Source organism: Canis lupus, chromosome 32 (genome assembly GCF_011100685.1).
Source record: "Canis lupus familiaris isolate Mischka breed German Shepherd chromosome 32, alternate assembly UU_Cfam_GSD_1.0, whole genome shotgun sequence".
NCBI lineage: Eukaryota > Metazoa > Chordata > Mammalia > Carnivora > Canidae > Canis > Canis lupus.
Window position 1 is genome coordinate 20,639,858 of NC_049253.1, and position 144,179 is coordinate 20,784,036.

The following is a 144,179-nucleotide window of genomic DNA, read 5'->3' on the forward strand; positions in this document are numbered from 1 at the left end:
TATTTTTTCAAAGATTGGTTCCACTTTATTTTAAAGCCACATATCAAATTATATAAAATATTGCTAGTTTTTTTGGAGCCCACTGAATTTTTAGGTTAATATGAGTGGAACTACTAGTTTTATAATACTGATTCCTCTTGTGCATGAACATTGAATAGTTCTTCATTTATTCATTATATTTTATGGTCTTCAATATGCTTTCTGGTTATCCATTTTTACTTTTCATAAAAGTTTGTATTCTTCCTGTTAGTTTTACTTTTGAGTACTTAAATATAATAAACATAATAATGATAGTTTTCTATGAAATTTTCTATTTCTTAAGTAATACTTTAAAAGGAAACTGATTTTTGTGAGATCTTAAATCCAACCCTTAGTGAACTCTCCTATTAGTTCTTGCTGTTTTATTTACTATGTGAGAATTTATAGGAAGATTAGATTTTCTGTAATAATGAATTTTACATATCATTTGGAAATGTTTTCATCCCTCATTTCTTTGTCTTATTTTACGGTATTATCTAAACCCTCCACTATAATGTAAAAGAAAAGTGGTGGTAGTAGGCAGTTCCTTGAATTTTCACTTTAATGGAGCTGCTTTTTGGTTTCACTATTAAGTGTCATTGTTACTAATATCTTCTGACCCAGTTAAAGAATTTTCTGCTATTCCTAATTTGTTCTTGGAATCATGTAGATTTCCTCCTTTGTACTACTTGTGCAATGAGTTTTACTGACAGATTTTCTAATATTGCATCCTTCTTTCATTACTGGAAAAGTTCCTTCATTGTCAAGGCTACTTTTTCCTTGACTATAATGTGAGTGGAAAGGAAATATTACCACCTTACTTTTTTTTTTCTGATTATTTATACAACTGATTATCAAAAACTTTGATAAATGTCTTTTTAACTGGTTCTCTTTTTCATAGTATTTTGTTGTTGCTGTTGTTTATTTCATTGTTGTTTTCCCTAAGCTTCTTTTCTAGTGGAAGTACATAAGCAATCCATGGTTGTTGTTGTTGTTGTTGTTGTTGTTTATCCTTCAAAAATCAGTTTTCAGTTATATGCTGTAGCTATGTGTTACTTGTTTCTTGCCTCCAAGGTACTCACATTAAGTGGTATGAATTTATCAAACAAGATTACACCAGTTAATCTTTTCTCCAGATCACATAGAGCTAACATCTGACTACAAACAATTAAAAATACAACAGTCATGATTCATCCTATTGCAAGAGACTGAATCTCAACTCATGGTAAGCAATGACATTGATATATTGACATAAGTTACTGAACACAAAAGGGTGACTCTAGCCCCAGTTATAGGTTAAATCAGGGGTACAGTCCCTATAATCACAATTTTTTCTATACTTCTGCTTACATCTATTTGGTTTTACATTTAGTAAAGCTTTATTCACTTAGTTGCAAAAGGTTCACCAGGAGTCACATGCTCATATCCTGCAAATTTAAGAACTTTAATAGGATAAAACAATTATTTCCCAATAGTGTCTAAGGTCTCCGAAGTTCTGGTTTGGGTTACTTGTCCTAGCCAAAAATAATTATTGAGGCTGGATGATAGGATTATCTTATTGGCTGGATGTGACAAATATGTTCACTCCTTTTACTGGAAGCAGAGAAAAGAAGATGTCAGTCTCATGTGAAGTACATAAATAATTTCCCCTAAGAAAGAGTTCCCTTTATAGAAAAGGATGAAAAAAAAGAGAGAGAGAGACAAACTGACAGTACAAATATTTAGCTAACATTACATGTTTATAATTCACATATTGATCCAACCACTTTTTATTTTGGAATAATATACTTTTTATATTTATATTTTACACGTATAGAAAAATTACAAAGATAGCACATAGAATTCCTGTACACCTCTCATCCAGTTTAACATCTTACATTTTTATGGTACATTTGTAGAAACTAAGAAACTGCCATACTACATTACTATTAATTAAACTCTGGCATGAATTAAAGTTCATTCTTCGTGATATATCGTTTCTAGTATACATTTTGTGATGTATGTGATCTATGGATCTTAAAACATGCATAGAGTCATGTATCTTACCCAGTACTATACAAAACAATCCCTTCATTCTTTTGTAGTCAATTATTCTCTCCTTCAGCCTCTGGCAATCATTATAACATCCTTATAATGTTTGTCTTTTCCAGATATATAAATGGAATCACGCAATATGTGGATTTCTGTCTGCCTTCTTTCCATTAGTGAAATGTATTAAATAATTATGCCCATAGTTGCATGAATTAGTATCTCATTCTTTTTATTCTGAAATAATATTGCATTATATGGCTCTTCCGCAATATATCAATTCTCCTGTTGAAGGACATTCAGATTGCTTCAAGTTTAGGCTGCTATAGATAGAGCTGCTCTCCAACATTCTCATACATATTTCTGTAAATATGTTTTCAAATCTCTTGGGTAAATACCTAACAGTGTGATTGTTGGGCTATATAATAAATCTTTGTTTGATTTTGTAAAAATCTACCAAACTCTTTTCTAAAGTTGCTCTACTATTTCATAATCCTATCACCAATAAAGGAGAATTCTGTTCCTCATCTTCACCAGCATTCGTTATTGTCAGTTTTTATTTTTCTATTTTGACCATTCAAATAAATGAGTAGTGTTTTCTCACATCCCACGGTTTTATTTTATATTTCTCAAAGACAAGAGATTTTGAACATGTTTTCATATTTTTATTTGCCATTTGTTTATCTTCTTGTCATCTTCATGTTTACCCTATGAGGTAGCTATTAATTTTATTATCAACTCCTTTTTACAAATGAGAAATCAGAATTAAAGCGATTAATTACTTGTTCTAAGGTCATGTAGCTAGTAACAATAGATTTTCATTACTCTACTTTTAAGTAACATATTGTGTAATGAATAAAGAAAATCTCATTTAAAATGGTTTCAGGAAGCCCTAAAAGGGAAGCTTTCACACACATGTCACTAGTTGCAGCATGCATAATTGGCAGGAAGAAGGAAGATAAGAATTATTTTGGCAAGGGAAGACATTTTTCACATAGGAATTTTATCTCCTGCTTTTAAGAAAAAGAAGGACGGTTCTTTTCTGCCCTAGAAATAATGCACTAAGCAGCACTGGCAGCCAATAAGACACTGTTACAACCTCAAACTCTTATTCTTCTCCAATGAACTTATGTTCAAAACTATCCTCCCCATTTTTCCCTAAAACCTAATAAAACCTAATAAACCCTAATAAAAGCTGCCTATCCCTTTGTCTCTTCAGAAATGCCTATGGTTTGCTGCAGTTTGCCTGTCTCAAATTGCAATCCCTCTGCTGTACCTGAATTATCTCATTTTGTTTGTAAAATAACTGGATATTTTATTTTTAAGGTTGATAGTGCTTACAAAAGATAACAACCCAATTACAGAAATAGCATCAAACTCTATGGTACAAATTATTGTATTATATCCCTCTCCTATCTGACCTCCAACTCTTAAGAGACAACACCCAAATTCCTAAATCAGAAAATTACTTCACAAACTCAGATATAAATAAGATACAAAAACCTGTGAAATTAAATCCAAATAGTGATGAACTCTTGGCAACAACATTAAAAGATTGAGTTCACATAGGTAGCTACTGCCTTCTTTTTTTTTTTTTTTTTTTTTTTAGCTACTGCCTTCTTAAGAAGGTTATGCACTAGGCGTTTTCAATTAAGTCCCATACTATCAGTGACTTTTGAGAAAACTATTAATATAATGATCCACATCATTAGCTAAATGTTGTGCTTAGGTAAGACTAAATTTACCCTTGGGTATTTCATGACTTGATATTTGCAATCCCAATACTCTACTTTCTCTTCTGATTCTTTTGTCTGGCTATTTATAACGTGAGATATGGCTGTGGTACAATGTCAAACTATGCCAGCAGTTGCTCTAAATTGATGAAATATGACGATTCTCCTACTTTTTAAGTTTATTTATGTGAAATGAGGGGGACCTACACACCATAGATACACAAAGGCTATTTTCAACGTTACATAATTTAAACCAGGGCTCAGATTTGATTACCTTCCATTTATTTTAGTACCTTCATGTATTAAAGTTGTGCTCTTCTAAACCTTTTATGTTGATTATATAATAAAGTTGGTTATGTTGATTAAATAAAAACATTTAAAAACCAAGTTTAGTTTTTATTGTAGCTTTATGCTGTCTGTTGGACTGCAACTTTTAAACTAAAATACAAGATATTCCCCTAAAATGCTGTATGCTAGAATCACTACAAAACTCAATGCTCTGGATCAAATATTCTTGCAAGAAAACAGTATTTAACTACTCTGTAGTCATATTCTTAAAGCCTTTATGCTTAATCATGAATGTTAAAACTTCTTATTAAATTCTGTTTAAACATAAACTTACTGGTCCATGATGTACTGAATTACAGGATTTTGGTACATGAATTTTATATGTAATAAAGAAGCATTTAAATATTTTATAATAGATTCAAAATTTATTTCAGCACATATTTACCAATGCTCTAAATTACACTTTGCCTTTTTCCTTAAATTAAATGTATATATTTTGATCTGTTTACTAAGGTAGAGGTATCAGTACACCTGGGTGGCTTAGCGGTTGAGCATCTGCCTTGGGCTCAGGGTGTGATCCCAAAGTCTGGGATCAAGTCCGCATTAGGCTCTTGGCATGGAGCCTGCTTCTCCTTCCTCTTCCTATGTCTCTGCCTCTCTCTGTGTATTTCTCATGAAAAAATAAATAAAATCTTTAAAAAACTAAGGCAGAGATATAATTAAAAATATTATTTAATGAGGAAGATTGTGAATACAATGAGGTTATCATAGAATTATCCTCATTTTATGAATAAAAGTTCAACTAGCTATTTTAGAGAAAAAGCAGCCATACATGCCAGTTCAAATGTAGACAAAATAATTATATTATTATTTAGCGTTTTTCTCTCTCACAGTTATGCTACACTGTTAGTGGTGTTTTTTGTTTTTTGTTTTTGACTAATGGTCTATTAGAATGAATGAGTGCAAATGAGCATCTTTGATGTGCAATATCTTATAAATTAAACTAGATATTTCAACTCTGCATCAATTTTCTATAAAATTTCTAACTTTATTTTAATCAATACACAGCAATCTGTATTTTAGAATAATGGCTGTCAAGTGATTTTAAATATATATACATATATATTCACATATATTTAAGATCTATCTATATATAATAGATCTATGAGTGATTATGATTATGATTATGATTATGATTCATAATAGATCATAATATGATTCATAATAGATCATAATATGATTCATAATAGATCTATTATGATTATGATTCTATTATGATTCATAATAGATCATAACCTAATACATCATATACTGAAACAACATGAACAAATCAGTCTCTAAGAACATTTATTTGCAAAACTCTATTCATTTTTATGCTATATTATATAGTATAAAACGTGGCCAATTGTTATTTTGGTCAATTATACTTACTCTTTAATGGTTTACAAAGAGAATTAGTTACCTTATTGTTTTATTAGATTAGTTTTTCTTTTTGTCTATGATTTCTCTTGATAACATGTGTCCTGTACTCATATAATAACCAATGATGGGATGCCTTGGTTAAGTGGATCAGAGGTTAAGTGTCTGCCTTCGGCTCAGGACTCCCGTGGAGTCCCGGGATTGAGTCCCACGTCGGGCACCCTGCATGGTGCCTGCTTCTCCCTCTGCCTATGTCTCTGCCTCTCTCTGTGTGTCTCATGAATAAATAAATAAAATCTTAAAAAAAAATAACCAATGAGGGCAGCCCCGGTGGCTCAGTGGTTTAGCACCGCCTTCAGCCCAAGGCCTGAATCTGGAGTCCGGGGATCGAGTCCCACGTCGGGCTCCCTGCATGGAGCCTCTTCTCCCTCTGCCTATGTCTCTGCCTCTCTCTCTATCTCTATCTCTATCTCTATCTCTATCTCTATCTATCTCTATCTCTCATTAATAAATAGATTTAAAAAAACAATGATAAATAAAAAGTCAATAGATATGAGTAATTTTTTTCCCAAAATCGAAAAGTCTGCTAAAGTAACCAGGAGATAACAAATTGTATGTTCCATGGAATGTGGTTTAAAAGATTGGCTTGGATGCTATTCGCTTTTATGCAATTCAAGGGAAGGATACAAAATAACTCCAGATTTGGAAGAATAATGTAAGTAAGTGGTAGTTATATCCAGTCAAATCACAGTTAAATACCAAGTTCATTTTTAAAGCAATAAATTTAAAAAATTAGGTCTTGATATATTCTTTTACCTTACCAAAAGTCTGAGATAATTGTTTGCTTCTCTCCATTGAGCAAGATGAACAACTTTGAAATATGTTTGACACTAAGGAGATTTTTTTTTTAATAGAGGAAGCAGAAAATTAGAAGCTGAGGTGTAAATATGGAGGAGGAACTACAGAATTCTCTTTTTTTTTAAAAAGATTTATTTATTTGAGAGAGAGGGAATGAATGAGTGAGAGGGGCAGAGGGATAGGAAACATAATGTCTCTCTCTCTCTCTCTCTCTCTCTCTTTTAAAGAAAGAGAATCTCAAGCAGACTCTGTGCTGAGTGTTAAGCCTGATGTGGGGCTCAATCTCATAACCCCGAGTTCAAGACCTAAGTCAAAACCAAGAGTCGAACACTGAGCCAACTAAAACACCCAGGTCCCCTGGAACCACAAAATTTTTAAAGAACAAAGGACACAAGAGTCTGAATGCCTCGGTGATATAAACAATGATGGTATATGGTTAAAACATAATTTCTGCCATCAAAAGGGTGTTAATTGCAAAGAGCTTTTATGAGACTGCATAGGGAGAAGAGATGGTCCTAGGAGGTACAAAGGTAGGACAAGCTTTTAACTTGTTCACATTAAGTTTCAAATTCAAGTGTAAATTTGAATGAGAGTCATACAAAGTATATATATATATATATATATATATATATATTCCTGCATCAGTCCATTATTTGTTAACTAAGTTACTGGGTCAAGTCATGAAATTCTCAACATTATAATTCAGATAACATTTATCACAAAAAGCAAGTATGAGAATTAAATAGAATAATAATTATAGGGACTCCTGGGTAGCTCAGTGGTTGAGCATCTCCTTCAGTTCAGAGTGTGATCCTGGGGTCCTGGAATTGAGTCCGACATCGGGCTTCCTGCATAGAGCCTGCTTCTCCCTCTGCCTGTGTCTCTGCCTCTCTCTCTTTCTCTCTGTATCTCTCATGAATAAATAAATAAAATCTTTAAGAAAAACCCCAATAATTATAGAATACCTTAAACACTGGAGACCACTTAGTAGGTATCCAACAATTTTTGCATCTTTTTTCCTTATTCTCTTTTTTTAAAAAAATCCAAATATTAGAATAAAATTTTAATGGGATACTTTATAATTTTATTTAAATAATCATAACCATACTCTTCAGTAAGGGAGAATGTTACTTTACACAGTGGAAAACCAGGCCAGAGAGTTTAAATGATTTTAGAGATCACAGCTACATTATGCCAAAATTAGATTAAAATCTGATATTTATCAATTTTTATTCTTCACAATTTCCCTTCAGATTTGTTAGAGTAAATTACTCATACAGTAGCTAATGTCTTAAATAATAGTAAGAAAATATTCTCAATATCAATATAATTTATTAACAAGTTCTTTTAAGTAGAATAGATTTTTTTTTTTTTTGTGGGAGCCAGGAATAGAAAAGACTCTAAAATATCTCAGAGTTATTTTTCTCAACTAATTTGATATATTTTAGTTGTAAAAGTCTATTATGATCTATTAAAATTAAATATGAATGTTAAAAAATCTGATAGGCTAATAAGAATACAATATTGATATTATATGTATAATAATATCACTGGATAGATATATTATATAATATTACAATAATGATCAGGATAGATAGAATTAGCATTGCCATTTTTATTGTGAAATTCTTATTTTTGTAAAAACTTGTCCAAAGAACCCCATAAAAGTAAGTGATTATTTGTAGTTGTTCATTTTCTAAAATGGCATTTTATCAGCAAGATATTTCTGAAGCAAAACACATTCAAAAGATGGAAGAAGGAAGGGGAAGAGGAGAGGCAAAGAAAAAATAAGAAGCAAGGAAGGAATAATATGAGGGCAAAGTGCATTCTGAAATAAGGTATATATAGCAGCTAAAGTATATTTTATAATAGAGTAGGCACTAAAATACTGCAGAACAAATGAGGGCAGAATCAGTGAGGCCCGAATTAGAAGTCAGAAATCAATAGATGGATAAGTTGAAAGCAGTTTTGTGTTTCAGGGGAAAAAAAAAAAAAAGGAACACAAGAACAAAGGGAAAACTTGAGTAGAGTCACAGACCGAGTAAAGATGGTATGGTTGGCTTGGACATTGTGACTTAATTTCTCTAGTCTTTGGTTACTGCAATATCTAGAATTTTCTGTAGCTCATGAAACTCACATGGTTGGACTTTCCTATAGTTTGTCTCAGCCATTGGTATAACAGGATTGACAGTGCTTTGTGGCTCTATGTGTCCAATGGAAAATTAATGCTTGGATGAATCAATGGATAAACAAATAAAAATGCATATAATCTTAGGAGACATAGTTTACCTCTCAAATGTAACAAAATAATTCCCGTTTTAGTTAATAACTGATTTTATATAGTTCCATTACACAAAATTATATAGGCAGAACTTTTATTTATAGCAATATAAAGACTATTTCTTAATATAAATGAAAATCCAACAAGAGTATGTTAGAAATATAGAAGATACATATCAATATAGACTTCCTGGTAATACTGTAAATACCTGAAAATATCTGCCAGATGCATGTATTTGTCAATTTACCTATAGTATTTTTGTTTTTCTTTTAACCCTTTCAATTCCAATATGTCTGAAAAAATGAAACTAAATTATTTGGAAACTATATAGATAGAAGCAGAAAAAACATGTAATTTTTTATTAAAAAGTTTTAATAAATGTTAAAACTCTTGTTCTCTTTGAATGATTTATGCTATAACTGATGTAATGAAACAGTCTTTCTAGAATCTTGAAATTTGGAGGAACATTTTTTAGAACAAATATTCAGGTCTTATTTTTCTTGATTTTGTTATAAGAATGAACTTTTTAAGGGAAATTTAAGAGGATTAACACTTAGATTAGTGGTGTGAGTTCTTCTGGAATGTTGAAGAAAAGCCTAAGATAAAAGATAAGTGGTACAAGAACATTTGACTTCCTTCCCAACTCTTGTACAATACCCTCACAGTAGAATGTGTTACTGGCAGGGTCTTTTCCATACAAAACAAGATGCAAGAAAAATGTCACATGGTTAAACTACTTATGTAGCAACTATGATAGCATCTTTGGTTTTCTTGAGTTTTTCTTTATAGCTAAACAAACTAGGAATATTTAGCAGGTGTGTATGTGTACATATATGTGTGTGTATATGTGTGCATGCATGAAGTCTCTTTCTACAAAAATAATAATCCTTGAAAATTATGGCCAAAAATTGGGTCAAAAGTTGAGAATATCAAGTATCAGTATTGTAAAAGATACAATTAATTTTGTAAATGTTATTGTAATGTAATTACTCAAGTTTTCCCTGTAAGTCAAACTCTTCCACCAGCATTATTTCCCATTTCTTTTACAAAAACAATATATAAAGCTACGATTTGCAGCATACAAATAAAAAATTTATTATAAATTTATTTGAGTGAAACCCCTAAATTTCCAGGCAGATATTTAGATAATCTGTTGAAAAGATCTCTAATAAACTCTATGAATGGAATATTGCTGTACATTAGCTTTCTCTTTAGACACATAAACATTGTATAAATTATTCTCCATAAGATTAAAGTATCTGCTTACTTCTGACTAAAGATATTTTAGGAGTGTAATTCTGCCATTATTTGTTTCTTCCTGATATGTGGCATCTTGATGGAATCCTTTAGTTCAACATTCTAAGTAAAAATGGAGTTTTCTAATGTGCTTTAAATGCATATTTCCTATTGAATGTTGGGCTGATATGCGTTTTTAAAAAGAGCATCAGAGACCATTAAGTACTACTGTGTCACTTTACAAATGAAGGAACTTACTCCTAGAAAAATGAAATGACCATATTCAGTGATGCATAGATATGGGAAGATTCAATTCTTGAATTCTGGGCTAAACTTCCTTTCAAAAAAAAAAAAATCTTCCTATCTCTCTGGTCAGATAAGTTTATATCAGAAAAGTGTTAATTGAATGAGACCACATTTTGGCATTAACATTTTTTCTTTTGTTTGGTTGATGTGATGTCCAATCAGCATCTTCAGGTTAATTATTGAAACAAATGAAGGCAAGATAAATGACCACATGGATGGTTGATTTGACTCTGCAATGGGGTAATGTCATAAGCCTTCAGGTATTTGAATCTTTTAAAGGTGTCATGATATATGACAAAGTAGGAATCAGTGAATAGTACAGGTAAATCAACTTCCTAATGAAAAAGGTTCTAAATTCAGTAGCATTGTACCTGCCATGCCTGAAAAGAAAATCAGAGGCAACAGAGGAAGATATTGAAGTTAGATGTATAGCAAAAGAAATGGACTTGGCTTCTAGAAACAAAATTTAGCTTAAATTACAATTCTTTACTTCTTTGGTATTCAGCAACAACAAAAGCCACCTGACAATCATTTGGATCCCTCCTGCTGTTTAAAATGTCCAAGGGAAAGAAACATGACATTGTATCCTATTGTTTCATTTCAGTGAGTTTATTTTAAGGTCCTAAAAACAAGAGATAACATGACAAGAATTACCAATAGCTTTTAAATACTATTTGTCTATTTACCACCTGCTTCTTCCCCCTTCACAAAATTTCTCTTTGTCATCTTTTAAAGTGATTGCTGATTGTTTACATGAATGTAACTCTGCTACGAAAACCTGTTTAAAACATGAAATTTCCTATCTTGTCATATCTTATAGGATGAATAAATCAAGAAACCCCTTTACCAAGTGTTTCTAAAGAACTTTAAAAATAATTTACAGACAATATTAGATAATCCCCAGCAAGGTTTCAGTATTCCTTAGCATATTAGCATTTGTTTATGATAAATCATAATCTCACAATTATTATTTTTTATTATTATGTACAGAAAAAATAAACATTGGTTTGAATTGGTGATAAAAACAGTCTAGAAGCACATAGGATAATAAAAGATTTGATTTTAAAAACTGGAGATCATTTAAACCAAATGATGTATACATATATAGATTTGACTGTGAGTAATGTCATGAACTAATACTTTAACAAATTAGAGCAACCACAAACTAAATCCAAAATAGAAAAACTTCAAATCTATAGAATACATATTTAAACTCAGTGTAGCTAATAAAAATAACTCATTAATAAAAGGTAAACCTCTAGAGTATGTGTGTGTATTTGTGTGAGTTGTGTGTGTGTGTAAGTAACTACCTTTAGAATGCACAGCAAAAAATAATAGTATCTGAGTAAATGCATTTTAGCAAATATGAATCAAGAAGGTCTTATTAGACAAAGGACTGTATGTGAATCACTGCTCAGAATTCTTTCATTTCAAAAAGAGAAGGTACCTGTTCTAGCCTTCTAGTCATATGATTCACAAATCCCTTTTTTTCCTCCACAAATCCCTTTGAAGAGTAGTGCTTGAAGCTGCAAAGTAATATTTAAAGTCAATGTAGTGAAAAACACTGAAATATAAAAATTTGACTTAAACCTTTAAATACTATTTATCTATGAAATAGTCTTTATTTATTTTTTTTTTGAAATAGTCTTTAATAGAAATTGGTCAAATAAATTAACATCTATATGCGACATATAGGTAGAGAAAAATATTTGCTAATAAATTATGATTGAAATAATGTTTTTTATTACAATTATATTTTAAATCAATTGTTAACACTGGATATAGTTAGTAGATTTGCAGCCCTTCCCACAAGTTAAAGAATATTATTAGAATATTATTGTGAAAAAAAAAAGAATATTATTGTGGAACTTACAGTAACTCCTTTTATAATAAGAGAGCTAGAGGGCAGCCCGGGTGGCGCATCGGTTTAGCACCGCCTTCGGCCCGGGTCGTGACCCCGGGGTCGCGGGATCGAGTCCCACATTGGTCTCTCTGCGTGGAGCCTGCTTCTCCCTCTGCCTTTCTCTCTCTCTGGGTCTCTCACGAATAAATAAATAAATAAAATCTTAAAAAAAAAAATAAGAGGGCTAGACCATTTCTAGCATTCTGAGTTTCAGGAAATATAATTTTTAGGATTTCACTGGGATTCTTTAATATGGTTTACTACACATATATGTATGTATGTAGGACAGTATGATGTAGTACAGTGATTTTCAATGTATGTTTGGCAGAAGATTAAATTTGCTATATATTAATATGTGTTACTACAGAGCATAGTTCACAGTCAAATAAATTAGGAAAATGTAGGATTAATCACTTCAAATGATTTCCTTCACTGCAGGACCTCAAAGAGCATGTAAAAATACTGACTTTATTGAAAATATTCAACATTAGGAGATGCTTTAACAAGTTTTCCAAGCTCATTTGACCAATATATTCTTTTTTTTTTTAAAGATTTTATTTATTCATTCATAGACACAGAGAGAGAGGCAGAGACACAGACAGAGGGAGAAGCAGGCTCCATGCAGGGAGCCCGACGTGGGACTTGATCTCGGGTCTCCAGGATCACACCCCAGGCTGCAAGCTGTGCGAAACCGCTATGCCACCAGGGCTGCCCTGACCAATATATTCTTTTTGGGCAACATCTTACAGGATCGGTATTCAACAGAAGCAAGTCTCTTAGGAAAAATATGTTACCTTTAGAAAAACTCCTGTGCTAGTAGCACATAACCCATATCAGTTTCAGAATCTGGCATTAACTACCTGGGGGGATTAATTTAGTCAATTAACTCTTTCCCTTTTTTAAAATGTCAAACTACCTTTTTATATTGTATTTTAAGGATAAAAGAGAAGATTTTATGTGCATAAGTATAAGGAAGAATATGCCAAAATAAATATGCATTGTCTTTCAAAATATAAAGAAGTAACATGTTCTTTGTTCTCTGGCTTTTGGTACCTCAAGATTCTGGACCTTTGCTGCACATGAGAATCACACTGGGAACTTAAAAACAATCAATGTCCAGACCCTTCCAAAATCAATTAAATAAAGATCTTTGGGATGAGGCCAGGCATTGATATTTTTAAAAGCTCTGAAGATGATTCTAATGTACACTGAAGGTTGGCAAGCACTGCTCTAGACTATATCTGAAAGGAAAGAAATCAACCCTCTGAGCCTAACCAGAATTACCCCAAAAAGATGTATTTTATCAGATAGTGAAGCTTGTCCTTTATTTTCTATTATATTTTCTCTTCTCTCCTCTTGCATTTGACTCAACTTCACATCCTCTGCTAGATACTGGGGTTCACTTAAGCAAGGACTCATCATGATCTGGAATAGAATCTGGGAATAGAAGGTGAAGACTAGAGACAGCAGACAGCAAGTTGCAGTGTGATGATATTGCTTCGAGTTGGTTCTAGGGATGAGTGGAAGAGGCAGAAACAGAGATGAATGTGTCTCAGTCATAAAGAGGGGTATGGAAGTGTATTTCCTAATCATCCATTGAGTGCTTCAAAACATTCAAGCCTGGCCAAACCCTTCTCCTCACCCATGCACTTCCTGATAGCAACTGCCCTGAAAATTTTGTTTTTCTCTCATCTTTGCATTGAGAAGCACTAGCCTGGAAACTTCACTTCAGATTTAGGATCTTGGGTGAATATTACATATGTTGGATAAAAAGCTGTTAATTGTGAAAATGCAAATACTGTGAAGAAGGATAACACTACAGCTTGCTTATTTATTTTACCTTGGTATAAAAAAATAGAACAAGAAACAAAGATTTTAGGAATTTGGAAGGCCAGAGAAGGGACGAAAATGAATACTGAGTAGACATGGAAGGTGAAGAAAAAGCTAGAATATATTTGAGAAACCTGAGGTATTGAAGGCAATTTTTACCCATCTGATCACTTATCATCTACCGGAGTATTATAAGACATGCCACTGCTGGACTGATATATCCATAAAGCTGTACAAGAATAAAAGGTGCAGAATAAGGTTTTAGGGCCTGAAAAGATATAGCCTCTACTAATTTCACATATCCTTTATCATTATTAAGCCTGCAGGTCTGATTAGGTATGAGATCATATATTCTTCTTTGGGAGAATATTGCCAATGGAATTATTTTAACAGAGAGCTAAATTATATTAGAAACAATAGTAAAGAGGTCATATTATCAGCGTGGCTTTTCCCTTTTACAAAGCCAAACAAACAGCCACTATTAGTCAAGTTTACTCACTTCCAAGTTCCTAATAGTCTTGCCTGGTTCCTTGTGAGTTAAATGAATGCTCTCTTAACAGCTTTTTCTTTTTCTTTTCAAATGATTTTATTGTTCAAATTACCTTATCTGGAAACCCTTGCTCTTTCAGCAAGCCCTCATACTGTAGCAGCCATGAATCAATAGCTTTTATTGAATTTAGAGAAATACTGACTAACCCTATTGCTACAAGACAGGATTTGCTTCTAACTAGCAATTAAATTGCCATGTAGACTAAAATCCATATTTCAAAATCATCGCTGTAATGCTAGCTTATTTTGTTCCTAGACTTTCAAAATGTAGTTACTGTTCAAATATACTGCTATTAAATATAAAAATCACAAAACTAAATCCAGGCTTCTTCATCTCTGGCTTCAACTTGTCAAGTCATGGCAGCCTGGAAAGATGTCTTATTGCACTGAGAGTGCAGAGATGTGTTCTGGGTAAGAAATGAAAAAGAGATTTACATAGTCTACTCAGTTCTGTGATTCATGCCTCAGTTTGCCTTAAACAGAACTCTGGTATGAAATATGGATAGAAGAGTACGGGAGGAAGCTCCTAGAACTGTAAACTCAGGTAGGTGAAAGGGTATCAGAGAATCAGAAATGGCAGCAGTTAGCACTTGTAATGAAACCTTGATTCAGAATCCTGCTCTAAAACTAATGACTAATTTTCCTACATATTATCAATGTTTTCCTAGACCTTCCCAAAATGCTGTTGAGGTGCCAAAAAAGAAAAAAAAATATTACCTGAAATCCCTTTATAAACATTGCTATATATGTCAATTAGATTAACACTAATGTTGAGGCTAGTGTTCACGAAGTAAAACATCTCAAAGGGGGGTTTGGTATTGGAGACAGTGTGAGGGATCATGCCACCTGCTTTATGTAGTGATGGTTGTGGGCTAGGGCTAGAATCTGTCTGATGAAGTTTTTTCCACATGGAGCAAGGAAACCTCAGAATTGTAAAATTCTTGAAATATTGGTTACTCTAATATTCAGAGGCACTCTATGCTTTAATACCAATATTTAAAAATTTCACTTCAGAGGCACTCTATGCTTTAATACCAATATTTAAAAATTTCACTTTTTCTCTGAAGGGATTGGCAAATGGAGCAATTGTTATTTTACTAAAAAAAAAATATACTATGTAACTGTTTCCAGTTTCCCTCTAAGAATGAGGAAGGATATCTAGAATTCATTGATTGTTCAAAGGGAAGTGAATGAAAATGACTGAAACTCAAAAGTAAATACATGAGAATAAAAAGATAATCAGCATAGATATGCTAAACAAATAGTCAAAGATGTAAGAAAAGGCACTGACAGCTGTGACATGTATTTCTGGAACAATGAAATTTCTGACTCAGGCATCTATGAAATACATTATAGGAAACACGTGGATTCCACTGCTTTCTGGCCTTCGTTTTTCTAGTGCAGTCATTTACTAGTTGTATTTTGTTTCTTTGTACATGGCGTTTTTCTTTAGTTTTTGAAGACTTTCTTTGTCTTTGTCTTTTAGCAGTTTGATTTTGATGTAGCCAGGTTTATATGTTTATATTTATGTTTATTCTACATGGGGATTTGGAGCTTCTTGGATCTGTATATTAATATTACATCAAATGTGGGAAATTTTGAACCTTATTTCTTCAAATAGTTTTCTACCCCTTTATCTCTTTTCCCTCTATCTGACAGTCACATTACATCTGTGGTAGTGTGCTTGATATTTTCTGCCAGGTCTTTGAGCCTCTTTATTTTCTTCAATCTCTTTTTTTTTTCTCCCTGTTGTTAAGACTGAATAATTTCCATTGACCAATCTTCAAGTTTATTGATTTGCTTTTCTGTCATCTCACATATGCTATCAGGCCCATCTAGTTAATTTTCTATTTCATTTATTGTAGTTTTCAGTTCCCCAGTGGGTTCTTTTTTCATGTATATCCATGTATTTACTCAAATTTCCTATTTTTTGAGTCACTGTCATCATGCTTTAATTCTTTAAACATCGTTTCCATTAATTCTTTGAACATATTTATAACAGTTGCTTTGAAATTTTTTTCTACTATATCCAGAATCTGGGAGCTCTTTTTGACAGTGCCTGTTTTCTGAGTATGAGTCACATTTTTCTGTTTGTTTATGTCTTGTGAATTTTTGTTGAAAAGTAGTTATTTTAGATAGTATATTATAGCAAGTCTATATTCTGACTTTTCTCCTCTGTACATTTTGTTGCTGATTTTGTCTATTTATTAAAAAAAAACAGCAACTTGTCCATTCTAAATATGTCAAAAACAAGGAGAATAAATTTAAATGGGCTCTCAGCCAAATGTGGGATAATTTAAACATCAAAATAAATAATACAAAATCAATAGTATATTACAACACAATAAAATAAAGAAATTGATGTGGAAGATACTAAAAAAGAGGAGTGGACACCGTTTTTTAATAGACAACTTACAAGAATAACAAATAATACTAAAAATAGAATTAAAATATTGCTATTTTGCAACTAAATTAATAAATGATTTAGAAAAAGATGGGAATGAATGGCAAAACCATTGCTAAATTAAAACAACAATCAGATATTACACACGTGTTATAATGGCTAAAACTTAGAAAAATGGCATTATCGATTACTGGCAAAGATGTGAAGCAACTTGAAATCTCATCTATTGCTGTGGGAATGCAAAATGGCATAACTACTTTGTGAGACATTTTGGCAGTTTCTTATAAAACTAAACAAAGTCTTATCATACAATACAGCAATATCATATGTATTTATTTAGCTGACTTGAAAACTTACATTTACCAAAATTCTACATGCAAATTTTTATAGCAGTTATCACCAAAAAATGGGAGCAGTCAAGATATCTTTCAAAAGATGAGTTTATAAAAATCCCTGTTACACCTCAATGCAATGGAACACAATTCAGTGATGCAGAGGAATGAATATATACAATTATGAATCACTATTTGTATACCTGACAATAATATAATGTCATATGTCAATTACATTTCAATAAAAAGTGGGATGAATACAGCATGAATGAATCTTAAATGAAAGAAGTCTGTTTGTAAAGGTTATATGTTATAATATTGCATTTATATGACATTTTGGAAAAGGCAACGATATAAAGATACAAAACACATCAGTGGTTGCAGGGGTGTGGGGAGGACTGAGTAGGTGAAGCACAGATGATTTTATTTTAGAGATGGGAAACTATTCATAGTGTGATACTATAGTGGTATACGTTGATAGCATGCATTTATCAAACCCAAGAACTTTATAGCCAAAGAGTGAAACTTCATGTATACAAATGTAAATCAGGAGGTGTGTGGGAGAGATCCCAGGATGAAATGCAAATTGTGATAAAACAATCTGATTGTATTACAAATGCTTGACATCACTGAAAGAGGAAGAGGGAAAGCAAGTGTCCCAAGTGACTTTGGATAGGAATGGAGGCTATAAGACTGACAACAAAAGAAACTATACAAAAGCACTGTACTCTAGATGATGAATTTGTTTCTCACAGGTTTATAAGTTAGTCAATTTGAAACAACTATCCATGCATACTGAGACTGAAAAATGCACAAATGAATTACAGATGTTGGGAACCAGGTTTTGTTAGGGTAAGGGGTTATAAGTTAACAAGGGGGTGAGGCTAGAATGAACCATTTAATATGGTTACGTTAGAAACATCAATATGAACTAATGTTTGGCTTGGTGTTAGCGCAAATGGACAGATATAGAAATATGAATTTGGGTTTATATTCTAATTAAGTAATAATTATATATTAATAAAGTATTATAATAATCTGTGTATACATAGGTATACTATAATATATTCAAGCTCTTTACTCCGAAAAATCCTGGAAACTATAATACTTCAGTAGTAATAAACATATCCAGAACTCAGATCCTGGTTTTTTGTTTTATGTTTTTAGGATTTTATTTTAATTTATTTGAGAGAGAGGGAGCATGAGCCAACAAATGAGAGAGAGAGAGAGAGAGAGAGCGCACAAGCACCAGTGGAGGCAGAGGCAGAGGGAGAGGAAGAAGCAGGCTCCCTGTCTTAGTAGGGGTAGGGAGTTCAGTTTGGTGCTCAATGTCAGGACCCTGGGATCATGACCTGAGCTGGAGACAGACGCTTAACCGACTGAGTCACACAGGCACCCCAAGTTCCTGGTTTTTAATAGAAGGAATGAGGGCTCCTTGGAGAAATGGATGATCATAAGTCTGGAACAGGAAATATATAAGATGAGCCTGGATGTGTTTCTAACAAACCAATGAAATGTGTCAAAGAAACACAACTGAACTATTCATGACCAAAGCTGGAATTATATGAACAACAACAAAAATAACGTAGTACTGGACTATAAACTAAACAGAAATACTTACGAGTCCAAACTGATACAAATAAATGATTGAATAAATACACAAAGTAGGGAGATTAGACAAATCTCCATACAGAAGAAATCAAAATAGTTTATGAAGATACTACTCTCTTCAGAAGATGGAACATAATGTCCCACCTCGTAAGCATGAGCTACTCATAGAGATTTACTATCAAAGAGTAGCTTACGAAAAGAAAACAAAGAGTTCCTTTATGACGGAGAAACCTGACAAACTTTACCCTAGCCACATGATCAGGTTAATATTCACAGTGATAGGTCATGTTAGTAGCATGCACCCTTAATATAATGTGATGCAGGTCACACTTTATCTCAGTGATTTTCCTTCCTCAAACCCATAATTCCTGTCAAATTATGAGAAAAACATCAGCGAAACCTAAATAGAGAGACATTCTATGAAATACCTGGTTAGTCCTCCTCAAAACTGTCAAGGCCGTCAAAAACAAGGGAAGTCTGAGAAACTGTCACCATCTAGAGAAGTCTAAGGAGACATGATGAATAAATGTAAGTCGATATCCTGGATGGGATCCAGGATCCAAAAAATAACATTGGATGAAAGTTAAATAATCCATTTAAACTATGGAGTTTTGCAATAATAGATTAATATTAGTTCATTAGTTGTGTTAAATTTGTCACTAAATGTCTTTAACAGCACAGCAATCTGGTTATAATAAATAAAAGAACTCTGTACCATCCATGAAAGTTTTCTGTAAATCTAAAACTATTCTAGAATGAAAAAATATTAAAAAGAAAACATTGGAGAAAAGTTAGTGGGAAAAAAAGGATGTTCACACAGTTCAAATTAGCACCTTACAAATTGTTTCTTATTATAAAAGGGAAAGGTATCTTTATTTGTTTGTTTGTTTGTTTGTTTTATTTGAATAAATACAAGCTGATGTACAAGGTTACATTTTTTTCAAGTGTACAAGTTGGCGGCTTGATAAGTTTATACATTATGCTATGTTCACCACAAGTATAGCTACCATCTATTCCACTGAATAACTAATACCATTGACTACATTCCTTACACTGTGCCTTTTATCCCCTTGACTTACTCATTTCATAATTAGAAGTCTGTGTCTTCCATTCCCCTTCACCCATTTTGTCCAACCTCCCACCACCCTCCCCTCTGGCAACCAAGGATTTGTTCTCTGTACTTACAGGTCGGATTCTGCTTTTTGTTTGTTTACCCATTTGTTTGTTTGTTTGTCTCTTTTTTATATTCCACTTATAAATGGAATCATATGATCTGTCTTTCTTAGTATGACTTATTTCACTTCATTTTATGATGGAGAAATCCCGATGATAACACTTTAACCACGTGATCAAATTTTTCTTTGCCAAATGTTGAATAATTCTATCAACATGCCTTATGCTGCACACAGAAGAATATGACAAATCAGTTTCTGACAAAAATGTTTAACCTGGTCTAATCATGAGGGGATATGGATACAAATGTGGATACAAATCCACATTAAGTTGTGTTTTGCTAAATAACTAAAATTTCTTGGCTTAAGCTAGAGGGATTCAGGTTAAAGTATTCAGATTTTTACCTAGTACAATGTGTTACCTTGGGGTGATTGGAAAGAGCTTCCTAGAGTATGTGGCTTTAGGGATGCAAATGTAAGGATGTCTTGGAGATCATATGGATTGAATGGGAAAACAGAATATGTGTTATGGCCAATTAATGTGCTACTGTACAGGAAGAATGAAAAAAAAATATGAACTTTTCCTAGGATTTTGGATCAAATAAGCCAGAGATGAGCAGGTGTACTGTCAGTGATATAAAGATTTAGTATCTGAAGTTTGCCTAATGCTGAAGCTTTGTGTTAACTCTAAATATGACTGTCATCGGAAGCTCTCTTCGACTTCTTAAACTCAGATATAAGAAATATTCAACTATTTTTCTCTGTTCTTATCAGTCTGTATATCCACAGAGAAAGTAATCATGTAAACAATTTTGGAGCATAAGACTTCCTTTTAAATAGAAAAGACTATTCATCTTTTTAAAGTAAAAAAAATCTGGCACACTCACTTTTTAAATATAGGAAATGGTTTTGAATCCATTTAACAGAGAGCTCAGTTATGAAATCCTGGCAGACAAAAAAAGTGAAAGTATTACTCTATAACATTATTTTGTCTGGCTATGCAGACGAGTATGCAGTTTTTTACTCCAAACCATTTTCACTGTTTGATCATTAATTGCAGTAACACTGATTACATTTTATACAGTCCAAGACTGTATTAGAGACAAAGGTATAATGAAGTTCTGTAAAGGGACAAAGGGGTCAAGATACCTTCCCACTATTGGGCTTTTTCTTGTTTTGCAACATTGCTGGATTTCAGTAAGTCTGTTAGAAAACCAATACATATTTCATCTATGCTGCAAATAATCCAGTCTTGGAAGGTAACAGGAGTTGTATCCTTACCATCAAGCACTGTACCTGTATTGCTATGCTTCAAGGCAGTTTTCTTTCTTTCTCCAACTCGGTGACCTCCTTCCTAGCACCTTAGCACTACGCATTTCTGGCAGAGCCTTCCTAGAATGGGTTGACTGTGTTATTTGACTTTGCCCTAAGCTTCGTAGGCCTCCTGTGGCTAGTTATAAGAAACATTTGGTAAAGGAGAAAAATGCAGTTTGCCAGTTAGTACTGAGGAGAGAAATAACACAGATGCCTTGAGACTTGTATTCAATTAACCTCCCCTGCCTCCCAGCATTTTCATGACAAAACCGCTAACTTCCACAAAAGTTATAGTCAATTCAACAAATATTTACAGAGTGCCTACTGTGTGGGGCTACTTTGCCAAAGTATAGTGGGTAAAAGGAAAAAGTAAGGAGGTGACTAATAAAGTCAAGTGGAAAGAGTCTTAAAGTCTGGGCTTTGAGATGAAATAATGAGTTCAAATATTTTGTTTTGGTTTGTTTTTAAAGATTTTATTTATTTATTAGAGAGAGACAGAGAATGGGTATTAGAGAGAAGCAAAGGGGTAGGAGAGGGATAGGCAGAGAGAGAGGGAGAATAAGGAGATTCCCAACTGAGTAGGGAACCTGGGGGAGGGGGACATAAGCAAGCCCAGGACCCTGAGATCATGACCTAAACTGAAGGCAGATGCTTAACTGACTGAGCCACCCAGGAACCTGAGTTCAAATATTTGTATGTTTTCCCTCATTGACTGTGGATTAGCAAGTTAATTTTGGTCAATGTTTTCTTTCTATTTAGATAGGGTCAGAGAATTTTTTTAAAGTAAAATGAAATACACAAAAGATTTAAAAATCTAATACATCAATAACACATTAAAATTAAGTAAAATAAAGTGAACAAATGTAATATTTAAATGATATGCCTGCTACCTTGTAAGTGACTAAAAATAAAAGTAGAATAAAGCCAGTTCTGGGAAGCAAATCAGAGCTTGGCAAGATTCGTAAAACTTCCTGAGGGGAGGCAAGTCAGATAGGCTGAGCTAGGTAGGGATCAAAGCCTAGATTGTATGGAGTAGAGTTTTGCATTTATAGTCAGGTTAGCAACAAGAGTGCCTGGATGGTGTACCAGAACACATTATAGCAGTCTCTCTTGGAACTACAGTCCAAGTGGGGTCTCCATCTATATGGGCTGAAAATGTCCAAGTGTCTCTCAATTGACCCAGAATGAACTAATAGAAGAATTCCCCCATGATTTTGAAAACTGGAACTAGGGAAGAAGCTCAAAGCTTCGGAATTAGAAGCTTCAAGTATGAGAATCAGAAAGTATTGATAACCATCTTCCCTACTCTGTGAAAGGTATGGGTTTTTATTGAACTTAATAACTAAAAAGAAGCAGGGAAGACAAGTGTATGGACTCTTAACTATGGGTAGTCCAGTTACACCCCAGTATTTCTCTAATAAATCCTTCTTTAGCCCAAGTTAATTAGAGTAGAATCTGTATAATCTAAAGTGGCCTAGTTGAGCAGTAAAATACAATCAGCCAAATTTTTCAAATTGTAAGTGCGAGTTATCAAAAACATAAGAAGAGTTTGAAAATTAGACTGGGGCTTCACAAACTGGATCAAAACTACAGTTTCATGGTTTGGAATATAGAGGATGTGGTAAAATTATTAGACAAGGAGGTTGCTCAGTTTGTATGTACAGGCATGATAGAAACATTTTCAAATGTGTATATAAAATAGAATGATAGAACATATACATATGAAAAACAGCTGACTAAAACCCACAGAAGATGACTTCAAGGAAAGTAATCACAGACATAAAGGAGAACAAGAATGTAGTGTCATAAAATGTAATGGAGGGCTAAAAATGTTAGAGAAGTATGCATAAAGTGAGTCAGATATTTTCAGAGATTAGCTATGAAGATCACAGTCACAAAACTGCAAGGTTTGATATTTAAGAGAATAGTGAGGAACTTTGAGAAAGCTATTTTAGTTTAATAGAGGAAAGAGATGGAAACATTATTGGGTTGTTCATATGACCATTGACATAGAGGAGACAGTAAGAGAAAAGTACCTTTTAGGTGAAAGGAGTGAGAAAAGTTAGAACTAGAGAGAAGACTCAGAATGGAAGAGAAGGATTTTAAACAGTAATGATGCTTGAGCATATTTGTTGATGAAGACAGAAGAGCAGAGAAGAGGGAGAGATTTAAAAACAAGCAAATAATGATGGAGCTAGGATGAGAATGCCAACACAATTGCAAGTGCAGGAGTTAATGCTAGAAAGAAGGCGGGTCATGTCTTTGTTGAAGGTAAAATGACAGGAGTAATGAAAGGCAGAGATATTTTCAGGTAAAAAAAGTGGAGAGTGTTTCTGTCTTGAAGACCATAACTAGAAAAGAGGTCATTCTAGAAACGTGTAAAGACATGGAAATAGATCAGTCAAAGTAGCAAATAGGAAGGAAAAAAGTTGCAAATAGGGCAGAGAAATGAAGAAGGGATGCTACTTATTTCCTTCCTCAGAAATCTATCCATGATTTCCAACTTGTTTTAAACATATAGAACACCGAGGGATTGTGCCATAAGAAGATAGGATTAGGGAGAGCAAATACTGGGATTTGCTTTGAGGTCTATATCTTGAAGAGGATGACTCTGGATCCTCTACTACAAAGAAAACTTTGACTCTCCACATGAGAATGAGCCTTTTTAGAATGCTATCTTGGCACATGAGCAAGAGCAGAGGACTATTAAGTAGCTGTTGAAAGTCTTTCCATAAGAAAGGATTGATTTTAAAAGAAATGGGTAGCTTTTACAGGACAACCAACTTTGTGCTGCCCGCTCTTGTGATAAGGAGTTCCCATGAAGAACCATCACCCTCCTTTGCGGTGGAGACTTGCGATACCAGAAACACTTGCTTCAGAGGGTAATAAATGAATATGCATGTATCTAAAAATACCATCCATTTACACGTTATGGATCACCTTCAAGTTTACTGCTGGTTCTTTATTTGAACCTTGCATCAACAGAAAAGCACATTTACTCTGTAGCCTCTGACTCTGATACACGGAGACATTGTAATTGCTCCACATTCCTGAGTAATCATTTTCTGATGGGTTTATTGCCACCTCTGCCTTATCAGGGCATGGCACTGTTACGGACCCTGGTGATAAATTACCCTTTAGAGAGGGATAAGACAGTGCCACTTTAACAAGTGCAATAAAGCACTTTTTATATTGGGAGAGTTCAGTGCATTTTCCATTCATCATACACCCTCAGTGATTTTACACAGATTTTACACTGTTGATTAGCTCATTAGTGGGGTTAATTGGATACATTAACTGGCAGAATTACAGCTTGACTATGAACCAGGGGCTGCAGCATTATAAATGACAGACAAACCACAGACATGCATGGCCAGCCTGAAGGAAGTTCTTCTCTTTGATTAACTTTCATTAGGTTTAATTATTTCCCCTCCCCACTTCTATAATTGACTCCACATGAATATTTACTATGGATATAGGTAAATAGATGGCATTAATACACATCTCCAATACTTTCCTTTTGTCATAAGTTTTCTTGAGAAATAGTAAGAAAAAGAGCAGTTGAGGTAAAAGTGATGAAAATAGTCTACAGGAAACCGAGAAATATTGTCATCTAGAAACTCAATAAGTTCTTTTTCTTCAAAAATTATGTTTTTGCTGAATCTTTGATAACACATAGTGCGAATTAATTGTATCCCCAGGGACTGCACATCAGTATCGCATGGAAATCGCAGATATACAGATTCCTGGAGTGTGCCCTAAACCTATTAAATACGTACATCTAAAAGTAAGGCCAGGAATTGTTATAATTAACAAATTCTCCAGCTGATTCTTAGACAGTGAGTTTGGCACTATGGTTAATATAGCATGGTAGCTTGCACCGAACATCAAGCAATGTGGACTGTTCATTTAATTAAACAACTATAAAGGGCTATATTACCGTTTGAAGAAAGCCAATGTTCTTTAAAAAAACAAGACAACTTTTTCTTTTTTTTTTTTAAGACAACTTTTTCTATCGGTAAAATTCTCCACCAGACTCAGGCTCTAAGTTTGTTGACCCCTCTCTGAAACTCTTCTATCCATGTTTCCTTTAACTTTTTACTCTACTAGTTGTAATTGTCTTGGTGAAATTAAATTGTAGTTTTATTTTTTTCTTAGGAAACCTTATTTGTCTTAGTTGAAGCTGTAAAGCTGTAAGTATAGAGACAATGTGTGTGATTTGTGGGTTTTTTTTTTTTCTTTCAGGTAAGATTGTGGTTGGCAGTAGAAAGAGAGCTAGATGACAAATATGGATTCTAGTGTCAACTCTGTTAATCTTCTTAGAGAGTTCCAACTTCTCTGGACCTTAATTTACTATACTTAAATTGGAACTTAGTCACCTCTCATGTACAAGACTACTTATGAGGGCTAAAGGAAATTTTACCTGATTCTATGTGCATTTGTGAAAATGATGCAATTTGAAAAGGTATCTCCAAGAGGGAGAAAGGAGTTGGCAAAATAGGTAGCTGATTGACGAAACAGAGGAATAAAAAAGGAAGAGCATTTCATATGAATGACATGTGCAAACTGTGTGGAGAGAACAAGGAAGCTGGTAGAAAAGGAAAACTGTTGAGAGTTGTGGTTAACTCACCCCTACCTGCTACTTTGCAGGCAGAAAGGAGCAGACATGCATATCATCTGCCATCTGTGAAGAAAACATGGAATGGGAAGGCAGAAGATTAGGATTGATTTGTAGTAGTAGAAAAAAGTGCAGGAAAAAGAATGGGCAGGAAGAAGAAAGAAAAACAGAAAGTTTGTCTTTGAGCTCTAGGGGGGTAAAACCAGGAAGGCCAGAGAGACAGACAGAAGGAGAGAAATCATGTAACATTGGTAGGGAGGGAGAAGAACTATAGGGAGATCTACTCAACAATTCATGGAAGCAATTACCAATAAGTTGCTGCATAGTAGGGACTTTGATAAAGGAGTTAGGTGGCCTGAACCCAAAGGATGCATTTACAATGATTCTTAGTTTTGGAATTCAGTACTTGATTTACATTCCAAATCATGATAAAATTTATTCGCTCCAAAAAAATGTGTCAATAGATTAAATATTGCTATCGTAATCCCACCCTGAAAGGTCAAGTCAGTGCTCTCAGTGGGTCTCCATGATCCCAAAGTAAGGCTTTTAAGACACATTGTGACTTTTGTTAAGGAAACAATGTGATGTGTTTAGGTGACCTAGAACCTAGAAGATAGTAGATCAAACTCCACACATATCAGTGACTCACATTTTTAAGAAACTCACATGTTTGGCATATCACTAGCCTACCAAAAAATTATTTGTACAATGTTGGGGAGGAAAAACATTTCCTTCTACTTTTCTAGACTCTTTGGCTGGCCTAATAACAAATTAATATAAAACATATTGACAAGAGAAAATCAATTTTAACTACATGTGAACGGGGGCCGTATAAGAATCTGAGACTCAAGGACAAGCTGAGCAGTTGAGGTTTACATTCCCTCTTGAAGTAATGAATGGGATAGGGGTCTTGGGCTTCAAAGCGAGGGGAAGTAATTCACAGAATGGTAGGAACAAATGTTTGGTAATTAGGTGTTTGTGCTGCCACTCAAATTAAGAAGATCATACAGATTATAAAGTTATTTCTTGGCAATAGCTCCTTTTCTGGGACAGGCCCCTTATCCAAATTCTTTCAGGTAGTTTAAGGGAGAGGCAAAAAAATCTTCTTTAATCTACTAGTCTTGCTTACTTACCTTCAGCTCAAAATAGTCCACATATCAAAGTGGTACATTCTAGGGACACTTGTCCTGAGCACCTTCAACTATTTTGGAAGGGCTGTACTCATGCACTAATATTTCCTTCTTGGGTTTTTTAAATATATTAGTGAACTTTTGGGTGATAGTGGCAAAATATATGACAACACCATCTCTTAAAATCAAGAATTAAAAAGTTTCTAATTGTTCGCATTAAAAAATATCTATGCAATGAGAACCAAATGAAATATCACCTATTAAATATGGCTCTTCCTGTACAACCAGGTCTCTGTCTTTTCCGAACTTATATAACATGCTGTGTGTGCACCTTATGAGGTACTTACTTTATTTCACCTTCTGCCATTGTTATTTACACATGAACTTTATCTTCCTTCCTACATGATCTACTTCTAGAAGACAGTGATGATGTTTAATAAAATACACAATAGCCACGCAGTTAATCATTGTAATTCTTATAAAACCTATAAAGATCTGTGGAGAACACAGAAGGAGACAGACATTGATTGCAGCTTCCTTCAAAGTTCATACACTGAATTCAACAGATCTCACAGCTTGGAGCAAAAATTATGGATATACATTAATATTGGGTTAATTATCTTTATATCTTATTGGAGTCTAAAATGACTGAAAATAAAGTCAATGAAATGTGTATTTTGAAGGGCATTGAAATAGGGAAATACAATATTTTGTTGAGTATATTGTAGGTTATTCCTGATCATGCTGAGAAATGAAAATAACTTGCAGGAAAATAGACTGGATAGAGACTGAACAATGTATTGAAATGAAATCACAAAGTGAAACAAAATATATGGTTAAATATGCATAGTGTAGGAGGGAATATTGCTTTAATATTGTTCTGGAAAGCAATTGAGAACAAATGAAGAGTGCTAAAGAGCAGAAAAGTTTATATTCTTTATATTTATAATATAAAGTAGCTCATCTTCTTATTTTTCTAGTCACAAATTCTGAAAATCTTACACTCTGTTTTCCTCAGATTTTGCACCTCCTGATTTAGACAGAGTACTCAAGTCAATCACATAAGGCAGTAAGAGCCCCAAACAATTTGGGGCTGGAAATCAACCTGTTGTTTTACCAGCCATTGAGCCCGGATGGGCACTCTGGACCTGCAAAATCACAGTTACGTTTATCTACTACATAGATGTGACTTCTTTCAGTTCTTCTTCAGTACGCTCATTACCCCTCAACCCTGGGGCCTACATTAGAATTTCAGGCTTCTCAGGGAGAGCTCTGTCATTGTTAAAAGCCTTCTATTCCATAGTCATTTCTCATTCCACAGTCATTCCATGGTGTGTCTCCAAACAACCTAACCAATGAGCACCATGATGATTACCTCTCTGACCTCATCCTGTCACATCTTGAGACTCTTGCTTCAATTGGACTCCAACTAAGTCAGTACCAATGTGAAGCCTAAGTTATCACACACATTTAAATATTATAAATCGAAGGGAAGTAAGTCAGTGAATGACAGATTGGTTAAAATATTGAACATACTGTCTTGCAACTCAACATGTTTACTCTCAAATTCATTCCATCCATTCATTTAATTGAGCAAATTTTCTGCAAATCAATATAAAATAGTAATAAATAAGAATATAGCAAGTAGAGTTATCATTGCTTCTTAATATTCATAAACATATCAACATGGTAAAGGATGGTAGCAAATTTCAAGCTGACCAACTGCAATCTGGAATCTGAATCTCATTTTCAAGAGCTAAGGTGCCTTTTGGACAACTCTACTATGTAGCATAAAGTCTAACCTATACTAGGCACTCTATAAAAACATGTTGCAAGGATAAGTGTGTGTCTTCCCAAGCCCAAAGATTTTAGCAAAGAGAAATTATAAACAGAAATAAAGCAAAAGCACAATAGAACCATATAATAAATGAACAGTTGCAGCTGAATCAGAATCCAAAATGTAGTATTATTTTCCAAAAGCACAATACACTGACAATGGAATACTGTATGTGGATTCCTTTGGCCTGCTATAGTAGTCAGGCAAACAGAACTAATAGCAAATAAAAGGAAATTTTTTTATGAGTAATTGGCTCATGTGATTATAGAGGCTAAGAAGTCCCATGATCTGTTCTTTGTAAAGTAGAGGCCCAGGAGAGCCAGTAGCTCACTTTGAGTCCCGAGACAGGAGAACCAGGGCAGCCAAAGATGTAAATCTCTAGTCCAGGGGCCAGAGAAGATAAGATGAGATGTCCCAGCTCAAGCAATGAGTCAGGGGGAAAAAAAAAGAATGAATGCCTCCTTTCCTGATCTTTCTGCTCTATTTAGGCCTTCACCAGCTGGGTGATGTTCACCCACAATGGGGTGAACAATCTACTTTACCTAGTCCACTGAACCAAATGCATATCTCATCTGGAGACACCCTTACAAGCACATCTAGAAATTCTTGATTAACTAGATATCTAGGCATTTCCCAATCTAGTCAACTTGATATATAAAATTAACTCTCATACCTGGTTTATTTATTTATTTAGTTTGAGTTTAGTAATTGAGTAGTTTAGTTACAGCATAGTTTAGATATAGTGCAGTATAAAGTTTAGTTATAGCTAGTAAGAGGTGAATATACAGGTGTGTGTGTATGTGTGTGTGTGTGTGTGTGTGTGTGTATTTTTACTACATGCTACATATCTTTGACTCAGGACAACAAATAGATTGCATGTTGCTTACAGACTCTGATTTATTGGGAGTGCCTGCCCAGAGGATTACATTGTGAAAGATTATGATCCAGGGTTCGGACTCAATAGAAAAGTTTCAAACACAAGTTTCATTATTTGTTATGATCTGGAGCTGGGGAAAGCACAGTAGCATGTGTGCAGTGTATTCTGATTTCTACACTTCACTGAGACTGCCTGTTAGCTATCTTTAGAAAATACTAAATACTGTGATTTTATAATAAATCTAGGGATTTATTACCCTACCCTTAAGCTGCTTTGAGTTGTAAATATAGCTTGAACCTAAAGGATATTTAATGTCAAAAGCGTTTATGATATTGCATATGCAGAAGGCTCAAGTTGTGACTACAAAGCAAATAAGAAGTAGTTACTATTTTCAAAGATTTATAATTTAGTAGATGTTGTTGGCCACAAATAGTGAGTGTCAGTCTAAAAAGTGTAGTGAGCTTAATGCAAACACGATTAAGGAAATCTGGCATTTGATAGTATTATCTGCAAATGTAAATATCAGTATATATATATATGTATACACACACACACACACACATACGTATATTTGCAGTCCTCCGAGACACAGGAATTAGAAAATCCAGAATAGTTAGATGATAATTCAGGGAGTCTTGAGACTGAACATCCATTTTATGTATTTTCCACACGAGTGTTTTCTTCCAGAATTGCGAATGCCTCTCTGTCTTTTATTGCTGGTTCTTTGCTGCCCCAGATCATAGTGCCTCTTGAAGGCTGCTAGTGAATGAACAATTTTGTTTCTATTCCCAGGATAACATCTGTGGGAAAATAATTCAGGCAGATATGTTCAGTTATGCAAGCAAATACTATTTTCTTTTTATCTGCAGAAAGTCATTTGAGGGGTGATTATGCAGCACCTGCTAAAATGTTATTGAGTGTTTCTTTCCCGTTAGGAAGATGTGGTTCTGATGACCCTAATTGTATTAGAAAGAAAAAAAAGGGTAGTGATTAGGTGGTCATTGTCTCTCATCAGAAGGCAGACTTCTGGTTGAAATTTTTTATTTTCAGTACAGCTTGTTTATGTAAATGAGAAAAATGGCACACTCACACAAATCCTTGAAATAAAATGGAACATACCCAGCATTTCCATCTGAATTTTATGTTCTGCACAATAGATGCTTCTCTACAAAATTCCCAATCAATTTTTCCAACCCTTCCATTCTTGTACTGTCTTAATTAAACACCTTTTCAATGAAATTATATTTTGCGATGTGAATTAAATTTATCTTTTATTCTGTTGCTTCATTGTTAAAAATATTTTGTTCATTAAAAATATAACTGAAGAATGAATATGTTTAGCTTTTCATGTCATCTCTTTATTTTTTTTTCATGTCATCTCTTTAACTACCTCTTTGTGTTTTAACCATTTCATACCCTATGAATTGTCAAATTATGTCATTTACTTTAGTTGAGACTGCTGACCCCACCTTCACAGCCCTCGATGATCTCATCTTATTTATTTTTAATTTTTAAAAGATTTTATTTACCTATTCATGAGAGAGAGAGAGAGAAAGAGAGAGAGAGGCAGAGACACAGGCAGAGGGAGAAGCAGGCTCCATGCGGGGAGCCTGATGTGGGACTCAATCCCAGGTCTCCAGGATCACTCCCTGAGCGGAAAGCAGATGCCTAACCACTGAGCAATCCAGGTGTCGCAGGTGATCTCATTTTATATTTCATTACTATTTCTTTGATTTCTTGTTTAGACAGGCCAACCTTCTCATTTTGTTCACACAGGCTTACTTTGGTCTCCTCTTTTCCATCTGGAATTCTCTCTGGGTTGAATATTTTATACTTGGCCCTAGAATGCCACTTTCTACCCTTCTTCAGCCTACTCTGTGCACTAGTATGTGACTGGCGAGACTCCTTATTCTTACACCATACAGTTATATTTGTCCAATAGAAAATTCCAGTGAGAAATTGAATTGGTTAGTGTGAAGACAGAACTGCCATTGCATTTAAATCCCCAGCTTCTTCTATTAGCTTATAGTTATCAATGTCTCCTTTACTGGGGCCAAACTCCAATTGGGCAGCATGTACTGTGGCTACAAATCTTACCATGTTGAATCCTAGAAAAAGCAGAAGTCACTAGCTATGGTCAGTCCATGGGATGCTTCACCTTCTTTCTGGGTGTCCCATAAATATGTCCACACAACTGTAAAATGCCCATGATTAAATTCTTTTTAATCACCTTTTATAAACATGCACATCTTTCTTGCTGAAACTCTGCTAGATGTACCATCTATCTGACCCTAACCAACACCAGGAAAAACTGATTGGAGAACAAATGAACAAGTAGAAAGTCTCAATAAAGAAATAGAAGATATAAAGAAGATACAAATGGAAATTTTAGAACTGAAAAATATAATAACCATTAGGAAAACTGCATAAAGAATGCACAGGATCTGTCTCTTTTATTTCTTATAAGTGCATGTGAATTTATAATTATTTCAAAATAAAAAGTTGATTTTAAAGTATCTATTTTAGAAGAAGTAAAATACAATTTTACTTTGAAAGTATCAGAGTTCGGGATGAAAAATGTCCCCAAATAATTTTTTCTTAGCCTTTTTAAACTGTTTTATTGAGATATAATTGATATACAAAAACCTACTCTTATTTAATATGTACAATTTGTCGAGTCTGAACATTTGCATACTCCCATGAAACTAGCACCTTAATCAAAGTAATAAACATATCTATTACCTCAGAAGGTTCCCTCATGCTTTTTTGCTGGTGTGTGTGTGTGTATGTGTATGTGTGTGTGTGTGTGTGTGTGTTGTACCATGCCTTTTAGCACTAAATCACAGTATTGACATTATTTTCAGTTTTTATAGCTATAATTTAACTCTTGATAACTTTACAGTTTATTCTGTTGATAAATGAACTTTCTCTACAAAAATAAATTACTGCTTTTATCTCTTTAATATTAAGCAATTAATAGCAATGTTTATGTGTTAGGAATATAAATGGATGACCATGAACCAGACTAGCTAGAGCTTTATAGGACCTGCACTGGATTTTGTATTGTATTAAAACATGAGTGAATGAAGACTGATAATAGGGTAAAATTTGGGTGAAAATTAGTTTACTATCTTTGTCCATACTGTCCTTTGCCAAATAGTATGTTTTCATATTATGTAATTTATTCTGCGAAAATTTTTACTCGTGAGTTGAAACTATCTAAATTGCTTAAATAGATTTCTTCCACCTCCAGATTATATAAATAATTATATAAATATTCTCATGTTTTTCTAATATGTTAGTAGTTGTTTTAGCTTACATTCAAATCTCTAATAAATTTAAAATTTGCTTTGTTATATGTTATAAAGTGAAAGTTTATATTTATTTTCTTCTAAATAAGACATTAGGAACTCTGGTACCACTTAAGAAACATATTAGTGTTCTTTTAATCTTTCTTGTTTCTTAATGAGATTTGCTCTTTTTAAGGAAAGGGAAGTTGGCTCTATTTAGGATTTTATATTAATTTATTTTCCACTTTAACTTAATCTAAGCTTTGGCATGATTTGTTTCAACTCAATTTTTAGTTTATTTTCTTCTTTTCTATTCGCATAAACTAAATATTGCACATTTGTTTTCTTTTATTTCTGGAAAAAGGAAAGTATTTAAGCAAATATAAGCCACTGTTTATAGAAGCTTTGATAGGATATTTTGAACCTTTAAAAATCTGTTTTTAATTTACAGATGACTTCCATTTCAAATTTCTGTGTATTTGATGTCAAGTAATTTTTGTTATTGATTTCTAGATTTATTACATTAAAATCTGAAAACACGGCTTCAAAAATCATTGTTTTTAACATTCACTGAAGCTGTCTTTGTAACCCTGAAACAAGATTTATTTTTGTAAAGGATGCACAGGCAAAAGAAAAGAATATATTTTTCTGTTTGTTGATTCAGATATCCTTTTGCCTTTGGGTTACGGTCAGATTTTCAAATTGCTTCTTCCTTACTCTTGAAGCGACAGTGGTTGTAAGGATGGGGAAGCAACTACATGGGGAGAGGACAACAGCCTGCCTCAGATGCTTTGTGGAATGATGTGGAGTCCTTGTTGCTCATTGCAGTCTTGCAGCTATTCTGTGATTTGAACTATACAATGTGATTTCTGCTGCCTTCATTTCTGTGTGAATTGATGTTTCCTTCTATTGCTGTTAACCAACATGTTATTCAAATTCAAAACAATATTATATTGCTTTCTTTTTGATTTCAGATTAAACCTTATTAACAAACCTGAAGCCTACTCATTTTGTTGTCAGTCCCCTTAAGGTATACCCAGTAGATTACCTCCTTTTAAAAAGGGGAAGGGAGCACAATTAGTTTACCAGAAGGTGACACCTTAAAGGCATGATGTTAAAAATATCTATAAATCAAAACTCATAAAACACATTAACATTTTTAAGCAGGAATGTCCCAAAGGCCACTTAGAGGAGGATGAATATGGGCTTTCTTTCCAAATGCCTCATATCGGTTATTTTAAAATATTTTCTTCTTTGATATTTTGGCAGAGGACAGTCATGCCATTATATGTCTGTTTTATAAAAGCCATTTAAAACAACTAATGTGAGAAAAATCAATCTGAATTCACAATCCATTTTAAGTACCATTATAGTAAAACGTCTGTCTTCATATAACACAGGTGCCCATGTTTAAGATGCTTGAAGAAATGTACTACATCCATAAAAGATAAAGTTGATGTAAAATTATTGATTTTTCAAAATACAAGGAGTAGGAAGTGCATAATTGAGTGGATATAATTTCTAAAAATTACCTCAGTGAAAATTCAAGAATAAAGTACATTTCTAGGATGCTATCTTATGTACTTTTATTCACACAAATAAAGAATGGTTACCAAGCAGCAGTTCTCCCCAATATTAAGCACACAAAGACACACATAACAGCACATATAATTAAACATACACACATTTGCACTCCACACTCAGGACTTCCTGAACATAAACCCAAAGATACACACACACACACACACACACATTCCTCGATATATCTAACTTTCCAGGCCCAATTACCAGATCTTTTCAATATGAAATATACTGAATTTAGCAGTGTTTAAAACAAAAATCTGGGTCACCACAGATTCAAATAAATAGAAGGGCTCAGAACCTGCCTTTATAATAACCTGGTGTATAGTGCAAGGGCTTCCTGAATCATTATACTACTCCCATAATAAGGAAAAACAAACTTTGATGAAATGATGAGAATACCATTTGAAATATCACTGATTTTATTGTTTTTCCCATTATTTAGCAAGATTAAAAAAATCAAACCTGAATACTTTCAATGACTAGCTGTGGATCTTTGCTTAAATCTGTTTTACTGAACCTCATCTTTCTCACTTGCAAAATGGGAATGATAAACTTCCTTCTCTTTCTTCTAAGCCTGAGCAAATGAAACTAGCTAAAACTTATGGATAACAATTCTAAAATTATAAAGCAAAAAAGTTATAAAGCAGTACACATTAATTGCCTTTTGAAAAACCATATTGCATACTTCGATACATCTCTTCTTTACCACTACTAATTAAAATTTATATATTTATATTCTGCCAACTGGTGCAAAGAGCTAGAAAAAATATTTATTAGCATACTGTCTAGGTAGATACATGGTTCCTTCCTAAAGAGAACCTTCCCTAAAAGCTTTCTACAAAAGAAGGGAGCACACTTTTGTGGAAGGTACACTGGACTGGGAGTTGGTGTACAAAAGTCCTACACCAGCCAATAGTTAGAGTTTGAACCTATCATTCATGGAACAACTTAGGGCTAAGTTTCTATCTATATCAATAGCTACATTTATATCTATGTTTATAGATCAATTTTTAGATTAAGGATTAGACAAAAATAAAATATAAATGTCTCCTTGTCTAAACTACTATTGTTTATCTATGACTGCTCTGGTTTGAGTGTTTGTGTCTCTCCAAAGTTCATATGTTGAAATCCTAACTATCAAGGTGATCATATTAGGAAGTGAGGCCTTTGAGAAATGATTAGGTCATGAGGGAGGAACCTTCATGATTAGCTGTAGTATCCATGTAAAGGAGGCCCCATCGAGCTGCCTCATTCCTTTTACCTGTGAAATGGCAGCCAGAAAGCAGTCTATGAACTAGGGAGTGGGTATTTACCAGACACCAAATCTACAAACCCTTTGATCTTGGACATCTCAGCTTTCAGAACTGGAAGTAATAAATCTATGTTTTTTCTAAGCCACCCAGGCTATGATATTTTGTTACATCAGCCCAAGTAAACTAAGAAAATGTTTTAACTACAATTTTCATCATTCATCTTTCAGAAAAACTGCTGTTTGTTTTTTTTTTTTTTAATTTCAATTGATTCTGGTCCTAAAAAATTATGAATTTGTTTCTATCTTCATTTTCACAATGACTGCCTTTGTCTTCTGATAATTATGTTTCTGATGACCTTAGTTAATAATAACTGTGGTAGATTGTATAATAATTTCTAGTTTCTCCCATCTTGAGGTGGAATTCATTTGCCTACCTTTTGAATCTGAGCAGCCCTTATGGCATGCTTTAAACATGGAATGCAATGGAAGTGACAATGTACAACTTTCTGGGTACATGCCATGAAGTCTTTCTTGTTGCCACATGAATAAGTTCAGACCAACCCGCTGGAAAATGAGAGAACATGGCAAAGATGTTAGTCCTGCTCTATCTACTCTGTTGGTTTCTCCAGTCACCACTACCAAATTAACAGGATCAGAGCTGCCCCACTGAACTACAGCTTATTGCATATACCCTCTAACTGAGCTGGGCCCAAAGGGCAAACATCCAGAATTTTGAGATAAATAAATAATAGTTTAAGCCACTAAACGTTGAAAGGTTTTTTTATGCTAGACTACTAAAAATAAATTTAAAAGTTAAAAAACAAAAATGAAAAAAAATCCAACTGTACATATTGACAAATGACAAGCTAATTCTAAAATTTAATTGAAAGGAAAGGTGCTAAATAGACAAAAGAATTCTAAGAAAGAACAAAATTGGAAAACTCACTTTATTTCAAGGCTTATGGTGAAGTCACAGTAACCATGATGGTGTGGCACTGACAAAATAATACATATATAGATAAATGGAACAGAATTAAGAAATACAAATATGGTCAATTAATTTTTTTACAAAGATAGAAGGGAAATTCAATGTAGAAATAAATGGTCTTTTGGAGAAATAGCTGAATGTAAATATAAAATGAGGGGCACCTTATAAGAAATTAAGAAAGTATTAAAATAAAAAAAAAGAAATAGAATCAGAGCTTATCAAAGGGATGTCAGAACCAACCTGAAAGAACTGCCAAATTTGGAACAATTGAGAAAAAAAACAAATAAGTCAGTATTAGTTATGACCTGAAGTATAAAGTAAATATCCCTGACTCCATATTGATATAAATAATGGATTAAATAAATAAATGAATAAATAAATAAATGAGAAAGAATAGACAGATCCATTGTATAGAAGAATGCCGAACAATTTCTGTAAATACTCCTCCCTGTAGGAGGTGGCGTTTATTCCTCTCCTTCCTTGATTATGGGCTGCACTTAGTAACATGATTTACAGATTGCGATATGGAAAGGGGAGAAAAAGTAACTTTATAGTGAAGAACCTGGCAAAGAGTACCTTAATCAAGACATCAAGGTGAACTTATCAGAAATAAAATGTCAAGTTAATAGCATGTACCCCGATATCATTTAATGAAGACAATGATCCCTGGGGTATTCTTCCACAAAAAACAATGTCCCTAGTCTAACCATCAGAAAAACATTAAAAAAAAAAAAGTAAAGGGACGTTCTATGAAACTGTCAGGGTCATGAACTATAAGGAAATATTAAGAAAATATTCCAAACCAGGGGAACCTAAGGAGATATGATAATTAAATGTAAGGTGGTTTTCTGGAACAGAAAACTGACATTAGTGAAACACGAATAGTAATGTGCAAATGTTGTTTTCTTAGACGTTAAAAACGAACCATGGTAATGATAGATGTTAACAGAAGGAAAAATTTAGTGAGTGGTATCGTGCAGTTCTCATTACTATCTTTGTGACGTCTAAAGGTATTTTAACATTTTTTTAAAGCTAACTGGTATAATACCTAACTCTTAGTGGCTACCTTCCACCCTGCCAGGCACTGTTCTAAGCTTTACTTTTATCAATTCATATCATCCTTATAATGCTATGAGGTGGATACATTTCATAGATACACATAGATACAATGAAGGCCCAGGGAAGGTACATAACTTACCTACTGCTACATAGCCAATAAGCATGGCACCAGATTCAACTGTTATTACTAATAGCAAAATAATATGTTATCAACTAATCTTTTAGTTAAGCTAAAGAAAATAGATTCCCTAAACATTATTTCTAATTTTTAAATGCAAAAATATTTAAGGGTATTATATAAAAGAGAAAAGATATGAAAAAAAAAATTACCAAAGCACCAACCTCCAGTTCTAAATACTGCTAGCTTTGCAGCTGTTTTTGTTTGTCTGTTTGTTTGTTTGTTTTTGGTATATAGACAATTACTTCGAACATATTTAGAATCATATTTTACCTACAACTGTATATATTCCTCTTCCATTTTCATATTTTTTCTTTTTAATTTTTTTTGGAGTTCAATTTGCCAACATATAGCATAACACCCAGTGCTCATCCTGTCAAGTGCCCCTCAGTGCCCGTCACCCAGTCACCCCAACCCCCTGCCCACCTCCCTTTCCACCACCCCTTGTCCGTTTCCCAGATTTAGGAGTCTCTCATGTTCTGTCAGCCTCTCTGATATTTCCCACTCATGTTCTCTCCTTTCCCCTTTATTCCCTTTCACTTTTTTTATATTCCCCAAATGAATGAGACCATATAATGTTTGTCCTTCTCCAATTGACTTATTTCTATATTAATTAAACATTTTTCCATAGTCCAACATCACTGAAACAATTTACATTGACTACTTTAGTTTTCAACACTTCAGTAATTTACTTTCTGTTCTTTTGCAAATATAAACTGAAAGTACAGAGTAGAATTCCTATATACAAATGTTGTACCTCCACAGACCACCCACTAGATTAGACTCAGGTCTTAAATGGGATGGCCTGTTCTGCCCTTGATGAATGACTAAACAAAGTGTGGTACAATCATGCCATGGATACTAGTCAGCACTAAAAAAATAGAACAAACCATTGACACATGCATTATCTTGGTGAATCTCAAGGGATTTATATTGAGTTACAAAAGTTGATCCCAAAACGTTATGGTTTATATGATTTACTTATATAAAATGTTTGAAATGGCAATACTTTAGAAATGGAGAACAGATTAATAGTTGCCGGGCATTGGGGATTAGGGTAAACTATCTGGATGTGATTTTTAAAAAGTAACAAAAGGTTGGCCGTGTCTATGTCTTCCTCTGTGAGATTTCTCTTTTGCCCATTTCATGATTGGATAGTTTGTTTCTTTGCTGTTGAGTTTAATAAGTTCTTTATAGATCTTGGAAACTAGCCCTTTATCTGATACATCATTTGCAAATATCTTCTCCCATTCTGTAGGTTGTCTTTTAGTTTTGTTGACTGTATCCTTTGCTGTGCAGAAGCTTCTTATCTTGATGAAGTCCCAATAGTTCATTTTTGCTTTTGTTTCTTTTGCCTTCCTGGATGTATCTTGCAAGAAGTTACTGTGGCCGAGTTCAAAAAGGATGTTGCCTGTGTTCTCCTCTAGGATTTTGATGGAATCTTGTCTCACATTTAGATCAGACATAGACATGGCCAACATGCACATGAGAAAATGCTCTGCATCACTTGCCATCAGGGAAATACAAATCAAAACCACAATGAGATACCACCTCACACCAGTGAGAATGGGGAAAATTAACAAGGCAGGAAACCACAAATGTTGGAGAGGATGTGGAGAAAGGGGACCCTCTTACACTGTTGGTGGGAATGTGAACTGGTGCAGCCACTCTGGAAAACTGTGTGGAGGTTCCTCAAAGAGTAAAAAATAGACCTGCCCTACGACCCAGCAATTGCACTGCTGGGGATTTACCCCAAAGATTTAGATGCAATGAAACGCCGGGACACCTGCACCCCGATGTTTCTAGCAGCAATGTCCACAATAGTCAAACTGTGGAAGGAGCCTCGGTGTCCATCGAAAGATGAATGGATAAAGAAGATGTGGTTTCGGTATACAATGGAATATTCCTCAGCCATTAGAAATGACAAATACCCACCATTTGCTTCAACGTGGATGGAACTGGAGGGTATTATGCTGAGTGAAGTAAGTCAGTCGGAGAAGGACAAACAGTGTATGTTCTCATTCATTTGGGGGAATATAAATAATAGTGAAAGGGAATATAAGGGAAGGGAGGAGAAATGTGTGGGAAATATCAGAAAGGGAGACAGAACATGAAGACTCCTAACTCTGGGAAACGAACTAGGGGTGGTGGAAGGGGAGGAGGGCGGGGGGTGGGGGTGAATGGGTGACGGGCACTGAGGGGGACACTTGAAGGGATGAGCACTGGGTGTTATTCTGTATGTAGGTAAATTGAACACAAATAAAAAATTAATTTATTAAAAAAAGTAACAAAAGGTATGCTTATGTTGATGGAACTGTTTTGTGTCTTGACTGTGTGACAAATATATAAATCTTTTGTTATGATTTTTTTAATTTATTCATGAGAGACACACAAAGAGTGAGAGAGGGAGAGAGAGAGAGAGGCAGAGACATAGGCAGAGGGAGAAGCAGGCTCCATGCAGGGAGCCGGATGCGGAACTCCATCCCGGGACTCTAGGATCACGCCCTGGGCCGAAGGAAGGTGCTAAACCGCTGAACCACCCAGGGATCCCCACAAATGCATAAATCTAAATGTGATAAATGGCATAGAACCAAACACACATACATACACAACACATGCATAAACAGTATAAGAAATACTTGGGAAATCTGAATATGATTGGTAGATTGTATGTCAATATCCTGGTTATGATACTGTATATAGTTTTTCGAGATGTCACTTTTGGAGAGATTGGGTTAGAGGAAGGAAGAGGGACATATCTTTCTTGTCCATTGCAGTCCTGGGAAGAAAAGCGCTCCCCAACAGATTAATAGGACTTTTGATTAGGGTATTGAAATTGAGGCTTTTTCTTGCACCAGTCAGGGACCAAATAATTGATGGATTATGCTTGAAAGAAGAAAGAATGAGATTAGAAAGTGTGTTTGATAAGAAAAGGGGAAAAAATAGAGTTGCTTTCTGATTCTTCCCTATAAAGCTCAGCTCATTGAATAAACTTGTCAGGAATGTATCAAATTCATATGTCTATAAATTTGAGTAAATGTACAAGTCTAAATGGAGCTCAAATGAAAAGTCAGGGGAAAAGATAATGATTTTGCTGTCTACTGCATATGGATGCTAGTTAAAGTCATGAGAAATGTGGAGAATTGTAGAAAGGTCAGGTAACCAGAGGCAGGACTCTGGAAACCCCAGTATTTAAATAAGAGCTGGAGGAAGATCTCGCAAGGCATGTGAAAAAATAACTATTAGAAATGTCAAAGAAAATTTAGAGAAACTGGTAAATGTATGACAAAGCAAAAGAGTCAATAGAAAAAAAATAAGTAAATTCAGTGGTTTTGATTTTTACAGCAACCCAATAGTATATGTGAAATGTGGAGTTTTGTTGTTTGTTGTTTTGTTTTTCTTTTCTTTTTTTAAAGATTTTATTTATTTATAAGAGACACAGAGAGAGAGAGAGAGAGAGAGAGAGAGAGGCAGAGACACAGACAGAGGGAAAAGCAGTCTCCACAAAGGGAGCCTGATGCGGAACTCGATCTCGGGTCTCCAGAATCACGCCCTGGGCTGAAGGCGGCGCTAAACCGCTGAGCCACCCTGGCTGCACCTGTTTTGTTTTTCAAGAGACTCAACAAGCAACAGAGGAGAGATCGGACAGAACCTGGAGGTTAGAAGTGAAAGGTAAAGCAAAGCTTTTACTTCACATGAGACAGAATATGTGGATATTTATAAGGTGCAGGTTAAGAGCCATTAGACATGGAGATGCTTAGAATTTAGGAGCAAGTTGTAGCTGTAGAACATGATCTGAAAGGAGGGATAGTGGGCACAGAAGAACAGTATTCTTATTGGTTAAGCAGCAGGTTGTTTAAACAAAATTTCACAATGGTTCATTAACAATAGCAATTGAATATTAATTATTGAAGTGTAACATTTAGATGGTAAGTTTTAGAAATCCTTTAAATTTTGATCACCTAAAGTAGCAAAATTAAATAATAATTTAGTGGCTTTATCTTAGATCTAATGTTACAAAATATTAGTTTATGATGCCTTATTAAGCCTGTGCACAGTGAATTTCATGTAACACTTTTCTGACAATAGAATTCATTTCCCCCATTGGCCTTTCACTTATTATTTCCATTATGACAATAGGTACAATAGAAGGATCTTACCATTTTCCAATTCAGGTTCAGATGCTTTTTATTTTTTATGTGGATTTTGGCATTTATATATCTTAATGATTATTGAAGTAATGGCTATGGCTGCTTATCAGACAGTTGAAAACTATAAGGAAATTACATAGAAATATCCAATGTTATCATTCATAGCTTTTATTTACTCAATTATTTATTTATTAATCCTTTAAACAAACACATATTGTGCTAGGCACTGTTAGCTGTGGTAACATAGCAAGGAACAGGAGATGGATGCTCCTGCCTTAATAGAAATTTAAAGGCCATGAGGAGGATCCAGGCAATTAAGAAAGACTCATCAAATGAGAAGTCTACTTTGATGAGGTAACCGCCTGTTGTATTAGTGCACATACAAGGGATTGGTTGAGAACATAAGAGAGACAGTCTAGTGGAGAGGTTAGAGAGAGCAGAAGTCCAAAGGGGGTGGGGGGTAGCCACATCTGAGAGTAATAATATGAGGATTTAGTGGTGAGGAGTGGGTTCTTCCAGAAAGCAGGTAGAACACAAATGCAAAGGCCCAGAAATCACATGAGATAGTCTAGAAATCAGTAAATAAATTAAGGATCTATTGTAATAGTCATTTATTATAGACGGACACGGGGCTCTATCCAATGACACTGAGATCATGGCCTGAGCCAAAACCAAGTGTTACAGGCTTAACTGACTGAACCACCCAGGTGCCCCTGTTGTAATACTCTTTAAGCAATGATCTATATTATATTAATAAGAGTGAAAATAAAGATAAGTAGACATATGTGAAAAATACTTTCAAGGTGCCATTAGAAGGATTTGAGACTGAAATAATTATTTGAAAACCCTGGTGAATGGAAGGGGGCCTATCAGACATGCAGCTTGAGCCAAGAAAATTGTTTGATTTTATCCAAGAAAGATAAAAATTAAATTTACCCTTCCTAACCTCCTCCTAGGATTACAATGAATGAGTCCAAGATACTATAGAACTACTAGGGCAATTCCTGCCCTGAATAAAGAAAAGCAAGAATGGAACAGGCCTCAAATATTTGGTTGAATCTGGGGAACAGAATCCTCCACTGTTATTATCAATTTAATTAGCTGATTAGTGCAAAGTACAGAGGAAGATTAGGAAAGGGTACCAATCATCTGGAGGATAGAGATGATAGCCGTATTATAATTGGCTCCTTTAAGATTAGAAAGTAAAGTAGGTGGCCTGATAAGGTGGCATGCTGAGGTCATTAGCAAATCAACCCATTTTCTTCTATTCACACAATGTGTCTCCCCACAGAGGCACAGGCTCCCCATGTGGAAGCTATCTCACAAATTTCAGGCACTGAAAGGACAACATTTCTCATAATTTCCTTCCTTACTCAGGTAACACAGTGCTGGTATGACTGGAGAGTGTTGGAGAAAGAAAGAAGAAAGAAAGAGAAAGAAAGAAAGAAAGAAAGAAAGAAAGAAAGAAAGAAAGAAAGAAAGAAAGAAAGAAAGAAAGAAAGAAAACATTAAAAACAAATCAAACATACACACTTATGTAGGTGTGTGTTACATATACATGTGTGTTTTTATATTAAACATATATGTGTATATATTGAATATATATTACTTATGTAAGAGTACCTTACTTAAGAGTTAAGGTAGTTTGGATAATGACTAATGACCAAATTTAGTCTATGGCCACAAGGATGGGTATCTCAGGTGGAGCAAATATGACAAGAATATCAGGTCAAGGAACTGAGAATTCAGTGTGTCATGTGGGGTTTTTATATGGACATTTAATTACCCAGGATGATAGAACTTGATTGGAGAGTAAGACAAAAAAAAAAGTAGCTAGCAAAATTATCCATGACAAAGAAGAAAATGACAAGAACCATCAATGAAAGCTTGAGGAAGGTATACCTGGTTGTGTAGCCAACTGGAATAAGCCTAAAAAATAACTAGATGGTTTTTACATGAGAAATTAGCAATAATTTCTTGAAAAAGCCACTGAGGAACCAAGAATATTCCGATTTCAGTTGATACTTGTATAGTAGTAGAATATAAGAGAATAATTTCTTGAATGTTCTGCAGGAAAATCTGTATCCACAAGACTACAAGTGTAGAGGGAGAGGATGAGACTGTATTGGAGTTTAATCATGGAGTGGAGATTTCAGAATTCACAGTAGAAATAGTTGGGAGCAAGAATAGAAGGAAAGAAATTATGAGTTTATTGTAGAACATGACAGAATATTTTTAAAAAGATTTTATTTATTTATTCTTGAGAGACACAGAGAGAACGAGAGAGGCAGAGATACAGGCAGATGGAGAAGCAGGCTCCATGCAGGGAGCCCGCCGCGGGACTCCAGGATCATGCCCTGGGCCAAAGGCAGCGCTAAACCGCTGAGCCACCAGGGCTGCCCCAATGACAGAATAATTTATGGAAGAAGTTTATATCTTGAACCCTAGTCAAGGATTTCAAGGAAATAAAGAAAGGTAGATCACAAACTTTTTATACAATAAGGTGCATTTATTAAGATGTGCATGCAGAGGGAGCCTGGGTGGCTCAGCGGTTGAGCATCTGCCTTTGGTTCAAGTCGTGAATCCTGGAGTCCAGGATGGAGTCCTGCATCAGGGTCCCTGCAGGAAGCCTGCTTCTCACTCTGCCTATGTCTCTGCCTATCTCTGTGTGTCTTTCATGAATAAATGAATAAAATCTTAAAAAAAAAAAGATGATTGTGCAGACAGTATGCTATATAGAGTTGGTTGTAAAGAAAACCAGAAATGTTATGTTGAAGTTCTGAAACTCTTTCCACAATGTCATCCATTAAAGAACAGATTCCAAAAGTGTTTGGGGTTTTATATACCTTTAATATGCTTATTAAGGAAATAAACTTAAGGAGAAGCATGATTACAACACTATGAAATAGACTTTCTTACATGGAAATCTTTCTAGTATTTTCTAGTTATTTATCACAACCATCCCTACATGGATAAAAGATTGCTATTGTTGTTGTTGTTGTTGTTGTTACTATTTTCAGAGGTCATAGTTTTGGCTAAAAGAATAGCTATCTTGGGACGCCTGGGTGGCTCAGCGGTTGAGCGTCTGCTTTTGGCTCAGGACGTGATCCTGGAGTTCTGGAATCGAGTCCCACATAGGGCCCCTGCATGGATCCTGCTTCTCTTTCCTCTGCCTATGTATCTGCCTCTCTCTGTGTCTCCCATGAATAAAGAAATAAATTCTTTAAAAAAAAAGAATAGATATCTTAATTTTATTACCATTACAATTTTACCTATGTAATTCATTTTCTCTAGGGTGGCTATAAAAATGTGAATAATTAATGTGAGGACTTGATTGTATGACTATCAATTTTGTACTCTCTCAAACAAATAATTTCACATATTATAATCTATTTAATTTCTGACTTTCCGGAAATAATTTCAATAAAGAGTATTTTAAAATGTGGCAGTTCCAAGCATATTTTTTAAAATGTAGAATAAGTTTCTTTTAATTTTAATGCAATTCTTTATAGAGTTGGTTCTAATATATTTTATTTTTTACTACTAAAATAATTTGTGCAGGTAACTAGAATTTGTCAGGGTAACTAGAAAGGGCTGAATGCTCACCACATGTAGACAATTCACAGCTCTTCCCAATTCAGTTTCCCCTTATCACCATGGTAACAGCCAAGTGGGTTGGTTGTTTGGGGTAACATCATCCATGGAAGGTCCTTTTCTATACAGTCCAGTGATTGTCAGGATGTGCTTTGCACATCGACTTAGATGCTAGTTTAAGCCAGGGGGTATTATTTTTACAGAACTAAGGTCCATTTATAGATACATATTTTAGGGATAAGGTGATTCATTTTGTCACCTCAGTTTAGTCTAAATCTCAGAAACTTCAAACTTCTAGGTAAATTAGTTTTGTGTATCAAGGACAAATGAAAAAATTGGACTGTGCTCTATCTTGATGGAACTAATAATGGAGATTTTGAGTAGATTTCTTCACATTTCATTCCAAAAAACTCTATTATCATCCTGTCATTCCTATTGAATGGAGGTAGATATTTTTAACTACCCTTAAGTAAACATTCGGAATTAAATTAATTATCAACCTGATTTTTTTTTCTGTCATAGACAGTAGATACAGAATGTATAGCTATTCTTGTGATGACTTTAATGCTTCATAATTACAAAGGGACAAATTAAATTGGATGCTGTGCCTTCTCTGATACACACTGTCGAATTTAGTGTTTGATGACTATTTAAGTACAGTTGAATTTTCTGTGATTTATAAATCAGTTAAGTTAATAAACATTTTCTTTACTCATACCCACATCGTAATAAAATATTTATATTATGCATTTAGAAATATGCATAGTTTTATTTATATTCATGACAAAATATCCAAGCTGCTTTTATAAGAGCCCAGATAAATTCTGTTTAGACTTAACTCTTTCTACTAATGAGCAAGAAAAGAGTAATTATTACAACTAATAAAAAGGAGAGTTAAAAATAAACCACTAAAGATAGCCCTTAAAAAGGCCGGAACCATTTAACTCCGGGAATTACAGAAAAAACAAACAAACAAACAAAAAAAAACTTTCACAATCTCTTTAGAGAGCTACGTTGTTTTAATCATGATTAAAGACCTTCCATTCCTGAGTATCTTTGTTTTAATGAAAGTCCTGAGAAAGGAAGCAGCCTAGCCTGGTGTGTGTATACTTTATACAGGAGCCCACATTCTGTGGTTGGTGCTTTACTGGAGTCACATTAAACAGGAGAAGATATATCAGGAAAATTTAGCCTGGACTAATCATCAACACACATCAATTTGTTTTTATTATTTGTGTTATTTTCTTGGTACATCTTACACACACAAACACACAAGTATTTCCATATATATTCACCTCCAAAAATGTCTGTGTCTACAAAACTGACTCACTTATAATTACAAACAAACTCATTGACTTGTCAAAGATAAACAGTCCTAGAAAATGTGTAGCTAAAGCCTACAAAGGCCAATATCATGAAGTTTCTTTTCTCCAAATCCAGGATCATTAAAGATTAATATGGATTTATGGAGGGCTCAGTATTAAACAAAAATATTGCCCCAAATCAAGTGTAGTGGAAACAAAGGGGAAAGATAACTTCTTGTCTAATCCTCTAGTTAAAGCCTTCAGAGAACCTAATTTTCTAGTCCATTAGTCACAACTCATGAATTATTGTACATCCTGACCCCGGGCCATCACTTCTTTTAAGCAAGTTTGTGCCTAATCAAAGAATTTTCCTTTTGTCCTTAGGGAATTCCTATTGGTGAGACCATTGTATTATTTTTTTTTAAGATTTTATTTATTTATTCATGAAAGACAGAGAGAGAGAGAGAGAGAGAGAGAGAGAGACATAGGCAGAGGGAGAAGCAGGCTTCATGCAGGGAGCCTGATGTGGACTTGCTCCTGGAGTCCCAGGGTCACACCCTGAGCCAAAGGTAGGCGCTCAACCACTGAGACACTCAGGTGTCCCGAGGTCATTTTGCCCTCTCATTGCTGTTGTCTGCATTTTTCAGGGCCATCTATGGTCTGGGCAAGAGGGTTTCCATTCCTTAGGAAATGTGTCTGAGGCACCACCCAGATTTCAGTAGCTGGTGGTGAGGAAGTGGTGTGGAGGTGAGGCACTAGAGAAGAGTCATTCCTGAATGTGGCTTATGTGTTTCCTCATGTGACCCTGCCCAGGCCTCCCTTACATGTGCCAAGTCTGCCCGATGCCACAGAGTGGCTACACATTCCCAGTTTATAGCCAGGTGAATGAGAAAAGGCTGGGCTCACGTTGTCATCTTAGGTTCATCTGTTGGACTAAAGATGTCTGTACTCTTACCTTCAGGGCTCAGTGATAAACCGGAATCTGTTCTTCAAACCATCTGCAAATCCTTATGGAGGAAACTCGAAATTTTATGAGTACCAATTCTAGGCTTCTTTAATTTGAATTTATGTTACCTTTGAAATTATGTTATCTTGCAAGTATTAATATGAAGGAATATGGGGGATCCCTGGGTGGCGCAGCGGTTTGGCGCCTGCCTTTGGCCCAGGGCGCGATCCTGGAGACCCAGGATCGAATCCCACGTCAGGCTCCCGGTGCATGGAGCCTGCTTCTCTGCCTATGTCTCTGCCTCTCTCTCTCTCTCTCTCTCTCTCTCTCTCTGGGACTATCATAAATAAATAAAAAAAAATTAAAAAAAAATGAAGGAATATGGTATGAGGAGGGTTTTTTTTTTGTTTTTTTTTTTTTTTTTTTCCTATAGGGAAGCACATTATCTTCAGTCACATAAGGTACAACCGAAGTAATTCTCAAGGAATTTGGGAAATAAGGATTCTTTGATGCCGTTAGTCCCTAAACAGTATGATCAGCCTTAAAGTTTTCTCCTAGCAGCCAACTGCCAGTAAAATTCAGCGACATTCACAATCGGTCTCTTCATATCATTTTCAACAACAGATACAAATAGTAGGATGCTTTTTCATTATTTTTACATAAGGTCCTGAGAGATAAAGATTTCAAATTGAGGTTTTTTTTTTTTTTTTTTTTAACTTAACTACCCAATGCTTCATTTCTTTGGTAAAAAGTATTTCCCATCTCTTTTGTATTTATCTGTCATAGCAATTGCTTAGTCTCCTAAAACTTTACCAAAAGCTTATTACAAGGCCACATGGAATAAGTTGATTAATGCAGTTGGCACTGAGAGATATGGACTAGTTCCATCTCACTCAGAATATGAATAGAGAGACTCAATTGCATTTGTCCAATCTGAATTTGATGACTAACACTAAATACTCCATATTTCATGAGGATCTTTTTTTTTTTTTAGATTTTATTTATTCATGTGAGAGAGAGAGAGAGAGAGAGCATGGGAGCAGGGGCGATGGTCAGAGGGACGAGAGAGAGAATTCCAAGCACTCTGCTGAGCGTGGAACATGCCATCAGGCTCAATCCCAGACCATGAGATCATGACCTGAATTTAAATCAAGAATCCATTGCTCAACTGACTGAGCCACCCAGGCTCCCCCAGATCTTTTTTGTACAGCTACTCTCTGGTTTCAGTTTTTGTATTATTTAACTTACTCAGTTATCATCAACAAACTTCAACTTCAGCTAATTTAAACAATAAAAGAGAGTAAAGGGAAAGTAAACGATGATTCATTTTAAGAATTATGTAGCTCAGAAAATCAAAATCACCATCACTTTAATAAGTTCTCAAGATGCCAGAAGTCAGGGCAGCTCAAGCATCTCAGCAGCAGGCATTTTGGGGACATCTCTTTAGAACTATGCAACAAGACTTCTGTTCTAAGCACTTCATGCCTAATGTGTACCTGGAAATGAGATTCTGAATTGAGTCACAGCCTGGCCTGATATAGGAAGGGAAGGGCTGACCCAGGATTAACAGGCTCATCAGAATCATTGTGAGTAGAAGAAGACTGGTTTCAAGGAATATTTATGGGGAAGATAATACATTATTTGTTTCAGAAAGTTCTACCTATCTTTCTTCTTTAGAAATTGTATTTTACCTGACTAGAAATTTCTTAATATGTAAGTTTCAAATAATTATGGCCTCCCAACAATAACAAAATGCTTATGAGACTGAAAAAGTTTGGGGAAATGGGAAATAACAATTTTACCTGCTCTGGGCTGTTATAACGGTATAAATACTGACTCAAAGCTCATGGTGTATCAGGCATTGTTATTTAAATATAAAGTTTCTTATTTAAAATATCTCATTTAATCCTAATCTTGACATGGGCTATTTGTAATTATTATTCCATTATGTAATTTGTCCAAAGTTGCATAGCTAGACATAGATTTAAACCAAATTTTGTCTGAATCAAGACTCAACACTCTTAATAACTAAACTGTATAGCCATAAAGCCAATGGTATGAAATTCTTGAATCAAAGAAGTTTTAAATAACCAAGGAGTCCAAATGCTTACTAACATGTCATGCTACCCTAGAAAGTTTAGTTTTCTGAGGTTGCTATTAATAATAATGCCTATAATTTATGGAAGGTTTAAATTAAAAACTCCTATGGCTAGAGTTATTCTAATCTTTTTAACCATAATTATGTTAGCATTTATGTTAGCATGTTAGCATATTAGAGGTCTCTAGTATTTTGCCATAATTGCATGCCATTCTCAATAGGAATATAAGTGATGACAAGTGATAGACATCTATAGGTCATCTAAGTGTCTCAAAGCCCAGTGTATCCCACAAAGAGTAAATTATCTTTCTTTTCAAAGGTATACTCAACTGAACTTTCTAACCTTTTCTGGTTAAGCATAACTCTATTCATCCATATTTCCAAACCAAAAATCTTATAATTGTTAACTCTTTTCTCTTGAGCTCTTCTCCTCCAATCAGACATGAAATATATCAGAAATACATCACTTAAGTATATCAGAAATATATCCCAAATTTAGCCATTTCTTTTGATCCATGCTTATTAATTTTGTTGGTGCTGTCCCTTCATGTCTTTCAACTTCAACAACCTGGTAAATGCTCTCATCAATACTGCATCTATTTATCATCCATCTATCTATCATTCTATCTATCTATCTATCTATCTATCTATCTATCTATCTATCTATCACTGTAGTTACCAGATTCATCTTTATAAAAAATATCTAATCACTTTTTTAAACTAAAAGATTTCTGTTGGTTCACCATTGTTTTAATGATAAAATCAAACACTGCCATATGGTATAGACGGCATCCAACTGGCACACTGTTTGGCCTTAATTTACTTCCTTCATCTAATATTGAATATATACATCCCAATCCTATCCAAAATCTTTTTGTTTCAGCAACCCTTAAATTCTCAAATACCGAATAAGGCAACTGAGACTTTTATTTTGGTTCCATTACCTTAACATGAAGGCATTTCTTCTGCTAGTAATATCCTTTCTTTCATTCTCTTCCTGCACATTCCTGTTCACATATGTCACTTCCTGACCATCTCTTAGTGTTTACCCTAAGAGTTCATTTGCACCTTAAGTGTATTGTAATCTGTGGAATAGATAACCAGAAAAATTAATACAAGTTTATTATCATTTTAATCATATTAGATTGTAATTTTTTGTCACATGACTATTTACTTAGTAACTTCTGAGTTTTTCAAAAGCAAAGGATATATCTAACATACCTTGGATATGCCCAGTGCCTGTCATTAAGCATGGTTTATATTTGGTGTTCTGTACGTTTTTGATCTAATAGTTCAATAATTGAATTTCCTAAAACCAAACCATGACACTCACCAACCATAAAAGATTCTGAGTTGTAATGATTCCATATTACCATTCAACCCTTTAAAATGTATAACAATATCTTTTTTTTTCTTCAGAAAACCTTAGGAGTTACCTAATCACTGTCTAGATTTATTTTATGTGTATTAAGGAAATCTAAACCTTTGTCATGCAATGTAAAGATGACCTTGGTTCAGTCTTTGAAAATCAACAGAGGAGAGAGCTATTTTAAAACAGCATGCTTGTTTTTGGAATCTTGTCTTACATATTATGATAAAGGTGTTGCATTAACTATTTTTGTAAAGAATATATTCAGTTGATCAAGTATTCTTTGATGTATCCTTAAACATTCATCTCACTAGAATGAAAAGAAACTTCCAATCAAAGGGTTTTCACTCAAGCTTGGCCTAGAGGGAGGTAGAATGTGTACTGTGTGAAGAAGTAGCAGATATTTCAGTCAACTTGCACTCTGAGACCTACCCAGATATGACAGAAATGAAAACTTTCAGTTATGATTTTATAATGCTCCATTTCTTTTTCAAAAAGTGTTTTACACATAGCAAGTTCAAGAAACATTGACTTGATAACTCAGAAACCTAGTGGAGACAAATGGGAATGGAGACAAATGGGTAATAAGCTTTTGATCTCTAATTTTCCTTGAACTGTAAGTGACAAATGAAAGCAAAGCAAAACATGGTTGGGTCCTTGAGAAGGTTATGTTTCTGATCTTTTTGTGAACCCAACATTGTAGGTATTCAGGATAGGATAGGTTTTAATACTGAAGATTAATTGTTGTCTCAGGGACACCAGTATTACGTGGACATCTCTATGATACAGGGTAGTGACTCCACACATTGACTTGTTCAGCAAATATTGCCACACATATTATAGATTCTGGGGGTGTTTGATACAGACAAAGCCATTGCCCTCAAGGATCTTTCCTTCTACTGGGGGAGAAATACAGGGCAACCAAAACCAGTGGGTTATAAAATAATGACAGTAAATAGATGGGCAGCATATATTTTAGGGTGGTCAGGGAAGGCTCTATGAGCAGGTGTCATTTCATCCAGACAGTAATGTATTAAGAGGGAAACCTTGTGACAATTATGAGAAAGGGAGAGGGAAAAGCATCTGAAAATGACCTGGAGCAAGAAAAAGCATAGTGTATTACAGTAGCAGCAAGAAGAAGGCAAGCAAGAGCAAAGCCTCTGGTAGTAGGAGATGAGAGCAGAAAGTCAGGTGGAGGTAATATTCTTTAAGACATTGTAAGTTATGGTAGCATTTGCATTTATTTTACTGTGATAAGAAACCAGTGGACAGTGTGAGCAAGATTAATCTGATATTTTTATTCTTAAAATATGACTTTGCATTGAGTTGTGGAACCAAGAGTGGAACTAGAGACTAATTAGCAGGCTTTCACTGTCCTTAGGGGAGAGGTAGGTCAGAGCATGAGTTTAGTGCTGAATGGATATGGTCAGAGTTCGTATATATTTTGAAGGTAGAGCTGGTGGGACACATTGATGGGATGGCTGTTGTATTACTGTGCTAAGGTTGTCATTTCAAAGTACCACAGACTGGGATAGATCAAAGAGAAATTTATATTCTCACAGTTCTAGAGGCTAAGTCTGAGATCAAGGTGCTGGCAAGGATGTTTCCTCAGCTGTGAGGTAAAGTTCCATTCCTGGCCTTTCTCTTTGGTTTACAGATGGCAGTTTTCTCTGTATATTCTCCCTGTATATTCTCATCACCTTCCTTCTGGACCTATCTGTGTTCATATTTCCAATTTTTTAAGGACATCAGTCATACTAGATTAGGGCCCACTCTATCTCTATTTTAGTTTAGTTAACTTTGTAAAGACCTTCTCAAAAAATATGGTCACATTCCAGGTTACTGAGGGTTAGGACTTCAACACATAAATTGTTCTAGAGGGAGACACAATTCAGCCCATAAAAGATAATAGTTATTTTTGAAAAAAAAAAAAAAGTTGCCTGGCATAATTACTAGTTATCGACCTGAGCAACTGGAGGATTGAAAGTGACATTACTCAGGAGTAAGAACATGTTTGGTCAAGGGTAAAGGTGACCATAGGAGGGGAACCAAGATTTCTGCTTTGGAAATCTGTGATGGAAATTTGATAGTTGGATTTATCAAGCTGATACTCAGAAAGAATATTAGGGCTGGAGATACACATTTGAAAAGCATCAGCTGCACATTTGGAATGCATCAGCACAGAGATCATATTTAAAGCCAAGGGATGGAATGAGAATATCTAGAAAGGAGTGTGGAGACAGAAGAGTTCTGAGGATTTAATCAAGGGACACTTCAAAAACCTAAGGTCAGAAAAAAAGGAATGATTAGAAAAGAAAATTGAAAAGGAACAATCATTGGCTTAAAAGGAAAATTGATATGGATATGGCTCCTTAAGTGTCAAGGAAAGAGAGTGGCTTAAGGGAAGAGCATGGTCAATGGTGTCAAAGGTGCTGTGAGAGGAAGGTGGGAACCAACTAAATTTACTGTTGGGTGTGGCAAGGTGAAGTTTCAGTGACCTTAGAATAATTCTTTCTGAGGAGTCATGGGGAGCAAAGTTGATTAGAATGGATGGAGAACAGAATGGAAGATAAGGACAAGAAAGCAGCAAATATATAGTACATTTGGTGGCATTCGCTATAAAGATGGATAGATCAAGGAAGTTGCAGCTAGGTAATGTGGGATTAAGGGAAGGCTGTAGTTGATTTGTTGTTCTGGTTTGGTTTTTAAGTTGACATATATTGCAAGATGTGTCTGTGAACTAAAGGAAAACAATCCAGTAGTGTGGGGAAACTTTATGATACAGATAAGAGAGATTGCAATGGGATTCATTGCACAATATATTGTGATAGGAAGAAAGGCAGATTTTATGGAAACACATATGAGTGGGTTATTAGATTTGTTGGTAGGAAAATGAGGCAATTCTAATCTGATGACTGTTGTTATTTTGGTTGTTGCTTTATAATGAAATCACAAAGTATTTTCATGATATACTTTCTGAAATATTTGCTTTAAAGCTTTATAATGTATGGCAAAAGGCACTCCTATTGTAGATTTTATATTGAGCTTATAACAATACTAGTGGGTTTTTCTCCTTGTTTTTAAACTTATGAGAAGATTTTTGCAGAGTAGTATAAAGGCTAAAGATTCCAGTAAGAGGTTGTAAAATAAAACTGAAAACATTTGTATCAGAATGTTTTATTTTAATCCCCAAAGAGTATTAAAGCCTTTTAACTAGTTAAAGCAATTTGATATGCATTGAATAAAGAAAGAGGAACTAAGAAATTGAAAATATGATGTTAAAATCATTTCTAATTTATCCTTTATATCTCCCTTACTTTTCTTCCTTCCTCTATTTATCTACTATTCTATTTACATAAGCTTTCTTTGTTCTATCAATCACCTTCGAATATCTAGATGACTCACGTAGAGGTAATTCCAAAGATAAATTACTAAGGATTTCTCATGATTGTTTAGTCTGATTTACTGTCAGGTGTCCAGATTTTCCCCCCATACTTTAAATCAGTTTTGAAAGATGAAAATATAATTATCTATTCTGAACTGGGAAATGAAAAGGCAAGACAGGAGACATTTTTTAGCTTCTCCTGTGAGAGATGCCTTGTCTCTCTTAAATAGTTTTAGATATGAGACTATTAACCTAGAACTAAAGATGGGTCATACAGATGAAGAGCCATATGTTAGAGGTCAGAGTCATGATTACTACTGCAAGGTACAAATGGATAGTGACTGGATGGGGCATGGGGAAATAGCGGTGGTGCTGGCAATATTCTATTTCTTGTTGAGGGTATCTGGTTCATGCTCCCATGTCATCCAATAGACTCCCCAAGGGCAGATGAGCTTGCACCCTTTCTCTTTCTTCTGCACTGCTCCACATTACATACGCCCAAGCAGTTCTGCCTACTGCACTTTATGTCTCATGTTTAACCTGGTATTTATCATAATCTCTTCTTTAAATTTAGAGATGGTCTGGAAAGGAAAAATAGAAGGGTTAAGGCAATTTAAGAGACAGGCATTGATTGCTCAAAAACTCCTCTATGGTACTAATGTATTTCCTGTGAAACTAATGCATCTTGAAGACATTTTCCTTAAGAGTGAGAATTTTTTCCCAGTTTTTTCATTAGTGCTTCAGGCAGACAGCTTCATGAAGGGTACCTAAGGTAGAAAGAGCTGTGGTTTACATGATATTAACTCTATAATACTTTTTTTTTTGGTCTTTTGTTCTTATAATTTGATATGAGGCCACAAGACTGCCTTTTGCCCTTCGAGCAAGAAAGTATTCCTCAATGTCACAATTTCCATCAATTAAAGACTACAAATATGAATTCTGAGAAATTCTATAATTTAAACATTTCTTCTAACTACCACTTTTCATTATCTTTTCTTCCTTCAGTAGTGGTTTATAGAATGTTAAACTGTAGAAATAAAATTTGTGAGATACGGCTTTATCTAAGGCAATATAAAGGTTAGAGGTATAAAATAGGAATCACTGCATTTACTGAGATGGCAGGTTTATAAGATATGGAAAGCATATCATCTTATTTGAGGATAATCATGTTTTATCAATTCAATCAAATTAGTTTGGAACATACTGCTTCGTGGAAAGGAAACCAGCCATTATTTTCTAATTTTTAAAAATATGTGCTGTCTTTCAGAGACTTATGGTGACATTGCAAAGTACACATGACAAATTTCAAACTGAAAATGTTATAAAAAATTTATCTTGTAGGATAATGCTAAGTTTTACCTGAAGGCTTATCTTCCATAGTGGCAATGACTGTGACATTGCACCATTTTAAATGCATCTATATTGAGATGATAAAACATGGCAAAATATTGGTTCCATAGAGAATTGCAGTAATTGCTCTGACCCTAAAGGGTAAAACATTAGGAACACCAGGAGAGCCATAGAGCAGTGATAGTGCCTCCAAGCAGAAGCTACCCTTTTCATTAAAATGCTACGATTTCCTTCTATGCCCTTTACTGTAATCATTGATGGCAATGGTTTAATCTCACTTTTATAGTTCTAAATAATGTAAATCATCACACACTGCACTTAACATGGAGACTGTGAAGTACAATTAGTCACTGATTTATTCCTTCAGTGAATGTGCAAGTGAGAATAACCTTGTGATATTTATAATAGGAATAATATCATAGAGTTTCTGGGATTGGGACTGAAAATGAAACAAAAGCCTAGACTTTACCTGGAGGCTTCTTATTTTATTCCATATGATTTATTTTTTCATGGTCTGTTTAAGGATAACCTGGAGACTGGATTTGTGTATACTTCTGAACAGAAAATTACCAAATGTTTTCAAATTTGGTACCCAAAGGAACACACACTATTAGCAGATTGATTGTTTTATATACTGATGTGCATTTTTTTCACAAGACCCTTTTTACCTGCATAGCATATGTGCTTCATGCTTTTAAAGAATCCAATTTGTCAACCTAATCTATCAAGCTATCATTTATGCAATTTAACTATTTCATATTATTTTAATACAGAATAGGGATTTAGAGATCAAAGGGGACATACTTACCTTGAATTTTTCTCAAATCCCAGCTGGTTTTCATATCCTGTATTTTTCTTCTCAGAGCTGGATCTTTTTGCACCCTGAATACATATTTGCACCCCTACTTGTTTACTCATCTGTCTAGAAAGTAGAATACCCCAGATCTTAGGTAGAAGAGATTTAAGCAATTCTAACATAATACTCTGGATCTCAACATTAAGTTAGTCTTGCTGCTTGCCTAACTTAGATCTATTTATCTGTGTTTAAAAACTCAACTTTGATTTTTTCTTTAGTCACTAAGTTTCTGTCTCCTTAACTAGGATCCCAGTTATTCTGGGATTCTTATTCTATTTTCTTCTTGTGAGGTTCTGCCCCTAGACAAATCTCCCTCCACTGATGTCCCCTTCACTCCCTACATTTCCAAAAGAGCATTGGTTATGAAAATATAGTCCTGGACAAAGCTAATTACCCAGGCTGATTCAGTATAAACAGATGGTTCTATAGTGAGATTAACTTGGTAAATTCGACATACTGTACATATGGTTTTCTGCATATACAGGAAAGTGACATATGAAAAGAGTTTTGGTTAAATTATAGCACTGTCTCTACCATCTCCTCAAAAACTCTTTTTTTTTTTTTTTTTGTAAGGAACATCTATCAACAACTTTAACTGGAACCTTAATTGCATAGGGACAGCATCTTCCAGAATGTCAAGACTCACTGTGTAGGCTTCAGATATTGCCTACACATTGTGTAATGCCTTATTTCTCCCAATGATCTTAGGACATATGTTTAATATTACCTCTGTAGTTATAAAAATATAAATTAATAAGGATAGCGTAACAGTGAGACCCCTTAACATTTTATAATATGTGTTATTTGAAACAATTTATATTTATTCATCCCAAACTGCCCAGCCTGGGGATGATTTATTGATTCATATGCAAATTAGATATAACATATTTATCCTGTTCAATGCGTTAAGGAATTAGAGTCAGACCAGGTTTGAGTACCAGGTACCAGTTATAATGAACCTAAAGGTTCACAGTTTCCTTTTTCATAAAATGAGAACTATTTCAGATTATTGAGGATTAAATGGATCAATGTACGTATATGCCTCTCCACTCTGGCACCCAACATACCTTCTATGAATTAGTTCCATTTTCTTCCACCTTTGAAGACTTTCCTATTGTTGACTTCCTAATTACTGGTCTGATGTTCATAACATCATTTGTTTTATGGAATCTTTATTGCTATGCCTGACTCACCTAGAGGAATGTCTCCTATGTTGGAACTCTCTGATGCAAAATTTCATATGGAACTGTCTTACTATCTATGGCATATTCCTTCCATATTGGGTTTTACCTGCATGGCTAGACTTCTTCCAGGTACCTGCCTGCAGTAGCTGTGTCCTATCTAGCCTGGGGGCTCACTGCACTATTTGGCCCTCCCAGCCTGCTTTGTCCTGTCACAGTTCACATGCCATCCCTTTCCTTCTTCAGCCTCAGACAGAAAATATTTATATCTATCAGAAAATATCTCTTTACTTCTTCAGTGGTTTTGAACTCACTGTATGCTACATGGGAAAGAAATAAACAAATGCATTCTATTTACCTCTTTTATAAATTCTCCAAAGAATTTACATAAATAGGAAGCCTAATACTTCCCAGTACTGCTGATGAGTTTTTGAAAAACTTAATATTTTTCTAAGTGGTAAAAATGGTAACACCATTTGTGGAAATACATCTCCTAATAGTGCAAGCCTGTTTTCCTAAGGGAATTTAATTAGCAGATCATGTTAGTCTAATTAAAAAGAAGTATAACTATACAAACAATAAATACTCCCCTCTGAAGATAATTCCTACTCTGGTTAGTTGGGTTTCCTGGGGGAAAAATAAAACACAATCAACCAAAAAAAAAAAATAAACATACAGATAAGAACACCGTTTTGCCAATTATTAAAGATAACTTGGGGTGTGTAAATTTGTTGTCAATATGTAAGCTTTTCTAGAGACATTTTTCTTTAGAGAATTTTCATTTCAGGCTTTTTGGTGCTGAGACTGAAATCTCTAGTACTCATATTTTCCTGCATAGGAACTAGGAGTTTTCTCATATGGGGTCTGCAGAAAATATTGACAATATTTTAATAGTGTTAAAATATTTCCCTGCCAAGGGTATGAAATATTTTCCTGTCAATCATCCCTTTCCCCTGCAGGGTCCCCGAGGGAGCCCTGTACATAGCTGAATGGGAATCAAAGTTTACTTTGTGATTATTTGGGCCTGCCCAAATCAACAGCAATCCAGGCTCACTGCATAAACTAACCTGGATTGTGTGACTTGGACTTGCACTCTAGAGCAGTCTTACACTGCTTCCTTGATTCTAAATTTTGGAAGCCAAGCCTGTCTACAAGGAAAGAGAAAATAGGGCCTGTCCTTCGGAGAAGGTACTGACCAACCTAAAATGCCTAAAAAAGAAGAGAAGACATTCTGCTGACTTGTGCTCCACGTGAGACAGTATGGCACCCAGAGGAGGGGGAAGCTGATCTCTGCCATTAGGGCATGGCTAATGTGCCTACTGGGACACTGTGGCACTGTGAGGCAGTCCCGGATTCTGACCAGAAGAAATGACAAGCAGATTCAGAGGGAGAATGGATGCATTTCCTCCCAATAGTTATGGTGCTGGAGAAGAGAGGGGACTCTAGTCATTTTACCTCACCTTCCTTCATGTATCCTTCACCTGTTCCAGAGAACACTAGAGAGAAGCCAGCTGTGTGTTGGCATTTCAGCCATTGCAAAAGTAAGTTTTATGCTATGAACTTCACCCAAACAGTTCTGCAGACATAGTCAAAGGGTGGGGTTGCTCTGGAAGAAAATAAGTTATACATTAAAGCCACTTAAAATACATCAGCACTTTAATCTTTTATTGCAGTACCTTTGACACTTTTTGTCAATGCAACACTTTCTATCAAATATTGTATCATCTTGTAAAATAATCCTGTAGTGGACTATGTTGTTATCTGTGTGTGTGTTTCTCTATAAAGTAGAAATTACTTCATGTGTCACTTCACTAGCATTAAGCTATTTAAGGTTTCCAGTAATATTCTATGTAGTCTGAGGTTGAACCATTACTGACCTTGGCTTGGGAAAATCACTAATTTTATGTTAATATAAGCCTTAGCTAATTTATACCATAGTACAGTCACATGTGCAAACTATTGTTGAATTGTAGTTTTGTTCTTAAGCAAATCTTTAATTTTTTTTAAATTTTTTAAGCAAATCTTTTAATATTTTTCCTTTAAAAACTTACTTTATGTAAAATAATGAAGAATATCAGATATATAGAAATTAACAATCATAAGACAAGAGGCACCTAGGTACTCATCATTAAGATTAAATAAATGTTAACATACTTGCTTCTAAAAATCAACTAAAAGAGAAAACTAAAATGATACAGATGTAACCGAAGTCTCCTTGCCACTCTTCTTAACTTTACCTTCCCCAGAGGTAAGAAAGACCCTGAAGTGTATGTATTCCATTCAGATTTATAGATTAGAATTTGTATTATATATTTATGCATTATTATAATACTAATATTTGAAAATGTATATTTAAAAACATTATATAGCTTCTTACTGCATATAATCTTACTCATTTGACCTCATAAAATCTTTGTAGTGATGTATATCATTCATTTGTTTAGACTATTTAGTAGTTTACTTATATAAATGAATCATTTTATCAATTTTTAAAAATATTTTTATTTATTCAGGGGAGACCCACAGAGAGAAGCAGAGACATAGGCAGAGAGAGAAGCAGGCTCCCTGCAGGGAGCCCAATCTCAGGACTCCAAGATCATGCCCTGGGCCAAAGTCAGGTGCTCAACCACTGAGCCACCCAAGTGTACCTATCCATTTTTTTTTTTTTTTTTTTTTTACTTTGGAGTGTTAAATTATTTTCATAGCTTCCTTTTAAAAAAGAAACTGCAATAATTAGCATTCTTTTGTCTCCTCTTCACAGAAAGATACACAAAAGTTTTTTCTCTCGGCCAAAGGATATGTGCATAATCAATTTTTTCTTAATATTGTCAAATTAATTTCAAAATTATAGCAATATAACTCTCATCAGCAAAGCTATAAAATGTCTTATTTCCTCATGCTCTTACCTCTAATACCAAGTATTATCAGACATTAATCTTGGTCAATATGATGGATATTAAGTACTGTATAAATTCTCTAACTTGTATTTCCCTAATTTCTGATAAAAAGAAGTTTGTTCATATGTTTTACCATTTTACCAACACTTCATCTTTTCTTTCTTACTGGTTTGTAGGAGTTCTTCCTCTGATTTCTTTGTCTTATGTGGGCCTTGCCTAAGAAATATTTCCCTACCTGATGTAATAAAGATATTTTCTCTCTCTTATTTTTCTTTTTTAGCTTGAAATATAATTTAATCACACTTACTTAAGCACAAATATATTTTTTCTATTTTGCTTACATTTATTGAAGCAATATATTACAAATTAATTTATAATTTTCTAACAGTTTCTTTTTTAATTTTTGATCCATAATGAATTGTGGCTTTGTGTATTTTAAATAATGAGTAAAATCCTATGAATCTTGTGGTTCTTTCCTGACTTTCCCCCAAAAAATTCCTTTTTTTTTCTTTACTTTTATATCTTGAATTTATTTTGGCATACCTCATGACATATGGATTTTAATTATTCTTCTTTTTATGCATATTTAGCTCAGCAAGTCATTCCTCACTGATTTACATTACTTTTTCATATGCGGTGGGTCCCATGTCTATACTGATCTACATTTGAGACTTCTTTAATTGTTTTTATTTTTCCAAGTCCCTGCCAATGCCATACTTTGTTAATTATTGTAGATTTATTTAAAAAATAAATGCTTTTTTTTTTTTTTTTTTTTAAAGGAGAGGTGCCTGGAATGCTTAGATGCTTAGTGGTTGGTTAAGTGCTGGACTCTTGATTTTAGCTCCGGTCATGATCTCAGTGTTGTGAGATCAAATATGTCAGGCTCCATGCTGGGCTTAGAGCCTGCTTAAGATTCTCTCTCTTCCTCTCCCTCTGCTCTTCTTTTCGCTCTCTCTCTCTCATTCCCTTTCTTAATAATAATAATAATAATAATAATACATGTTTAATTATTATAGATTTACATAAATCTACAAAGGAAATAAAGGGTCCTGGTCATCATCAAATCTGGGTAAAAGTCCCCTTTGCTGGCTTCTACTCTGAATACAAAGTGAAAAAGCTCAGTGCAACTAGCCTCCAGCCAGCCATACTACTCCTACCATCAAGAGTCCAGTCAGAGTCCTGAAAGTCCTCCTATGCAAGGCAGTCCACTCTGTCTTGTACTTCCACCATTATCTATCTTAGGACCATCATGAATTGTTGCTTTGTACCTTTTATCACTAATTTTAATACCAGCATACAAAACCGAAGAATTTCAGGTCATCTTTCTTCTCCATATGACTTTGAGTATATCTCTTTTTTGCTTATATCTACTTCCATTCCCAACTGCTAAACTATAGAAAGACACAAAGATTCACATCATTCAAGAATTTTGGAAAATTATAAGACAATATTTCTTCAAGTATTCTCAATTTCAATAATATCTGCTTTTGGATTTCTAAGAGTTCTTACTTTTTAACCTTCTTATATTTTATTCATGTTATTTAATTGCTCTGTCATAATTTTGAAGTCTTTGTATCTGTGTATTTCATATCTTTTCCTCAATTTTATCTCTCAGTTTGTTCATTTACTTAATGAAAATTAACTAAGGGCAGCCCCGGTGGTGCAGCTGTTTAGCGCCCCCTGCAGCCCAGGGTGTGATCCTGGAGACCCGGAATCAAGTCCCACGTCCGGCTCCTTGCATGGAGCCTGCTTCTCCCTGGGGCCTGTGTCTCTGCCTCTGTGTGTATGTGTGCGTGTGTTTGTCTCACAAATAAATAAAATCTTTAAAAAAATGAAAACTAACAGGTTATTGTGCATGTTTTATTTCAATGATTAAATATTCTTTGCTTCTAAAAGTTTTGATAACTTGTAGAGAATATTTGGCATGTGTTTCATATTTTCATATTTTATCTTGTAGCGATAAATTCATTGTTATATGCCTTTACCGTTTTTAGCGTACTTCCTTCTTCTGAGTTCTTTAACAGATTATTTTATTATGCAAGTGTTTGAGAATTACTAATCCTTCTGACTGTCACTCCTAGCACTGGTTTGTCTTATTAACTTCCATTGTGATGATTTTCTTTAGTGGGCTTTACAAGTAGTTATCCTGTGACCTGAGCAATTTTGTGTTTTATTTTACCAAGCACATGAGAGCTATTAGTAGTGCAGGACCAATTTTTATGGTCTTTCCTAGTTTGCACATTTTGGAACTACTGATCACTTCAAACAAGAAGTTTGTAAGATACAGAGTAGGATTATGAATTTTAAGACTTCCTTTTTTCCACCTGAATCCTATGACAGACATACAAATGTTCCTTTTTCACCTATTGGTACTGTTGGATAGATGAGCTTTTCCTCAGTGTATACATTTAGTAATTTAATAGTTCTTTAATTTATTCATATTATGTTCAGACTTCTCAGTTTCAACTCCTTGCATTTCACAGGTGAAGGCCATACCTTTGACTCCACATGACTAAGCCAACAGGGTTAATGAGGCAACTGCCTTTATCTTTCCATGCCACTCACCTTTGTTTTTATTTTGAATTCTTTTGCATTTTCTTCACCCAGTGATTTATTTATTTTTTATTTATTTCTAATCTCAGGTTTGAATGAATAGCTGTGTTGTATATAGTCTTCATAAATATTATGCAATGTACCTAGTTAGTCGCATTTTTGGACTATGAAGTCAAATGACGTTTTACTTAGCTACGTTATAGAAGAATATTAACATGCCAAAGGAACATTTATCCTGATATATAAAAAATTGAAGATTAAAAACCCTAACCGGTATTTTGGCAATTTTAATAGTGTAACAGTGATGTACTATCAGTTGCTTTAAGTACGTAGAAGCCTTTAGGCAAACGTGATTATGGAAAAAAAAAAAAAGGATATCAATCATAGCAAATAGAATTAGAATTTGCTTATAAATGCAAAGAAAATCTTTTATTTCGAAGATTTTATTTATTTATTCATGAGAGACACACACACACACAGAGAGAGAGAGAGAGAGAGAGAGGCAGAAACACAGGCAGAGGGAGAAGCAAGCTCCATGCAGGGACGTGATCCCAGATCTCCAGGACCACACCCTGGGCTGAAGGAGGCACTAAACCACTGAGCTACCAGGGCTGCCCCAAAGAAAATATTATATGTAGAAATCTCTAGCCGATATTATTTAAAAGATGAAATTATAAAACATTTAGTTGGCCTTTACTTTGAACAACAAACACAGAAAATAATTTTTTTAAAGTATATTGTCTTAGTAACTTTGGTCAAAACACCTAATTTCCCTGAGCCTAAGCATTCTTGACTTTAAATAAGAATGAGAATTGTATGTATACTTGATGGATAAATTGTGAGGATTACCTAAGATATTTTAACCAACATAGTTAAAACAATCTCTAACGCATAGTAAAGACAAAAGAAATGCTTGCTATTTGCTGTTATTATTATCTGTTTTGGTTCTGTACAGCTGCATAAGAAACAATCCTATATACATATGCGATGGTTGGTTTTATGCCAGGTTGTTGACTGGATCTTAGAAGGCCCAGATATTTGGCTAAACATTATTTCTATATATGTCTGTGAGGGTTTTTCTAGATGAAATTAACATTTGAATTGGCAGATTTAGTAAAGCAGTTTGCCTTCCCCAGTATGCATGGGCACCATTTAATATGCTGAGGGCCTGAATAGAACAAAAACGTGGAGAAAGAAAGAATTCAGCTCTTCCTGACTGATTATTTAAGCTAAGACATTGATTTTTTTTTCCCTGTCCTCTATGTTCTTGGCCATTGGACCTGAACTGGGATCTACACTATCAGCTTCCCTGATTTGTAAGTCTTTGGACTCCAACTGAATTACATAAATGGCTTACAACTGCATGACCCAGTTCCTTAATAAAAATTTATCCTATAGCTATATGCTATTAATTCTATTTCTCGAGAACCCTAACACAAGTTAGTACTGAAAACAACAACCATTTATTATACTCATGGATTCTCATAGGAAAAAAAAAATTATAGCACATTGTAAATATGACCTGCATCTGCTCCCCTACAGCTGAGGCCTTATTTTGGAAGTCTAAGCACCTGGGATTGACTCAAAAACCTAGAGTCTAGGATTATCTGAGAGTTTCTTCAATCAGATGCCTGATATCTGGGATGGGATTACTAAAGTTTGAGATAGCTGGCTCTGTCAATGGGAGCATCTGCATATAGCCTTTTGATATGGCTTGTAGTATGGTGTTTGGGTTCTGTAAGGGAGTGTACCTGGAGAGAGTTTCCGGAGAGCAAGCACTCCAAGAGACCAAGGTAGAAGCTTCAAGATTTCTTCTGACCTAATCTTGAGAATCACAGTGCTATATCTGTTGTACTTTATGGTTACCATCCCATTGAGATTCATGAGAAAAGGACATGGATCCCACTTTTCAAAGAAAGAATCCCACTTTTCAATGAAATTGTCAAAGAATGCTCGCTTATATTTAAAACTGCCATACTGTCATTTTTGTTAATTGATTTTTCATTTAACAATCTGCATAGAGGCAGGTGCTTTAAAACAAATTAGGTTTTACCTATAAAAGCTTATTTAATATATCTATTTGTATAATGTGTAAGACACTTAACCAAGAATAGGTCTTTTTCATGTACCATTTATTAAGGGTAGTTACAAGTATATCTTTCTAAAATATCAGATGTTTGAATATATATATCATTTCTTAGAACTTTTTGTTCATTTTGTTCTTGTTAAATTTGAAAATTGGGCAGCCCTGGTGGCTCAGCAATTTAGCGCCGCCTTCAGCTCAGGGCCTGATCCTGGAGACCCAGGATGGAGTCCCACATCAGGCTCCCTGCGTGGAGCCTGCTTCTCTCTCTGCCTGTGTCTCTGCCTCTCTCTCTCTCTCTTTCTCTCTCTTTCATGAATAAATAAAATATTTAAAACATTTTTGAAACTTTGTCAAGGTTTTCTAACAGTATCAGTAATTAATTATCAATATATTGTCTGATATATAATTATGTATCAATTATAAGTCTTGATAGAGAAAAATCACACATACTGTGCAATATACTGCATTTCTAAACAATTAATTTAAAGATAAGTGAAATGGCGTTTTTTTTGGGGGGGAAAATAGGACAATGTCACTAGGCAAAAGTTTATAGATTTACTTTCATGAATTTAATACAATCTTGCCCTGGGTCTTGCCCTTGTTCTTTTAGACCAAGAAATTATTGTTTCAGTGTTCCAGAACATAGCTTACTCATGGAGGAGCTGTCATTACCAAATAAATAGATAGGTAGATTGATAGATAGATAAAATAGTAATAGTAAGTAAAAATTAATGTGTAATTCATATAAACAATTTATTAGATATTCCGCAAAATAGACAAAGAAAATATATCCAGTACATTGTCTTCTTAAAGAAGAATTTATAAGAGAAGTCAAATGATTTTCAGACTATGGCTTTGTAAGCATGGGATTTAAACTAAGGAAAATATGTGATACTAATTAATGTCTAGTTACATCAGGCTACAATATCTGGGTATAGCTATTCTACCATAAATTTCTTTCTCTCACAAGGACAGAGTACATCTGGACCCCCCCTTACATAGAAAATCCCAGAGAATCACTGCCAACAATGATCTTCCTGATTTGGTTGTTGGCCATTTCCATATCTTATGGCAAATGTTCTGCCTTTGATAGTTTATTAAAATCAATGCAGCTACGGGTCAACCATTACTCTTTCCTTGGATAGGCAAGAATTTTCCTGTTTCCGGTCTCAATTATGTGTTGATCAAAATGTTTAACTCTTCAACTTATATAAAAGTTGCACTGTTTTCAGAAAGATCTTACTATTCTCTCATGTTACCTCAATTTGTCCAAGTATATCAGAGCAGTATGGACAGATATTTATAGTTTGTATCAATTTATTATAATGCATATTTTAACATACAATGTATTTAACATCTCTATTTTAAAAAGCTCTCCTTTTTTGGTTGTATTAAGAAAAAAAATCTTTTGAATTTTCTTTATATTTTGAAAAATAAAATTTTCACTTCTTCCAGAGTACAATCTCTAAACCTGTTACTGTACTTACTAGGCCCCATCAGTTTATTTCAATTACAGTGGACAAGAAGCACAAAATGTATTTTTGTCAGAAGAAATTTGTTTTTTATTGCTGTAGTCCACTTTAAATATCTCTTTTATTAGACAAATGCCCATAGCTCATGATAACTTTCTGGGAAGTTTCCTTGTCAAACTTTATTTGGAGCATATGTTTCTATTTTACTGATTGATCAATTTTTGCAGAAAGTACATGTATTTGACATTTATTGAGCTCTTAATATGGGCTAGGCATCATCCAAGTATAAGTATAGTTAGAAAGTTGGTGAATACTAACAAAAATTATGTGATTATATAATAAACATATTTTAAAATATTATTTAATGTATTTAACAAATATTGGTTGAGGACTCATTATTTCCGTGGGCTGGATACTTATACTCTGCAAGAAGTTTTCTAATTTATATAGGTAGTGTAGAATTTTCTTCAGTTTAATTATGATTCATTTCCTTTGCATTTTGATAGATAATTCTTGATAACTTGATAACTTACTTCATACTTAAAAACTTACTTTTTTAGTTAAAAACTCCTGAAGTCAAAAAGAAGGCTTAAAATCCACAAAAGCAACTTTACAAATTGAAATAAGCAGTGAATTATAAACAATGCAAGACTTTTTTTTACTTCAAATATTATTCTAGGTCATGAAGGAAATCATTAATAGAAAGATTCTGAAAAAAATTGTGATTCTACATGGGTAAGACTTTCTTTGTTGTGTCTCCACTATAAAGTTTTGCAATTATTATTATTTTAATTTTGAGATTGTTAGTAAGGTATTCACCCATATAATGAAATCTTAAAACAAGACCATAGCATATATTTTCTTTAAGATAGACAGATGGATAAAAGTAGTATAGAAAATCCAAAGCATTTATAACTAGATGCTATTCTGTATGAACATATAGAACATTACACAGAAGCATGTTATATCAATGGAAATTTCAGCCAATAATTAGAAAATTATATTGGAAATATTTTTTATTGACTGGGATAAATAATTGAATCCCTACTACACACGTCATCTGAATACATTTCAAATTCAGGGCACCTGGATAGTTCAGTTGGTTAAGCATCTGACTCTTGATTTTGGCTCAGGTCATGATCTTGGGGTCATGAGATCAAGCCCCACATTGACTCAGTGTTCAGTGTGGAGTCAGCTTCATTCCCTTTCCCTCTGCTCTTCCTCCTGTCATTCTCTCTCTCTCTCTCAAATAAATAAATAAAATGTTTTTTAAAAAGAGGTGAGAACCTGAATACTACAATATTAAGGACATGAGTCCTATAATTTGTATTCACTTTACATTCTTTCTGAAATTTTGTACAGCATTATTGTAAATTAACCAACCCAAGTGATAGGTAAAATTATATTCTTATCAAATTGATTTCTTTATGTTGGAATAGATAGTGTTTCTTTGAAAACTTGAACAAAGTAATATTTCTTATTTCTAGGGTATTTTATTTTATTTTATTTTTTTAATTTTTTATTTATTTATGATAGTCACACAGAGAGAAAGAGAGAGAGGCAGAGACACAGGCAGAGGGAGAAGCAGGCTCCACGCACCAGGAGCCCGATGTGGGATTTGATCTCGGGTCTCCAGGATCGCGCCCTGGGCCAAAGGCAGGCGCCAAACCGCTGCGCCACCCAGGGATCCCTTTCTAGGGTATTTTAATCACTTCCTTACAAATTAATAATTCTATGTTATTTTAAGCGGAACATTATGTAAGTTTAGTCTCTGTGAAGTGCTTAGAATTATTCAATTCAGAGATTTGCAGACTGCTTTTTCGGATCATAGGGATTCAAGATCAACTATGGCAAAGGAGGACCAGGAAGAAAAAAGATAGTGGAAAGGTTGACCATGACCATCTCTGCATCAAACAGGGCAGCTCTGCCTTATGTGTTAAGTATGTAAGATTTCCTTTTTATACTTCATTTATAGAGAGATTTCTAATGTATTAGAAGTAGTAATAGTAGTAGCAGCAGCAGTAACAAATTATCCTACCGTGATAGACTGGAGAATGTCCCCACCCCCAGTGATAATAGATTCTAATCCCCATAACTTATAAATGTTACTTTATTTGGAAAAAGGTTCTTTGCAGATGTGATTAAGGCTCTTGAGATGGGGAGATTATTCCGAAGTATGTAGGCAAGTCCTAAATGTATCACTTGTATCCTAAGGGAGAGGCAGAGGGAGGTTTGGCTCATGGAGAAGGTGACTAGAGATGGACTGGGAGAAGTCCATGAAGAGGGACTAGAGAGAAGTTTGGAGATGCTGGTCTTGAAGATTGGAGTGATGTAGGCCCAAATCGAGGCATACTGTCAGACACCAGAAGTGAGAGGGGATAAGGGACAGTCTCTCCCCTACAGCCTCCAAGAGAGTGTAGCCTTGCCAACACCTTGATTTTTGCCCCAGTGTTAATGATTTAGGGAACTCTGCCTTTAGAATTGTACAATTTCAAGAAAAGAAATTTCTGATCTTTTAAGCTACCAAGTTTTTAGTAATTTATTACCATCCTCAAGAACCTAACAGAGCACCAGTAAAAACCACCAGTCTAGTCCAGCCCTATTCAATCTTCAGTTTGGCAAATTCAGGTCTTGCAGAATTAAACATAATCAGTCAAGGTCACACAATCAACAAATTATTATTAAAACCAAAGGGTGGTGTAGGACATAAGTCTTTGGAGTTTTAGTCCAATCTTTACTCACTGCTCATTGAATTGTGCAAATTATCAGCAATGTTATTAATATGAGTAAAGCTGTACTGAAAAGATGAAAAGGGTCTTTTCCATTAAACAATTAAAATTTTGGCTATTCCTGTTTAAAAAGGGAATTATTCATTCTTACCTTTTTTTTTTCTTTTTAAACTTTAATTCCCCACCCCCCCGAGATTCAAATATGTACTCAAATAACTATATGTATTTAGTAGGCACTGTGATTCAAGTATAGGAAGTTAACATCTTTGCCTTCATGGAAACTGCGGTTATAGTGGGGTGATGGACAATTTGCCTTTCAATGACCATGTGATTTCTGTGATAATAGAACTGTGGGGGTTGTTATTAAAGGCTCTAACGCTACCCAGAGATGCTGACAACTAACCCAAGTCTGACAGGGCTCAGAAGTGTAAGTGTGTGTGTGTGTGTGTGTGTGTGTGTAGGGAAACGGTACATACATAACAAAGTATGTAATGTACAACAGGTTGACTATAGTTAATAACACTATTGCATATTTGAGAGTTGCTAAGATAGTATATCTTAAAAGTCCTCATCTCTCTCTCTCTCTCTCTCTCTCTTTCACACATACACACCCACACACACAAAATAAATGAAAAAAAATTCTCTAACTATGTATGGTGATGGATGTCAATTGGACTTATTGTGGTAATAATTTCGCAATGTATACAATGTAGAATCATTATTCAATATTTACCTTAAATATTGAAATGAATATGCCTGAAATGAGTATAATGTTATGTGTCAATCTTGCCTTAATAAGAAACAGAGACACAGAGAGAGACACAGAGAGATTCCCATCCAACTCCAGAAGTTCAAGGAAGATTTCTAAGAGTAATGACTATAAGCTGACACTAGAAAGATGAAGCAGAACAAGGGGACAATGAGGAGAGCAGCATGTTCATGGAACTAATCTTTAAGTAGCAAGAGTGTGAACTGACTAGCAGGCTAGCAATATTGAAGCAGAGTTGGGCTGCTGGTCTATACAGAACAGAAGACAACAGGAGTTTCTCTTTGGTAAGCCAATTAAGCCAGTCACAAGTTTTTAAAAAAATATTTGTTGCAGATTTGGATTGCAGGCCAATAGTAGCCTGAGCAAAGGAATAGGATCTTTTTAGATATAAGCATCAAGAAATTGAAGAATAGCAAATGTAATTAAGCTTTTCAGTTAGAGGACAACTGTAAATGAAAGAATATTCTTTATAGTTTAGAAACAATGGTGATTACATGACTCTTTTTTCAAAAACAATCCTATACACAAATGGAAATTATAGTTGTATCATCTTCAAATATAACTTCTGTAACAAAATTGTTGAATTTATAGAACACCTTATGTCTATACTCTAGAATACACTGCATAGTGGAGAGGGGCTGATCCTACTTTTGCTCATCTGCCTGAAACCTGGTCTTGAACAAGCATTGCAGTATATCTTTTGTCCATCCCACTAACACTCACTTTATTTCACTGAATCAAAGCAATTCAATAAATATTCATCACTCTTGTCTATTCTCGGTGATTTTGTGAAAATAAGGCTGAAAGGGAATGGTGAATTACATATGAAGTTAAGTAAAATGATTAAGTAAGTGCACATATCATTGCTTTAGAGAACACAAATAAATACCCAGTTTTATAATCTTTAATTTTGGGGGGAACAAACACTTCTGTATGAGTCCACTCCACTGCTTTTTCTTCTCATTTTCAAAGGGATGGGTCTCCTTATTTATTCCTTATTAACATATCATTTTGGAATGTGGCATCATTGCATGACTCTCTTGAAGTCTGTTTATATTTAAAAGTAGCATCCTATTTTTGAGCTGTTATTTTATCACAATATATTTAAAATAATTTTATTTTCAGTTCTAAAAATTTGAGATTGTTGCAAAAATGCAAAATCTGACCCTGGGGCAGATTTGTGGCCATCTGCATAGAAGTTATAACGGAAGCCTCAGTTATGGATGAGGTGGCCTCATGAGGGAATACATTTTGAGTGAAGTTTAAGGTATAGTAGCCCCCAGGGATTCCTAAAATGAGTGGCCCAAGAGACGGGTGGAAGCATAAAGGTGTCTAAGGAGGACTAGCTAGAGATTGGAGGAAAGCAGGACGATGTCACATCATCTGTGCAAAAAGAAGACTGTTCTAAAAAGAAAGGAGCATCCAACGGTGTGAACTACTGATAAGAAATCAAGCAAATGAAGTGTTGCCAGTTTCCAAACATGGCCATGGAGATGAGGAACCAATATCAAGAAGATCAAAGAAAATATCCTAAAGATTTTAAAACCACTTTAGTCATAAGAATGATGAATATTAACATGGAACACTGTCAAAGAATTTACACAGGCAATATAATGGAGAATGTGAAAGAACTCTCTATCCAATATTTAACTTCTTTCCCCCAAGCAGTTTGTTTGTAGGTGAAGGGAGAGATAGAGGACGGTAATTGAGATAGTGGGCTCCAAGAGAGAAATTTGTTTAAACATGTTTTAAGGATGATGGAAAGATTCCAGGGAGAAGTTTGCAAAACAAAAGTAGAGAAATAGTTGGTGGTATAATGGCCCTGAGAAGGAATGTGGGGGTGGTTCCACAGCACCTACAGAAAGTCATTTATGGTACTGTGACCTGTTCCTCTCTTACAGCAGCAAGGAAGGAGAAAAAGAATGAAAAGTATGTTGGTATTTTGGTGGTATTGAAGGGACCCTCTGTGATAAATTTTCTTTTTTTTAATAAATAAAGAACCAAATTACTTGTAGAGACTAATGACAGTTGTTGACTATAGGTTAATGGTTGAACCAATCTATTTATTTTGTAATTATACCCAACAATCTGCAGCTGCTTGGGAGTGGAGCTGGCTAGAGTAGATTTTTGATTCCATTCAGAGCTGTCTTTTTTTTTTTTTTTTTTTTTTTTTTAGGGAAGGAGAAGAAGAAAGAGAGGGAGACAATCATAAGCAGACTCTACCCCCAGCACAGAGCCTGCTACAGGGCTTGATCTTACAACCTTGAGATCATGATCTGAGCCAAAATCAAAAGTTGGACACTGAACCAACTGAGCCACCCAGGAGCCCCCAGAGCTGTCATTTTTGACCAGGTAAGTTTTATGAAAAAATATAGAGAATTCAGGTCATTTAAAACAATAGCCAGAGTGTTCTTGAAATGGTGGTGCTCTTAGGATTCTAATCCACATGTGGTTAGAGTTGAAGAGAAGGTTTGTCTTCCTGCGAATTATGCTGAAACAATGGAGTCAGTGACTAGGCATCTCCTGTAAAGGTGAGTGTAGCTCCAGGTGCAGCATTGCAGAAACAATCTAGAAGGAGTGAGATTCTAGATTCTTAAGTAGGTGAAATTTATAGGTTCAGCAATTTTGGGTTCAGATGCAGCTGTGAGTTCATTGTGGAGACATGAATACTGAGAAATGAATTAATATCTTGTATTTATTGGGGGCTTCTTATGTTCCAGGTAATATCTTAACAACTATTTTTTTCTCTCAACAATCTTAAAATGAGTTATTCTACTATACCTATTCACAGATGAGGAGGTTAAGGTACTAAGGGTTTGGTGATTTGCTTTGGGATTGGTGCTGTCTGCTTCAGAAAATAGGCAGGCAGCTTACACAGTCCACATTTTTGCCCCTAACAATATCTTGGATCACTTTAGCTTGGTAAGGGTGAGTCCTTTATGTGAATGCTAAAGTGATCCAAGATATTGTTGTTTGTGGCAGAAGGTAAGTCTATAGTCAAAGTGCTAAACTCTTCAGTGACTCAGAGTAAGTGGCCCAAACTAAGATAATAACCAGCATGGGAGAAAGAGGTCCACAGAACCACATGGGATGGACTACAATTTATCAAATTTAACAAAAGGAATAATAATATGGAAGATCCGGGAGAGAGTCTGTAGATAGAAGGGGGATATAATCTCAATGCCGGAGGATAAGAATATATAATGATGAGGATGATAAGGATATATACATAATATACATAATATATATATATATATATATATATATATATATATATATAGTAGCAAACATTTGAGATACTTCCAGAAAAAAAAAAAAAGAGATTTTCAAGGAGGATCCTCATCTCAGTTAAGTGAAAAGGTAGAACAAACAAACATGAAATTCAAGATACAGGGGATGTATTTGTGAAAAAGAATGAAATTCATATAGCTCTATGAACAAATTTGGGAGGGAAGTGTAGAAAATGGTTTCGGCAAAATGTAGAAAGCATAATACATTAGGAAAGAGAATAGTGTACGGGAAGATTAAAGGCTAGGGTTGATTAAACTTTGTGTCATGATCAATGAAAACAGGCTCCCACAATCCCTTTAAGGAAGGTGTATAGTGGTTTTAAAAGCAAAAGAACTTGCTTTTATTGATGGGGTGAAGGCAGTCTCAGAATATGCAGACCTCAAGACTACATTGGTAGAAAAAGCCTGGAGTACTTTGCTGATAAAAATTATGAGGTTATGGGGATCCCTGGGTGGTGCAGCGGTTTAGCACCTGCCTTTGGCCCAGGGCACGATCCTGGAGACCTGGAATCGAATCCCACATCGGGCTCCCGGTGCATGGAGCCTGCTTCTCCCTCTGCCTATGTCTCTGCCTCTCTTTCTCTCTCTCTCTGTGTGACTATCAAAAAAAAAAAAAAAAAAACTTAAAAAACTTAAAAAAAAAATGAGGTTATGTTCTAACTCAGCAGGAAGGAGCAGTGTGATTGGATAGATGGCTCAACCAGGAACATGAAAAGAGATGTGGAGAATCCATAGGTGTGCTTGCTAACCCAGATTCATTATTTATCTGGCAATCACATTTTCCATGTGATTTTGGCTCAGGTCATGATCTCAAGGTCCTGATATTGAGCCCCACATTAGGCTTTGTGATGAGCGTGGAGACTGCTTAAGATTCTATCTCTCCCTCTTCCTCTGTTCCTCACCCCATCTTGCATACCCATGTGTACATGTTCTCTCTCTCTCTCTCTCTCAAAGAAAAAGAAGTAGCCATTTTTATGATAAAATATTTAACGAGGAAGCTATTTATAATATACTTTCCTAAAGAAATGTCTCTTTATAAAATATTTTTTCAAGACATTGGATTTAAAATAATGTATAACAATTTGGCTAGGACCAGGGAATGTATAGCACACTCAGAAAGGTTAGATGAGGAATATTAGAAGAAAATACTATTGAATGAGATGGTAAGACACTTAATGGAATCAATAAGAGACATTAAAGCACCCAAAGGCTTGTTATAGCAGGAATATTAATGCTCCTAGGCTTGAAGGGTCAAGGTAAAAAAAAGTGTTACCAGAATCCAGAGAATTAGACTGCATGAATCTAGCTGTGGCAACAGAAAGAACAACAGAATGGCTGACAAAATAGATCCCAACAGGAAGAAAGCTAGAAAAATGAGCACCCTGGCCTTTCTACCAAGATCTCCAACCACCTGCTAGTGCCCTTTTTTTAAAAAGTTAATAAACCTGGGACCTTAGAAATGGCATTCATTAATGTCAGCCTCCTGGAGCAATATCATAAGACAGAGAGTCATCTGGAAGGGCTGCTGTAAAATGCTACCCAAAAAGATGATGTCATGGACTACCACATGTGTTGCACTGATTATGCATTGCACAACCTCAGTCGGCACCATTCCCACAGACAACAGTATTGAGTACAATTTATAAAGCTATTCATTTAGTGTTGCAGCCAATGCCATGATTTATCACTCTTTGAATGTACAACCAGATTGGGGTTTGCTTTTTTTTTTTCCCCTCATAATAGCTAAATTCCAATGGAAGGAGGTGGAAGGAAGAAAATTCTTAGCTGATTTCCCTCTGAGATTCTTAGCTGAGATCCCTATAATAAAAGACAGAATAACAAGAGAAAAACAAACAGAAGTTTACTAACATATAGACCTGATTTATACCTGGGAGATACCTAGGGAAAAGTGAGTTATCCTTTGAGATATGTTAAAATTTAGGCCTAAATAACATTTTCATAGGGAAGGAGGAAAGGAAGTGTAGGCTATTAAGGGGAAAGTGAATGATTTTTAGGAAAGATGAATGGGCCCTTAAAAGAATAGATAAGAAGTATGAGAGTTTGTGACAAAGTCTGTATAGGTATGGCGTCAACTTCTAATTTCCTGTCCAATAGTAAGAGTCAATCTTTCCTGGTTGATAAAACTCTCAGGGAGGAGATCTATGACAATTGAGTTCCTTTTGGAGAATCTGTCTTTAAACAGATAAGGGAAGTTCAGAAAAAACTTGCTGTCTTTCTTCTATCTGCTGTTTTTCAAAAGTGCCGGCAGCTCAAAATAATACAATCAAAGCAGCATATTTGGAATAGCATATCCTGAACTCCTATAGTCATAATGGGGGGAGGTCATATGCTGGTACACTTCAGAAGTTTCCAGGTTATCATAATATGGAGTAACATCTGTCAAAGATTGAGGTTTAATGGACAATTCAGGTTCAGCTGTCATACAGGATAGTCTATTTCTTTCTTATTTCTTTCTTAATGTTTATTTATATATTAGTAACACATGATTGCTTGTAGCCCCCAATTGAACTCTTTTCACATCAACAAATACTTTATTTTCTAGTGATGATATGTGAAATAGACTCCAAAAATTCTCAATGCAATTCTAGCCTTGAGAAGTTTCAAGAAAAACTTTAAAGAACCTTGAATGGAATAGATGGTGTTTGTAAAGTGCATGAATATCTACATCATTGTGATTATACTGGTCCCTTGCAAATAAATTTTAGGTATTTCTAATAGAATAATGATTATAAGTAATGTGACACATTTTCCTTTAGTAACTCAATCAGAAGACTACTTGGGAGAAATAGTAAACGAATGAAGGGGTAAACTGGTGTCATTGGCTACCGATTCAAATTTGGAAACATAATTTTAATGCATATAAGTTGCATAAACTTTAAAAAATAGTTTCAATGGTTGTAAGCACTCATAGTACAGATGACCCTTGAACAACATAGGTATGAACTGCACGGATCCATTTATATGCAGATTTTTTTTCTGTAAATCCAGTACAGCACTGTAAATGTATTTTATCTCCTTCTGATTTTCTAAATAATGTTTTCTTGTCTCTAGCTTAGTTCATTTTGAGAATACAGTATATAATACATATAATGTATGAAATAAGTATTAATCAACTGCTTATGTTATTGGTAAGACTTCCAGTCAACGGTAGGCTATTGGTAAAGTTTTGCGGGAGTAAAAATTATACACAGACTTTCCACGATGCCAGAGTCATGCCCCTCAATCCCACATTGTTCAAGAGTCAACCATACTTAAGTTTTATGGATAAGCACATTCAGATTACATCATTTTGCTAGCTTAAATTCCAGTATATAAACATTTCTACAAAGTATCTTAAAATGGCAGCAGCCAAGTGGGGAGAAATCCAAAATACTGTAAAACTGACCAAGGATGCTTTTAGCTAACATTCCATTGTCTTATTCAACTATATCATGTTGCTTAAAAAAATAGGACTGCCAAGAGCAGAGTACATTTCACTGCATATTCACCTTACTATTATTATAGAAAGAAACCTTATTAGAAGATGGAACAAATTCCATTATCAAAGTTTATGGTGAAAAAGAAACTCTGACTGAGTTTATAGAGAAGCATCAGGGTAAGAAAGGAAAAGCTAATATGCAGAGCATGGGGCATCGTTACCAAAGCTTTTGTTCACTCAGTTACATTACACATTATGTAAATACATGCTAAAGCACTGAAATACTGTTTGAACTACATAATGTAATATTTTAAAACTTTACCTAATAAGAAAATTGCAGAATATGATTTCTTATTAATTGTCATATTACAGAATACGATATGACATAGTGTCTTCAAATAAAGGATATCTGTGACACGAACGCATAGAAACTATGAAGACAGAGAAGTGAGGGGAAAATTTAATGTATTCATATCTCCTGTCTACTTCCTTAGCTAGAATTTCAATTCAAAGACTCAGGGTTTTGCTCAAACTTCTGAAATAATGCAATTGTGTTGTACTGTCATTCCAAATTCCACCACATGTCACTTATGTCTCAAAGTTCAATTAAAGTGACAAGTATGACACACGTCAATAGTTTTTTAGAGTAAAAATGAAAAGTGAGGGAACTTCTAAATGAGATTTAATTATGATCTTATGGTAACAATAATTCTAGAAAGGAAGGAAATGCAACAGAAAGCAAGTTTTCATATTTTGGAATTTTCATCCCCAGAGACAGTTAACCAACAAAAGCTGTAGCAGAGGGGCGCCTGTGTTGCTCAGCGGTTGAGCATTTGCATTAGGCTCAGGGTGTGATCCCAGGTTCTGGGATCAAGTCCCACATTGGGCTCCCTGTGGGGAGCCTGCTTCTCCCTCTGTCTATGTCTCTGCCTCTCTGTCTCTCATGAATGAATAAATAAATAAAATCTTAAAAAAAAAAAAGCTTAGCAGAGTTTGATTAAGTCTGCATGTTGTTCTTGACCTCATTAATGGAGTCAGCTGATGGATTTCCAGATCAATTTGTATGCAAATATAACAGAAATAGGAATGTAGTTTCACAACTCATCTGCCCACTTGCACTGACTACTTTTTTTTCTTTTTTCCCATCTTCGATATGCACTAAAAGATGTTTGTTGGTGTACTCATAACAGTATTTTGATAACTGATTATATATGTTAAAAAAAAGGGAGATGTAATTCTAGACATTTGTTTCATATAAGTGCGTGTGATATTTAAATACAGCCTAACGTTTTCTGAAGACTTTTCCAGCTATAGTATTCTTTCTTTTAAGATATTATTTATTTATTTATGAGAGACACAGAGAGAGAGGCAGAGACATAGGCAGAGGGAGAAGCAGGCTCCCTGTGGGAACTCCAATGCGGGACTGGATCCCAAGACCTCAGGATCATGACCTGAGCCAAAGGCAGACGCTCAACCACTGAGCCACCCAGGTGCTCCTGTGATTTTTTTTTTATTGCTAATTTATTCTAATGCATTCTAATATACTGGGAAGTGACTAGTCAGTAAGTTCAGAACACTGCACAGTTAAAGTCCATCCACTTTATTTTTTTAAGATTTTATTGATTTATTCATGAGAGAGAGAGAGAGAGAGAGAGAGAGGCAGAGACACAGGCAGAGGGAGAAGCAGGCTCCACACAGGGAGCCCGACACAGGACTCGATTCCAGGACTCCAGGATCACGCCCTGGGCTGAAGGTGGTGCGAAACCGCTTAGCCACCCGGGCTGCCCCCATCCACTTTCTAAGGTAAAGGTGGCATCCAACCACAATAAGCAAAATGGGCCAAATAGAGACATTTACGGCTAGCATTGAAAAGTTTACAATTATGTTATGAGAGTTATATCCATTTTTAGGATAATGGACACAGTATCAATATGATTTCCCAATAAATATTACATCATTCACACATGTTTGAACAAGTGTTTATTCAATTAAAGTCAGTCAGTGAATAATCTCTTGTGGAGTACCTACTTATGATATATTTTTACCAGGCATTATTAGAAATGTTTGGATAAAGTTAGTTTAAAGATATATATATATCTTTAAATACATATACATATATATGTATATATATACATTTTTATCTATCTATCTATCTATCTATCTATCTATCTATCTATCTATCTATCTATTAACTGAACTAGATTGATGAGGCAAATAAACCTAAAAAGGGGGAAACTTCAGAGGCTTAAAGGAGGAAACATTTGAAAGCCTTAAACATCAAAGAATGTGAAAGCTCACTAGAGTCAACCACAGATGAAGGAAGACCTCCTCTAGGACACAAGAGTGATTCACTGAATAGCATGGGTGGGTACATTAAATAGCAGCTTAACGAAATGAACAAGACTTTATGAAAAGATGCTTGTATTTCATGTTCCATTTCATTTAGATGGACTCAGAGTATGTGATTTTCCATCTTTCCCTCACTATCCTATTAAAAATGACAGTCAACAACAATGAAAACCGTAAGGTGCACATGAACAGAGACACTGCTGCCACAGACTTGGAATGCGAAATCCTCACTTATTAGGGCAAAAGTCAATAGGTGGTATCCACAGTTACTGAGTTAATTTATAATGCCATAAGCATGTTATCTAGAGTTGTTCAAGTAAGCAACTGAATAACAGGTGTAGACAACTGTTTAAAAAAAAAAAGGTTGTGAGGGTGGGACAGGAGCAGTGAAGCAATAGGACTGTTGTCACTTTCCCTTAGACGTACTGTGAACCTCGGGATTCATGAACCATCTGTGTGCGTGTGTGTGTTATTTTGAGAACACGTAACTCGCCTAAGGGGAAATATAATACTTTTACTGAGCATTGAGTAAATAGTAAATACTCTATTTACTTTAGGTGGGGATTACTAATAAGCCACTTAAACTTCCTTCTGCTGCTTTATAATTTTAGTCAATACTGTACTCTCTCATAGGCATTAGATATTTAAAATATATGAAACTTGAAAAATTAAATGTGATATGGCATTGTCATTTAAATTACATATTAAGGGTTGACTTATAATGTTGAAAACCCTGTAATTCAGATATGTGCTCATTGTTTGCAAATGTGGTACACTTCCATATACCACAGAATATGATGCTCTTTTATATGCCACGGAATATTATATGTAATATATCATAGATATTACATATACTCTATATTATAGAATACATATTGTGCTATGGAATGTAATATATCATATACTTTTATATATAACATCATATGTAGTATTACTGCTTTTCAGCACTGGTTATAGTTTAGATTAGCATGAAAATTTATAAAGCTGCTATTTTGGGGCATCATTATTCAGAATCAGATCATCAAAAATCATTTCAATACCTTTTGAAAAATAAAGAAATACGTTGCCTACTGTTCTTCAAGTGTACTGAAGGATAAGAGTTCTTATTTTAATCCACTTTCTATTAAACCATCAGTCCCTGTAGATTCACAGAAAACCTCCAGCAGCTATGAGATTGAAAAGTAATGCCTAATTTTAGAGGAGGTGAAGGCCCACAAAACCCTTTATGACAAGATGCGCTTGTTAGATGCTCTGATTTTCTTTTTTTTCATTAACAGCTTCACTGAGATAATTTACTCATTTTAAGAATACAATTCAATGATTTTAGTACATTAAAAGAGTAGTGCAAACATCACCAAAACCTTTTAAATTTTTAAACTTTTCTAATATTCCAAAACACTTTGTGTTCATTTACAGTCACTCCTTTTTCCCACCCCGAGCCCAGCATCAGGCTTTTTGACTCTGTAGATTTTATGGTCAGACCTTTATGAATAATTTGTGATGAGATACTGTGTTTTCAGTTAACTAAAAGCTTGGGTCATGTTGTCCAATAAAATATTTACTTAATTAAATAATTCTTAATGCATAATTTTGCTTAGTAACTTTTCAAAAAGCAGAATGGAATCCATGACTACTTTCAAAGGTCACAAATAAATTGTTTGACATTGGGCTTTGTTGTTATTCGTTTTGTATTTTACCCACATCAGTTTAATACACATCTGATCAGAACCGGTTGATGAACAGTCATTATTATAATTGTGTAAATTAACCAGATGAAAATACATAAATTAATAGCATAGTCTTGGGGAAAAATAGTGGTTCTTTGTTAAATTTTCCTCACTCCAGAAACTCAGATCGAGGATTAGATCTTTATCTGTTTGCAATTTGCTAAAAGATTTATTCTGAACACAAATCCAGCAATTCTCATGTGCATATTGGGCAAAAATTCTATTGATAAGTTTTCCCGGAAGAGTTAGCCCAATTATGCCTAAATTTTTATAAACAGTGATGTAACTTTCCAGTACAGTGCTAACAATTTCTGCAAATTATTAGCTAAAACTATTATTTTATAATTTATTCAAATCCCAGTGAATAGTTTGGATTAAGAACAAAACACTATCATTTTGTAGATGCATATAAAATAATATAGAAATATTTCTTTCGAAAATTATTCATTGGTTAGATGATGGCTTTGGCAGAATAAGTCCATTAGCCTACTATCTTTCACCCCACAGCATGAGTAAGAGGAAAGGTTTATCATTCTCAAAGCTGAAATCTTGTCAGCCTTGCTGCAGATTTATGAGGCAATGTTCTAATCCCTCATGATTATCTGTCCTGTTGTTCTCCATTACTGCTTCCTCAAGGAGGTTGTTTTTTTGTGTTCTTCTCATGTCATGCTCAGCTGAAGTATAATTGACTGGAAGACCACCTACACTTATGGTGCATTCACACACAAATGAATGGATGCTGGAAAAGTTGTACAGCCATTAGGCGGAGCATTAGTTTTGATGTTATTCATTTATCTATCAAATATACTTAGACATATGAGTTCTCTGAAGGCTTGTTTACTGAGAAATGGCACTTTGCTCTTAGATGGGGAAATGAAAGATATTGCTTCTGTCAATGAATTTAAAGGCTTTTATGCAAAAGTCTGAAAAATGAGAACACATGTCATTCTTCTATTGTCTCTTTTGAGGTGCTTTAAAGTGAAGTCTTTCAGCAGGCTATTTTCATGTTATGATCAGAGAGGAAACACACACACATGCATGCGTGCACACACGCACATGCATATGCTGAGTTCCCTTATTTTATCTTTAAAGAGAAACATCCAGAGTCATTGGTGACTTAGTTTTAGTGGCATGCAGTTCTTTTTAATAAGTAGATGATTAAAAATGTCAATTTTCATTTATCAGTAAAAGTGAACTATATTTGATGTTGTGTGGCATCAAATGGGAAGTAAGTAAATGGTCAGGAGCATGATCAAATGGGAGGTAAGTAAATGGTCAGGAGCATGATCAATTTGTGACTAAGAAGGAAAGAATGTTATGTAAGGATATATTGGGAACATTAATACTGCTCTGAGGAATCATGAAAGCTCTTTGAAGAAGTGGCAGATAGGCCTGGCTCTGAAAGTTGAGGAAGGGAAGTGAAACAAAGAATGTTTGATATTAGAAATAACAGGTGTGAATAATTCGAGATAGAAAAAGAACAAAGCACCTTTGAAGAAAGAGTCCAGGATCTCTGGAGCACAGAGAAATAGGAACTGTGGGCTGGGCTGGGTGATGTAGGGCCTTGCAGGTTTTGTTAGTAATTTAAGGCTTTATTTTAAGGAAAAAAGTTAGCCACTGAAGGATTTTAAGTTGAAGAGTGATAAAAGTGAATATCAATTCTTTAGAGGGACCATTTTGGCTGTCATTTGTAGAAGAAATTAGAGTAAGGAAGATGAGCTAGTCCAAACTGAGGAGAACTATTTGGCAATGGTTGGTTGTGGAAAATAAAGAGAAGGGTGGGGGGAACAAACCACATCTGGGAGATATTCAGGGGAGGGATATAAAAACCACAGGTATTATGTTAGATGTTTTCATATACATTATCTCATTGAAATCCCAAATAATTGTAAGACCATCATTGTCATATCATTTTTGGATCTGAAAAAATGGAAGCTTAGTGAAAATTGACAACTTGAAGTTCCTAGTATCAGACATGTGAAAGTGTTTAGATTAAACTTGATCTGTATAAATTAAATGTCAACCATCTGCCAAACAATAGTCAACTTTTTAAACATAATCTTTATTTTTTTTTAATTTTTATTTATTTATGATAGTCACACACAGAGAGAGAGAGAGAGAGAGGCAGAGACACAGGCAGAGGGAGAAGCAGGCTCCATGCACCGGGAGCCCGACGTGGGATTCGATCCGGGTCTCCAGGATCACGCCCTGGGCCAAAGGCAGGCGCCAAACCGCTGCGCCACCCAGGGTTCCCTAAACATAATCTTTAAACTAAACTCATTTTAATAAACTTTCTTTAACATCGTCACTAGATGCTTACTAATTCTTAGTATGACACCATATTAACCTCATGCTTTCTAATTTAAATAAATGAGCGACTTCATTGTTTCCTAGTTTCTTTTCAAAATATTAGTGACATTTTGAAATTTGTATTATACAAATATTTCTTTACTTCATCTATATCTGGTCTACGGTCATACTTCATTCTTAACATTTCTTATTTTTTTCCTGCTTTTTTTTTCATTTTAACTTTCCAGTCTAGAATAGAATATCTAGAATTTCTATTTCAGCACTCTTTAGATATTTTGACTTTAATTATTTTAAAAGGTGCCCCACTCTTATCTCTAACACAAATAAAACTACAATTTTGTCTCAGGTTAGTTTATTTCTGCCTTCCTTAAATTACTCTAAATTTATTTTAAGTATAAAAGCATATGCACATTAAAGTTATTTCTTAAAAAGATAAATTATCAATATATTCACATCCTCCATTTTTTCTGTCCCTTTTTCAGTAAGTTATGCATCTAACTGGAGGCAGTTATTAGGTTGTAATACAGTACTTTCTCAATTGGAGTTAACATCTGGCAACTCAACTTTCAGAAAATCTCTGTGAGTTTCCAAGAAGTTGTCCAAAGGTGAAGTCTTTAGTGCAAGAAACTTAATAAACATGATGGTTAGACCATCTGTGACAATTAAACCCTGACCCCAACCTCTGTAGCGATTGTCTGGGGACTTGGTCAACCAATATTAGCTTTCTATTTTTTTACACCCACTTCCAACTAGAACCATCTAAAGAGAGGCAAATATTTCCCAAACCAATCACATAAGAAGTCTGCTTCTAGTTAGCTCATCTCCAGTTTCCCCATACCGTTGGGCTCCAGTTAGAACATTCCTGAATCCTTCTTTCTTTACTACGTGGCTCTTCCGCTTCACTATTTGCCTTTTATATTCCTGCCAAATGTAAGTGGTGGTGGCTTGATTCCCTTGACAAGTCCTGAATGAGCAGCCCTCTGTTTGTGCTCAGTTGATTTTTCTTCTGTTTCCACAAGTGCTAGTTTGGAATTTGTGAGACATAAGAAAGAGGAGGTGGGATTGGGGGACAGGAGTATATAGGGGGCTATTTTCTCGAGACCCATCATCTGGAGAAGAGACCGGGCCAGCAAGGCAGGGGCATTTTGCAGTACCCAGCAGGACTAAACTACAGAGCTTTAAGCTCTGGCTAGGAACTTAAAGATTTCTTTGCAGGAGCAAAGCTCATCTTTCCTAGAGAGGAAAGAGGGAAAAGAGAAGGTCTTACTAAGATGTAGAAAAGGAGGAATGACTTACCCTGAATATACATTTCTGAAAAATCAGCACAATTATTAAACAGGTGATGTTAGATGACCACCTTCTTTAATCAGCTTCCTATGTTTTGTAAAGATGTTGACTCCTACTTAAGTTTGTCCTCTTATATATTTTGAATACAAGATTTTTTTGATCATACATAGATTTTCAAATATTTTCTCTCAGTCTTCGGTTTGTATTTTCATTCTCATCAGCATGTTTTTCACAGAGCAAATTACCAAAAAAAAAAAAAAAAAAAGAAAAATCCTAAACTTAAATTTAACATTTTTTTCTTTTCATGATCTTTGCATACCATTACTTTCTTTTCTCTTTGTGGTACTCCAGCTGCATTTGTGTTATTCCATCTGATACTGCCCCAAAGCTCACTGTGCCCTATTCACTTCGTTCTGCCATCTTTCACTCTATGCTTTATTCAGAATGTTTTCAATTACTAGTTCTTCAAATTTCCTTTTGTTTTTTTTTCCTTATAGCTAAAACTTGAAGCAATCTCTCCACAGAACTCCATAAATCTCTCTAGTTTTCAGTCTCACAAATTCCAGGCACCTTGGCTTCCCCAAACACTTCACTTTGTCTGCTCCACATACCCAGATTATCAGACTCTTGTATTTCCCTCTTTGCACTGTGGCTTCACTTGGTAATCTGAAGTAATTCTAACATTCACTTTGTTTTTTTGGGTTATCTCTAGCCCAAAGGTTGACAATTTATTTCATGTATTTGCTCCAGTTTTAAAGAGTTTAAGGCAGGAGAGTGAATCATATTCTATCACTACCTAGCTGGAAGTGGATTCCTGGTAACTTTTCTTAATGTGTCCAGCTATCTGCAAGCCCTCTCCCTTTTCCCACAAACTGATCACAATTTTTCTTTGACTTTTAAATTATTTGAAAGTTTTCAGATGAATACATGCAAAGCACCACCAGTCATATCTGTAGGTCAATTTTTCAATCGATCAAATGTACCCATCATTTTAATTTAATAGGTTAAAATCATTTTTGCTTTATTGGCAGTTTAATTATTTTTTCTATTAATAGCTTCCTATGTATATACCTTGTTATCAGAAATTTTATTTAAAAATATTTAAAATCACTTCATTTATTTGTTTTATCACATTGTCAAAATTTAACCAGTTGTTACAAAGGTTTTGTTTTATGACTACTAATAGATTTTGACAAAATTTAAAAATTTGGAAAAATGTAAAAATGCTACTTTGTGAACTTAATTTAGAGCTCTATCCTTTTGTTTTTCTGGTTACTAATGTATGTGTGAAAATATAATTTTTGCTTAAATCTCTAATTATATCTAAAGTGCTGGGTGGCAGCAAATTTCCAGTGCTAATGTCTCTGTGACAGAAAGTGGTCAGGGTCAAAATAACAATTATTCCTAGATTCAGCTTAAGATACAGACTCAGTATGAGATGTAATTATTATCACATGTAACTTGGCACGTAACGACAATAAAGTGAAGAGAATAGTTTAAGTATAATTATCTGTGTTTTTGATTTTCTACAATGTGTAGTATTGAACACATGAGAAAAATTATCTCAAACATCAGAACTCTTTTCATATGAGACATAATTCTCTGTATTCTCATATCATGTCAATTATCTACTCTTTGTATTGTTCATAGGTAACACAGGTAAGGAAGGAACCATTATGGTGAATAGAAAGAGTAAATTATGTTTTTAATGACTTACTTCATCATTATTTATATATTACCAGTTTATATGTATATGTGAATATTAATGAATGCATTTGAGGTCATAGAAAATATGTATATTCTATTTCAAAGAATTTTAAGCAAGCACCGAATATAATATTATCCAGTGTATTGCCACTGGGAATTTATGGCAAGTGAAATAGGCATTTGATTTGCATATTGTTATTATCAGTGGCTATGATGTTTTGTTTTATATGTCAATTCACTTAGGCTATAGTACCAGTTATTTAACCAACACTAACCTAGCTGTTGATGTGAATGACACCTATTTTGTAGATGTGATTAATGTCTGTAATCAGTTGACTTTAAATAAAGGAAATTTACTTACCATAATGTGGGTAGACCTCATTAAATCAGTTGAAGGCCATAAGAGCAAAAACTAAGGTTTTCTCAGAGAAGAAAAGATTCTAATTTAAGACTTCTCAAGACAAGCATCAATTCTTGACTGAGTTTCCAGCCCGCTGGCCTGCCCATGGCTTTCTGGCTTGCCAGCATCCAGTCAAATGAACCAATTCCTTGAAATAAATCCATCTCTCTTTCTGTCTCCCATTTCCTGTATCTCTCTTGATTTTCCTGCTTCTCTCTTCTTCTTTCCTCCTCCAACTCTTCCTCTCCCTCCTTTGTATTAGCTCCATTTCTCTATGGAACCCTAGCCAATACAGTGGCTATTAGAATAGAAATCAAAAAGAATTAATGGATGGAAAACATTTTGTCTGTTGGCAAAAAGAATACAGATTGTCAGAATTCCACAATAAAATAGGAATAGAAATCGTAAAGGATAACAAAGGATTTAAAAATCTTATATAATTATTCATATAAATAAATTCATATTTTCAAATTAGGTAGTGACTTTTTCACAGCAATATAGGAGGTGAAGATATTTATTATCAACTTTGTAAAAGTAAATATAGTTCACCTATGCCATCCTAATGCAGAAATAAGAAGAGAGAACAAGATCCAAGAGAAACAAATTATTAGCTTATGTGTCTTCCAAAACTAGAATAAATTTTAGCATTAATGTAAGACAAGCCATTAGGATGAGGAGAAAGCCCAAGTCCCTAAACGATCCTCAGTTTGTAACTATCAGAAATTTTTTAAGCATAGTGACCCCACGTGAAAACAAGAAGGTGGAAGAGCAAGGGTTGTTAAACTAATGAGTGTGAAACCTACAGGTTAATCAGCAGTTAGCCGCTTCTGCATGGCCAAGCTCTAGTCCCCAAATTGTCCATGTTTGGGCCGTGACAAAAACAGATCTTGCATTTGTAAACCTCCCTTAGCTCCATAAGGTTCCAGAAGTTCTTACTCTGCCCTCAAGGATACAGAAAGTAACTTAATGAGGTTAGCAATTTTGCTAAGGGGTTAAGAGAGCAAAGTAACTCCATAGAAAAGTTACGAAATGGGCAAGCAAAGTCAAGAGGAAGATAGTAGAAGTATTAACTATTAAGGAGTTCTTTAACACCAGTAAGAAAAAAATATATATGGCAATTCTCCATAAAGACCAGTAAGAATGAAGGCTTACACAAAACTCACAAACTCTTATATACAGCTAAGAAGTCAACTACCCTCAACCACCCTGCAATGCTAGCTTTCCTTTCCCCATATATATAGATTACACCTCCAGGAAGAAAAAATTGGATATTGGCAGTTGCCTGAAAGAAACTTCCAATATACTTGGAAGAGGTTTTAAATGGAATGAGGAGGAAATACATTGAAATTAAGTTAAAATCTGTAATCCACTTCCATTCCCAGTGGAGTTCATGAAAAAGATGAGACCTGTTTAGAAAACAAAGAAGCTTCATTTTCTTCATATATCTGTAAATTGCTGTATTGAATTTAAACTCCATTAAATTTATAGTGAAATGATTCAGTAGACCATTATTAAAAAGACAATTCTCTGCTATTTGAATATTTTAATTGGTCTACAAGGAGGAAAGAGAATAGTTAAGTTGCACATTCAGTATCTTTTAGAAATTAAGTATATCAACACATAGTTAACATTCCTAGTCCACCTGGTAGAATGTAAAATGTGAGGGGTCTTGTTAAATTCACTCCTGTGATGACCTCTCAAAAATGTATATATTTTCTACTTAGTAGAGCATTCCCCCAACTTTAATGTGATAATAATTTTCATGAACACATGAGAAATTCAAATATCATAAACCAGCTTAATAAGGATAATTTTGAGCTATTTATATTTAATCCTTCAATTGCAAGAATAATCTGCTGTTTACCCAGCCACTGATTTTAACTGTTTTAAAAGACAGTATTTCGATGTCTCATCCTATGTGCTATGCAAAAGTTGGTAATCAACATTAAAATTCAGGACCTCAAAGTCCTATACTTGAGGTTCCCTGTCATCATTACAATAGTAAAAGATTTTATCATTTTGACTTTTCTCTGAAGAACCAAAGCTTAAAAATAACCAATTTCCTGAGTAGCCAGCAGATTATTTTAAAACCAAATAAAAACAAACACCAGATTGATTAACTGTTCAGAAAATGAGAATGAATAAAATGAAATATCATCATCAGGTTTCAAGTTTCAAAAGAAAATTTTAAATAGAATGGCAATAGACAAAATATAAAATTATATTCTGTTGCTGACAATACAGATATACACATTATAACTAAAATCTATAGCATTTAGTTGTATATGACAGTTTATTAAGAATGATGAGGATCTCTTGAAGAATAAAGCAATTTGAACTTTATAGTGTGGGGTGAGAGTTACATTTTATAGCAGTTTATAATTCAACATCTTTCTAATTTTGATTTGGTTTTATAGTAGTGAGTAAATCTTGATTAGGAGAGAAAGATATTGGAAATGCATATGTTTTTTTTTAATAACTCACCATACAATCTTATGATCTTTTTAGGTAAAAAAACTAGAAGCTTTAAAAAGAGAAAATAGAAAACAATGTCTAACAATTTATGTTATCCCTTAGTAAGTGAAGCTCAATCAGTAAGTAGTCAATTTGGTGGAATTAGGGAAAGATACATTGGTTTTCAAATATTTTATAATTTGAATATCTGGAAAAATGTGTTTTTCCAATTCATCTGTATTATTATTATAGTTTCCAATGATATCCTAAAATACTTATCTCAATGCTTATCATAAAGTCATTTAAAATTCCTGAGGAAATTTCATGTTTTTTGATTGGTATTTTATCTGCAACTTGAAGTATAGATCCTTGCTATAATGGTTAAGTGGATTCATTCAGTTTTATTTAAAATAAGCCTTAAAAATTTTAATAAACAAACTATGTATTCAAACTCTGATTCAGGGTGCTGGACTCAACACATGTAGAAGGCAAAAAACAAGATTATATTATTATTATTATTATTATTATTATTATTATTTTAAAGATTTTTACCTATTAATGAGAGACACAGGGAAAGAGAGAGAGAGAGGCAGAGACAGGCAGAGGGAGAAACAGGCTCCATGCAGGGAGCCCGATGTGGGACTCCATTCCAGGACTCCAGGATCAGGCCCTGGGCTGAAGGCAGGCACTAAATCGCTGAGCCATCCAGGGATCCTCAGAAAACAGAATTAAAATGGAAACAAGGCACTGCTGATTAACAAGGCACAGTTGTTATAGTTATAAAAATGTTGAGAAAATTCTGGAAGATATGTCAAAGAAGACATGATTTCTTGAGATGATCAGCACATGAAAGAAAACCACAACCCAACCACCAGATCTATCCAAGTTCCTCTTAAAGAAAGTTGAGACTAGTTTCAAATTCAAACTAAAAATGTTGCACGAGCTGCGGCAACACAATCAGGGTCCTGAGGATAAGGGGATGAGGAAAATAAAAGAAAAGTAAAGAGATGGGGACAGGAGGGACACAGTGAATGATGTCCAAGCAGTGCCAGCTTTATTCAAGGTTTTTTTTTTTATAAATATTTTATTTAGTTATTAATGAGAGAGAGAGAGAGAGAGGCAGAGACACAAGCAGAGGGAGAAGCAGGCCCCATGCAGGGAGCCTGAGGTGGACTCGATCCCAGGTCTCCAGGATCAGGCCCGGGGCTGAAGGCAGCGCTAAACCGCTGAGCCACCTGGGCTGCCCTATTCAAGGTTTTAAAACATTTTATAGCATGAGCAAAACAAAGCCAAGAAGGTGTTTATTTTTAGCAGGTTTGTGAAACTCTCCAAAGTTCCCTTTTCTCAGCATGCAAGACAGACTCACGGGTGCCAGAAGACCTTGGTAAATAGATAAGCTTGTTGCTCCAGATGTGCATACTTCAAAGGAATATTAGGTATGGTAAACAGACCAGCAAGGACAGACAGACCAGGTCTGTCTTATTTACATTTATGACCAGGTCAGAATAAGTTGTATCTATTGTGTTATATGGGGCGATCACGTACAAGCGAGCCCTGAGAACCATTGCTTAAGCCCTTTCTCAAGCGTCTACCAACTATTCACCCTTTAGGCTCTCGAGCCTTTTGAGTGAATGAGGAACGCATGTCCGGGCCTGGTTTGGTTCAGTTACTCCAGCTAGTTCACCGTTCGCCCACATAAAAAAAAGTTTGAAGAATGGAAAATGACTTTAAGACAGTCATCTAGATACTTAAAGAACTGTTTAGGGGCACCTGGGTGGCTCAATCGGTTAAGCATCTGCTTTCAGCTCAGATCATGATCTCATCGAGCCCAGCATCAGGCTCTCTGCTCAGTTGGGAGTCTGCTTGTCCCTCTGCCTCTGCCCCTCCTTCTGCTTGTGCGCTCTTTCTCTTTCTGTCGAATAAATAATCTTAAAAAAAAAACAAAAAACTGTGAAACTGAAGGAATCTTTAAGGCTGAGGTATATACTTCCATATTAAAATGTAAGAGTCATAAAAAGAAAAAGAAATAAAAGAAGATAGTTTAGCCCACATCCATATAATTTTCACTACATTAATCTAATTCCAGAATAATGCCCTCCTAAAGCAAATGAAAGGGTCCTTAGTATGCCTGCCTGTCCACTGACTGGGCACTATTTAGAGAGGCCTGTTCATAAATCCCTTCAAATTGCTTAGAGTGAGTTGCCAGTTGTTTCCTTCGAGGGAGGGATCATTTGTGAAACATATTTTTACAACCTAGAAGCAATTTACACCACATACTTAATTAAACTAGTCTTTCATTCCTAAATATGAACTAAGAATCATTAGAAATTTGAGAGCAACGATGAGCATGAAATAGATGGACCAAAATGAGTACACAGACCAAATGACCCTGAAAGAAACAGATTATAATTCAGGCACTAAAAGAGGACATTAAAAATTCAAATCAATGTCTCTTGAGAAATGCAAGGAGACACTGTATCTCTAAGAAAATAACCAGCTGCTGTGAAAGAGCAATCAGAGAATAAAGAGTTCCTAGAATTTTTTTTAAAAAATGATTAAAATATTTAAAATATTAAACAAACCAAATAATAGACTATATGAAATAGAAGATTAGGCAGGTAGTCTGAATATTAAACATGAAGACACCTTTCAGAAGGCAAAGAAAGAGATAAACACTAATAAATATCATGTAAAAAGCTAAAACACATGGAGCCATGAGGATATATCCATGTAGTTAAGGAGGTATAGAGACAGATGGTGGAGACAAGATATAACCAAAAGAAGATTAGAGGAAAATAAATTGAAAGAAAAATATGTTATTCTTTAGATTTATTTTTTAAGATTTGATTTATTTATTTATTTATTTATTTATTTATTTATTTATTTATTTATTCATGAGAGACACAAAGAGAGAGGCAGAGACACAGGTAGAGGGAGAAAAGGCTCTAAGCAGAGATCCTGATGTAGGACCAGATCCTGGGACTTCAGAATCATCCTGGGCCGAAGGCAGGCACTAAACCGCTGAGCCACCCAGGCATCTCTATTCTTTAGATTTAAAGGGTAAACATCCAACTGAGAAGATAATCTTTCTAGTATAATAAGCCCAAAAATAAAAGGATAGGCTATTCTAAGGAAAGGGCAATCAGATGAAATTTAAACTTCTCATTAGTATACCGAATACTACATTATTGCATTATATTCTTCAAAGTTTGGAAAGGAATTTAATTTATACATAGAATGATTTACCGAATCAATCAAAGTAAGAGAAAAAATATATTTTGGGTCTTAAATTTACTGTCCATTTAGTATATATATGAGTGTGTTCACATGTGTGTATGTATATACACACATCTATATGAAGAACTATCCGTATGTAAACGCATAAAATTTAAAATAATAGATTTTTAAAAGTGGTAATAAATAGAACCAACTTAGAAAAAATAAAAGTATCCAGAGACCCTTAATATTTCAGATATTTTACATATAGCAGCAGAAGTACAGTGAAATGGAGTCACAATTTTATCTCTGTGACCTACCCACAATACTTAGTTTATACTACTCATTTCTATGGTGAATAATCATATATCTTGATGAATGTGACAGTACCTGATTTATCATGGGCACTTCTACATACATGATCCCTTGGTATCCTTGCTCACTGAGCATGCCAAGAACTCTTTGTTACATACAGTGGAGCATACAGTTCTCTCTCAGAGATGGAATGGCCTTGCTCCAGAAATCTAAGTAAGGATCTATGTGACACCTCTATTTCTGGAACTTTCAAGGGAAGAAGGCTACCTTAGATACTTCTGGTATGATGGGATCTATCAGGTCCTGTGGCCCTAGTAAGGGCTGGTTATTCCCTAGCCTAGATCTAGGGAAAAGCTAGGCCAAAACTTTTCTCGAGCCCACTCAAAGCTAGAAGGCTTCCACGTAAAGTTGATGCTAGCAATAGTGTCACATGTACAATATGCCAAAGAAGTCGACCAAACATTATGCTTCTTTCTTAGTGGCAAAAGGTATAAAATGCAATGACTAATTCCTTATGTTGTAGGTTCCCAAATTCCTAGACCACTGCAATCCTAAACATGTCATCCATGTAAAAAAAAAAAAAAAAAAAAAAAGTCATCAATGTGGTAAGCCCTTGAATCTTCGTAGTGCTTAATCTCTCACATTGAGCATGCACATTTTATGAAGCATCACAAGTTCTCATGATTATTGCTCATAGATATGATTAATATGATAACATTAATGTAGTGAACCAAGATGATGTTTTGTAGAATTTCTAGATGATTCAGGTCCTTTTGGATTATATTATAGTAGAGCACAACAATCAGAGAGTTTTATTAATAGCTTAGTGTGCCAGATTCAACGGTATATTCAGGAACCAGGTTAAGTTCTACTAGATAGGCCTGTGGATCTGCTGGACACATTATGAAGTAGACATTGGTTATAAACTCATTATTATTGAATGCTTCTATGTCCATAGTCTAACGAGGAGCAGGATGGTACTTTAGATCTCTGTATATCAGAGTCAATTCAGATACTTTAAAAAACACCTTAAAGTATATAGATAATCCCCTTTCCATTGTGTGGTCACCTGAATCCTTTTAGAAAAGAGTGTTCAATCAATAATGTGTGATGTGTGTATATATTTATGTGTATATTTACACAAACACACATATACAGCATGTATATAGATAGATACTAGGGTTCTTGGTAATATATTTATGTATGTGTATGTGTATATGTATAAATATTAGGGTTTTCAGTTCCATATCTGCATGCTCTGCCTTCAGTCCTTACCTTTAAAGAAGTCAGTCCTGGGGCGCCTGGGTGGCTCAGCGGTTGAGCATCTGCCTTCTGCTCAGGTCGTGATCCTGGGTGCAAGGATGAGTCCTACATCAGGCTCCTTGCAAGGAGCCTGCTTCTTCCTCTGCCTGTGTCTCTGCCTCTCTCTATATGTCTCTCATGAATAAATAAAATCTTAAAAAAAAAAAAAAAAAAGCATCTGCTTTCGGCTCAGGGCGTGATCCTGGAGTCCTGAGATCAAGTCCTGTGTTGGTCTCCCTGCATGGAGTCTGCTTCTCCTTCTGCCTGTGTCTCTGCCGCCCCCCACCCCACCATGTGTGTGTCTCTCATGAATAAATAAATAAAATATTTTTTTTAAAAAAAGAAGCCAGTCCTAAGCTTTAAATAATGTTGTTCCCCCTCACTAACATATTTTTCATTACTTTGGTAAATGGACTGTTCTCTGAGCCCTCTCAAGGAATATAGTTCGCTTTTGAGTTTTCTATTTTTTCCAGATTCATTGAGATATAATTGACGTATAAAATTGTGTAAGTTTAAGATGTATGATGTGACAATTTGGTATAGGAATGTATAGTGAAATTATTGCCACAAGAAAGTTAGTGAATGCATTCTTCACCTTACATAATCACCATTTGTTGTTGTTGTAGTGAGAACATTAAAGCTCTACTCTCATATAACAACTTTCAAGTATACATTATAATATTGCTAACTATAGCCACCATGTTGTACATTAGATCCCTGGAACATAATCATCTCATAACTGAAAGTTATATGTTTAGTGACTGCACCAATTTATAATCCCACCAACAGTGCATAAGTGTCCCCTTTTCCTCACAACCTCAACCAGAATTTGTTATCTCTTGTCTTTTTTACAATAGTCAATCTAACAGGCATAAGATCGCATTGTGGTTTGCATTTCCCTGATGAATAGTGATTTCAGTGATCATAAATAGTAAGCCCACTGTAGCATGCCACTTTTCTGATCTTTTTGTATAATACCAAGGCAGCTCTGGCATCTCTATTTAGTGAAAAATAGCATCTTTTCCAAGCATTCAGATCATCCCTTGTGACAGTATTAAATGCTTTGCCACTAAAGAGTGCCCCAGTATGGACAAACTCTCTTACTTAGTTTTATATTCTGTCCACCAGCTGGCACCCTCAAGATTCCTTCCAGGTTAAGTCCCACTTCCTGCTGGCACATATTAGCCAGAGTCTGCAGCTCCTTTGGCATATAAAACCCCTTCATTCTGATTAGGTCCACAATTTTCTGGTTGAATTATGCTGAGATTTTACCTGAACTAAGAGTCTGTTGCAAGTATCTCACTTGTATGTGCAATTTAAGGAGGCTGAACTCACATAAACAGAGACTAGAATAGTGTTTGCCAGGGACTCAGAAATAAGGAAATGGGAGATATTAGTCAAAGGGCACAAACTTTCGGTTATAAGATGAATATGTTCTGAGGATCTAATACGTGGTATGGTGACTCTGGTTAACAATACTATATTATATAGCTATATATTGCTAAGAGAATAGATCTTAAACATTCTTACAACACTCAAAAATGATAATTGTGTGAAGTGATGGATATGCCAACCAAACTTACTGCAGTAATCATTTTGAAATATATATATATATATATGTATCAAATCATCATGTATACCTTAAACTTACACAATTAGTTGTAAGTTATATCTCAACAAAAATGGAAAAAGTATCCTGCTGGACAAGAGGGGAGTTGGGGGCCTATCTTGAAGAAGGCAAACATTGCCTTGTACATTCTTGCCTTATTTGAGGTTCTTACGTTATTTGAAGCAAGTAGCTAGGAAAGGGGATCTATCTATCTGCCAAGAAGATGGAGTTGGTCCTGAGAGTTCAGAAGAACCACAAGACTTAAGATTCTCAAATGTATCAACACAGATTCTCCTTTCAAAATTTCTGGGGTTTGTTACTTGCACACCAGGTCCAGCCTTGCATAGAAGACTTGCTGAGGCTGAGAATTTAGACTTTTCTGAAGTTCTTTCACTCTTGCAGTTAAGTCCTGGGCTTGAACTTTAGTAGTCCTACCCTAAGACCTCAGGAGATAAGACTCTTTTGAAATGCTGTCAAGAAAGCCTTATAGCACTACCTTTGCTTTAAGATATTGATTAGTCAATGTGAACCTATCATTTTTTTTCTCTTCAGTCTATCAGAGGTGCTTAGAAATAGGTATGCAGTTCTGAAGTTCTTATATGTTCTTTTCTCAACACATCATTCAAGTGCACCAGCTAGAATATTTGCTTCCACCTATTTGTGATCCCAGTTCACTATAGCTATACTGAGACAGGACCCACCCACAACTCCATTGTCTGCCATATGATGGAACATGCAAGGTCATTCGGTCAGTAAGTAAGCCAATTCTAGGAAGTCATTCTTAGAACCCACTTTCTAGGACTACTCCTTACTCTAGGACCAAGCCCACTTCCAGGTGGGAATTCCTAGAAGTGACTGAAATGGGGGATTTTTGTTCTGTGATTTATTGGAGAAGTATACTTGGAATAAGAGGAATGAGGGAGCCTGGACAGGCAGGGAGAGAAAGCTAGGAATGATCAAAACTTAGCTGGAAATTAGCTTTATTCTGAAGCGCAAATTAGACTACAATGTTATTCAAACCTGTAACAATGGGTCTGGCATTTATTTTTTGGCCAAGTTCTACTAGGCAGGAAGGAAGATTCATAGACTCCTATGAGAGGGGACCAAGGGGAATTCTTCAGAGAAATAAGTTACTCTGAGTTTTTATTGCTAACACATCCAGTAGATGGGGGTTTGAAGACACTAGCCTATAAAGTTTGTGCTAAGGATATTTGGACAGGAAACACCAAAAGTATTTACCATGTGCCTTCTTAATGCTTATTTCCTAAATCATCATACAATGAAAAGAGCATGGAACAAGCAGATGAACCTGTTTCCTGTCTAGCATATATTTAATTTAGTATAGCAGACACTTGTTCTACTGAGTAGTTATACAGCACAATTGTCTCTCCTTATACAATTTTATGTGAGCTAATACGAACAGTCAGAATCACAAAAAATGACCAGTGCATGAATATAATATTTCTAGTCAATGATATATTTATATGTGAAAAGTTTACTTTAGGGAATACATCACAATTATGGCAGCCATACATTAAAATGCTGATTATTTCCAATGAGTATATTTTATTATCATCATTCAAATAGTTCATAATATAAATATTTTAAATTACATTGTAGTTTAATACTTGCAGGTTATCTGAACCATTTTGCTAAGTTATAGGTAACCAAACATAGCATTTTTACAAAGTTCTATAATAGGGCACCTGTGAAGGTAGGAAAATCAACTCTAGTACTGTTAAAGGTCAACATCTGGAAATTTCATGTAAATATTTTGTAGCAGGCCTAATTATATTCTTGTTGTATGCCTTCTATTTATTTTGTATGCTCATTTTTTTCATAATATATAGATATAGGATGCCCTTCCCTTTACCTCAAGGACCCTTCTAGAATAGTATCTGTGTAACACAATTTGAAGCTACACTATTCATTCATTTTTCCCATTAGGCAGTGGATAGATCCTATTCCCTCATGCTCTATCATTTTATCATTTCTTCTTTCCTATCCTTTTTATGAGCTCTAACAAGCCTTAGTGTATATAATAGTGAATGTGCTCTCAATTCACAGACTTGGATATTTGCTCTCCTATATTTCTGTATTGGAAATCGTCCAGGAATTGAGCCAAGCCCTCTAGAGCACATCAAATATCAAATAGCCAATATTTTATTTCCCCCACCTAAATGAGCATCACTGGGCAAATTTCCTGTTCCCTGAGGAATATCTGAATGACATATTGCAGACTGTGCAGCCTTTCCATAGACCAGAATCTAAAACACTTACAGATTAGAAAGTAAATAAGCATATAGCATATGCTAATTCTTTCCTTATGAATAGTTATTTGTGTTTTCACTATTTAATGAAGTTATGGACTGTGGCCTTTCTGTGAGAGTACGGCAATTAGGAATCAATTACACTTTATATTGAAACACTAGTTACTCTGCTGCTATGGGATAATTGGGAAATAACTATATTGTCATTTTTATGTACTTTGGCTACATTGAATCACAGCATTTCAGTGGTGAGGCACTGGCAAATTACACATGCATTTGTTCATATTCGGTCATGGATTGTGAAGACAGTGTGAAAAAACTGCTCACTTAGAGTGAACTCCAAAGATAATGTGTAAGTTCAAGTAGCTATGCAAAGATAGTGAGAGCTTCTCAATTAATTTTCATTCCCAATGCAATTAGTGCCTCTTAATAGAATGTGGTACAATATTAGAAAATGGATCTAAATGCCTTGCTGGTTTGTGTATGTGGTGTGTCTTTAATCTGACTACTAAAAAGAACTGAAAAATTCAAATAAAGATTTTTTTGAGAATTAAAAAAAAAAATTATTTAAAAACACAAATGCTCCCACCATTTGCTTTGACATGGATGGAACTGGAGGGTATTATGCTGAGTGAAGATAGTCAGTTGGACAAGGACAATCATCACATGATTTCACTCATACAGGGAATATAAGGAATAGTGAAAGGGATTATATGGGAAAAGAGGGAAAATGAGTGGGAAAAACTAGAGAGGTAGACAAACCATGAGAGACTCCTAACTCTGGGAAACAAACAAAGGATTGTGGAAGGGGAAGTGGGAGAGGGGTTGGGGTGACTGGGAAACGGGCACTGAAGAGGACACTTGATTGGATGAGCAATGGGTGTTATACTATATGTTGGCAAATTCAACTTCAATAATAACAAACAAACAAACAAAAAACCACAAATGCTTTGCGAAAAATGTATTAAAATAAGTAAGTGGAAACACTGGTAAGTTGGCATCCGGTACCTGGTTTTCAATTGGAACTTTTAAAAGAGGAATGATTCTCTTCTTCTAATGTGACTGGGAAACAAAATCTTGTGATATTGGAGAAAGATTTTATTTTGGTTGCTCGTTTGATATTTATTTCTGGCACTGATGTTGCCAATCTGGGCTCACAAGGAAAACTACTGGTGATAGATGTTGAGCCAAGACAGTAATAGAAGAGTCTAATATGGATGTCACCAGCATTTCCACATTAAAGGTAAATATGTTGTTGTTTACACTCTAAAAACAAAGCAAAGGAACTCTAAAGAGTTTTACTTAAGCAACACCTGTGTTAACACAACTGACATTTGTTTTCCTTAGTTTAGAGGACCTGTCTCAACTTTTGCTTGGTAAACTGAATTTGGCATGCAGATGCTTTATTTTTGTCCTCTTCCTTTCTTCCTTTCCTTACCTTTTATTTAATTTTGAAAAAAAAAATATTGGCTCTCTAAAAATTTTAAGAAACAAAAGAGCAAAGAAAGGGAGAGAGAGAAAGATAGAGAGAGAGAGAGAGAGAAAGAAAGAAACCAAGAAACAGACTCTTAACTATAGAGAACAAACTGATGGTTACCAGAGGGGAGGTTGGTGGAGGGATGGGGGAAATAGAGGATGGGGATCAAAGACTTACCATGATGAGATAAAATAAAATTTTATAAAATGATAAAAAATTAGAAATTTCACACATACTTAAAAAATACGTGGTTTGACACTATAGCAACAAAATTTAATTGTAACATGGGTCTAGGAAAGCTTAGCTAAATGATGTTTGCATCTGCCAAAAGGGAACCCTATCTTGTATTTCGGATAATTATCTGGGTTTGCAGCAGCCTCAAACTGAAAGACAAGGAAAGTCTTTCCTGGCTTCCAATCATACTTTTCCATGGTCACAGTTAAAAAATATAAGCCTTTCCAAATACTTGGATCTCAATTGTTTCTTGCAAGCATTGTTCAGATGAAAAGGGATCCCATTCTATGCTTTGAAATGTAGTATGTACTTTTCTCCAATGGGTGAGGGCAATTATGTATAATAGCAAAAGTTATAGTCCTTAAAATAAATTGAAAGCATTGATCCAGAGCTGCATTCAACTAATACCAACCCTATTATCTTCATTCAGACCAGCTCACCAAATGAGGTGGTGCAAATACCCTATAAACATCAAACTGTTCTAAAAGCCTGGTAAACTTGATCACTGATTACACAATTACTTAAAAGGAGGAATCTGAGAACAAAAGTAATTAAGTACAGGAGATTTGTTTTTTAATTATAAGCAAACTAAATTAAGTCAAACACACTTACTACTGTGAAAGAAAGAGTAAGAGAAATGGTCTCAAATGTGCCTCTCTAAAGCATTACTTAGTAGTCAACTGACTTGCATTATTTAACAATAGAAAATTAAAAAAATGGGTACAAATGTGTTTTTCTACTTCTGGAGGTATAGTTAGGCTCTTTTGTTTTCATTTGTGTAATCATGAAATTAAATTTAACTAGCAGTGGAAAAAGTAAAATTATTTTAATGTCTTTTGCTAGAAAATTTTTAACAGAGTAAATAAGCATTATTTCATCAATTTGTACTATATTTTTTTCTGATGCCTAGTATCAGTAAAAATAGATCACTATGAATGCATTGAATAACAGCAGTTTTAGATTCATGTACCCTCTGAAAAGGAAGAACATAGAACATAGTAATAGTTGGGATCCCTCGGTGGCGCAGTGGTTTGGCGCCTGCCTTCAGCCCAGGGCGTGATCCTGGAGACCCGGAATCGAATCCCACATCGGGCTCCCGGTGCATGGAGCCTGCTTCTCCCTCTGCCTGTGTCTCTGCCTCTCCCTCTCTCGGTGTGACTATCATAAATAAATAAATAAATAATTAAAAAAAAAAAGAACATAGTAATAGTTTATGATCATGCAACCTTAAAAGAACCTAGATTTCCATTTTTTTCCAGTAGTTTCTTGAGGTTAAGTTTGGAATATAGGAAGATTTTTTTCTCCCCTGAATTATTCTTTATTTCTATCTGATTAAAGTAAGCTACAGTTTCTACTGAAGACCTGCTCAGGAGCAACTGAAATACAGAATGGAAACATAGCCATCTCTTGCTAATTGAATATTTTAACCTGATAATGGCAGTTTCATAAGGTTTAATCCAAAGTATTGATGAGTATGTGTTTTCTGACAAGAGTCCAACGTAGCAATGTCATGTGGAAGAGAAGATTACTGATACAAATGATCTGTGACTCAGCAGAACACTTAAGTATTTTCATCAGTATCTTCCATCTTTTTGTGTAACCACCCATGATTATCTTTGTATTTTCAAATCAACTCTTCTCCATTCTTGGTAATTGATTTTAGGTGATTTTTCAGTGATAGATGGCATGCCAGGTTTTGAACAAATATTCTATGTATAAATAGTGCTTTGAGTGGAAGGGAGGGATAGGAAATTATTGTCACTAGGACACACATGCCTTATATTTATGATTTTGGAATATACTGATACGTGAATTTTTACTATTTTTATGTATATACTTGTATAGGTATATGTCTACACAGACACACACACATATATATACACATATACACACATATATATACATGTGTGTGTCTGTATATATATTATATAATATTATATATAAAATATATAAATATAAAATATAAATAAATATATTTATATATTATACACACACACACACACACATATATATATAAAACCTCTGTATATAGCTTTAGAGTGACTCAATTTCCTACATCAACTTAGTTCACACTTTCCACATTTTCACTAATGTTATTTTTGCTAGCGCTATTTCTTTTTCCTCCACAGATTAATTCTTTTTCTCTCTTATAAAGCCTTCAATTATCTAGATTAAAACTATAGTCTTTTCTGCAAATTTATAGCCTGTGAAAATAATAACTAAGTCTCAGATGAGTTATCTGAGATCCAAAGAATTTAAGTAGTTTTACCCTTTGTATTACTTATCTATTTCTGCATAACAAATCACCACAAATTTACTGCCCTAAAAACTACCCATTTGTTTTCTCAAAATTCCTGTGTGTCAAAAATTCAAGAAAATCTATATATCAAGGCTTTTCAAAGGCTGCCATTAGGGCAGTGACCAGGATTGGAGTCTGAGAGAAAGCACAACTGGGAAGATTTTGTTTCCAAATTCACATAAATGGTTGCTGGCACAGGTCAGTTCCTTCTGGGCTAGGACTCAGCACCTCTTATCTGGCTTTTGGCTGGACGCTACTTTCAGTTACTTGCCATGTGGACCCCCCACACACACACGGCAACTTACTTGACTAAAGCCAGCAGATGGGAGAGTCTTCTAACATGATGGAAGTTGTAATCTTATGCAACATTATCATCCCATTACCAATGATGTATTCTATTGTTTAGAAGCAACTCTCCAACCCACACCCAAAAAAGGAGATGATTACACAAAGAAGTGAATATTGGGTTAGGATAATTGGTATGGTTTTAGAACCTGTCTTTTATATCTATGTTCCCAGCTCTACTTTGAGTTCTTTTCTATTTCTTTTTTTTTTTTTTGTAAAAATCATTTTAATCCTCATGTCATTTGCATTTGTCTTCATTTTGCCGCAAAATCACAATCTCTATAAACTCAAATGAATTTATGCTCTATATTTGTTTGCACCCCCATCACTCCAAAGTAGAGAATTTAGAATTCAATTACATGAAAATACTAAAAGAAGCACTTGATATTTTGATGTATATTTCTTGTGCCCTACCACGATCCATAGTATTTATGATTTTGAAATATATTATTATTTTTGGACTTTTTTTTTTCCTTATCAGTATTTAGAATAAGGAAGGAATAAGTATCTTGGTAGAATCTTTTTTTTTTTTAAGATTTTATTTATTTATTCATGAGAGACACACAGAGAGAGAAGCAGAGACACAGGCAGAGGGAAAGCTGGCTCCATGCAGGGAGCCTGACATAGGACCCGATCCAGGGACTCCAGGATCACGCCCTGGGCTGAAAGCAGGCACCAAACCACTGAGCCACCCAGGGATCCCCAACTGGGTAGAATCTTGAATTGATAAGAGTGACAAGCAATCACTGTTGGAAACTAGCTACCCAAAACATAAATTGAGTTCTATGATAAGCTGTGGAACAAACAGGATCCCAAGTAACACCAGAGCAACATTATATGTAAAGATGAAAGTCTTAGATATTAAAATTTTCAAAGTGATTAACATGTAGGAGTTAGCTTGGGCCTAAAATATAATTCACTAGAAATCTATGTAAACGTTTCAAGAAAAATTGTAATTGTGACCTGAAGCCTATCATTTTTGTATTTATTATTGCTATTGACATATATTTTCATCAGATATAATTGCCTATTTAAAGCTATTTATAAACTATCTAAAATATATCCTCACTTATTTATGTACACAGTATCTTTCTGATTTCTACTTCAGAATAATAATCCTGGTTTGTAGTTAGAGGAAATGGATGAAAAACATGTTTTTTTTTCTTTTGCCAGGCAAACTTCATGTATATGAAATAAAATGCTTCATGCAGCTAGAAAAATAGAGTTAGCTAGTTAGATTGATAGCTAGCTTGCTACTTACCTAGATTCCTAGAATCCATTGAGCTTTGAAGAATCCAAAATGGCTATATTTATTATTATTTTATCCCCAGTCATCATAAATTCTTTTTTAATTTTTTTAAACAATAAGTCTGATAACTTATTCCTATGTTTGTATGCCATTCCCCAAGATATTTCTGTCTATAACCTATATTTCAATTGAGATAGTCACTATCTTCATATTAATTTGTTTAATACAGAAAATATAAAATATCTCTACCACCTCTCAGATATCACTTTTAGCTTATATTTCATTTAAGCTTTAAGATATTTTTCTATAAAGAATTTCTTTTAATTTTTATTTTGTAAAAGTTATTTAAAAAATAAGATTTTATTTATTCATAAAAGACACACAGAGAGAGAAGCAGAGACATAAGCAGAGGGAGAAGTAGGCTCCCTGCAGGGAACCTGATGTGGGACTCCAACCCAGGAACTGGGGATCATGACCTGAGCCAAAGGCAGAAGCTCAACCACCAAGCTACCCAGGTGCCCATATTTTGTAAAACTTATTAATGTTTTTCTTTCTTTGTAATGTCCCTGGGCTCAAGCACAGAAAGTCCTTACACAGCACACCATTATGCAGGTATTGATTTGTATTTTATTCTAGGAATGGTGTTGTTTTTTAAATCCTTAGATATACAATATTTATTATAGTTTAAGATATAAGATTGAGGTTGAGATTACTTTTCCAAATGACTAACAAGTTTTTAAATACCATAATTTTAATAATTTCTCGCCCCATTACTGATTTGACAGACATTAGAATCTATTTATTTCCACTGATCTGTTTCTACATGAATTCCATGATATCTTAATTTTTGTAGCTTTTCATGTTTAAAATGTGATATGGTAAGCTAAGCACTTTTCCCTTATTTTGAGAAAATTTCCTCATATACCTGTCCTTTTTTTTTAAACTTTAAGTGAAGTTTTCATACTTTTCTTTATATTGACATTTTGTATTATGCCCACTCTATTATCTTGTCTTTGTTATATAATATAGATTTTTTTATAAAATAGATTTTTAAGTAACATTTTAATTTCTATCTCTCTATAAATGTTTAAATATGCCATTATAGGTATGGAAATTTTTTTGTTTATCTGTTCTTTGCTTTATATAAAGAAGTAAATTATTTGTGTGTAGATTTTATCAGGATAATATTCCAATGACTTTTCAGATGTGTGGTTAGTATAGTGGAAATAAAATTTCAAGAAAAAAAGGGAATGATAATTTTTGACTACTAAAAGTTTTTCATATTTTTAAAATTGATGAAAATATACTTAATATTCTCATCATCTGTTATTCACCCTATTGGTGGGGGAAGAATCTCTGCCTTAAATAGTGTGAAATGGTCAAACACCCAGCATCCAATAGGGGACAGATGAAATTGAAAGCAGCTTATTAGTGATATAAACTGACCACCTGAGAGAAAGACATTGCATACCATGTAAGACCACACAAGGGTTGCATTTTGGAGCTCAGAGAACAAGCAGAGGCTGTGAAAGGCAGCCTTTGCAGTGACAGGAAGATGAGGTGCCACCTTGTCTGGCAGAGAAGTGAAACCCTAAGAATGAGGACTGGAGGAGTGCAATGGTCCAGCTGATAGGGACTAGCCAGGTGGAGAGCCTTTCTCACTTAGTGAGGGACATATCTGGTGAAAGCATAGGAACTCACACTTAGGAGGCCCCATGAAGCTCAAAGATGTTAAAAAAAATATACATATGACATTTTAGGTCTCATATTACAATTAACTCCTTGATGCCTTCTTATCAAATATCTACTTTAGTGATGGCTAAAATTTTTCATTAGTAGAAGAAGTCCTTTTCTAGGAAACCAAGGAGATACTTTATCAGAAAGGCCACATGGTGATATGTTGTCAAAACCCTGGACTATGGAAATGTCTCCTTTTGTGTCCAATAAAGGCAAATGAGGTACCTGTGTAACAGTGGAATAGGAAGTACATGTCCCCAGGAAGCATGAATTTAGACTCAGCAGGGGATCCAGTTTCCATCTGTAATGTAAAGAGGAGGTCAATTGGCCTCTTCACTAAACTAGCTGTTTGGATTTATAACAGACGTGGGGTTTCCATTGAATGCCCTCTTCAAGAGCCCTCCATCAAACATTTTGAGAAGTGGAATGAGTGCCTTGTTTACTATTAATGAAGTAATTAATGGGGAATTCCAAAGGGAATTAGGAGTGTCCTGGCAAGACTTTATACCATGGCCCTAATATATATATATATAATTTATATATTTATATATTTATATTTATATTTATATTAACTTGAATGATATATTTTTAAAGATTTTATTTATGTATTCATGAGAGACACACAGAGAAAGAGGCAGAGACACAGGCAGTGAGAGAAGCAGACTCCCTGTAGGGAGCCCAATGCAGGACTCAATCCCAGGAGCCTGAGATCACGCCCTGAGCCAAAGGCAGATGCTCAACCACTGAGCCACCCAGGTGTCCCAAACTTGAATTATATTTTGAATATCTTTGAAGCAAGAGATTCCCAGATTCCTAAAGGGGAAACTTTAGAAGAGCGATTGTTACTGCCACTGGCTGCACTAGACAGCTAGCCATTGGTAGTAGCCCAAAAGCTAGCAAAAAATGTGCTGTTCACTCAGTTAATCCTACAGGCTCCTCAGGTAGCCAACGGGTCTGAAAGACCAGTAACTCCTCTAGTACTGGGATATCTGACAAGGAAATAAAGAAGGGAAGGCCACTCATTCTGCTGGTAGGGTATGCCAAGAGGGTCCAAGTTTGGTTCTAACCTGTATCAAGGTGGTCTTGGTAGCTGTGCCAAACCTGTTGGGAGCCAATTCCCAAGACATGACAGATAGCTCGATATGGAGTGTCACAGTTTCAGGATCTATGCTATTAAAGCCACTAATTCCAGGACAATCCAGTATGTGGCCAGGAATTGTTGTTCTAATGTTTTACAGTGCAGGGATAAGAAAAGTAGTTTCTGCTATCAGAAGCCCATGGTTTCCAAAGCTCTGCAGTGATGGAGTATCTGAGGACAATAACAATAGTCCTGTTGATTTCAACTTGAGCATGTTTTAGGACCTTTAGTTGGAGGAATTTCTGTTTAGGTTGAGCCAATTTATAAGTAACAGCATTTGTAAGATTAAGTAAAATTTGTAAGTGAGGAATATGGTGCCTCTTGAACACAGAAAGGACTGAAATATGTTTTATGGGAGGAAGATGCGAGAATGCAATACCATACCTGTGCTCCTTGAGAAAAGATGGATGCAGTTAAGATATTGCCCGCTAAGATTGTGTGTGATAGCAAGGCTGCAGGTGTACCCCATCATGGAAATCCTGGTAAACACATTTGTGTTCCTTTGAAGGTGTAGGTTTACTATGGTTAAGAAGCTATTGAAATAGAAAATTTTAGCCAGTTCTCTAATACCAGAATATTTCCTGGTTGCTTATTGGATGGACTAAGTGTTTTCAATAATATTGGCTCATAGTGTGGGGGCTTTAATGAATGGGAGCACAATATTTAGGTTGCAGTAATCCACAGTAAGGTATTATCCTTTTTAAGTTTAAGAATAGGCTAAATTGAACTGTTCAATACAGAAGAAGCGAGATTACTTATTAGATCTTATTTAATAAGTTTTAATTCTTAAAGACCTTACTTTAAATTACATTGAGCCATACTATTTCACTCGGGGAGGTGGTTATGAGACCCCATTTTGGCAAACCAATATGTACCTCTTGTTCATTAGATAAAAGTACTTAGGCCCATTAGGGAATATTTTAGCACAATTAGGTGCTATTGATAGGGGAGATTTAAACAATACAATAGTTAAAGCGAGACAAATCTATTTGTTTTCTATTTTATATTCAACAATTCTTCTAAGGTTAAAGGGGGCGGGGGGCTATGTTGCAATTTAGTGGGATCTCCAGGTAAAACTGTAACTTGTGCCTGGCTCTTGATTAAGTCCATGAAGTCCTGCCAGTTGGTGTATTTCAGCAGTTGTTAAAGCTAATTCAGAACCAATATTGTAGAGATGCAAAAGTTGATCATTACCCTTTTATTTTCTTGCTGTGTCAATTATTTTGGCAGATTTTGAATTTCCAGTTGAGTCAAACTGTGGATCTCTTTTAATTATTTTTTCCTTTTGTATCCAGAGTTACATTTTTTCATCCCACCCTCACCTCCAATATATATATATACACACAACCTTTTGGTCACTTGGACATATTTCTTGTGAAGAGTTTTCTTTACCCTTTTCTTACATATAAATTCCTTCCTCCGGAGAACCTTAAATCTGAACCATCAAGGATAGGGAGCTCTAGAATTTCCATGAATGTGTGGTTTAAGAAAACTGGGCTTAGGTAAGGTTAGAATGAACCCCTTAATATATCAGAGGGCTTCCAGGGGAGGTTTTCCTTGTAACTCTGAGGATAGATTCTTTTCTGCACCAAAGGCAGGAAAGTACCCTGGGTCCACCAACCATTCTCTGTGCAACCATCCTCTGTAGCCTGTCCAAGTTTCAGCTTCTAGGTACATATTTGTGGTGTGGGGCTCATAAGGGAGCTAGTCAGTTGAGGAGTGTTTTCTGCTGGGTTGGGGATATATCTGATAAGAGCAAGGGAAATTATGGGCCCTATGACACTCAAAGATGTCAAAGCAGTACATGAATTTTTAGGTCTTGCAATGCACCTCCTCATGTGACATTTGGATGTATTTTAGAAAGTGACGCAACGGTTATAAAAAAACCAAATTACATCATTTGCAATTATATAAAGTTATAATAAAAATTATATCATGTTTTAAACTTTTGAGTGGTGCATAGTTTTTTAAAAAATCTTTTTTGGAAGTACCTTAGTAAAACTATTTGAAGTTCACTCCTCTGAGAAAATAATCTTCTCCTCTTGCATAAACCAGCTTTAGCTTTGTTAACTGTATGGATATTGGATAGTTTTACAAATATCACACTTCTTTTTAAATACATTTTTATCCTGCATAAAGTCTTAGGAAATATGTATTATATCTCAGTGTCTGGTACTGTTGGAGCTTAGTTTTTATACATTTGGACCTGTATTCTGCATACCTTGTGACTTGAAGTTTCCTTATTTTGCTGAAGGATTTTATTTTCTCTATTTTTTTTTCACCTTATTGACTGAGTGAATTTTGAGAAAGGAAGATGAGGCCAATAACATATATAAAACATATGAATATCTAGTATAACAAATAGTATATATTACATATACCATATATATGATATATTTTCATACTCTATTAAATGATTTTTATGAATGGATGAATGTCCTCTGACTTATAATGCAATCAATTTTGTAATATTATCACCAGTTAATACAATAAATATTTTCTAAGCACCTGCTATATTGAATACATTATTTGTTTAGTAGAAGATACAAATCAGTAAAATTAAGTAACTTCTTTCAAATTTGACAAGCTATTTTAGATTTATTAAGATATATTGCTTATCTCTGTGGTAATCCAAAATGTAATTAAAAAGAGAGAAAGTGAACTAATATATCAGCAATAGAGATATTTCTTAAGGTAGGAAGCTATAATTTGGTTGAGGTACTTGACCAACTAGAATAAAATTAAAGTGTGTTTTAACCTCTTGATATAGTTGAGTTTCTCATGGGTTTCTTACAAATAGCCTGTTTTTTTCCTATTAACATTCAAAGGCAACCTAGAGTGATTTTTGCATACTTATTATGTCAAAATATTATTGAACGAAATGTGCTTTTTCTTTTCCTTTTAGGTTTTGATATTAATCCCTATTTTTAAATATTTTATTTTTAATTTTGTTACAAGTTTCTAGAGGGAATAGTATCTTTAATTTACAGGTGAATTTGAGAACCAGAGATACTGGCTTGCTCTGAAACACAATAACTTAATGGCTATGTAAGCATCTAAACAGAGGCTAATATCCAAAGTATGTCCTGTTTTTACTCACAACTAAAGTGTCTCCATAGAAAGATAGGAAAGCTCTCCTATCATAAGCATATCTATTAGGGTTAAATTATTTGATTCCTTTAGAACAGACACTATTAATTGGTCCCACTTTGGAGATATTTATACAATTTATTCATTCATTCAACAAGTATTTATAGAGTGATTACTATGTACTAGGCACTGTTTCATGAACTGAGGAGATAACAGAACAAAACCAAATCTCTGCTCTAAAGGAGTTTATATTCCAGTGAGCAAGGCAAGTTTTATGTAAACAAACAAATATACAATGATACAGCTATAATAAAGGTAGAAAGGAAATACAAGGAAGGAGATGATATCAGGACAAGCCAAGGTTTGGGAGTTTTGCTTTTACTAGGGTATGAAGGAGGGCACATCTGTCAGTCTACAGTGCTTAGGATGAAATTTGTATCATCAACAATGCACAATCTACAAATGGACTCAAAGATACATTCTAGCAAGGGAAAAAATATTACTAGGAGAATATTTTGGCACTGTTTGGAAGACTTTTATAAAGAATAAACTTCCCAAGTTAGATGTGTTATTTCTTGCAACTGCAGGTAATGTGGCTGCAAAGTTAAGTTTGTGCAAGGACGTTGATTTCAAGTCATGGGGTAAAGGATTACTCGTGAGTTTAGAATCATTCAGACATACAAATCTTCCATTCTATTCTCATATGTTATTATGGGCCTTAATTAACATTACTCTTATAATAACAAATCAAAGAAAGCACAGACATTCTAGAATATAGTACACAAGACTCATTCCATTGAAGTACTACATTTATGTTTTCTTTGAAGGCATAGCAGATCCATCATCATAAATTTATATACACTTTGTATAATATTGAGCTTTTTATGGGTACTTTATTGGCTTTAACATTTATGAAATAGTAGCCATTTTAATGCTATATATTCAAACATATTGATTTTTCTCAACCCAGTACTATTGCTACAACAGCATTTCATTTAAAAATTGTAGGCTACAGCAGTCGTCTACTGACGGTTTCTATTGATCATGCATAGAAATTTTAGTTCATAGTAGAACAGAATACTACAAATTTCAGAGTTTTTGTATTGGTTTCCATTTTTAATTGCTTATAGTGTTTTGCCTGTCTTTGAGAATTATTTTTAAAGCAGCATTTATAGAAAAAATGGGAAAATTTCTTTTCGCATGAAAATTCATACATTTTGTTCAATAAAAATTGTCATAAAGACTAAATGAAAACATCAATGAGTATATACTTCATCAAGTAAGAAAAGTATATACATCGTGTTTGAATTAGCCAAATGTTCCTACCAACCTATCTATCTACCTATATAGTATAAGTAGCCAAAAGAAAGCAACTAACCTATAAAAAGGCACAGGCAAAAAGTCACACATGAAGAGAAACAAATTAAAAACATTTAATATCACTAATAATTAAAATAATGCAAATGAAAACAATAAAACATTAAAATATGTCTATTGAATAAGAAAAATTATTAAACGATAGTGTTGCTGAGGCTTCAAAATTATAACTTTATTAAAAATAGTTTCTCAGTCTTATTACACAAATTATTTAAGATCATGTATTAAAATACATAACAGAGCAAAACTAAAATACATTGTTTTGAGCATAGGGCAAAGGGAATGCAATGGAAATATTTGCACCCACCACTGCATTCTGTAGTTTTTGTATATGAGCTGGAGATGGCCAAAAACTTGGTTCAAGTTTCCTAGTGGCCAAAAACAAACAAAAAACACTTTAGATGAAAATATCCATAATGTCCTAGTGCAAAATCAAACTATTGATCAGGATAATTTTTCTTAAAACTAGACTGAAGGGAAGAAATATTTCCTAAGTTTCTCCTAAAGAGTAAACTGGAGTACCAGAGAATATCCTAAACTACATCCCTACAATAACTATAATTCTGGTCCTTAATGCAAACTGATAGGATGAGGCCTACCCTAAATTACTGAATTCTAAAAGTAGTAAAATAAAAGCCACTCAACTGCAAGTTTTATATTGATCCCAGGAATAAAATTGAGAATGTCTAAATAAATATATATGCCACAACATATGCCTTGTATATAATGTTTCTAAAAGCTTAGGAGCAATTCACTTAAAGTTGACAAAGGGTAATAATCCTCTTATTTCTCCAAAATAATCCTACTGATATGCCAACACATCAAATTCTTTCCTTTGGGAATTCAACTAGCTATATTACAAGAGATGAACCTTAATCTTATGAAGGCACTCTACAGGAAACCCATCTGGTATAGAAGAAAACCTCCACTAGGCAATGTGAGGAGTTTGGCACCAAGGAGAACTAAAAAAAATAAATTAAAATAAATTAAAAAAAAAAGAAAATGATTACTGGAGTCAACACAGATTGTTGTAGATTCAACATTTTGCCCATTCAGGTAGACAAGAGTACCTTGGAATATTTGCACCAAGTTATCAGTGATGGGAAGAAGCTCACAGATGAATTGACCAAAGAGTGTCTTGGACAATTACTGAATAAAATGGGATAAGAAAATTGAAGAAGTCACTGTTAGGGTCTGTGCTTTCAGAGAAAAACTAGGGGAATGTTCTGTAAGGATGTATAGTAAGCATATTAATCCAAGTGCGAATTCTATTAATGGAAGATTATTCCCATTTAAACATGTTGAGGCAGTAATTTTCCAAGTATTAGTGGCCAGAAGAATTATCTCGAAAGCTTGGTAATCATATTTTTATGACTCAGCTCCAGAAATTCATTTCTGGAGACCTAGCATGAACTGGGGGTCTCCACTTTATTTAACACACATCTGAAATGACACTGACTCTGGTAACCATATATGGCCTTCTTGAGGAATGTTTTTTCTTTCTTTCTAGATTTATTTATTTATTTATTTATTTATTTATTTATTTATTATTTATTTATTTATTTAACAGAGAGAGGGAGCACACACAAGGAGGTGGAGCAGCAGGCAGAGGGAGAAGGAGAAGCAGACTCCCCACTGAGTAGGGACCCTGATGCAAGCTGGGTCCTGGAATCATGACCTGAGCCCACAGCAGACACTTAACCAACTGAGCCACTCAGGTGGCCCAAGGAATGCTCTTTCTACAGGAGGAAACAATAGACTTTACTGGAGGAAAAAAACATAGTGATTTTGAAAAATTCCTATTATGACTTAAGTCCCAAAGTTAGATCTAGTCTGTTTATTGGAAGTATTGTTTCCCTGTATGACAAGACAAATGAATGAATAGGTGTCTGAAAATGTTCTACAAACTTGGCAATTATTAACTATATTTACAAAGATAATATTAGAGTTACTTGATATATGTATATAATGGTTAAAATTAATAAGCTCAATGTCTAATAATATGAGAATATGTAAATTATGTTTAATTATATCAATTAAATTGAATAAATGACATGATCAACATTATAATTACAATAACATATTATATATAATAATACATAAATATGTAGTGTTAATTGAAACAACAGAAATCAAAATTAAGTGTTCATGAGTACTACAACTATATAAATTATGCATATGTATAAAAATAATCTCAAGGAAACTTCAGAAGAATTAAAATAGTTGTGTTTGGAGTGGAAAAAGCATTTTTCATTGTGGAGTTTCATAATTGTTTGTAACTATATACTTTAAAAGTGTTCACAAGTTAGTGTTAAAATTATTTTAATTATGTGAAATTATAATTATAACTTACATGCTTTCTGAAAAATTAGGATAGGTTAGTACTTTGGTTAAGCATATGCTGATATATATATATATATAACACTTGGGCAAAACGTTGTTACCTCTTCAGTTTTTTTTAATGTTTACTATGAGAAGCCCACAGAAAATGTATGTTTATGACATTGTATATATTTTATGATATATAAATTAAATTATAATTATATAATTATTATAATCACATATAAAACTATAGATATAATTTTCCCAAAATTTCTGGCTGCTTATATCACTAATTTGAAGAAAGAGTTTCCATGAAACCTTAATGATTATCTTCCATAGTTGTAGAAGTGATTTTAATTATGTATTGAAAAAAATAAGGGCGAGACCCTCCAAAGCATTGAGATTTTCTGTACGAAGGCAAGGGTCATTGACTGCCAGCAGATTTTAGTTGTTTGAACGGGATATTCTGCTCTACGTCAATCATTTCAAAGTCACACTTTTGTATCACAGTTCCAGAGCTTACTTTTTAGGTAGGTTAGGAAGGAAGGTCCAAAAATTTAAAGCTTGTTTAGGTCTATCACAAAGTATGATCCACAGGCTGATACCATATCATATCCAAAGCACAAGATACTCTAGAGAGAGCTGTATGACAATCTTGTAACAGAAAGTAAGATTCTCAGCATAAAAACTGAGTATTCCTACTTTTATTTTCTCCTCCAATGATCCCTTCCATTATCTTTCATCAAAGACTTAAAGTTATTTTCTAACCAGTCTTCCCTTTTCAATCTATTTTATGTACTGTTGCTAACATTTTTCTTCTCTATGGTCCAAAGGTGACATAGAAAGTGAGATGATTTTATTTCTGTTGTATTCTCGTCTGAGTTTAATGTGAAAAAAGGCTTTTATATTTTAAAATTGCATTACTAAAATGATTTATCTAATACTGACTGAAGAAATACAGTCCCTAGAGAATTTGTTATTTCTAGTCTCTTAAATATATTCTGATAAAAGCCAATAGAATATTCCTTAAGTATAGTCTTGGGTATTGTATTGTAATATCAAATAAACAATAAGATTTTAAAGTACCCAAATTTGATTTTTATGGTGAAAAACACCCACTTTTTTTAACTTGTATAATATGCTCAGCAACATTTAGCAATATGACAAGTAGATGATTTTAAGAACCCCTTTGTTATTGTGTTATGTTGTACGACCACTGATACCATATTCAGATTACATAAGAAAATTAATCACCATTTATACATGAGTAACTTAAAACAATTTTTCATAAGGTCATAAAACTAAGTTTTTTGACCTGTTAATAATAAATGTCTATAGGTATGAGACTGTCCTTTATCAAGTGATATGTGCATTATCAAAGAACATTTGACACTTCTTTGGCTCATGTTTTTAAATTGTCCCTAGAATAATGATGATTTAAAATTCTGTTATTTTCCTTGTCCTATTTCCAGAGTAAGTTGTAATAATATTCTGAAATAAAAATATTTATATTTCTTCTGTTTTGAATAGATTTTGAAGAAATTACTCTAATGCATTTCTTTCCCTGGTGAGCAGTTCTAGGCATGAGCAAGACTTGTTTCTAATAACTTCGAAGAAAATAGAATTTGTTTTGAGTTTACCTTAAATGCTTTTATCTACATAAGCAAACAAAAGTTTTGACTTCTGTCTCTAGAATATATGTAGAGTTTCAATAGGGTTACATTAATAACAATAAACAATATTTAGGGGGCTCCAGTCTCCACCAAATTTTTTTTGCAAATGTAAACAAGTCATTGTAAAATATCTCCATCCAATTATTTTTTGCAATCCCAAGAGGGTATCTCATTTTTCTTATCAGTATATTCTCCATTAATCATATCATGTGCCCAAACTCTGTTCTCTTACTCTGGCTGCTGCTGTAAGGATATACTTTGTGCAGAATGATCTAGTCAGTAGGAAGACAATCAAGCCAGCTACCACTTCTATTGCCTTTAGGCAAGGATATTAGAGCCACTCTACCACTCATTCTAGTGACAATGTGTTCATTCTTTCATTTATTTAAATACATTTAATAAATTTTTAATATACATGGGTTGCTGCACGAATCACTGCGCTGAGAGTACAAAGATGAGTCTAACCAGGTTCCCATCCAAAAGCAGTAGACTGTCTGTTTGAGGGAAGGGGAGAAGAAAACAAGATGATACAGTATGAAAAAAACAAAAGAACAGATCTATACCCCATGTAAGTACAGAGTGCTTCAGACACCTGGGAGGAGAATTAAGCCATTTCTAGAGGTTAGGAAAAGCTACCAATGAAAGGTGATGCATAAGATGAAATTTGGATAGAAACTAACTACATAAAAGAGTGTATGATATGTAAAGGGAGTACATAGTAGTAAGAATTATTAACATTTATTGCACTTTTAATAACTCCTGACTCACTATTTTGAGACTTAAAGAAGATAATGGGTATAGAATTTTCAGATGAGCATGGTTGTCATATTGTAAATCTTCCAAAAATGTCAGATATCACCATCTTACATCAATCACTATAGAAAATATTAATCTCTCATTTATCCTTTATAATATATCATAACCACATTATATAATAAAATGTAATAACCACTACCTCCAGTTTACCAATGAGAACAGAAGGATTCAATAGCATCGATTTCTTGTGTAAGGTAGTATAGGAAGTAAGAGCTGTAGCCGCTTCCTAAACCAATGTCTGCCTGATTCCATAGGTTATCATTGTTATACTAAACTTCCTGAAAGGAGCTGTCCAGCTAGAAATAAGGAAATAAACTGAAACTAGAGAGTAAACTCAGGGAATCACAAGTTGTTTTCCACAGGTTGAGGATAGAGATGAATGAGGAAAACATGAAAGGTACACAGAGGTCTTTAAGGGTAATGAGTACCTTTCAGTTTCAATTTATATTTCAATATCTTTACTTTCTGGTTCTTGTGGGGAGAATAAATTAGAGAGGCACAAGAAAGGATGCCAACAAACTAATCAAATAGACCAACCATTCATTTGATGGCAAATAGATGACATTGGACTCCTTCCACTAACAGTTATAGAGTTATGCCAAACCAATAATGCTGCGTGGGCTACTGCTGTGGTGCCCGTCATGTAACAGCATCACCACTACCTGAAGATGACATTTGTATTGTAAGTGACAGCCTCTGTGGATCCCCAGTACCCTTATGCTGTTTCCTATGGAATACCTCCATGGTGAAAGCTAGAATACTGAGTGTCTCAGAGTTGCATTGTGTTTTCTTGATCTCCAAAGATTGGAAGCTTCATGGAAGTCTTTTAAAATGAAGGAAGTATTGTCATTAATTTGGGCTATAGCTCACTCCACAGGTAACTGGCAATATGACTTTCCGTTTTATTGGTTTGCAAAGCTTTTAGCAATATACATTTTAGAGTTTTATATCACAATCCCATTTTTTCTATATCCAATGCAATATTGATCTTAAAATAATAATTTATTTCATAGGTTAATTTATTTCTATTTATTATTCCTTGCTATCAATTCATTACCCTTTGTATCCAGAATCCATTACCACTGTAGTTTTATAAGTTTAATAAAAATATCTGTGAATATACATTTTTGCAAATAATGCATATATATATATATTTGAGAAAAATTTTTGTTGTTTTGACACAAAATTATTTCAGCTGTCAGCATCTTATTCTGTTCCAAGTGACACTAAATAGTTAGCCTTTTGTTTTTTCCATAAAAACATTTCTTATTTTGTTCCTGTGCCATGATAAAGACAAAGCATATCACATGTGGTCAGAATTGCCAACCAGTACTGGATCTAATCAGACCTGCTAAATCATAAAGTCAGATGGACTTAGTAGGAATCCGTTACACAATGGAAATGGTACATTCAGAATTAGAAGCAGAGAGCTCCAAAGACCACAACAAGCAGTTTGAAGAGGTAGACAGACAGATCCTTATCTTACCAGTCCATATTGTACTGACTCCTATCAGCTCACACGTAAGGCTCATGGAGAGTTTCTTCTAACTAGCTGACAGAGAATGAAAATAACTTAAGTTTGCTTCAGGATGGATCACGTGGCAAGATAAAAATGTCTACTAGTATATTAGATCCTCATATAGGAATGTCCTGAAAAGAGAATGGTAAGAGAAAATTCTCCCAACAAGCAGAACTTTGAGCATTGTGACTGATCATCCAGTTGTGTAGTGAAAGTTGTGGCTTGAGACAAGATTATGCCTGGATTCATAGGTAGGAGAATGGCTTAGCTAATCGACTGATTTCTGGAACAACTAAGATTGGGAAATCTTTGAGGAGCAAGTTTAGGTAAGAAGTTTGCAGTTGAATCTGTGGAAGTGGACACAAGACGTGAGGATCATGTAAGTCCCACCAGAGAGCACCCAAAGCAGAAGGCCTTCTGAACAACTAAGTACACAAAATTATATGGCCAATAAATGTAAGCCAATTTCTGTTCTTGGCCATTGGACAGCGGAATTATAAACAAAGTAGACATGATGGCAGATATGGGACTACATTAGAACAGAATCATGGCACCCTCTCATTGATATTATTACTTCCACTGTTGAATGTTTAATCTGCCTGCAACAGAGATCAATGCTATGCCTGCAGTACACTATTAGTTTAAAAAGGGACCAACTTAACATTTTGTGGCAATTGATTAATAAGATCCCTTCCATTCTGGAAAGGGCTGGCCAAGGTTCAGCCTAGCCAGCCTAGCCAGGACTGATCATAGTTGGAGTGTGAGTTTGATTTTCTTGTTCACTGTGCTCTGGCAGCACCACTCTGGTGAATTTCAGAATGTGAAATCTACTGATATGGGAAACTAGATAACATTTTATTAGACTAAGGGATTGTTATATGGCAAAGAAGCACAGTCAGTGATGAATACATTACTGTAGGAATCATAGGTCCTATCATATTCCAAACTATTCTGAAATTGCTAGCCTGATAGAGGGGTAGACTAGATCCTTGTAGGCAGTGTTGAGGAACCAGCATGAGGATGACAGCCAGTAAAAATGAAGCAATATCTCTTAGGATGAACTCTATACCTTAAGCCAATGGCCACTATACAGTGATATGTTCCCAATAGGTAGACTGAATGGGTTCAGGGACTAGTGGGTTAAGATAGTGTTGGCCTTGCTTACTATCACTCACAGAATCCTGAGTTTGGTGGATTTGTGCTTCTCATCCTCACAAGACTTAGTGTCTAGAGTCTCAAATCCCCTTGGGTCAAAATTTCCAAGAAAATACAAGTAAGGGTATCTGTAAGCTATGTCTGCCTGCTGGTTTCACTGAGTTCCTAATCAGCAAGCAGGGGTAAATTACTGTATTATCAAGGGAAGATAGGCTGCTGCTATATTATGGAGAAAAGGAAGAATGTTTAGAATTCTGGTGACCTTCTTGCATATCTCTTGCTATTACCAAAGTGAATTTAAGCCACAAATGAAGAAAAGCAATGGAGGCCTGATAAGGGCATCATAAAAATGAATTTAGTCCCCTTTGACTTGATGATATGGATCAGCTGCAATGAAAATCACAGAAGTGCTAGCCAAGGGAAAGGGGAAGCTAGAATGGATTTTGGCAGAGAGTTGATGAATATCAATTACAGCCTACAGAACAACTACAGCATCAATAATTATAGTTTGCCCCACTATTTACACCATTATCTCTACTCTTAAATATTTTCTTAGCAATTGTGATCAATCATAATCCCTCCAAATCTGTGCCTGGCTGCAGCAATTTAGTGTGAAACATAAGTGGGTTTATGCCTTCTGAAGTGTGAACTACAATGCTAGATTCTGCTGGTGATGTAGATTCCCTTCATCAACCAGCATCACCACACCCCACATATTCAGAAGTTGAGTTGCTAAGGTTTATAATTGTATCATTCCCCAAAGAGTAACCCCAACTGAAGAAGACCACTTGTACCACTTGTCCCATGGGGATACAGTTTGTGTTCAATGACTGACTGACATTCAAGACCTAGAGTTCCTCTTGAGAGTGTACTGAAAGTAAATTCTAGCTGAAACTACATCTTGCTTAGCTACTTTCCCTGTTCTGTACTGTTTCTTCATTCTCTTTCTCCTGAGAGCACTCCTCCAACATAGCCTATGAACCTGTTTCAGACTCTACATGTGGGGAACCCAACCTAAAAACATGGTGAAATACTCTTTATGTATTGATGTTTCCTTGAGGTATTCACTATTTCCACACTATCGATGTGTGGGGAAAATAGTACAACTCTTTACAAGGCAAAATTGTTACATCTTTATTTTTTTTAACTCAGACATAAGGAAGTTTCCTGCAGAAATAGTCATACAAAAGTTGAAATAAATATATAGATAAATGATTTTTTTAACGTTGTTTTCAAATGGCAAAAAAAGTGCTGAATGGATGTCAATATGGGAATGGGTTTAATAAATAATAATATATCCATACATTCAATGACACATGGTTAAGTAAACTCTTTTGTTGTAACAGAAATACGTGCAACACACAATAGTAGTTAAGTCAAAGAGTTTAAGTGCATGTACTTTCATGTTGGCAGACCTGAGTTATTTAGCAAGCACTGCCTCTTATTTACTGTGTGATGGTGAAAAAAGTACTTAATGTACATAAACCTACATCTCATTTTCCTCACTTTAAAAATTATTGTTAATAAGTTATCTTATGCAAAGAACTTAGCACATAATTAATGGTCAATATAAATTAGCTATATTTTATTATTATTGTATTTAAGGTGAAAATGTTACCTAGAAGAACAGTGACTCATTGAATGTATTTAGAGCATGAGATAGCACTCTATAATATAGTCTAGACAGTATAAAATTTAAGGCATGGGCTGTCGCCAAATTCCTCAGGCTAATTCCTTTTTACATCACTAACCATTGTGTAACCTTGAGAAATTTCTTAAACTCTCTGAACTCTATTGTCCTCATCAGCAAAATGGATTCAGAGAATACTTCCTTCTTTTGGGGACTACTACTCTAATAGAGTTAAATGAGATAAACATCATAATAGCTAATGCTTTCTGAATAGCATCTATCTAAATGTCTCCCCTGTATTTGCTATCATAGTAAATATAACCTTAGGAGGTAGACCTTGTTTTTATCCTGTTTTATAGATGAGAATATAATAGCACAAAATAATTAAATAATTTGTCAAGAGTCATAAGGCTAGTACAAGGTAAATTGGGAATTGAATTCATTCTGTCTGCTAAATTTTGCAGCCTGGAACAAGAACTACTTCGGTAAAATGTGATTCCTAAGATATACCAAGGGTTCAGCAATGGTGGATATGATATTTGTGTAAAATATGTACGAAGGGTTCAACAATGGTGGATATCATATTTGTATAAAATATATATAATATATCAAATATATATGTATAAATTTACATTCATACATATATACACACATACAAATGCATACACATGTGAGTGTGTGTGTGTTTAAATATTCAAGGGAAAGAGTTTAAGCAACTGTCATTACATCTGGGAATGTGTTTCAGGGAGATTAGAGGAGGATATTCACTTTTTAATCAAAGTTTCTCTATTCTTCAGAATATTACAATAAGCACACATTCCTTTAAAGAGAGAGTAAAATGTAGTTTTAAATTACTTTAGTTAAATCCTAAAATAGACTCTCAAGTAAGATCAGTTAAAATTTGTATACTTAGTGATAAGAGCCAATTGCAATTAAAATTTCAGAAATGATCAGTAGATAGGAAAAGTAAAAAAATAAAAATAAAAATAAAAAAAGCCAAGGTATCTCCTAATCATAGTTCACTGGAGATGGAATGCGTTTATTATGTTGGAATCAAATTTAGGGGACAGAGAGTACACAGTGTTCCTTAACTACCCAGTTCATTGCCAGCCTGAAGGCCTATACATCATTGCCTGGCTCCACCTAGGACACACCCTCTCAAAGACTCAACTAAGCAATATGAGTAATGGTGATAGACAGGCTCTCCTGTGCCTCATTCTTCCCCCCTTTAAAGGTATGCAGAAATTATAAAACAATTCGACATGAAAACAAACTGCAGATTATTAAAAAACTGGGAATATCTCTTTTCATATTCCCAGCCTATTATTGAATTTTTGGTCCTAATCAACACATTTCAAAAGGACTCCAGATAATGAATATTTGAGTTTAGGAGAGGAATGATAAAGAAAAATTAAAGGAGAATACACTCAGTGAGAAAGAGAGTAATTTAGGCAGTATAATCTATACAAGAAAATAAATTAGGCATTACTGGGGTGGGGTATTGGGTTTGAGTCGCTGTTGATAACTACACTTAATGTGACACAGAGAACTAAGTTATCTTTCATGGTAGGGATATTTCTAAATAGCTTGAGCTTACATTGTATTGGATAGTCATAGACAGCATAAGGTGCAATGTGATTCAAAATGAGTTTCATTAGCACAAAGAAATAAATTCTATAGAAATAGAAAGATATATCCTATAAAGTTCCATAATGGATCATTCTCAAATATCCACTAGTCTATTGAAAAATTAAAGTAGTCCAAGGATGGTGTGGCTCTCCTAGAGAATATATCTGCATCATGGTTTCCCTGTAGCTAGAGATGCTCTTCTGATATCACAGAATTGGCTTGTTTTGCCAGAAGTTCTGATGTTGTAAAGAGTACAATATAGAGGAAAAAAGGAAGGACACAGAACTCAAACTGGCCAGGACATACATCTTCTCTTTACACCAGTATAATAATATGCTTTGGGAAATTTTCTGAATTTCTCTAATTCCCTGATTTTCATCTGGCAAAACTAGCCATAAAGGGTTGTAGTGAAATTACTGTAACAATAGAAATGACAGTGTGGTATATAACAGGTAATTATAAATTATAACTATTATTAACACTTTTGTATCCCTCCAAAGTTTATTTATATCCCTTCAGTGTCTTTTTGAAAATCACAATTTCCCCATTCCCAGTATATTGAAACAGCTGGGTCATAAGTAAGCAACCAAATTCTACAGAAAATGGAATTTTTAATTAGCCAATGGAGGAGCTGGAAGGCAAAAAGCAGAGTTATACAGAGAGAACAAGAGATGGTTTATTATTTCTGACTCTTGGATGACATTTCCTCATTGGACATGAAAAACAACGAGAATGTAGGGGGAAATAGAGCTACCCCATTTGTGTTTGTGATTTTTATTTTCACTGTGAATTAGGTGCAGCCGAGAGGCAAGGCCTGGCAGCGTCAACACCTGCAGTGGGCAGTTCAGCCTGTTCTGATAAGCCAAGTAACTGTTCACTCCATTGAAAGGGAAACTGGATATGTTGATGTAGTCTGCTTCAGAGCAAGCCAAGAGCCAAGTGCAGGGAGATACAAGCAGTTCAGTCAAAAAGTACACAAAAGGATCTGACAAAGGGAAACAGTTTCAGGGTTGAATGCACCTTAACTGATCCAGTACCAAGAGTTTTTTTTCACAGTTTGGACATGAAATTGCTTCTGCTCTCATTGAGTCTGGTGCTTGATGACTTTACGGAGGCATTTTAATAGCATTGATGCATGTTGATTTTCTTTCAAAATGTAACCTTTGTCACTTTCAGTTTTCTCTTTTGTTTAGAGAGAACTAAGAACTTTTCTGCCATGTACTGGCTATTATAATATTAGGAAATCACTTTATGTAAAGTTCATTCTGTCCTTTAAAATGCCAGACTCAGACGCCTGGGTGGCTCAGAGGTCGAGCATCTGCCTTCAGCTCTGGTTGTGATCCTGGGATCCTGGGATCCTGGGGTGGAGTCCCACATCAGACTTCCTGCAGGCAGCCTGCTTCTCCCTCTGCCTATCTCTCTGCCTCTCTCTCTTTGTGTCTCTCATGAATTAATAAATAAAATCTTTAAAATGACAGACTCCTCATTAGGTGCTTGGAATACCAAAGTGGTTCTGGCAACATTGCTTCTTTCAGAGAAGTTCATAGTCTAGTGGGGGAAAGAGATGTCTGAAAACATAATTTCAATAATGTGAGGAAAGTGGCAATACTCACATGCATATAATGGAACACTTCCCTAAGAGGTTTAGCAAAGGCCTCCTGAAGATAGTAACAACTTAACTCAGACTTTAAGGATAAGTGGGCATTTTCCAGCTTGAAAAAGCAAAATGGACATTATAGAGAATGTCATAGGGTGTTGACTCCTAGCTCATTTAACATATGTAAGGTACTGAGGAAAATACTGTATATGCATTAACACATGTGTGCCTCCAACATTTTTCCCAGGGAAATTTGTTATTACTTCTTGATACATAATTGGTACAGGATCACGTATAATGATATTAGGACACTCTCATAACCGCTTCACTGGAACATCTTTGCATAAATGTATTATCATACCACTGTAGAAAAGTACAAAAGACAAACCCTGGAACATTAATTAATTAATGAGCACCTCTTCTATGCCAGGCACTGGACTGGGGTAAACTGTACAGAGAAAAGTTGATGTTGCTCTATTAATAAAACAATGAGGCCAAAGAAGTAAGTATTGAGAGAAAAAGTAACTACGGGCATTTCGTTTCTGACAGTAGATTAGGGATGAGAGATGGACTGACATAAATGATTGATAGTATTTGCTTAAAAAATGGAGTAAATGTGATGACATAATATCAAGCAAGTAAAACATTAGGAAGAAAAACTTGGAGAGAATAGGGAATTCATTTTCAAGCAATGGGTTTCCCCTATGAAAATTAATCATATTATCTGCTTAACTACTTCTCAGTTTGATTAAGAATGCCAAATTAGGGGATCCCTGGGTGGCGCAGCGGTTTGGCGCCTGCCTTTGGCCCAAGCGGTTTGGCGCCTGCCTTTGGCCCAGGGCGCGATCCTGGAGACCCGAGATCGAATCCCACGTCGGGCTCCCAGTGCATGGAGCCTGCTTCTCCCTCTGCCTATGTCTCTGCATCTCTCTCTCTCTCTCTCTCTCTCTGTGTGTGACTATCATAAATAAATAAAAATTAAAAAAAAAAGAATGCCAAATTATTTAGTGATTCTTTTAGCTCCATAACACTATGCAAATTCTAAAACAGCTGTCTTACTCCAAGAATGAAAACCCCCAGGGGTATAGACTCCTAAAGAAATTCTAGGACAGTCCTTCAGGGAGGTAAATGGCTACTCCAGCAATTGGATACACAACAGATGCTAAATATTTGTGGAATAAAATAATAAGTTAATGAATAAATGAATGTGCAGATCCATGGTGAGGTTATTTACCTAGAAAATTTACTGGTAGAACAGAAATGAGAGAAAATGGACCTGAATTAATGCAAAAGAGAATTGAAACTGATAAATCGTGAGTAAGTTAAACTTGCAGTGTTACCCCAGGAGATGTTCCATAAAGAGAGAAATTGTCTTTGCTAGAGAGGTTGCTGCTTTCTAACTTGGTAGTTTATAGCAGGCCCATACAGAGCTCAACAAAGATAGGGTGGAGGAGCATTGTTTACTCTGGAGAACCAGCCCTGAAGATTCAGCTAAGCTCATATGCTCTCTCACCTTTAGTGGATGGAAGCGTCTACTTATCCTGAGATGTGTGATTGGTCCTTGTGATTTTATCATTAATTCTCTAATCTAATTTAATTTTATTTAAATATACTATTTCTAAAACCTCAGCTAAGATTCTCTACCCATTTTTATGCAAAGATTAATGTTAACCTTCTTCCTTGGTCAAAGTTTACTTGGGTTCAAAGTCATAAGGATCTTTTCTTTCAGTTGTATTATTTTTACTCTCATGACCCTTCCACTTCAATATCAATCCCCCCTCATCTTCTTTTAATGTGTTTGCAGTCATGGCATCTGTTACTGTTATTTGCACTTGGAAGCAGCAATATATAAACTCATTTTTTTTGCATTCTCTCTTTGCTTATATTTTTAGCTATTACTTTTATTATGCAATAATTTTGATTTTATTGCATCATTTTTACTATCTGTATAGCCTTGTCAACATATTTTTATTATATTGCCTTAATAATAGTTTCATATACTCATTTTAAGTGTGTATTTTAATGATAAACTTAAGAGCCAAATTATACCTAAAACTGTTTCAAAAAAATAAAATCTATTAATTTTTAAAAGCCAAAAAATTAAATAATTTAACTTAGAATTGAATATTTGAACTATGACAGTCACAGTTAAATTGTATTCATATAATAAAGTGTATGAATACATCACAATATGAAAAATTGCCCACACTGAATGCTTGGTTGGTACTGCTTGACAAGCTAATAATTGGAGATATAATAGTTAATAAGACAAGGATGGTCCCCATTCTGAAAGTTATAGATTAGAGAAAAATACAGACAAATAAACATAATATAAATACACATATTTGTATATATGTATATGTATGCACACATGTACACACATATATTCCATAATATGCATATATATATATATAAATCAATAAAATCATTTTCATTTCATCACTCTATTGCTGTCTGAGTATGAGGTTGAGTTCAATGTAATGACTTACAGGTTTCCAAATTACAGATATCCACTCCATTGATGATATATTGTAGAATTAGAACAGTATTTTTAAAAATTCCTGAATGGATCATAAGCAGTTGTTATTAATTCAATGATATTTCAGATTTGTAACACATACGAATGGTTCTTCCATTCAAAAAAACACATTATTAATGTCATTAGAAAGGATGTAAATGCCATGTTCATTTGCATGAAACATACTTTAAAATGTAACCAGATTATTTTTTTAAATTTTCATACATTACAGTCTTTGAATTCTGATAAATGATAAATAATATAACCACATTAAAATGGCTTTCAAGTCATTTTATTACAACCTAAGAAGTATAGCAAGATAATAACATAAAACATCTGATTATAAATTAAATATCTTTCAAGAAGTAGCATTCGGAGGACAAAAACTCTGTTTACTGTCTCCATTGCAATTTCCCACAGGGTCTAGCAAAGAACAGTAGGTGTTCACCAAATATCGATGATAATTTTACTTCAAACTTAGTTTTGATGAGCCTCTGAACTAGATAGATATCCTCTACTGGCCTTTCCTTCTCTGAAATTATCTTATTTCATAAAATAATACTATATATTGATTTTACTCCATCAAGAAATATAAAATATATAATGCTTCCTAAGTAAGAATGATCTGTTGAGTAATCAAGTGATGCAACTTACACATTACTCATGCTAGCATTGAGGACAAAAATCTCAGACACGTTCTCATCAGGAACGATTACTCCCAGATTAGCAGACAGTGAGTTGAGGCAGGCAACTTCATTTTTTTTTTAAAGATTTTATGTATTTATTCACGACAGACACACACACACACACAGAGAAAGAGAGGCAGAGACACAGGCAGAGGGAGAAGCAGGCTCCATGCAGGGAGCCAGATGTGGGACTCAATCCCAGGACTCCAGGATCACGCCCTGCGCCAAAGGCAGACGCTTAACCACTGAGCTACCCAGGCATTCCAACTTCCATTTTTTATTTAAAAAAAATTCTAGTTGAAATAAGACTACAAGTGAAACTATTTGTTGGCATATTTCTTTTAATTTCTTTTGTCTTTTCTTAGTAGAAGACATATTACATGTCTCTTAATGATCAGGGTTGAAAATAAGATAGTTGGAGAACTTCATATTGATCATAAATGCTGATTTATTAAACCCCTATTGAGAGTTGCTTAGTGTTGCATAAGCAACTCTAAATAGTACTGATGCCAAGGATGCCCAGAAAAAAAAGTCTTTGAATGGTTTTCATTATATATTAGAGTTTTCTAAGCTCTCTTTAGTCATTTAATTCCTGTACAATATCCTAAATGGTGAATGAATAAAACATCCAAACTTAACTAGTTTGAAAAGCTTTTTTGACAATAAAAGGCTTATATACTTTTAGAAATGAACACATGTCAAAGACACTGTGTGTAAGTCACTGTCAAATAAATGAGAAATAGGAACTCTTAAGATTTTTTTTAGATTGAGGAATCAGGTTAGCTTTACTGTAGTATGGATATTGTTTGGACGGGCAGAAAAAAGTGGATGAGACATACAGTAAGAATGAAAAGCCTTTTTAGTAAAATCTCAGAAGCAGACAAATGAAAGCTGAATTCAGTAAAAGTGATAATGTCACTTAGTCTGACACAGAGATATGAGTAGGCAAGAAGAGCGGGTTGTCAATGGATGCAAAGGGTCTGACTCAGATTAACAATGGAAGATGGACTTTAACCAGCCAGAGGCTCAATCAAGGTGTCTCTGACTGTCAAAATCCTCTGAGGCAGAATCACTTTGCTCACTTTCTCCCAAATCAGAAAAAAGGGATGGAAAATATATCTCCAGGTTTTCACAGAAATAAATTATGTCCATAAAATGTCATGCAAAGCATTGAAACTCTACTCCATAGTATAAGGATAGATTTATGCAGACTCTCTGAAGTAGTATACATCCCCATAAGCTTTGTAAACATTGTAAGGTAGAAAAGTCATTTTATTTTTACTAGGTATATATATTTGTCTGTTTTTATTGAGGTGTTTTAAAATGCAGGTGGATATAATGAGATCATTGGATGGTAGAACCTAAAAGCAAAAACCTGACTCTCCAGGTCTGTTTTATGAGTTCACAAGTTCTATTCTATAGGTTTGAACATAGTGGCAGATAGTGGGAGTAGAAGAAAGAAAAAAAAAAAAATGTGTGTTGCCAGGGAAAACTATAGACTTGAAAGTCAAATAGACCTAAGTTGTAATAAGTCTACCTTTCTTGATATGTGACTTTTGAACTCTATTTAAGCTCTCTGACTTTGAGATTTCTCATCTATATAACAAGGACAATTATTTCTATCTCATGCTATTGATGTGTAGGGTTTCATACTTGGCACAGAGGCAGCACTCAAAAATTTTAGCTCTTATCCCACAAATGTCATTATTTTATTCATGGTGGATTTTCTGTTAGGCATAAAAAGACAATGTCAGCAATCTTTAAAGTTCAGTATAAGCTTGTGTTGTGGCTCTTTGAAACTTTTTTTTTTTTTTTAATTAACAGCATCATTAATTCTGTACATCTTTTTCCTGGGTTGTGATCACTGCTGTCGATGTTAAATATTCAGTTTATGATATGATTCAGAGTTCAGTTAAAGAAAAGAGAATCCCCCTGATTTTATTTTATTATTTTAAAAAGATTTTATTTATTCATGAGAGACACAGAGAGAGAGAGAGAGGCAGAGACACAGGCAGAGGGAGAAGCAGGCTCCACGCAGGGAGCCGGATGTGGGACTCGATCCCGGGACTCCAGGACCACGCCTGGGGCAGAAGGAAGGTGCTAAACCGCTGAGTCACCCAGGGATCCCCCCTCTTGATTTTATATTAACAAAAAGGAATTTGTTGTTAAGCATTAAGTGCTTACAGAAGCTTGAGAGGGGCTGAAAACAGTCTCTAGCCTGATTTTTCAGAAACTATTAACAGAAAGATGTTCCAGAACTGGGCTGCCAAGAAAGCCACTATTCTTTCTATAATTGGTAAGAAAGCTACATTCAACATCAGGGAGTCACTGCTATGGCTCCACCATTACTTCTCCTGTAATCTTTGTGTGCAACATGGATGTCTCAAGCAAGCTCTGCTCCTTTTCCATTATAGTTTAATCTAAATGCAAGTTTGGTCTAGTCTGTCTGATTTGTGGTACCTGGTTCATTTTTAAAATTCCAGGTACAAGAAAGATTAGAAAAGTAATTTTTAGGCATTTGAGCTTCTTCAGTATAGGAATTTTCATAGAAGACATTTAGAATGGATAGTTATCAAATTAATATTGTGTGTCTACTACAATCCAACAATTGCTAGTCAGTACCCTACTTCCATCCTTAAATTTTTAAATAACAATAGTCAATAATAAATGCGCCTTCCTAATAAATATAAACATCCTTTAGTCAGATAAAATAGCATCCGAGTTTTATTAAAAAGGCACATTATGCATGTTTTTTCTCCCTTAATTAAATTAAAATCTCATCATGATAATTATTACATATAGTTAGGGGATACAAGTAAAACTAATATATCCTATTTATGATAGTTGGGTAAAGGGAGAGAGAAAAAGAAATTTGATTAATAAAAAGATATATAAGAAGAATATACAGGTAGCTACTTTAGTCTCTATATTTGTGCAAAGAAATAAGATTTTCAAGTTGTTTTTTCTCCTATTCATTCTATATTTCCTTTGTTCACAGGAGTAACTGCTCTTTGGTATTCTTCATCTGTTGGGTTGGCCCAAAATTTTCTTTCTAAAGTATCTAACCCTTGATGCTCCTACTTCTGTGTGCTCACTGCAGTCTTCATTAACTAACACCACCAGATATGGCAGTACAGCAAAACTACTCTTGACCCCTATTGTATTAAAACAAACTAGTTTGACTGATAATCAGAACCAGTCATCCAGTTAACATAGTATTATTTCCCCTTTATGGGGTTGCTGATAAGGCAGCATGAAAAGCTCAAAATGACCAGGTGGTAATCTCAAGGACAAGTTCAATGACTATTGTTTCACTTGGTAAAAGCATTTACTTAAGAATTCTAAAGCAATAGAACTCTGATGCAAGGAAAAGAAGATAATATAGTGTGAGTCAGTCTTCAGTATAAGAAATATTACTTCTGATCCACCTGGTGATTCCAGTTCCATGTGTTCTGCCTATGGGAGGACTAACCCAGTCTCATATATTGGTCACTGATACAGAGAATACTTTGTCTCCTCTAGGATACCATATGTTCAGTGGGCTGTTTCTAACTAGTACAATAGCAATCTTTAAGAGCTCATTCAACCAGTTACTTTCAGGTGATAGAATAAAATTGATGACTTCTATGAGTATAAACCAATTGCCTCACTACTTTGGCTGGAAAACAAGCACAGTCATAAGAAACAGAATATTCTGATGTTGAATAAGATATCTGTAAATTTATAATGGCATTGTCGGAAGAAGCATGGCAAGCAGACAAGAATAAACCAGCATAGATGTCTCTTCAAGTAGGAGAACCTTTTATATTTGACAGGTCCCAAGTTAACTAACTGCTTGCCTAGAGATATATTGCTTTGTGGAGGCCTTAGTATTGTTTTCTGTTGCTGGCCTTGGGTCCTCCAAGTGGTATATCCAGATAAGGCCTGGTAAGAGGAAAACTGTCCACTCCTTCATAATCTCTATCCTTACCAGCATGATCATTTTTTGCCCTAGGTTCTTTAAGCAAGTATGGATGTCTAGGAAAAGAGGCCACGTAATATAAAAATGCTGTCTTATTGGGCAGCCCAGGTGGCTCAGCGGTTTAGCGCTGCCTTCAGCCCAGTGCATGATCCTGGAGACTCCGGATGGAGTCCCATGTCGGGCTCCCTGCATGGAGCCTGTTTCTCCCTCTGCCTGTGTCTCTGCCTCTGTCTCTCTCTCTTTCTCTGTGCCTCTCATGAATAAATAAAATCTTTAAAAAAAATGTTGTCTTATTTACCGAGGGTTTTTCTACTAAAAGAAGCACATAACACACAAACATCCTCTTATTCTGTGTCTATTTTGAGAAGCTCATGTCCATGAACTTCCCTTTCCCCAAATATTTTCATAGCCCACCTATTTTTACTTTTTCTTTCTAATTCCCTGACCACCTGGCCAAACTATTGCCCACTGTTTTTGAATAACTGTTAATCCATACTTGCAGCCAGCTCTTTTTTTCACGTGATGTAACATATGTATCATTTGAATTTTTGCCAAATGACAGAATCTTCCCCATTCTCTTTCCAGCCAGTAGACTATTGCAGCATTGCAGGCACATTTTGAAATATTTATATCATATATTAAAGGACCATTTGTAAACAATATTCTTTTTATCCCCTCAGTTTCTCAACCAGTGGCTCACAGGGAGTACTGTATGTGGGCAGGCACAACTGTGGGTAAGGAGGGTGCCAGTGAAATAGAGATAGAGGCAGAGTTCAGAGTCTACTAGAATGTCAATTTTACCCTTCCTTACTATTCTAGAATATGTATAGCTATAAATAATATGTTCTTCAAATAAATGTAGTATAAAACATAAAGATTAAGTATAAAAAAATAGACTTTAGTGGGATGTTCCTTTTTGTAAACCTTTGCCATTCCATAAGCAATTAGTTAGCAATTCTGATTACTGTTACTGTTACCTATTATGAAAATCATAATGCCCTTGCTTCTATTAAATGTTTCTATGTGGCCTCTGAATCCTAAGATCGCATCATACTTATTAAAATCAGAAGCCTATATCAATACAACCATAATTATCATACTGTGAGTAACAAACAGTATGCTATGTCTTTCCTCACCAATGGATTTTTCAATAACATGGTGGAAAGTCTCTCCTTTGGGCTTTCTCTGGAGTCATAGTTACTGGCTGTATAAATGAATCATCCATGATTAAGGTATTCTAACAGTGTTAATTCCTTCAGGTATTAGGATCCCTTCTTCTATGCTATGCCTAGGAAATTTTAGCATTTTGACAATTTAGTATAAGCCATATTTAGGCCCATATTTAAGAAGCCAATCAACAAAACAGAAAGATTCTCAAATTCCTCAGGTAGAAACCAATGCTCAGATTTGCTTGTTAAGTGCAGCCTTATAAGCATATTTACCCATTACTAAATTGTTGTCTTCCCATATTCATGTAACATATTTGTAATTAATTCTCACAATTAGTCCTCATTTCCATGTTAATATATGTTAGCAAAATCTTTAATTGACTATGATGAGCAAACTTTATCTTCAGATCATCCTAAGAACTCTTTCTACAAATGTCTGTACTATAGGAGGTAGTAATGGTAAAGCTAGAGAATAGGTGGTTCCTCGAGGTAACCACTGCAGATGACATTATCCCAAGTCTTAAGGCAAATCAAAATTAGCCTCATCGGGGGAAATAAAGCTACTCTATGGGCAAGAGAAGATCACTGGGCATTCCAGGATTTCAGAGTGAATTAAAACCACCACAAATGCCCCCATTCTAATTTTTTAAAGGTCTTATTATTTTCCAATAAATATATGCATTTTCTTATCAGACATAAGTCAAGACTATAAATGTTTCCAGTACCTTAATGTATCAATCGATAGCATCAGACTTTCTGCTCAATTGTGATCATTATTACCACTGTTCACTAAACATTTATAGGTTTTGCTTCTCTAGACATGTCCTAAGCCTATACCTACTGACCCCCTTGAGGTTGGGTAGAACTATATTGGTATTTCTATTGAGTCAGTTGTGAGTTGAATTATGTGTATAACTTCTAGGGCAGAGCATTTAATTTCTGATATGAAACATTCCAGACTTTTCAGTTACAACAAATATAGCCACTGTGTTCAAGAAAAAAATACAACATTCTGAATCCCTTAGAGACTATGAGGGGAACCTCTCACTCACCAGCAATGGGTGTGTAGTTTAATTATTTTTATATTGAACTACCCAGATATGGGGGTTAATTAATGCAGCACAGCTTAACCCATTCTGATTAATACACTGATTATCATGGTGTTAGGCTAATGCCTTTAACTGCATAAGAAATTATAATTCTTTCAAGGCATTTATAAAAATTCCTTGGGGTTGGGACAGTGTCTGAGTAAGACTTTGAGATGTAGGTTTGTCCTTTTCCTATTCTCTGTCCTGTTCTATCTTTCAGTACAGTTGAAGTAGTTCACTCACCCCAGAATTCATGCATTCTTTATTTTTGTCATAAGTGTATATTGCAGCAGCTAATAATCTCACCAAATGTTTCCCTTCAATAAATATTTTCTCCCCAGAGACTACAGATAATCATTTGATTTATTGCTTTGATATAGCATATGATGGAATGACAGTGTTCTGTAACTCTGATATTAAGAAGGATCCTCATTGGCTTCAAATACAACCAAGTCCTATACTTAATACCAGGGGCCCATTTCCTTGAGGCTTATTACCAAGCACAAACTGTTGTATCAGTTAGGGTTTAGTAGCAAAGATGGAACACACTCAAGTTATCAGGTGCAGAAAATAATGCATTATAATAAATGTAATTTCTTACTGAATCAATGGGAGGCAATAGGAACAGATTCTAGATTGAGACGCCAAAAATAACTTCCAAGCCAATGATAACTGGTCTTTGAGAGGGAGGCTGCTTTTCTTTTCTCTTTTATTTAGTTTTATTGTGGTAAAGTATATATAACATGTTTTAAGGCTCAACCATGTTGTAGTATGTATCAGAGCTTCATCCCTTTTTGTGAATGAATAATATTCCATCATGTGGATATACCAAAATTTGTGGGATTTTTGTTTTTATTTTTTTAATTGAAACCACACACAATGTTGTATTGGTTTCAGGTATACAAAGAGTGATTAAATCTTTATATACATTATATATATAATAAACTGATCACAATAAGTGTAGCTGTTATCTGTCATCATACAGATTTGTTACAATATTATTGACTATATGTCCTATGTTGTACATTACATTGCAGAGGGACTGCTTTTCCTACCATAATCAAGAAACTTCCTGTTGAATCAGGAATTCACTACTACAGCTGTTTGCTTCACCATATTACTTATGCTATATTACACCACACACACACACACACACACACAAACACACACACAGACACACAGACACATAAATGGATGTCTTATAGCTTTCTTTGCTTTCCACAACTCAGTTTTGAATTCCAGTCTTCTTCAAGTATGCCAGGTTTGGAGAATCTAAAACATAACAAGGAATCTTGTATTCTTGCTTTGTTGTTTTAGTAATTCAGCATCTGCAATACAAGAAAGCATGTTAGAGAAGGGTTGGAATGGATATTGAACTGCCTGAGCCAATGCATCTGCCAGTTCACTTACTTGGTAGTAATTTATGGAGCGAATGCCTAATTGTGAAAAAGCCTTAGAATTAGTACTTCAATTTTGAAGTGGTCCCTCAAGCATTTACTCTGTAGAATTGTTGCCAAACTTTTAGTTCAATTCACAACTCTAAGTATATAATTTGTGCCAAGATCTGGAGACACAAAGAATAATTATGTCAGTTCCTTACTCTTAAGAGACTAATAGTCTATAATGTAGAATAGACCAATCAATGGCTATAGTTATTCAGGTATTAACACTTTACTAAGAGATAAACAACATGCTGTGGGATTAATTTAGCTTTCATTGCATATACAGTAGATATTTGGGTATTCCTACATCGATAAATTTAAACTATACCTTAAAGAATTTTCTCTAGTCTTAGAGGAGAAAGGAAATATATTATTTGAGGAAACAAGAACATGAGAAAAGCGTGAAAATATGAACCTTTATATGGAAGTATATGATCCCTGACCCGCAGCATGTGTAGAGTAAGTATTTGTTAAAGTAAATGAGAAAACACTTAGGATGCAGAGGTCATAATAAAAGTGAACAGAAAGTAGATCAGAGAAGTAAGGATCTTCAGATTGTTACAGACTTTTAAATCCTGTTTTGACCAATGAGTTATAAGTATAAATCAAGAGGTATCACTTTCAGGCCAGAGCATTTGATTGCTGGTACAGAATCACACACTGTTTTCTCCCTTGCAAAGTCACTGATGTCCAGAAGGAGACTGTTCCAATCACAGGAAATGTAAGGAAACAGAGCTCTTTTATACAAAGAAATCTGGAGTCAGGAGCTTTATAATGGTAACCCTCGAAGTACTGAGGAGGATAGGTTTTACTGCACACGGCTGGAGTCAGACAGATCAGATAAAATGCTGTGTGAGAGTCTATATCCACTGTAGCAGAAGCACTAGTAAAGATGAAGAAGATCATCTAAGAGACATTAAAGGGAGGGAAATGAAAGAACTTAGTTGAAGCAAATATATAGATGAAGAGGAAAAGGGAGAAGTCAACAGCAAGTTTAAGATTGCCGTCTTAGATCCCTGAGTGAATGGCAATATCTTAGTTAGAACACAGACGTTTAATGTTCACCAAATATCTAATGTGTGTTCCCATGCTGCCCATGCCTCTTGCAGTAAAGTGGGATCACGTAACCACTTCTTATCAATGAGCTGTGAATAGAAATGGCAGGTGTTCCTTTGAGGGGAAAACAATTTGTGGTGTGCAACTGTGTGCAACTGTCTGAATCTTCCCTAAACTTGATGACAATGGAGATCTACAGATAAGATGGCTGAACCACTTAGGGACTAGATATCTCAATTAATGAGATAGAAGCGACGCTAGAATGGCATCCAATCCTTATTACATGTTGAGTTAAGTAAGATATGAACATTTTAATGTGTAAATTAACTAAATTGCTTTTATGACAGCTTAGTTTACCATGACTAAAACAGGCTAAATAGATGAAAAACAGAATGTTTTAGAGGTTAATAATGATAAAATTCATTGAATATCATATGCTAGTCGCTGTTTTAAGCATATTTATTATGTGTAATAGCCCATTTGCTTCTTGAACAGCCCTCTAAGAAAGTGCTATTTTACTTAATTTTGAAGATGTGGAAATTGAGGAACAGGGTAATCAGGTCATCTGATTTCATAAAGCCAGTATGCTGTGAGCTTGAAATTTTGGACCGGATATTACACAGGCTGAATTTGAGATGAGAATATCCAATATGCATATAGAGATAAAGAAAAAGAAGACCAAACTAGTAAGAATACAAGGGTTGGGTTTTTTTTGTTGTTGTTGTTGTTTTGTTTTGTTTTGTTTTTTCTTTTAGAACTGAAATCCTAAAATGATAAGAACACATGCAAACACAGAAATATTAAGACTGGAATGTCTCTCCCTGGCCCTACGGTCTAGCTCTTGGTTTTATCAGGCTGCCTACTCATACTTTTAAAGCCTGGGTGACATGGGTGGCAGAGCCAGAGAGTACTGCATAGAGTTGGACTTGACCAAAGGGATACCATCATTCTGCAGAGCTCTTCTCCATGAGGGATAGTGATTTTAAGTTTCTGTCTCTGCCCTCAGTCTGGGAGGATTGAAAGAAAAGGGGAACTTGTACTCTGATTGCTTTCTCACTACAAACCCCCAGGACTTGGGGGCAAGCAATCGCAATCTACTACCTTAAAATTTCAAACAAATAATGAAAAATAAAGTGATCCAATAAAAAATGCTTCTCTCTTCGGAAGAATCTCTTGCAATTGTCCAACTTCAATGTTTACTTCTCCCCTTTTTCTCTATTATTATTTCTGAGTGCTGAATTCTTTTAATATTCTTAAACTATCTTTCTCCTACTACTATATATATTATTATTTTCTCATGTCTAGCCACATGTGTGACCTATGGGGGCCTTATATTTGAATATTTGATTTCAACGACTATATGCATATAAATATTCCCCAAATCTATTTATATTTTTATGTCAGTTTATGTTTTTAGTACTTTCTAAAAGTTCTCATACCTGGATATCTACAACACACCTCTAATTAGTTGTTCATACATTATACAAAGAAAATTAAGTTCATCCGATAGTTAACATTTCCCAATGTTCCTATTGCTATGAGATTTCTGCAAGGCAAAATATGTTATCAGGGAGACTATATGTTGCTAAAAAGGAAACCTCTGGAGTTACAGTGTTCTTTGGTTCAATCTTGTGTCTGTTACTTATTAATACATGAGAATGTGGATCTTCTAAGCTATAAATTCTGAGATTCAGCTTTCCCATTTGTAAACCGGGGATAACAGCCTGTTTCACCTGCTGTGGGTATATAATCAAATAATCACAGAAAAGCACTATATACCTACTATATAGAAGGCTCTGTACAAAATTTAGTTTCCATCCTACTAGTTTGCGTTTTCAATGAGATTTTCACTACCAGGAAGCCAATTGGATCTATCTTCTTTGAAATCATCCTCTTGGAAAACTTGTTTAGTTACAAGTTTTTGATAATTTGAATTTTAAGACAACTTAGAATCTGTACTAGGATGGATACTTTTTACTCAATAATAGTATGTATACCCTCCTTTAATTGGATGGAATTATGATTATATTATTTTAAAATAATTTCATATGTATTTTTAGCCTCTGTACTTTTGACATTGCAGTAAATTTTTCATTGACAATCATGAATATTTTAACCTGTGTATTTTTCCACTTCCATCCTTTAAAAATGCAGTTCAAAATATTATTTCATGAAATTCTCTTTGTTAATAAAATTCCATCTTCTGACACAAATTAATTATCCATTCACTGTATTTTGTAAAACTCACAACCCTAGTTTGTAATGATCTATGTTCACATTTTGAAGCAGTCTCCCCATTATGCAAACTCTGTCTGTATGTGGGTGTGTATATGTATATGTGTAGATAAAAAATAATAAAGAAATTTGGGGAATGTCTCTTAAGAGTGTGATTTGAGATACAATAGAGATTTCTTCATGCTTTTTATGTGCAATGATTTTGATCAAGTAATGTTATTTATGAAAATATCTTGTGGTTATTTTACTTGAGAATTTTCAATCAGTTTTCAGTTTTCAATTGTGACTTTTTCTGATAACCAAACATCTATTGAAGAACATCAGTAATTTTGTACATAGAAATTGAATAGAGAAAAATTATTTTTACTTCAGTGGGAAGTATCCTGACATTCAATTGCTTTTCTATATTTTATTGTAAACCAATAATGGGAAAAAAAATGTTCATTGCAAAGGTTATTCTTAATTTGGTAAGTGGAATAAAGATTCTCCTTCCAACCTTCATCTATGTAAGATAACAGGGAAATATTGTATTTGTTCCTTTTCCTTTTGGTTTCTCATTTTTACGTCAAAATGCTAATAAATAAAGTTTACATCCCAACTTATTATTATAATGGCAGTTGATATTGTCAATATAGCACATACTGCAGGAAATTATATTTCAGTGCAGTAAAAGCTAGTTAACAAACATCTGTTTAAAAAAATTTTTTTTTTAATTTTTATTTATTTATGATAGTCACACACAGAGAGAGAGAGAGAGAGAGAGAGAGAGAGAGAGGCAGAGACACAGGCAGAGGGAGAAGCAGGCTCCATGCACCAGGAGCCCGACGTGGGACTCGATCCCGGGTCTCCAGGATCACGCCCTGGGCCAAAGGCAGGCGCCAAACCGCTGCGCCACCCAGGGATCCCCTAAAAAAATTTTTTAAATCATAATCTATTTTCAGTTTTGTTTAACTTTACAAATTATTTCCTACTTTGCAATTTTACAGTGAATATAATTTGAAAAATAACCTGATGTTTCATATTTGTGGTTTATGCCTAAATGAAAATTACACACACTTATCCCACATAGATACAGAGGACACTCATCTGAAAATCACAATGTTTGGAAGAAGGATATCAGATGGAACATCCCTTCATTCATTTACTCACTCATTTAGGCTTTACTGTCAGACAAGTGCTGGATAAAAGGATGAGAAACAGACTTCACTCCACCTTCATGGAGACTACAGCCAGTCAGGTGACACAGAGTTCAAGCATTTCTGCCCGTTCCCATATACAACCTTTACTCATTAGAACTGTTATCCCTTGAGTCACACCTCGCAAACAAGCTAAATGGGCTTGGTGATCAAGCACTGTGGCTCACAGCTGATTAAAATAAATAAATCAGGACTAAGTGAACCCGATACATGACAAAGATATTAAAAAGAAATGAAAACATTTTGGCTATGGAAGTAGGTAGAAAAGTTTTCCCCGCCTTATATTCCATTTATTCAACCACAAGACAGCTCACTGTCTTATTCAATTCTTATTCATTCATTTAATGTTTATTGACAATCTATTATGTGCATGGCTTTGGACTTATAAAAAACAGAAGTAAAATGTGGTCCTTAGACAAAACAGACTCATAGTATTGTGCATATGTATGTGTATCTGTGTTTCTGTGTGTGTACTTTTGGCAGGGAGATGAGGATAAGTAAATTAGGTTTCAAGAGTCAGAAAAAAATCAGAGGGGACATGGTGTCACCGGAGAACTTTTTACTGATATAAAAATTACTTAAGAGGGACACCTGTATGGCTCAGTGGTTGAGCATCTGCCTTCAGCTCAGGGCATGATTCTGGGGTCCTGGGATCGAGTCCCACATCAGGCTCCCTGTGAGGCACCTGCTTCTCCCTCTGCCTATGTCTCTGCCTCTGTGTGTGTGTGTCTCTCATGAATAACAAATAAAAAATCTTAAAAAAATTACTTAAGAATAAGTGTTAAGTCTCAAATTGCTGACAGAAAAGGTAATGAAACTATTACAAAGATGGCATGATGGCAATGGTAAGGGCAGAATAAGGACACTATCAGAGCAAAAATGCAAGGTATCTATCCTGCTGTGATAGCTGAGAGAAGGAAATGGGTGAGGAACTGGGAACAGGAAAGTACACAATGCAGTGTACCTTTGCTTTACTGTTCAGCAAATAAAACATTTCCTGCCCCACTATAGGCAGAGTCTACTTACATATCTCATTGATTTGAGGCTTGATATTTTAGCTTTTGTGCCTCTAGCCTGAGCTGCAAAAGAAAATAGGTTGAGCGGAGTCCCCCAACCAGCCTGAACTCCTGTGGAGTGGTCTTGAAAATATATGAGAATTCTCACTGAAACTAGTTACTGTTGCATGCCACTAAATTTGGGTATGTTTTGCTATGTACAATAGCCAAGTAATAAATTGATTAATATCTAGAATGGGGATGCTGCATTGTGAAACATTTAGCATGGTTCACATTGGCTTTGAGATTGAGTAATAGATAACAAGAGAAGTCTTACTAAAAGTCTGCATAGTGAACCATGATGTGTAATGGCAAAATATATGATAAAATGTTTGCTTGTGGTAACTTGGCAGATAGAACAAATATCTAATGTCACTGTGATATTGGGCAAGAATGTTTTGAATTGGATGAGGTAGATGCTAATAGTTGCATTTGGTAAGGTACAGCAGGGGAGCAGGGGGCAGAGATGAGTCCAGAAAAGAGCTGGGCAGTTTGAAGCATTTTTTTTTAATTTTTTTATTTATTTATGATAGGCACACAGTGAGAGAGAGAGAGGCAGAGACACAGGCAGAGGGAGAAGCAGGCTCCATGCACCGGGAGCCTGACGTGGGATTTGATCCTGGGTCTCCAGGATCGCGCCCTGGACCAAAGGCAGGCGCTAAACCGCTGCGCCACCCAGGGATCCCGAGCTGGGCAGTTTGAAATCAGAATTTGGAGGGTATATAGAAAAATCAGAAATCACAGGGTTAAAATAAAAAGCCTAGTCATTACAACATAGCTTTGGGAAAAAGACAAAATTTAGAGCATGAGGTAAGAACATAACACTATTTGTTAATATATGTCTAAGTAAATTAAACTGGTCTCTAGTTATTTCTTAAAGCTGGATAAAGTGCCACTGGTTAAATACAGAAATCTGGCCCTATAGAAGCCTGATAAGTAAAAAGAACTATAAATATGTCCAAAGAGAAAGAGCAGCATGCCTAAACAAAAAGCAACGATCCAAAAATGTAGTTCTGTCTTTTGGCAGTTGGAGTTCATTGGTGTCAAATACATCAGAAATCCACAGAAAACTATATTAACAAAATCACTGTCAACTTGGAACAAATGGGATGGTTTATTTCAACGTGAAAATATCTGAGAGCCACCAATTGTCTATAGGCAAGAAGTAACTGAGAAAGCCACTTAGCCACCAAGCAGTAGTGGCTCAAAAGTAGCCAAGGAGTATTATAGATAATGAAAAACATCCCAGAGGGTAGTACCAAGAGTGGAAGAGATCAACAGAGTATGAGTAGTAGTTTCCAGTGAGCAAATCTGGAGTTGAATCAAGGAACATTCCCTACCCTCAGGGTAGAGGCATCTGGCAACATTTGCCTGGCAGGAATTTGGAATTACTGTGTACTATTAACTATCTCTTCCTTTTATCCTTCTTATGGAATGAAAATATTTCTTGTGGATATCCTTGTTTGCTTCACCATTGTAACTTGGTTGTGTGGACAGTCAATGACTTGTTTCTTTGGTTCCTAAGTCTTTAGATCAAGAATATCTGCACCTGGGATTCCTGGGTGGCTCAACGGTTTAGTGCCTGCCTTTGGCCCAGGGTGTGATCCTGGAATCCTGAAATTGAGTCTCTCATCAGGCTTCCTGCATGGAGCCTACTTCTCCATCTGCCTGTGTCTCTGTCTCTCTCTCTCTCTCTCTCTCTCTCTCATAAATAAATAAAATAATAAAAAAAAAGAATATCTGCACCTGGACAGAATGTGGATTATAAGATTCTTGTCAGAAAGTCCGCTGCCACTGTAACAGGTATATCTATCAGTGGTCTTTAAAAAAAGGAGTACGTGTGTTTTTGCATACAAGAGGACATAGGGGATATTTGTAAAGAAGATAGATTCTGTTTGTTAGATGATTGTACAGCTAATATTCACACCACCCTCCCACCCTGTCCCAGTTCCTACTGTGAGTGCAGTATGCTTCTAAACTCATTGATTTTAGATTTAGTCATGAGATCTGCTTTGGTCAGTTGAAATGGCAATGCAAAATCCAAGAATAGACTTTAAGACACATTGTATGTTCCTGTGGGTTCTTCTTGGAGCTTCTTATCTCTATGATAAGAAAACCGTAACATTGAGGTATCCCTTGCACCACCAACTTAAACTCCTAAATAAGATATATTTAGGAATAGTCTATGGGGCAGCCTGGATGGCTCAGTAGTTTGGTGCCTGCCTTCAGTCCAGGGCCTGATCCTGGAGACCCGGGGTCGAGTCCCACATTGGGCTTCCTGCATGGAGCCTGCTTCTTCCTGTGCCTGTGTCTCTGCCTCTCTCTCTCTGCGTCTCTCATGAATAAATAAATAAAATCTTAAAAATAAAAGGAATAGTCCATAGTGACCTATACATAGCAGACTAAAGTAAGCCATATGGTGCTAATCCTTAGCACCACGATAGGTGACCAATATATCTAGGAGCATGAGAATAAATGCTTATTGCCACTGTTTCGTGGCTGTTTTGCTATTAGCTGACTAATACAAATAGGAAACTTAGTTCTGTGAGATATAAGAGACAAAGATATCTGCTGACAATAGTATAAAAATGGCATGATAAGAATAAAGACTTGAATTATCTTGAGTAGTTATGAGAAATGGCAGAGACATAAAAATCCAAGTGGAAAAAAAATCTAAGGCAATATTGGAAAAAAACTTTTTTTTTTTTTTTTTTCCCCATAGAAAAAGGAGTCTGCCACTTGCTGGCCAACCCACAAAATGAATTCTTCCTTAATCCCAGTGCTCTCTTGCCCTTTTAGAGACATATTGTTATTTTGTATTTCTTCACTCTCATATATCTTCAACTTCTCTCTTTCATAACTATAAGTTTACTTAAAAATCCTCTTCAAAAATTTTTAAAAACTATGTATAGTTTTTAGCTATATATATTATATATAATTACATGTATAATGTATATAATATATAACATAACTATATAACTATAACTATACTGCATATATAACTATATACTATTCTATACATACTATACTATATGGTATATACTATATATAACTATAAACAACATATATAACATATAGCATATATATAACATATATAACAGAAACACACAAAAAATATCATTACCCCTTTTTTTAAAGATTTTATTTATTTATTCATGAGAGACACAGAGAGAGAGAGAGGCAGAGACGCATGCACAGGGAGAAGCAGGCTCCATGCAGGGAACCTGATGTGGGACTCCAGGATCACGCCCCAAGCCGAAGGCAGATGCTCAAACGCTGAGCCACCCGGGCATCCTTATCATTACCCTTTTAAGGCAATCATAGATCACTAAATTTTATAAAATCAAAATATTTTCAAAGAAGTAGAAAAGATCCTTGAGATTTTGAACAAAGAGACTTACTATTTTTGCAAAAGGACCTTTTTTAAATGCCACTGTTAATAATAGAAGGTGTGTCACTCACTACCAAAGAGATTCATTGGGTTTATCAAATACCTTGCATATTTTCTCAATTTCCCATTTTGTTCTTGCAAAATAAACCGACTAATATGATAGTATCACTGTTCTTATCTTAAATTATAACCTATCAAGGTGAGGGCAGCCTTTAATTCAGAAGTAATATTCATCAATGTTTCTTACATGTCGGCTTCCTCATCCCTAAGTAATACTTGGTATTCCGTATGCCCCTCAATCACCTTCATAAAAGTTGAACATTCCTAAATTCTTTCAAATTACCAAAGTACCAGATGCCAGATTACATTCATCTAGAAGTATCTGTAGTATTAAAGTCTATGACTTTTATTTCCTTTCAAATATTCTACATTGGCTTTCATGACTTTATGTTGTTCAAGTCTTTTGCTTATCAATTCTTTATAATGTCTTCCATTTACATGTATTCCTCACGTCTTCCTTTTGTAATTCAAACAGATCCTATGAGTTTTTATATTCCTTCTGATATGCTTCTTTCTCCACATTTT